Source organism: Denticeps clupeoides, chromosome 4, assembly GCF_900700375.1.
Source record: "Denticeps clupeoides chromosome 4, fDenClu1.1, whole genome shotgun sequence".
Classification (NCBI taxonomy): domain Eukaryota; kingdom Metazoa; phylum Chordata; class Actinopteri; order Clupeiformes; family Denticipitidae; genus Denticeps; species Denticeps clupeoides.
The window spans coordinates 3,926,787-4,064,404 of NC_041710.1; the positions used below are offsets into that span (position 1 = coordinate 3,926,787).

General features: G+C 46.0%; 14 protein-coding genes across 26 annotated transcripts; 11 read left to right on the plus strand and 3 right to left on the minus strand.

Annotated features, from left to right (window-relative positions):
- The first annotated feature begins 308 nt into the window (after positions 1–308).
- crtc1a (CREB regulated transcription coactivator 1a) lies at positions 309–18,586 on the plus strand. Of its 2 annotated transcripts, XM_028977141.1 has the most exons (14): positions 309–505; positions 2,980–3,096; positions 3,432–3,563; positions 3,964–4,025; positions 4,543–4,637; positions 5,028–5,113; positions 5,520–5,563; positions 7,243–7,427; positions 7,507–7,649; positions 9,117–9,353; positions 10,283–10,387; positions 12,689–12,772; positions 13,817–13,997; positions 14,123–18,586. In XM_028977141.1, exons 1-14 carry the CDS (start codon positions 380–382, stop codon positions 14,326–14,328), a joined length of 1,803 nt encoding a protein of 600 aa, XP_028832974.1. In that variant the 5' UTR covers positions 309–379; the 3' UTR covers positions 14,329–18,586. The 2 variants fall into 2 exon arrangements, with proteins under 2 accessions (XP_028832974.1, XP_028832975.1); XM_028977142.1 differs by lacking the exon at positions 10,283–10,387.
- A 218-nt stretch (positions 18,587–18,804) lies between these two features.
- On the plus strand, positions 18,805–23,411 carry crsp7 (cofactor required for Sp1 transcriptional activation, subunit 7). Of its 2 annotated transcripts, none has more exons than XM_028977143.1 (3): positions 18,805–19,180; positions 21,391–21,465; positions 21,560–23,411. In XM_028977143.1, exons 1-3 carry the CDS (start codon positions 19,109–19,111, stop codon positions 23,102–23,104), a joined length of 1,692 nt encoding a protein of 563 aa, XP_028832976.1. In that variant the 5' UTR covers positions 18,805–19,108; the 3' UTR covers positions 23,105–23,411. The 2 variants fall into 2 exon arrangements, with proteins under 2 accessions (XP_028832976.1, XP_028832978.1); XM_028977145.1 differs by having other exon boundaries at positions 18,805–19,022.
- Positions 23,412–26,271: 2,860 nt separating this feature from the next.
- On the plus strand, positions 26,272–29,431 carry cnn2 (calponin 2). The gene is made up of 7 exons (XM_028977028.1): positions 26,272–26,387; positions 27,087–27,208; positions 27,286–27,352; positions 27,529–27,666; positions 27,748–27,864; positions 27,944–28,090; positions 28,576–29,431. Exons 1-7 carry the CDS (start codon positions 26,331–26,333, stop codon positions 28,837–28,839), a joined length of 912 nt encoding a protein of 303 aa, XP_028832861.1. The 5' UTR covers positions 26,272–26,330; the 3' UTR covers positions 28,840–29,431.
- A 1,285-nt stretch (positions 29,432–30,716) lies between these two features.
- Positions 30,717–33,618, plus strand: ndufs7 (NADH:ubiquinone oxidoreductase core subunit S7). The gene is made up of 8 exons (XM_028977721.1): positions 30,717–30,766; positions 31,100–31,133; positions 31,229–31,273; positions 31,810–31,927; positions 32,485–32,664; positions 32,991–33,037; positions 33,203–33,291; positions 33,386–33,618. Exons 1-8 carry the CDS (start codon positions 30,754–30,756, stop codon positions 33,481–33,483), a joined length of 624 nt encoding a protein of 207 aa, XP_028833554.1. The 5' UTR covers positions 30,717–30,753; the 3' UTR covers positions 33,484–33,618.
- Positions 33,619–38,993: 5,375 nt separating this feature from the next.
- On the minus strand, positions 38,994–43,408 carry angptl4 (angiopoietin-like 4). Its single transcript, XM_028977253.1, has 7 exons — positions 42,819–43,408; positions 42,199–42,309; positions 42,012–42,102; positions 40,191–40,304; positions 39,978–40,073; positions 39,360–39,638; positions 38,994–39,279 (listed from the first exon to the last, which is right to left on the minus strand). Exons 1-7 carry the CDS (start codon positions 43,314–43,316, stop codon positions 39,086–39,088), a joined length of 1,383 nt encoding a protein of 460 aa, XP_028833086.1. The 5' UTR covers positions 43,317–43,408; the 3' UTR covers positions 38,994–39,085.
- A 12,381-nt stretch (positions 43,409–55,789) lies between these two features.
- rps28 (ribosomal protein S28) lies at positions 55,790–56,965 on the minus strand. Its single transcript, XM_028978110.1, has 4 exons — positions 56,897–56,965; positions 56,659–56,706; positions 56,048–56,178; positions 55,790–55,879 (listed from the first exon to the last, which is right to left on the minus strand). Exons 1-3 carry the CDS (start codon positions 56,933–56,935, stop codon positions 56,056–56,058), a joined length of 210 nt encoding a protein of 69 aa, XP_028833943.1. The 5' UTR covers positions 56,936–56,965; the 3' UTR covers positions 55,790–55,879; positions 56,048–56,055.
- Positions 56,966–59,064: 2,099 nt separating this feature from the next.
- On the plus strand, positions 59,065–63,226 carry LOC114788548 (potassium voltage-gated channel subfamily V member 2). The gene is made up of 2 exons (XM_028977212.1): positions 59,065–60,568; positions 61,442–63,226. The coding sequence occupies exons 1-2, from the start codon at positions 59,171–59,173 to the stop codon at positions 61,736–61,738; spliced, it is 1,695 nt and encodes a 564-aa protein (XP_028833045.1). The 5' UTR covers positions 59,065–59,170; the 3' UTR covers positions 61,739–63,226.
- Positions 63,227–64,215: 989 nt separating this feature from the next.
- On the plus strand, positions 64,216–64,935 carry insl3 (insulin-like 3 (Leydig cell)). Its single transcript, XM_028978273.1, has 2 exons — positions 64,216–64,547; positions 64,615–64,935. The coding sequence occupies exons 1-2, from the start codon at positions 64,376–64,378 to the stop codon at positions 64,866–64,868; spliced, it is 426 nt and encodes a 141-aa protein (XP_028834106.1). The 5' UTR covers positions 64,216–64,375; the 3' UTR covers positions 64,869–64,935.
- A 5,365-nt stretch (positions 64,936–70,300) lies between these two features.
- On the plus strand, positions 70,301–96,274 carry kcnn1a (potassium intermediate/small conductance calcium-activated channel, subfamily N, member 1a). 8 transcript variants are annotated; one of them, XR_003749487.1, is made up of 12 exons: positions 74,222–75,002; positions 83,116–83,583; positions 84,790–84,885; positions 85,269–85,687; positions 86,623–86,631; positions 91,361–91,502; positions 91,596–91,706; positions 92,378–92,505; positions 92,847–92,855; positions 93,380–93,435; positions 93,709–93,778; positions 95,123–95,193. XR_003749487.1 is itself a non-coding variant. In XM_028976221.1 (11 exons), the coding sequence occupies exons 2-11, from the start codon at positions 83,200–83,202 to the stop codon at positions 95,405–95,407; spliced, it is 1,653 nt and encodes a 550-aa protein (XP_028832054.1). In that variant the 5' UTR covers positions 70,301–70,373; positions 83,116–83,199; the 3' UTR covers positions 95,408–96,274. The 8 variants fall into 8 exon arrangements, 5 of the variants coding, with proteins under 5 accessions (XP_028832054.1, XP_028832050.1, XP_028832052.1 ...); XM_028976221.1 differs by lacking the exons at positions 74,222–75,002; positions 93,380–93,435 and adding an exon at positions 70,301–70,373 and having other exon boundaries at positions 95,123–96,274; XR_003749486.1 differs by having other exon boundaries at positions 93,380–93,778; positions 95,123–95,196.
- A 3,584-nt stretch (positions 96,275–99,858) lies between these two features.
- Positions 99,859–103,778, plus strand: marveld2l (MARVEL domain containing 2-like). Its single transcript, XM_028976222.1, has 6 exons — positions 99,859–99,940; positions 100,218–101,374; positions 102,660–102,856; positions 103,039–103,210; positions 103,338–103,388; positions 103,510–103,778. Exons 2-6 carry the CDS (start codon positions 100,283–100,285, stop codon positions 103,624–103,626), a joined length of 1,629 nt encoding a protein of 542 aa, XP_028832055.1. The 5' UTR covers positions 99,859–99,940; positions 100,218–100,282; the 3' UTR covers positions 103,627–103,778.
- A 395-nt stretch (positions 103,779–104,173) lies between these two features.
- On the plus strand, positions 104,174–108,949 carry LOC114788073 (occludin). The gene is made up of 8 exons (XM_028976223.1): positions 104,174–104,276; positions 105,165–105,930; positions 106,021–106,182; positions 107,881–108,023; positions 108,207–108,401; positions 108,482–108,653; positions 108,726–108,767; positions 108,848–108,949. The coding sequence occupies exons 2-8, from the start codon at positions 105,184–105,186 to the stop codon at positions 108,947–108,949; spliced, it is 1,563 nt and encodes a 520-aa protein (XP_028832056.1). The 5' UTR covers positions 104,174–104,276; positions 105,165–105,183.
- A 360-nt stretch (positions 108,950–109,309) lies between these two features.
- Positions 109,310–114,573, minus strand: nr2f6a (nuclear receptor subfamily 2, group F, member 6a). Of its 2 annotated transcripts, none has more exons than XM_028976492.1 (5): positions 113,912–114,573; positions 113,359–113,817; positions 113,167–113,261; positions 111,447–112,028; positions 109,310–110,725 (listed from the first exon to the last, which is right to left on the minus strand). In XM_028976492.1, the coding sequence occupies exons 2-5, from the start codon at positions 113,625–113,627 to the stop codon at positions 110,451–110,453; spliced, it is 1,221 nt and encodes a 406-aa protein (XP_028832325.1). In that variant the 5' UTR covers positions 113,628–113,817; positions 113,912–114,573; the 3' UTR covers positions 109,310–110,450. The 2 variants fall into 2 exon arrangements, with proteins under 2 accessions (XP_028832325.1, XP_028832324.1); XM_028976491.1 differs by having other exon boundaries at positions 111,447–112,031.
- A 4,751-nt stretch (positions 114,574–119,324) lies between these two features.
- On the plus strand, positions 119,325–123,188 carry plvapa (plasmalemma vesicle associated protein a). The gene is made up of 5 exons (XM_028977558.1): positions 119,325–119,991; positions 120,692–120,764; positions 121,355–122,064; positions 122,157–122,691; positions 122,774–123,188. The coding sequence occupies exons 1-5, from the start codon at positions 119,605–119,607 to the stop codon at positions 122,824–122,826; spliced, it is 1,758 nt and encodes a 585-aa protein (XP_028833391.1). The 5' UTR covers positions 119,325–119,604; the 3' UTR covers positions 122,827–123,188.
- A 3,727-nt stretch (positions 123,189–126,915) lies between these two features.
- Positions 126,916–136,718, plus strand: ano8a (anoctamin 8a). 3 transcript variants are annotated; one of them, XM_028978589.1, is made up of 17 exons: positions 126,916–127,473; positions 129,069–129,179; positions 129,271–129,403; positions 130,597–130,735; positions 130,813–130,909; positions 131,022–131,138; positions 131,267–131,394; positions 131,467–131,628; positions 131,708–131,788; positions 131,958–132,084; positions 132,405–132,460; positions 132,566–132,640; positions 133,032–133,700; positions 134,040–134,231; positions 134,898–135,029; positions 135,114–135,224; positions 135,308–136,718. In XM_028978589.1, the coding sequence occupies exons 1-17, from the start codon at positions 127,455–127,457 to the stop codon at positions 135,887–135,889; spliced, it is 2,931 nt and encodes a 976-aa protein (XP_028834422.1). In that variant the 5' UTR covers positions 126,916–127,454; the 3' UTR covers positions 135,890–136,718. The 3 variants fall into 3 exon arrangements, with proteins under 3 accessions (XP_028834422.1, XP_028834421.1, XP_028834423.1); XM_028978588.1 differs by having other exon boundaries at positions 126,917–127,473; positions 131,708–131,860; XM_028978590.1 differs by lacking the exons at positions 126,916–127,473; positions 129,069–129,179; positions 129,271–129,403 and having other exon boundaries at positions 130,806–130,909; positions 131,708–131,860.
- Positions 136,719–137,618: the final 900 nt, after the last annotated feature.

Here is a 137,618-nt window from a genome sequence, read left to right on the forward strand (position 1 = left end):
ACAAAATACACCGTATAAAATGAAATATGAGGCAAAATGGCGAAATGTTTGCTCCAGATTCACCGTTAGAAGTATGAAAAAAGAACAGAAACGTCGTGGGATTTTTTTTCTTTATCTTATAACGATATAAATTGTTACTGAGCCTTCACCCCGGGGGCGGGAAGCCACCTGCTCCCCACGTCCTCTGGCGGGGAGGGGGACCGCGCGCGCGCGCGCACGCACGCACGCGCGCACGCGCCGACGACGCCCCCGCGCAGGGACGTGGACGCGCAGCCGCTGCGTCTCATTGAAGGAAAACCGGGAGGCAGGAGGAGGTTCCAAAAAAAAAAAAAAAAGAAAAAAAAAAAAAAAAAAAAAAAAAAAAAAAACGAAAACCAACATGGCGACCTCGAACAATCCGCGCAAATTCAGCGAGAAGATCGCCTTGCACAACCAGAAGCAGGCCGAGGAGACGGCGGCGTTCGAGGAGGTGATGAAGGACCTGAGTATCACCAGGGCCGCGCGGGTAAGCGGCGCGGCGGGTAAACAATAACAGACCCCCCCCTCCCCCTCCCCCTCCCCCCGCCGCTCGCGTGCAGCCCGGGGGTCTCCGTCGGTCGCGCGCACGCTGCGGAACCGGGGCTCGTGCACGTTGTCGTCACTGTGCGTGTTTATTAGGTCGTGCAATGCGAGGGGGGGGGGGTGAGATTGACAGGCGTGTTTTCTCCCCCCCCCCCCGTTATGCATCCGACTGCACTGGCCGCTGTTACTATGGGGGGTCATGTTATCTTTTTTTCATTGTGTCACCCTTGGTGAGCAGTGGGCAGCCATGAAAGTGGCGCTTATTCAGTGTGTGGGGACGGCACCATGCTCTCCGATACCCAGATCCTGATCAGTCCCGCAGCCTAGATTATCCAAGATCCAGATCCTGGTCAAACCTGCAGCCTACTTTCTCCAGGGTCCTGATCCTGATCAGTCCCACAGCCTACATTTTCCAGGATCCTGATGTTAATCAGTCCCACAGCCTACATTCACCGAGATCCAGATCCTAGTCAATCCTGCAGCCTACTTTCTCCAGGGTCCTGATCCTTATCAGTCCCACAGTCTACTTTCTCAGAGATCCAGATCCTGATCAATCCTGCAGCCTACAATTTCCAGGATCCTGATGTTAATCAGTCCCACAGCCTACATTCTCTGGGGTCCTGATCCTGATCAACCTAACAGCCTAATATCTCCGGGGTCCTGATCCTGATCAATCCAGCAGCCTACTTTCTCCGAGATCCAGATCCTGGTCAATCCTGCAGCCTACTTTCTCCAGGGTCCTGATCCTGATCAGTCCCACAGCCTACATTCTCTGGGATCCAGATCCTGATCCTAATCAATCCCACAGCCTACATTCTGTGGGAAAAAAATATGGTAGACGCCACTGTTGCTCCCCTGGCGCAGGTCTTCTACTTCCGGTGACGGGATCCCGTGTTATTGTCGTGAACAGCTGTAAAAGTGCTAAAAATATATCCCGTGTGCGTGTTATATAATGCGGTGGCGTGCCCCAGTTTTATTCTTTGTAAAAGGATCTTAGATTAATACTTAATGCACACTTTAAAAAAAGAAAACAAACCGTCGATTGTTGTGCTGTATTCATTCAAAAACAGTCCGACTTTTTAAAAAAAAATTTTTATCTTACATCAAGGTTCACTTTTACACTCTGAGCTCTTTTAACATCTTATTTCACCGTGCCACAAGCAGGCCGCGTTTAACAAGTTCCAACGCGGTCCGATGAGGCTGTAGCATGTCAGGCGCGCTTTGCCCTGCACATTCACTGCGTTAAAAGAGCGCATGTAACGTTACTGTAACGTTACATACGCTACAGTAGACCCACTTTTGTAAACTGGTGCATCGATTGCACGTAGCGTGTGGAGGTTCTGCTTGACGGGAGAGAATGATGTGACCGTGCCTGTGGAGGTGCAAATGAAGACATTGGGGTGCGATCAATCAGCTGCACACATGCATCGGGTGCAGAGGTCAAGTGCATGTGCGCCAGAAAGCTCTGCCATTGTGCGGCTGGCCATGGTATTGTGGGGTTTTTTTCTTTTTCTTCCCCAATTCACACACTTTTCAGACCAAGTGCAATATTACAGATATCATCACACGCATTTATATGTATTTTAATATCATGATCAGTTGTTGACTTTACTTTAGATGGGAATTGGTGTGAATATTAAATTCGATTTCAGGATTATTCGGCGTTGGGAAGATCTCAGTTCCAGGGAGGCGTATGGGTGCGGTTGCACTTTGCTTCTATAGCCTGCACGCTCTATATGTTTGCATCACAAAACACGTGGAATCACCTGAAGGCACATGCCTTTAAAAAACAAAAAAAACACACACGCCCAAAAACACACCTGGGACAGTGTGGGTGGCTTGTCAGACAGCCATTCATCTGGGCGTGGCCAGGTAAAAAAGAAGAGGCATATGTGAGTTTTGTGCTACGCTACTTTAAAGACTCAAAGTTCCTTGTCGCTAGATAGATTTCCAGGACCTGGAATAAACTTTTTTATATAAAGTATAAATTAATACAGAAAACAATTTGCATATATACAAAATATGTAATATCTGATTAACTTTTGATTTTACAGTGAACAGATTATTAGGTCTGTAAATTAAATGAGTTTTTATGCGTTCGGTGTAGCGTGCAGTTTGCTCCGTTTACTTTGCGGGAGGTTATGAAATATGAAAAGGGCCTTCAACTGTCCCCTGATCCCCCTCCCAAATGTGCCACATAATCTGTTGTAAAACGATCAGGATGATGCATTGGATAATCCAGATGAAATTCGCCAGGCCTTCGGGGGGGATTGGCCGCATTTCGCATTCAGCTGGTCCGCTCCGCCACTTGAAACGTGTTATCTGTGCTCCTGTCTCGCGTCGTAGGCTGACGAAGGAAGAAGCTTTTTTTTTTTTAAATCACAGTAATAAGTACTGACGACTCGGCGTCCGTTTTAGTTACAGCTACAGAAGACGCAGTATCTGCAGCTGGGACAGAACAGGGGACAGTACTACGGCGGCTCACTGCCAAATGTCAACCAGATCCGAAACAGTGAGGTTGACCTTCCTTTCCAGGTGAGTTTACGTCCACTGCTCAGCTGGAATTCTGTGTGTGTATGTGTGTGTGTGTGTGTGTGTGTGGGGGTAAATGTATATGAATAGGGTGGTAGTGGCCTAGTGGGGTAACACACTCGCCTGTGAACCAGAAGACTCAGGTTCAAACCCCACTTACTACCATTGTGTCCCTGAGCAGGACACTTAACCCTGAGTGTCTCCAGGGGGGGACTGTCCCCGTAACTACTGACTGTAAGTCGCTCTGGATAAGGGCGTCTGGTAAACGGCGTAAATGTAAGTATATTAATGACACTGTGTTTATATCTGAAGTTAGTATGTTTTGTTGGTCTTTGCAGACTCCTTTTCCAAATTCAGCGGTCGACAGCAGTAGGACCAGTCGGCACCATGGGCTGGTGGACCGGGTTTATCGAGAGCGAAGTCGCATGACGTCGCCGCACCGCAGGCCGCTGGACAAACATGGCCGGCAGATATCCTTTCTGACTATTATTTTTAAATGGGCTTTGCTTGGCAGGTAAATTCATGTTGGTTTGTTCTTTGCATATTAAGTCACGTTAATACCAACTAGCTTTAAGAATAGTGGAATGTTTTTCGTCCTCTGTTTGTGGCGCCGCCTGGATGGACCGAGCCATTATCATTTGCCTGTATTGCCTACACCACGGGCCGACCCTGAATGAGGGAATAGAGCATTAACTTATTTTGTAACGCATGGGGAAAAACCAGAGTACTGTTAAGTAAGTAGTAATGCTGTCTGTTTAGTCTATTGCAAAATAATTCCTGTAATAAATATGACATATGGAAGAAACGCACCGTATCCTTGTGTTAACACATGTTTATTAAGGATCTGCTTTGGCCTTAACACGAGATCACATTGACAGCTGCCCGTATGGCTCCGTCTATCTCTCACCACCGCCTGATACCAGCTGGAGAAGGTGTGGACCGGAAGTAGCTGTGGTCTTTACTCATTCTGCTCACGGCTCCTGTTTCTCAATCAACACCAACATTTCCGCAGCATTACAACCCATATGCCTTTATTTCCCCAAAATAGCTTCCCTGCGTTATATTTTGCATGCTAGATGAAAAATGTGCACGGCAAGGACAAATGTTTTTTGCATCTCAAAATTGATGTTTTCTTTCAGTATTTAAAACAATGATAATTATATATATATATATATATATATACACACACACACACACACACACACACACACACACACACTTTAACCGACGAACATGTTCACCGACAGACTGTGGAACTGTGAACATACAGGGAGAAAAAATCAATCCGTTGATTTCCAAAAGCAGTAAACGTGGCGGCACAAATTATTTGTCTTAATTCTCATGTCCAGATCGTAGGAAGCTGAATCGGTGTGATGGGATGGGCGGTGGGTGGCCGTGTTATTGGTGCCTTTCATCATTGTCAGTCTTTCTCCTCGCCGTCTCCTCCAGGACCAACTCCGACTCGGCTCTGCACCAAAGCACTTTGAACCCCACTCCTCAAGATGCCTTTGCAGGAGGACCACAGAGCCTACAGCCAAAGCGAGGTTGGAATTTTTATTTTATTCCAATATGGAATTTTTTTTTTTTTTTTAAGTTATATTAGTTCCAGATTTGCATTTTTCCCACATTAGTTTTTCAGCAGAAGTTGCATTGTCAATGAAATTAAAGAATTCAATTTTAATGAAAAGTGACAGTGACATTAGATTTCCATCCTGTTAATGAAAAAGATTCATGTGTATTATGTATATTTTTATATGTTTATGTTGATTATGGCTGATTGAATGTCAGAATTGTGAAAAGCATCTTCATTTATATAGTCCATACTCATTTAGGGCAGGTAAATCAGGTAAAAATGTTTAATTTGGTGTGAAGGTAAGGGACCCTGTGGTTGTTCGCACCGATAACTGTCTTTTCTCTCATTATTCTCATTACAGTTCTCCTTCTCACCGTGCCGGGCACTGACATGACAGATTCGCAGGTAGATGAGGATGGACAGGAGCAGATCTGGGACAGCAAAAAGGTAAGATGTCACCTGCATCACTGAAGCCTCACTGGGGGCAGTGGTGGCCTAGCGGGGGCAGTGGTGGCCTAGCGGTTAAGGAAGAGGCCCCGTAATCAGAAGGTTGCCGGTTCGAATCCCGATCCGCCAAGGTGCCCCTGAGGTGCCACTGAGCAAGGCACCGTCCCCACACACTGCTCCCCGGGCGCCTGTCATGGCTGCCCACTGCTCACTCAGGGTGATGCAGTGGGTTAAATGCAGAGGACATGGAAAGGAATGGACTGTAGCAGAAGTGTAACCGAAAGTGAGGGAAGTGGCGGCAAGGAAATGGGTGAAAGAAACTAATTTCAAGACACACACTTCCTTTTTGTCCCCATCAAAGAGGTTTCACTTTCACTTGTGTGTCTGGTTTTTTTTTTTCCTACAGAATGCTCCATCGCGGCCCAAATCTTGCAAAGTTCCTGGAATCAGGTGAGTCCCTTTCAGAAAACTCTTGATTCCTCAGCAGCATCACGACTGGTTTTCAACCTTCCCAAATTCCCCCACACCACCGCACTTCTACGTTCCTTCCACTGGCTCCCAGTAGCTGCACCCTTCCCCCCTCTCCGCATCAGATTCAAAATTGGCCTACAAAGCCAAACATAGAGTAGCAGCATCCTACCTCATCCTAGCCCTTATTATACCTCACACTGCACCTCGTATACTCCGATCCTCCAGTACTGCTCGCCTGGTCCCTCCTTCCATGAAGGTACGAGGAAGACATGGAAAACATGAAAAAATCTAGACTCTCGGTTAGGGCTGCACGATTTGGGGAAAAAGACATATTGCGATTATTGAGATCAATATTGCGATATGCGATTGCGATATGATAAAGGACACTTGCTTGTATATCAATGAAAAGTCGCATACTTTTCAATGTTTAATTTCAGAGTGAAACATACAAACTACTTATAACAACCTGAAATGCCCAGTGCTTTCAAAATGCAATATTCTACAAAATTAAATAACTCACAAAAACGGGTAAGGCTAAACAACGGTTTTGATTATATTTGGCCATTATAAAATCCCGTATTATAGTTCTTACGTTTAACCAAAACGTTGTTTGGAGGCTGAATTGAACACAGGGATGCATAGCTTTGCTAGCTTAGCTAAGGTTAAGATTTGTAAACTGAGGTGAATTTCTTTAGGAAACCTTCAAAGTTTGAGAAAAGTTAACTAAACAGCTAAGAACAGTCTATAACTAGTTAATGTCTACGTTTAGCCAAAACGTTGTTTGGAGGCTGACTTGAACACAGGAATGCATAGCTTCGCTAGCTTAGCCTAGTTTAGCTAAGGTTAAGACTTATAAAACGGGATTTTATAATGGCCAAATATATTCAAAACAATTGTCCAGCCTTACCTATGAAATGTAATCCCCGGGATCTGGTTTGGAGCGTACAGCGGTTTGTACAGCCCCAAGCAGCACAAGATTGAGGCATTTTTATGCACTTCTCTCCATAGACATGTATATGCTTCACGCCACAGCAGAGCCTATCGTAATATGGCAGCGACGTTGACGTACGCTGCAGCGCGTCATGCGGCTTCTAACCATATGTCTCCGAATCGAAAGTCATGTGACCAAACACGTCACATCCGACTGAAGTGAGACTTCAGTCAGCTCGCAAACTTTGAGGATGAGAGAATGGATCGGATATGTTGCAGATCCAATCCATGTACTAATCATTTAAATCGCAGCTTTTTGCGTTCATGTAATCGCACAGACTGACATCACGATTACGATTGCGATTAGATTAATCGTGCAGCACTACTCTCGGTGGTGAAATTAAGGTCAGAACAGCACAGTCACTGAGTATTTTCAAATGCCAGGTCTTCCTCTTTAGAGAATACTTGTAATACTTGTAAATAACGTGTGACTTGCTTATAGTCTGAATTATGCAAGAAAAACTACAACAGTGTGAATAAAATGGTTTTTATTCATAGTTGGGGGTCCAAATGAACCAGAACTGATTACTTCATTGATGGTAACGATGTAAGTCGCTCTGGATGAGGGCCATCACCCTTAGTGGGGGCCAAATGCCACAAATGTAAAATGTACTAATTCGGGGTTGAATTTGAGGGTTCTTTATTTCTCTACTTTGTCTCTTCTTCAGCATATTTCCATCCCCGGACCAGGACATCAGTTCGTCTCTAATCCCGGTCACGCACAACACTGGCGACTCACTTCCCGACCTGACCAACATCCAGTTTCCGCCTCCCCTGCCCATGCCCCTGGACCCGGAGGACACGGCGTCCACTCTGAGCTCCTCCAACAGCGGAGGCAACATCGCCAGTTCAGGTCAACCCCCCACCTTCCCCACGCTGTCAATGTTTCTATTATGACTTTCTTTTTGGGACTATTTCTTCTCTCCCTGCAGGAGCCACATCCTCCCAGCCCACTGCAGTGGCGGGTCGGAGGCCGGAGGACATGGTCCCTCTCATCCTCAGTGCGGACGTCCACCAGCACCAGGCTCTCCAGCAGCTCTCTCCCACTCTGTCGCCGCCCATCACCCTCACTCAGGTCATCCTCTCCACCGATCGCCACATTCAGACACGATGGTCAGATTCTGCCCCCTGCTGGCAGCCATGGTGCCTTGTGATTTGGTTTTATCAACGCCAGATAAACAATTGTTAGAGGCTTGATAAATTTGACCTATTTTGGCTCGCCATTGATACCCTAGCAGGTAAGGAAGTGGCCCCGTAATCAGAAGGTTGCCGGTTCGAATCCTGATCCGCCAAGGTGCCACAGAAAAAACACCATCCCCACACACTGCTCCCCGGGCGCCTGTCATGGCTGCCCACTGCTCACCAATGTTGATAGGTTAAATGCAGAGGACACATTTCGTTGTGTCACTGTCTGCTATGCAATGACAATCAATTTCAAATGATTGGATTGATTGGAAACTCAGCACTGACACATGGGTCTGTTGATGGCACAGATCATGTGATTCATATGTAGGAATGAGAACATGGTTTCTGTTTGCTCTAGCTCTGAGGTCCTAATGTCATGTAGCATCAAGTTGAGAGGAAAGGATGCTTTCAATCAGTGCTTGTTAAAGGATACAGTGGAGTACTTTTCTTATTTCTTATTTTTGGGAATCAGATTTTGCATGTATTAATGCATATTGCTTGGAACAGGATAATTGCAGTTTAGTATTAATCTGTCTTCAGCTAATGTCACGTTTCCCCACATAGCCATAATCAAAATAAAAACTCTTCCACATTTTATGAAAATAGCATAAAGGGTTACCTTGTTTAATTAAATTACAAAACTAAATGACTTGTCACCATATTGCATGCTCTCGCTGTGTTGGCATGGGCCTTTGGCATCCGGACTGACTCCCATCGTCCAACATCAAACCCCCTAGGTGGATTGGCAACTCTAAATTTGTCCTTGGTGTGTGTGTGTGAGTGAATGGTGTTTGGGCCTGATGATGGCTTGGCTGTGGCACTCGCGACCCTGCTGTGCATTCATGGATTCTGTGTCATCACTCAAACGTGCACAAACCATACTCTGTTATTTTTTAACATCTTGAAAATGTTAAAAGACACAGAGAAGGACTCAGGCTGGGTAAACTGCACCACCATCAAGGTTCAAAAATCCACCTTATTCTATAAAGTATTGTGCAGATGATGAACAACCTTATTGTGATTGGTTAAAAGGACCAGTCTGTGATTGGTCAATGTGTTTGTGAAGCACATCAGGACACTGTCAAAAAACACACAGGCAAATCCATGTGTAAATACAGATATAGCAACAAGTATTTCATTCTAAAAAAATAATAAAAGCATTGCTCTGTGCATTTATGAAATATAAAATATAAAATTGTGAATTTGTTCTTTGTACACATTTGATTAATGGCAGTGATCTGATTCCATATGGTTAGTGAAAGTGAGTGAGTGAGCGAGCATTGATACTAAATCTATTCTGATTCTGGCATCTTTTTATGACAAATGTGTCAAATAAATGCATTTATCTTCTGTACAGGCGGTGACGTTAGACACCATGACACTGGAGCAGCAGTTGGCTCAGTACCCCTTCTTTAGCCAGACGTCCAGTCAGCCAGCCACGCAGGTGGTGGGCGGCGGCCTGCAGCAGCAGCCGACCACAGGCATCGCCAGGCTGGTTCAGCTGCCTCCGATCTCCTTGAACGCCGCCTCAGGTCTGTCCCAGTCCAGCCCGGGCACCGTGTCACCGTCGTCTGTCGGCATGGACCTCAATTCAGTGAGTCGTGTTTTTGCACTGAAGTAATGTGGTTGTACTGGGATGAGGGTCTCACACTATTTTGTCATGTAGAAATAAATAGGCTTGATTGAGCAGTGATCAACCACTAGAGATTTTATATATCCCCCTAGTGATGTCCAAAAGCAATGATCTCAGACTGCAATTAAATGGAACACCAATTTGAATCGATGCAAAACTTAATTGATTCAAAAACATATTGATAAACGTGCAAATGGAAAATGTCTGGCTTAGCCGTGTTTAGTCAAACTATTGCAGAATGCTTGGTTGTGAAGTAGGTGTTTGTCGCATTTTTTTCTAGCATTTGTGTGCATAATTTCTATAATGAAAGTGGAACAGGTGAAAAAATGAGTGTCATTAAAGTCTGAAATTATTGATTGTGTTGTGTAAAGATGCACTCATCTTGTGATTTGGTGTCATTCCCGATGTTATGTTCACAGTATGTTTTTCTCACATATTTTGAAAATGAGGTATAGACACATTATGATTTGAAAATGTTAATAATATTAATTATTAAAATGAACAACTTATTACTGATGAAATTACCAGAAAACACTGCAGAAGGCAGGAATATTGTGTTTCTTATTCAGAAGCAACTTTTTGCTTTTTGGGCATACAGATAACATTCTGGGTTTGCTGTAACTGGAACACAAGCCATGTCCCCAGCGCACCTTATTATTCCTGCACAAACAATTTCACATTTAGTGTGGATGAAGTGACCTTATACTTTCCTATTAGCTCAACTGACTATAGCTGTTAACCTGCACAAGTGATTAATGAGCAGATATTAGGGTGTATGATGCAAGGATGATGGTGATGATCGATGGATCAGCTTGACAGCCTGGTTTTTGTTTCCTCTGAAGACCCCATAAGGGTCGTGTTGGTCTAACCTGGATGTTGATCCCATGTAGGCTTCTACCCTCCATCAGTACCGCAGTAGGATGGGCTCCTCTGCCAATCAGTCTCCAACCTCCCCCGTCTCCAACCAAGGCTTCTCTCCCGGAGGTTCGCCTCAAGTAAGGGTGACTCCACCACCCTGGAATCGGTGTAGTGTGTTTAGTGTGGAGCAGGGCGTGGCTTTGACTCTCTAGCCTCTGTGTTGCCAGCTGCCATCGTTTCTGTCCATCCTGACCTCTTTCTGTCTTGCATCGCTTGTGATGGTGTCGCAGTGTCCTGATTTGCTCTTACATTCAGACGGATCCTGACTGCCTTTCTTAGCTTCAGGGTTTTATTTACAGACCACGAAGATAGTTTTTGGTTGTGCAAGAACAAATCCAGTGTGGATATGTCCAGTTTGGTCTAAATCTTTGGAGGGGTTTCCATGCCTATGTGATCAAACAGTCGCAAATTGATCCTTTGTTGTTCATAACGTCTGTCATTTTGCATTTAAGTATGTAGGAGTCAATGTTTGCAGAGCGTACCCAACTGCATAATTATGACCAGTAATTACTTTCCAAAATAATGTCCTACGTAAGGTAGTAAATGTAATGCTCCGGTTAAGTAGCTGCTTGGCATGCTAATTAGGGATGACAATTGACATGTTAATTGATCAAATTTGAAATATTTAACATGTTATTACATGTTAATATTCGAACTGCTTTCTTAGAACGTTGGGCCTGTGTTTGAGCAAACAGCTTTTCAGAATTGTCTCCCTCCAGCTTGAATAGAATCAAAAGGTCCATAGAATTATTTTTAAAAGGAAGATTGTTTTGATAATATTGTATTGGAATGGTTTTAGAGAAAATTGTTTAATATAAATGATTATGGCAAAACATCTTTATGTAAATTTTGACAGACAGTGTACCAGGCATGTGTCTTTTCCTTAATTTTGTGTAAACCAGGCAGCAACTGGCAACTTGGCCCCTGGTATGAAGACTGCCATTTTATGTATTTATGTATTTACATTACTCACAATAAGTTAGGGATATTGTTATTTACATGACAAAAATTTAGACAATATCAATATCATGATGTGATGCTACACGCAGTTCTGCCAGGTCATGTGGTGGTGGGGTACGGTGTCTTGGTGTCAGTGGAGTCACCTGCAACGGTCATCTGGCATTCAAGCCAAAGCCGTGAAGTCGGTTGCGAATGGTTAGTCTGGAAACCCTAGTACGCCTCGCATCTCGTAAACGGTCCTGCAGCTGTGTGGCAGTTGCACAACGATGTCTGGGTACATAGGTCCTTAGGTCCTGCTCATCATTGCGGTCTGTCACTCGTGGGGCTCCACTCCTGGGTCTGTCATGACCTCTGCCAGTAGTTCTGTGTCTTGATGCAAGTCTGCTGGTGACACTTTGAGACACACCAAGTTCACGAGCAACATCTGACTGCCTGCCACCGACACGAAGGCGCGCCATCGCCAGGTGACGCTGCTCGTCCATTATGTGACATCGTGTGTTCATGGCTGTTTGAATGATGAACTTGGAATTATTTACAGACAATACCAGCTTCTTATACCCACAGAATGTTGAAATTGGTGCCACATTGAGAAAGGTTGTCTCTTGGTATTGTCCCCAATATAAAGACCCACCTGTACACAATGAGACCATTACATGGAAAACACTAAATGAGGTGTGTCTATCACCCCAATACAGTTGCCTCCCTATCCCAAAAATGTGAAACAAACACCGCATGTATGACATCCACTAAGTCTCTCACAATATCCCTAACCTATTGTGAGTAGTGCATATCATCAAATAATAAATTATTGTTTATGATGGTCAAAGCGTATTAGCAATTTTAAGTGGTGCATCAGTGGTGCAGGACCTCTGACCTTTTTTAGCTAGAGCTTGTGACCATGCCAGGATGCCAGGTTGTAAATGCTGCACCTCATTCGCCTTCTGTTGCTGGCAGAAAAGCGAGCGTCTTGCTGTGGACATTTTAAACTCTTTTAAATGTCACAATTAAACTGAGCGGCTCGTGTTTTTTGGGGAATTGTAGTGTGCAGGGAGCTTTACTCACGCAAACTCAAGCATTCAACCTCCAGGCCAGTCCGGCAAAACTTACATCAAGATCAAAACCTGTTGCTTTCGTGTTTGTTGTGCGACGCTGCAGAAACAGTCGGCAATGTTGTCCAGTCCTTTGTGTGAGTGTGTGTGTGCACGCTAAATAGTAGAACCGACGTGAATGTTTCACTGTGGATGTTTCATCCTTGCTTGTGAGCAGTGAGCGTATGGCGTGCTTATAGGACTCTGTGCAAATATTTCTTTCTTTCTTTCTTTCTTTCTTTCTTTCTTTCTTTCTTTTCCTGCCTGCTGTTGAACCCTTGTCCAGTTTGTCTCCCCTCCGGTTTTGAACAATCTCTCTTTGTGTTCCAGCACTCCTCCATACTGGGAAGTGTGTTTGGGGACTTCTATGACCAGCAGTTGTCCTCCCGACAGACCAGCGCTCTCTCGCAACAGGTCAGTGCCGTCCCGCATGCAGCACAGTCTCAGGATCTCGGCATTTCCCTGTGCAGCTGATCAGTTCTCTGAAGACGTGACCTCTTTGGGGGCAGTGGAGGCCTAGCGGGAAAGGAAGCAAATCCTGAACTGCTAAGGTGCCACTGAGGTCCCCTTGATCAAGGGACCCCCGCACACTTCTCCCCGGGCGCCTGTCATGTGCCCCTTTTGATTTTCTTGAAAGCTTATTTATTTGAACACAAATTGTAGTTATGTTTTTTTTCTTTGTACATATATTTGGTCATTTTATGACTCAAATTCTCCCCTCACATGTGTGCACTCTTTCCTTTCTTACCTTAATTCTCACCGGTCACTTTTTTTCTTGCATTTTACATTTACAGCTTTTACCAGACGCCCTTATCCAGAGCGACTTACAATCAGTAGTTACAGGGACAGTCCCCCCTGGAGACACTCAGGGTTAAGTGTCTTGCTCAGGGACACAATGATATATATATAATGGACTAATTGAATGGTATCTATTTGAGTGTCTGCTGTAGAATATAAAATGTAGGTGCAAAATCACCAAATCAGTCGTCTTTTACGGTGTTGCCTCTGGAGCAGCAGCCCCTCTGCTGGGGACAGAAAGAGGCTGAACTGGCTGATAAGGAGGGCCAGCTCTGTTCTAGGGTGTCCTCAGGACCCAGTGGTGGCCCAGTGAGTTGACAGGGAAATGGTGGCTATGCTGTCGTCCCTGTTGGATAACCTCTCCCGGACTCTGACGCCACTGAGCTGCTCCTTCAGAGATTTAGAAGCTAAATGTTTCTTTCCAACCGCTGTTGTACTCGACAACAGTCATTACAGATGACCATACACACATATATACGTTTCTTTGTATTATATAATACACTTATCCGTATTTATATTTTCTGATTGTATAGTGTACTTTTTCTACTTTTATCTTGACAATGCAAATTTCCCACTAGTGGGAATAAAGGATTATATTATCTGATCTTAATATAGAATAACAGAAGCCGAATGACAGTTTTTTTTTTTTCTTTTTTTAAGCTAGAACAGTTCAACATGATGGAAAACCCCGTCAGCTCCAGCAGCCTCTACAGTCAGGGCTCCACTCTCAACTACTCTCAAGCCGCCATGCTGGAGCTGACTGGGAGCCATGGCAACCTGCAGGACGCCCAGCAGCTGGGCTACAGCAGCCATGGCAACATCCCCAACATAATCCTCACAGGTACACATCCCGCTACGGCGCCACCACGTATCTCTAGATACTTTCTCAAAAAGCTTGCCGAGTATGTTTCCACCCAATGATATGAATGACCTCTCTGTCCCCCCCCCCGACGCTGAATGTTTTAGTGACTGGAGAGTCTCCGCCCACCCTATCCAAGGAGCTGTCCAGTTCCCTGGCGGGAGACGACTCGTTTGACGCGGATTCGCAGTTCCCCCTGGACGAGCTGAAGATCGACCCGCTCACCCTGGATGGCCTGCACATGCTCAATGACCCGGACATGGTCCTGGCCGACCCCGCCACCGAAGACGCCTTCCGGCTGGATAGGCTGTAGGTGTTGCAGGGTCACGGCTGAGATGGAGGGATTAGGGGGCAGGGGCCACGTTTTTTTTTTTTTTTTTTTTTGGACAGGATTGAGTTAGAAAAAACTGGACTGGAGGAGGTGGTGGTTCAAAGGAATATGTTAAATAAATATTTTAATCAGTGTCCTTTTTAAACACCTGGTCTAAATGTAATTATATTTTATCTTATTTATTTATTTATTTAACATTTTGTTTTTTAAAAAATACATACAGCAGCTGTAACACACAGTCACTGAAAAACAGCACGTTTTGTGTTCATTTCGTTTTAGTAAGATTGACTGATTTCTAGTTTGTGTGAATTCTTATCATGTCTACGTACTCAATTTTTTATTTATTCATTTTTCGTGCTCAAATCATTTTCTGTGTTTCTACAATGAGGAGTACTAACCCTCCCCGTGTCTCTCACAGTGTAAATACATGACGAACAGGGGGAAGGTCAGCGGTCAGAACCCACCTCCAGTGGCCAGGTAGTGATATTCATGTAAAGAGGCTTCGTTGTGATCAGGTCCATTTGTAACTTTTCTTTGTTCCGGTGTGCAGCTTTGTTTTTTTGCTGTGTGTGTGTGTGTCTGTGTGTCTGTGTGTGAGTGAGAATTGTGTTATGCAGTAGCTGTTTGTGAATGAGGAGAAAAAATGCAGACATCAGTCAAATCAAACATGCAACCATTTGCCAACCATTACTCCCCAATGAGCCCCAATCAGAAGACAACATGCTAAAATCTTGAAATAAGCACAACCCTTTATCCTCTGAAGACAACTGAATGTGAATGCTGCAGTTCTGCATGATCGTAGCGTCGGCTATTAAACTGGGAAACGTATTTTAGAAATAAATCATATATATTTTAAAATATAGATATCTATGTGTATTAAGTATTTTTGCATATTTTCAGTTTAAATCAAGAACACAGAGGAATCTATTTCAAGTAATCACTGTGATTTTTAACCATATTTTGCCTTATTTTAAATGGATGCAGTTTCCAAATGACCTTTGTTGCATAAAATGGTTGTATTGTCCCAGATGTTTCTGTTCACTGATAATGGGAAGTTGGACTTTTTAGTTTGTATCTGGGGGGAAAAATAATTCAGTATCGTAGGTTTATTACTCCTGAAAAGATCAATTTGTAATTATTATTATTATTATTATGGTGTGTGTAGGCTTCTGTTCAGAATGTTTGAGTTTTAATTCAATCATCTTGTTGTGTAGATGTTCACTTTTAAAGATGTTTTAAAATTGGTTTGTGATAACTATGCAAAGCTAATCAGATTAGTTGAGGAAAAAGACATACTTGGAATGATTTTTAAAAAATAGGATTATATAAAAGTTCAGTGCCATTCCATTTTTGTCATTATGTCAGGAAAAAAAGAACTATGATGAGGGCTCTAGTGTCGGGCTGTGGATTTTTTACCTGTAAAATTTGGGGCTGGACTCGCCTTCGTGTAGATCCCGCTGTGTTTGTGAGGTGGCGCGAGGGCGGATGTTCAGATGCAGCCAGATCGTCATATTTTTTTTTTGTCGTTGCCTGTTTGTAGTCGGTATCATGATCGTTGTGGCTGTTGTTGTTGCATCATTGTTCGTTCATGATGAAATTCCCCAGGAGTTGAGTCCTAGGTGTTTCTTTTTTTTTTTTTTGCACTTCACGTGTAGCCTGACAGCAATGAGCTGTGGCCACCCCTCCAAGTGACAGTTCTGGACCCTCCATTAACCCTGCCTTCTCTGTAGAAGTAAGAAAAGTAGTAAAAATGTATGAGTATGTTTGGGAGTTTAAACCTAATGTTTTTTTTTGTGTTTTGGACAAAATGCTGCAGAAACATGGATTCGGACAGGAAAGTCCACTGGACACCTCTCTTGAACCTTTTCTCTGACACTTTGTTTGTACTGTATAAAACAATGTGTGTTATTGGAACTCAATAGTTATTCCTTTAATATTTATTTATTAATGTGGGGCAAAAAACAAGAAATATTTCATTCGGAAGCTGCTGGTCATGTGACATTCACACTGTAAAACAAAAAGATACGCCAGGCTGGAATGAAGCGTGCTACAGTTAATCAGAAGCGTAATACATTTGTTAGGTGAGGCATCAGTGTGTCATCATGAGATCCTCTCAGCCAATCAGAACGCCGGGTTGGAGTGAAGCGTGCTACAGTTAATCAGAAGCGTAATACATTTGTTAGGTGGTCTACATGCCAAAATATTTCTAAAGGCTCATTTGAGTTCTTCTGAAACTGCAAATGTTTTTCTGATAAATGCGACTGCATGACAAATGTTGCCACACTCAGCACAAGAACCAGTTTGCATTCATGACTGAATGAAAAAATTATCATTTTTTAAAAGAATGTTACTGAATAAATCTGCTGTAGAACAAGCATGTTATTATTTTTTAAATAGAGATGATTTGAGAAATTGAGATCTTCTTTCATGAGGAAATAGTCTTTTCCCTTTTCCCATTGTTCTGGCAACAAACTGCATGTTTTTGTTTCAGTATTTTATCCTTTACTGGTCCCACAAATTCAGTCCTCATGGCTGTGAATGCTGATCGTTTCCAGTTTAGCCATGAACTGTAAGCGAAGATCTCGTTAATGCACACGTTGATGCAGTTTTGTGGACGTAGCTGCTTTGTTGAAATGTGCGCCGGCTTGTGCGCGTTTACACCCACCCACCTTTTTGTTCGCCTTGTGTTTATTACGTGTACGTTGCTTTTGGACCAATGTTTTTGGTGTTTTTTTTTTTTTTTTTTTTGTGTCGTTCGTGATATGATGTCAGTGAGAGTAGTCGTCACATGCACTGAAAAAATGCTATGTAATATTGTGGCTACATGATGTCTGATGGGTTTACATCAGGTATTTCTCTGATCTGAACTTCTGAACTTCAGATTGCGGGCAGTTAAAAAAAAAGCAAAAAAAAAAGCAAATGACCAATAAGTATTTAAGAAACAAAAAATACCTTTAATACTGAGAGATTAGTTTGTGAAGCCTTACTTGGTTTTGTAACACACAACTAAAACATATTTACTTACCTAAAAGTATTAATCAGACATGATGTAAAAAAAAAAAAAACAACAACTCTATTTTTCACCTGAAGACGTGTTTACGACTAAATATTTCAATTTGAATTTGTGTGTCAAAAGTGGAATCAAAGTCAGTCTACATAAACATGTTCATATTTCTAGCTTCTAGATCTTACAACAGTTTGCAGAGATCATTTTTTGTTTAACAATATTATCAGACACCTGCAGTTATTCAGCAGTTCACGAGACGTTGTCAGAAGTTCTTAATGTGTCTTTTTTTTTTTTTTGGCTCATTGCTTCATAAATGCACTTTTGATCGGATTTAAGATTTACTGTTGGTCCCGGCTGATATTTAGTATTTTACAACTGTGCCACTGCATGTTTTACTTATTCTAGTTTGGCCCGTCAACCAACTGATTATGTGGATTTTACCAAAATCTGACAGTGTGTTTTCTGCATGGTACTGAACATCTGAAATCTCTGAAATTCTCAAAGGCCTGTTTCGTGATATGTTCAGCTTTTAGCCAATATTGAGCTCTTGTCATTACAAGGATCTTGCTAACATTCATGTATCTTGAGCAGTTCAAGTGTTTGTCTGGGTATTTTTGAGCTTGATGGCACGCATACCACTTTTTAATAATATAAAGGTTGTTTTTTTTCTGCTGGAATGACAAATCATACGGTTTGTAATTGTGGGAACTCGAAAACAGGTTTGCAGCTACTCAATCCAGCAACTGTAACTCTACTGAGACACTATGTGCATTCAATGGGTTTGAACTGTTGGTTCATTTCTCATTCCTGTTTCTCTACAAAGGCAGCTAATTTGTTATAAAAATGTTTTTTTTTTCTGTGTATGATGCATTTGCACATGCATTTGACTGCAAGGTCTGAATATGAATCCTTCTGTGTACAGTAAGCAGACATCAGTAAGCTGACCAAATATGCAAACGTACCATTCTGCAACACAGCTTTGCAATCCTATAGATTTATTGAGATGACCCTTTAAAATCAACAGATCAAAACACGATATATATATATATATATGAATATACAAAAGGGATAAGACATGCCAAAAAAAATTAGAACTAGGCTGTAAATGTACGCTTCTATCTGAAAAGGCGCTTCTATTCGACATATTCAATGTATTTTTCTTGTGTGGACGCTTTTGTCTTTGTAACTTTGCATTACTATTTGTACATTATATTGAATAAAACTCTGACTATATTCACGTGGGCTCTGTTGTCGTGTGTGTGATGGAAGAAAAAAATTTAGGCTACTTTGTGTAGAACTGTCAAATGACGAGGGGAGCACAGACCAGATCTAAGAACTGGCGCGAGTTAAAAAGCGCGCCATTGACGTCACCGCCGCGCAACACGCAGGTGGTCGGGGGCCCGGTGACGTAGGCGTCTACCCATAATGCACCGAAGAAAGGTCCGCGATCCAGTTTATTCCATGAAATCAGACTGGCGGCGAGCGCGATGAGGCAGTGAAGGCGAGATCGCGTCGCGCCTTCGGTTCTTTTTTTTTTTTAATCCGCCTCCCGCGTTCACAAAATTCCAAACTCGAGCAAATCACGTCCTGAGCAAAAAAAAAAAAAAAAAAAAGGCAAACGAGCCGAACAACAAGATGTGGTTGCGGCTCCGCTCACATCTCCCGAAAGGTCCGTGAGTTTCGACCCAGCCACCCACACCCGTCATTTTTTTTCGGAGGATTCCTCCCCGGCCGTCGATTCGTTTCGACCAGGCAATGACAACGGCCCCAGCAACCCCGCAGCAGATGAGAGACCGGCTGCTGCAGGCCATCGATAGCCACAGCAATGTGAGTTACCAGCCCCGCCAGTCCAGCCAGGCAGCCGGCGGAGCGGCTAGCTCGTCGGCTAGTCCCGCTAAGCCGCTCCGCTCGACCAGGCGACGGCGGCGTCGCCTCCCGCGCAACGTTCGCCGAGAGAGAAAAGGCGTCTGGCGGCGGACTGACTGACGAGGCAGGCCGCGCCAGGTCCTCCGTCCGCCGCCTCCGCCTGCTTTACCGAGGTCTGACGCGGCTAGCCGAACGCGAGCTAGCTGGCTAGCATGCTAAGGTGGCTAGCCCGGGGCTCCTGCTACTCTCTTTTTTTGTTTTTTTATTTTTTTTTCGTTATTACTTCATCCGCCTGGTCTGCGGCAGGAGTGTGAGAGACACTCGCGGTGAAACGTACTCGAATACGTGGAAGGGTGGACGGGCGGCTGGCCGGGGCTGCCAGCCCGCTAGCTTCCGCCAACGAACTGGACAGCCGGACGCCGCTTTTTTGTTGTTGTTGTCTTTTTAAGAGACGTTTTTTTTTTTTTTTTTTTTTTAAACAACAATTTATTTAGTTAGTACCGTTCAGCCGGGTGGCCGGCGACTCAGAAGCTCCACGCCGAGCAGTAGCTGTTTGTTGAACGAGACTCCCACTAAAGTTGTTAGTTCGGCGGCGAGTTAGTGGCCTACTTCGGTTCGGTTTTTTTTTTTTTTTTTTTAGTCCGAGGTCAAACCCGAAGCGGCCGCGTTAAGGTGTTTTTGTTTTTCTTCTTTTCTGAAATTCAGCTCTTTTTTTTTTTTTCTCTTCCTTCTTCCCGGGGGAGCGGTGTGTCAGAACCGGGCTGTCACATCGCCTCTCGCGGTTCGTGTCCCCCGCGACTTTTTTTTTTTTTTTTTTTTTTTTTAACTCCATAACTCGTAATTATTATGATTTATTATTACTATTAAAGCACGTTTCGTTGGATTCACGACGTCGCCGTTGGCGCGTCAAAGCAGCAGCAGCAGTGGACTGCTAGCCCGCTCGACTGTCAGTTAGCCCGAAGCTAACGCTCCGGAGCGAGAGCGGGGCAGCCCGCGGGGTCGCACGCCGCGACGCCCCTTCTACTCTGCGGGGAACCGCGTCCGTTCGAGCGCCAGTCACGTGGGCCGCTGTCCAGCGAGCCGAGGTGCGAGGCGCGGCGGCCCGGGTGGGCATGGAAGACCAGGGACGCCTGGTGTGTAATATTCAACGCTCAAGGTCTTCACTCCCTCCGGCTGAGTTGCAGTTTTAATGGGATGGAACACGCCGTTGCGCAAGTTTCACACGTCAGACAGAATACAGACATTTACGTTTACAGCATTTACCAGACGCCCTTATCCAGAGCGACTTACAATCAGTATTTACAGGGACAGTCCCCCCCTGGAGTAACTTAGGGTTAAGTGTCTTGCTCAGGGACACAATGGTAGTAAGTGGGATTTGAACCTGGTTCTTCTGGTTCATAGGCGAGTGTCTAATCCACTAGGCCACCACCACCCTACAGACAGCGTAAAGTATCCATACGTGGATCAGGGCGTATGTTGACTGTGGGGATGTAATGCAATTCCGTAAAAAAAGTGAAATATCCAGAATAGAAGATTGCTCGACTCATTCCAAGAAGGATCTCTGATTCAATTGCGGGGTGTGTGTTTGGTCCAGTGGTGGCCTGGTGTGTAAGGAAACGGAAGTTTGCCTGTTCAGGCGCCCGGGGAGCAGTGTGTGTGGGGTCAGTACCTTGGCGGACCAGCCTTCCGATTACGGGGCCACTTCCTTAACCACTAGGCCACCACTGCCCCTGAATCCTACACAGTCCCCACACAATGCTCCCGGGTGCTTGTCTCGCCAAGGGTGATGGTTAAAAGGAGAGAACGGGTTTCGTTGTGCCACCGTGTGCTGTGCTGCAGTGTTTCACAATGACAATCACTTCACTTTGATCGAGGGGATCAAAGTGGGAGCTTGGCGGTTCGGGATTTGAACAGGCAAACTTTCCTTACCCGCCAGGCCACCGCTGCCACTGAATCCGCACACTGCTCCCCGGGCGCTTTTCATGGCTGCCCACTGCTCACTAAGGTGATGAAATGTTTCAGATGCTTAAAATATATTCACAATTCTTTCTTGGATTCATCGTCAATACGCTGGTTCTGTAGATATATTTTGTCCCAGCCCTACCGCGCCTAACCGCTGCACCGTACGCAGGACTTGCAAGTGAGTGCTTTTGTGTCGCTGATTTATGCAGATCTGTAACATGGTGGCGGTACTGGATGTAATCACCAATTTGGAGAAGTTCCCCATCACCAAAGAAGCACTTGAGGTACGCACTTTGTGGGCACCACTCACAATTTTGTCTCTGTCCAGTTTTGTCTTGGTTATGGCACATTTCTTTTGTGATCCTCCGTGTCTTGCAGGAAACACGCCTGGGAAAGCTAATTAATGACGTGAGGAAGAAAACCAAGGATGAAGACCTTGCCAAACGTGCCAAGAAACTCTTACGGAACTGGCAGAAGCTGATCGAGCCATGCCAGAACGAGACTCCGTCTCGCAGTGTGCCGAGCGCCCCTGGCTCGGCCAATGGCGGCGCCCACGGCTACAGGGCGGACGTGATCCCTCCGGCCGCCCCGTCGCCGGGAAAGGTGGGTCCTGAGCTGAAAGCTCGAAACGACGTCCACAACACCTACTCCCCCAAGGCGGAGAAGTCGAGCGGCCGCAAGCGGAAGGGGGAGCAGAGGGACGCCATGCTGCTGCCGGCCAAAATCCCCAAGACGGCCGCCGGCGAGCCCACGCACGCTCCGCCGGCGACCAACGGGGTGGGCGGGAGTCCCGAGCCCCCGGCGGAGAGGGAGGCCCACCCCGCCCCGGAGTTCCTCGAGAACGACCGGCACGGCAAAATCCCGGTCAACGCCGTCAGGCCGCACTCCAGCTCCCCGGGGCTCACCAAAGCCCCCGGCGCCTCGTCCCTGATCCGGACGGCGGTGCTGCAGCAGCACCCGGCCAAAAGCCCCCGCTGCCCCTCGCACAGCCCGCGCAGCGCGCCGCACGAGGCCGCCGCCGGCAAGAGGTCGTCCACGTACGCGCCCAAAGCGCCCCCGAGCTCGGCCCCGGTGCCCTCCGCCTCGCCGCTGCCGCGGCCCTCCGCGTCCCCGGTCCGCCAGCGCTGCGCCGAAAGGGCCGCGCCGGCGCTCCACCCCCAGCAGAGCACTGTAACCCCGGAGCCCCCGGCCGCGCCCCAGCTCCGGCCGGAGCCCGGCGAGCCGCACGGCCACAGCCAGTCCTCGGAGGCGGGCGACAGCGAGGGCGTGGCCTCCGGCCCGGAGGGCAAGCGGCGGAAGAAGTACCGGTCCCGGGACTACACCGTCAACCTCCACGGCCAGGCGGCGGAGGACAGGGCCAAGCCGGTGCGCTTAAAAGAGCGCCGGCTGACGTTCGACCCGGTCACGGGGCAGATCAGGCCCCTCACCCCGAAGGAGACGCACCAGGACGAGAAGCCCCGTGGACCCGTCCCGCCCGACCCGCCCACGGTAGCCCCGCCTCCGCAGAAGCCGCTCGCCCCCCTCCCCAGCCCCTTCCAGCAGACCAACTGGAAAGAGCTGTCCCGGAACGAAATCATCCAGTCCTACCTGAACCTCCAGAGCAACATGCTGACGTCCTCGGGGGCGCAGACCCCCGGCGCCCACTTTTTTATGAACCAGTATTTGAAACAGGAGGAGCGCGACGCGCCGGAGTCCAGGAAGACGCACGTCCTGGTGCCGAGCGGCTCGGAAACGGACCTCCCTGGCGTGACCAGGGACGTGAGGGACTCGGACCTCCACAGAATACACAAAGAGCACTGGCCCGGCGTGAACGGCTGTTCCGACACGCAGGGCAAGTGGTACGACTGGACAGAGTGCATATCCCTGGACCCGCACGGGGACGAGAGCAAGCTGAACGTCTTGCCGTACGTCTGCCTGGACTGATGGAGAAGCTCTCGATTTGAACCCACGACCTGCACTTCTGTCAGACCCCGTTCAGAGTGACCGGCAGAGGGGGGGTGACGAAATAGGCGTCCCGTTTGCGACGTTGCTGCTACCGACTGGGAGTTGAAATCCGAGGGTATCATCGGCGATCTTGGTTCGCAGACCAGTTACTGCGGCGCTTCGGGGAACGTTCGTTTGAAAATAAGAGCACAGGCAAGATCGAAAGTGTACATTTGAGGCCGAAAAAGAATGAAAACTTTTTGGAGTTCAAGCTTTATGCGACAAAAAATAAATTATAATTTTCTTATGTATGCATCTATTTATTTGACTTTTTTTTTTTTTTTTTTTTTTTTTTTTTTTTTCTCCCTCTTTATTTGGAGCCTGTCAATCATGAACAAGCTCCTGTGATTTATTGTTATTAATGTTTTGGGGTTTTTTTTGTTTTTTTTTTCTCCCCTCCCTATCAGTGATTTTCTAATTTATGGATGTTCCACATTTCTCTGTATTCATTTGCCAACATTCCACCGTCCCTTTATAACCTCCCTTCCTGGTCCTGGTTTTTTTTAAAGCCACCCGTCACCCCAGGTATCTCCAGATTAACCAGAGAGAACAAATGGCTACAGATGTCAACTGTGATCGCGGTGGCAGCGAGGAAAAGCCACGCTGGCGCGGTACCAGTCACCCTGCCCACCCCACCATGCCAGCTCCTTTCTGTTGGGAAGAACGTCAGTGAATGGACAGTAAACATAAGTCTCTGTTCTGCTGGTAGTCGAGGGGACATGTTCAGGTCCTTCGGCGCTTTAGGACACGTGTCTTAAATGCTCAAAGCTCGCAGTTTTCAAAAAAAAAATTGTTTCGTACAGAATTTTTCTGTTTTCATTTTGCTGAAAGTTTCATCTTATCACCATGTTCTCAAAGTGTTTTGTTTTTTTTTCCTTTTCATTGATCTGAGCCATTGTCAATGCTTTGCAGTCAAAATTTGTACGACAAGGGGGTGACTTTTAAGTCAAAGCTGGCAAAATATCAGAGTTATGTTCTCACAAATGTTTTCAGTTTTACAAAAGCAGAATTTGTTTTCTTTGTGAATGTGATTTAATTTTTTCTCCCTCTCCCCCCCCCCACCTCGTGCCAGAGTTTCCCACCACATGGGGGGGGGGAAGACGTCTGGGCTGAAATCTGTCTGCTGACGACTTGCAAACACTGTGCTCTGCTACCTTTTCTCTCCTGCCAATGTGCCTTTTGATGTAAAGAAAGGAAAGAGAAAGAAAAAAAAATTAAAATTGCTTTGACAGAACACCCCGGTCCCCATCCATGTTGAAGGCAGACGCTGCGCTGGTTGCCGTTCTTTTAAACAAAGAAAAAGAAGAGAGAAATTGCAAACGAGAGTTGCGATAAGGAAGGAGCCGGGTAGTTTCATTGGGTTTTTTTTTATCTGATCCAAAAATAAGAGGAAAAAAAAAAACTATTCAGTATTTACTCATGTTTGAAAAATAAAACCCCTTAAAACATGGATTATTCATCTGAGCTTGTTATAAATGTAACATTTTGCCTCTTTTGAAAGAGTCGACTGGTTTATTTTAAGTTGTCGTGTAGCCTGGTGTAGGGAGCTCTTTCTGTATGAATTTCTGTCTGAACTGCTCTAACGTAGCTCCTATATTACTGCAAGTTAAATGAATACATAAATAGAATTGATGACTTCTTTAAAGCTGCAGGACACTGTGAGAACCATTAGTGGCTACTAAGTTGCATTTTCAGTCTCATGCATAATCATAATGTAATTATAATAACGAACAACCCCTCTAATCAACCCCTTTAATCTTAAAAAAAAAAAAAGTTTTCACCATTAGTGTGCATTAAATTGTTTATGCTAAAAGTCATCACGGTCCACTTTCAGCAATCCTATTGGACATTCTTAAATTGACTTACTAAACAAACAAAAAAAAAAGGTCACTGGTGTGGGGTGCTAACACTTTTTACTTAATTAATGAATCCTACAAATAAAGCGCAATTTCTGCTGCATAAAAATCTGCATTCTGGGCATCAGGATGTCAGGCCTTCATCCTGTCACCAGCGTGAAGGCCACAGGATACCTGGTTTGATATTACACTACCATTCAAGAGTTTGGGGCTCATCTAGAAATGGCATTTTAATAGAAAACAATTAGAAAGGCGTTAAAGGGGTGAAACCTCCAGTCCAGGCATTATTCATGTCGTAAATGCTGATGCTGCATGGGCTAAATCTAGTCTGTCACTTTAAAAACGCCATTCAGTTTTAGGAAACAGCTGCACTGATCAGTTGATTAACGAAGCAATAAAACTGTTCACACTAGTATGGTATCTGGAGCATCAGCGGTATGGGCTCGACTACATCATAATTTCACAATTCTCAATAACTATTTATTACTCACTTTGTAACTTGTTGCTTAATGACAAGGATTTTTTTAAACGACCCTAAATCTTAAGCAGTTTAGCATGAGCTTAACTTACAGGTGAGGACTAATGTTCACGCTTGAGGACAAGGTATTTGAAGGTGAAGAGCGTACATGATGTGTGAGCAATCAAACGTTTGGTTTCCTGAAGATCTAAGGTCTGGCCTGAAGGGCCACAGTTTGCCCCCGAGTCCACTGGCCATCCTGATGCTGGACTGATGGTTCGAGATCTTTCGCTCACACCAACCTGGGGAGTCCCTGTGGACTTTGAGTTAACGATCAATTACCAATCATCAGAAGACAGAAATTGCCTGTGTGGGGAATCAGCACTCTGAAAAAAGCTTTTAATCCATATGTTAAGTTAAGAAAAACTCAAATAAGGACAAAGTGAAGGCAATTTCTTAAAAGAGAAAAAAATACTTTTAATACACTGTTTTAGTAGCTATAAAAGGTGCGTAAAAATAAAAATAGTGTCTTGGGCATATTTTAAATGTAACATCATCACTAATGATTCGGGCGCCGTGGTAAGAATTTGGGGAATGCTGGTGACGTCACACGGTAGCCCCACCGCTGCCGTCTGTGTGGCACTGCGGAGGAATTCGGGACTTTCCTTCCATATATGGACTTTTTGATATCAATCAGGGCCGGCGGGGGCGGGGCCAGCGGAAGCGCGGCCCGGATTGGTGGCCGCGCAGGGGGGGCGGCGCCTCCGGAGGGGAGTCGGAACTTTAGAGGCGAGTTTCCCCGAGCGACGGACACTTTTCCAGCTTCGCTCTCCGCGGCACCACGGCTGCAGGAATGTCTCAGTTCAACAGAGGTCCCGCGTACGGCTTCTCGGCGGAGGTCAAGAGTAAGGTACGCGTTGTCGCCGTTTGAATAATGCTCCGTCCGTCGGTGTAAAAAGGAGCATAGGAGTAGATTCCTACGATTTTTTTTTTTTTTTTTCGCCCTCTTCTTCCTCTTCTCCTGGCACCGAGTAAATGAGGGGCGTTGTCTTCAGTTAAAGGTCCTTGTTGTGGAATGTTTTCCAAAAAAAAAAAAAAAAAAGCCTTCGCGACGCTCCGCATCACCCTCCACCCGCGGCGGGGTTTTAGCCCCGGGAGGGACGCGGCGTCTGGGAATAAACTCATTAACACGCCTGATGACGCTCATGATGATGATGATGATTTTCATTATTATTATTATGGTGTCCCTTTCTCAGAGGTGTTTGTTGAACCGCCCAAAACCTCAAAGCTCAAATTACCAACATGGGCACCATAAATTGGGGTATTAAATTGCTAAAAGTTTGTGTAAATGCAGTGTTAAATCTGCAGTCTGTTAATTAACCAGCTTGTATTTCATATTTAAAAATTTATTTATTTTTTTTTTCATTTTAAGCAATTAAGCCGTAATTTGCAAAACCTGAAATCCATTTGTGTCAATTTCATCTTAAATAATTTTCTTTTACTTTTTTTTACCCTTTGCTTGTCACCGGTGTTCTGGGTACTGGAGAATTTTTGTCCTGTGCACTAATTATTTCTGGATTTCTCCCGATCTGTGTTTCCTGTTCTCCAGATTGCCCAGAAGTACGACCCCCAGAAGGAAGAGGAGCTGCGGGTGTGGATCGAGGAGGTGACTGGCCACTTGATCGGAGATGACTTCCAGAAGGGCTTGAAAAACGGGGTCATCTTGTGCGAGTGAGTTCCCAACAGATTTCTGGTTCAAAGAGGCATGACGCCTTGTGCAGCGTTTTAACGTACGATCTTGCGTGCAGGCTGATCAACAAACTGCAGCCGGGTTCTGTGAAAAAGATCAACCAGTCCACGCAAAATTGGCACCAGGTAAGCAATTTCCATTTTTCTGCTAAATATAATAGAGCAACAGCCAGTGTTTTTTTTAATATCGTATTTTCCACTGGCAACCAAAATGTTATGCACTTATGTATACTGACAAAGAGATGATTTCAGAATAGTACCACAGACCTCACGGGGCTTTCGCTCATCGTGTCTGCTTTCAGCTTGAAAATCTGACCAACTTCATCAAAGCAATGACGACGTACGGCCTGAAGCCCCACGATATTTTTGAAGCCAATGACCTCTTCGAGAATGGAAACATGACGCAGGTTCAGACGACCCTCCTGGCCCTCGCCGGCATGGTAAACGCTGGCCCGTCGCGACGTTGTTAACCCACCCCCCCCTGTCTGCGCTGTGTGACCGTTTGTGGTTTTGTTTTTGAGGCCAAGACCAAGGGCCTGCAGTCCAGCGTGGACATCGGGGTGAAGTACGCGGAGAAGCAGGAGCGAGCGTTCGACGAGGAGAAGATGAAGGCCGGGCACTGCGTCATTGGGCTGCAGGTAGCACTTCGCCTCTTACTTAAAGCGGACCAACAAATGTCGGAAGGGGATGAAAAATTCTTCCGTTCTTTAATTGCAGATGGGCACTAATAAGTGTGCGAGCCAAGCCGGGATGAACGCCTACGGTACCAGGAGGCACCTGTATGACCCTAAAGCTCATATTCTTGCACCGATGGACAATTCCACCATCAGCCTGCAAATGGGGACCAACAAGGGAGCCAGCCAAGTAAGTCCAGGTCCCACTGCGCTGCAGTTGGATTGGCTCATTGATTTGGTTCCTGCTTAAGCCCCACGTCATATTGCGCCACAGAAGAAGCAGCTCTTTTGGATCCATGTTTGGGGTGCTAAACTAGAACCAAAAGGCACAGCAGAAACCCCTGAAGACTACCGATTGGTCGGTGAAAGGGTTTGTGTTGCAGCCATTGTCTCCTCTTGGCGCTTTTCCCAAACTTTATTGTTTGGAGAAACATTATTATTATTATTTTCCCAAACCTCACTTATTGAACCGCAGTGTCCAGTGTGACCACAGTCCAAGTGACGGGCAAAACAAGCCAGAGCGTCTCCATTGTTGCGTTTGGTGTCATGTGAGCTGATGTCGTCAGAGTTCACCTTTCACCTCAACACCCCTCAGTGCCGCAGAGTGCTAAGCGGGTTCCGGTACGACTCGACCCCCTTTTTAATGCATTTTCTCTCCCTGCTTTCTTCGAACAGTCTGGCATGACCGCTCCAGGAACCCGCCGAGCCATCTATGACCAGAAGCTGGGCACCGACAAATGTGACAACTCCACCATGTCCCTTCAGATGGGCTACACCCAGGGGGCCAGTCAAAGTGGACAAAACTTTGGGCTGGGGCGGCAGATCTACGACGCAAAATACTGTCCCAAAGCTCACGAGCAGCAAGAAGGAGATGGATTCATTCCTGATTATCAAGATGAGGGATATCTGGGGTACCAGGATGAAGGGCAGGAGTACTAAAGCAGGGCCAAACATCATGACCAGTATATTAACTTTTTTTTTTTTTTTTTTAAATAATTTTTAAAATGTTTAAAAAGCCGCAATGCATCAGTGACTTGCTGTGAATGAATAAGAAGGATTGGGTGGAATTTATCAGTCAAGAACCCAGCTGCTAAACAAAGGAAGTATCGGTTAAAAATGAAAAGTTGTGCTTTTACTTTATGAAGGTGAATTCATTTAAACATTATAACTGGACTGTTTTGGAACAGACTCTGAGGAACATTCCCGTGTATTATCTTTGTTTTTATTCTTTCCCTGCAGTCTTATGGACCAGATAGTATTTCTGTATAATCAGCAGATGCATTTTCTTGACTTTCTCTTGCCGTTGAATTAAAAAATGCATATCTTTAATGGGTTGAGACAATCCACTGTTGCTTTATTAATGGTTATGTGAGGGGATTTTTATTTTTATATCTGAAATAGTCTCTTCTGCCTGCTGTATAACTTAAACTGCCTTTTCTGCATAAGTGTCATTGGAACTTAAAAAAAATTCCATTATTTCTGTTTAGCACTGCAGACAAAATAAAGATATTTTTTACATTTTCCTTTTAAAGCACAATGTATTTGATTTTATTTGTTTTTTTTTTTTATTATTTGTTTTAGGTAGCAATAAAAAAAAAAAAAAGTTAATTTTGTATAAGTTGACTTTTTGCATTTCCTCTGTTTATGCAAGCAGCACAACTGGAGCCAATCTTGTTTTGTTTGGATCTGTGGACCCTGAGAAAATCTGCAGTGGTTAAAACTGGGTGATGTCCCAAATCCACATTTATTTTGGGATTCTTCTCCTTTTGTCTCCTTGCTCTGTAATATTTGGCACAAGAAACATTATATCACCCACAAAGGGGGCAGTGGTGGCCTAGCGGTTAAGGAAGTGTCCCAGAAGGTTGCCGGTTCGATTCCCGATCCGCCAAGGTGCTATTGAGGAGCCACTGAGCAAAGCACAGTCCCCATACACTGCTCCCTGGGCGCTTGTCATGGCCGCCCACTGCTCACTCAGGATGATGGGTTAAATGCAGAGGACAAATTTCACTGTGTGCATTGTGTGCTGTGCTGCTGTGTATCACATGTGACAATCACTTCACTTTACCTTAAGGGCTGTGGTGGCCTAGCTAGTAAGGAAACGGCCCTGTAATCAGAAGGTTGCCGGTTTGAATCCTGAGCTGCCAAGCACCGTCCCCACACACTGCTCATTGTGTGCTGTGCATCACAGTGACAATCCCTTCCCTTGACTTTCAAGGTGTTACTGCTCAGTTTATTTGGCTCTATGTTTTAACATGTTTATGTGAGTTTGATGCGTATTCCCGCGTCACACGCCACTGACATTGTACATTCACCAACTTGTGCTTGTTCATGTGATCATTTGTTTCCTATTTAAAGCAGGCGGGCGGCTTTCCATTGTTCATTGTCTCCGGATCCTCATTGTCCGAGGTACCTTGTTTGGTTCACTTTGGGGTCGTGACCCCTGTTTCAGGGGTCTGTGAAACATGACACTTTTAAATCAGAAGTATGCAAATTCATGTCGAATTCCTGTCTATGCTGACAGAAATGTTACACCTTATTTCTATGCATGTTTGGGTATTATGATTGTAAATCAGTAAGTTCGCAACAAGTTCGCAACATTACGTGTGGTACTCTGTACAGATAAATAAAAGAAACAGTCTGCTGACATTTCCTCGCAGCTAAATTAAATTCTTCAAATAAGTGTAAAATACACAGTACGCGCTCACAATCTTTTACATTTATGTGTAAAAAACAAAGAAGAAAACTAGTACAACTTCCTGATGCTAAATGCAGCTTCTTTTGCTTTCGGAAATCGCCGAAGAGCCTTCGCACGTGACCGGACGTGACGTCACACGCGTCAGCCCGCTCGCCGACATGGAGGCGCTAGGTGAGCCTGTCGCAGCCCGCTCGGCCAGAACGACGCGGCGGGCCGAGCGCGGCGTCGCGTTGTGACGCGCCGCCGTCCGCGTTGTCGCGGCACGACGGGAACCGGCGCCCCGAGGAACGGCGCTCGGCCGGTGGCGCGTTAGGAAAAGGCGTGACCTTGCGCTAACCCCGCTAGCGCCTGGGTTACGCACATCCGAGCGTCTGTTGTCGATTTATGTATATTTGTATATATTATGTATATTTACGTAACGTCCTGTAACATCACGTATCATCATTATTATTATTATTATTATAATTATTATGTGTCCTGAAATCGTCGTCCGTGTCTTCACAGTGTCCCGTGTTTCCAGGTTGGGGAGCTTCAGCAGGTACGCGGCCGCGCATGCAAGTATCGCGATATTTCGACCGTGATTTGTCCGCTCTTTCCGTTTTAGGTTTGACGGGTGTTTCTTTTCTCCCCCAGGACGTGCTCTCTTTATTGCCACAAGCAGATTTTACCGCAGAATGGGTAAATACAGATGCACTGACACGAAGGCAGTATTCTCATGACCAGACGTTCTGTACAAATGTGAAAAGAAAAAAAAAAAAACAGCTAAATTTACAAAAATATTGTTGAACTGAAAATGCCAACTCTGATCGGTAATAGATTGCCGGATGGCGTGCCTCCAGTGTTTGAACGTGGAGCGGGAAGGAAAGTTTATTTCTATTGTTCATAGATTATTAAATTTTGTTAATCCACAGACACACAATAAAGTCGAACCACAGTTGCAAAGGCTCGGCAGGACCAGGAGGAAGAACTCTCCTCAAGCCAGAGAGGCAAGGAAGTAGGGCCGTAGTAGTGGGGATTTGACTTTGTTGGATAAATGCAAGCGCGCCACTGTCGCTCCCTTACCGAATTAAAATCCTGGAACTATCATGGAATTTTTTTTTTCCCCAGTGAACGTGTGGTCATGAAAATTTGCCTTGTCTCTGACAATAAGTGTGGAAATTCTTTTCTGAAAAATGTGTAAATGCGTATTTCTTCCCATTCCCGCTCGGCTCCAGCCTGGTTCCGTTCCGAGAGAAGAGTACAGCGGTGGCCAGCAGGCCTGCCTCAGCACCCAGCAGCAAGGGGGAGTATGTCATCACCAAGCTGGACGACCTGGTGAACTGGGCTCGCAGGGTGGGTAATGCACCAATTATTTCCTCTTTCATGGGGTCAAGGGTCAAGTAAATTTAAAGGTTTCCTTTCCGCTTTTTATTGTGTTTTGACTAGGGGGTCTGATGAGATCTCGCACTTAACAGCATCTTCTGTGGCGGTGCTCACAATACGCAAAATCCTGCCACGTACGAGTAAACATGCCCAGAGATCACCGTAATGGACAGGCGGTCACTGAAAAATTCGGGTCTCGTCACATCCCCAATTTTGACAAATGCATTTCTTGGTCTTGATGTCTGAATGTCAATAATACAAAATAATGTGTGTGTCTTGTCTATGCACATGATTTAAATAAATAAATAAATAGTTTCCTGCCAATGTGTCCCAGAGTGAGACACTTAACTGTGTCATCATTAAACCCTGAGTGTCTCCTGGGGGATTGTCCGTGTAACTACTGACTGTAAGTCGCTCTGGATAAGGGCGTCTGGTAAATGGCGTAGTTCTGTGAACCAGCAGGACGTTCTGGAAGTGTGTGTGTGTGTGTAGATTGGTACTCTGAAAGAATGTATGTTGTGCTCCAGAGCTCTTTGTGGCCCATGACGTTTGGCCTGGCGTGCTGCGCTGTGGAGATGATGCACATGGCGGCGCCCCGCTATGACATGGACCGCTTTGGCGTGGTGTTCAGAGCCAGCCCCAGACAGGCCGACGTCATGATCGTTGCTGGGACGCTTACAAATAAAATGGCCCCCGCACTGCGTAAGGTATACAAATCCATTACATTTCAGTCTACTGTCCAAAAGTCTAAAAGCCCCAATTCAAAACAAATAATTGATTTAACTAAACCGTTTATTGCAGAATTTTAAATGACATGATGTGCGCAGAGAAAGATTGTTATTTTTGCTTGTAGGCGCTCCATTACAGAGTTGAGAGAGACCAATCCCAGTTCTTCTTTCATATATCTGCACTTTTGCACATTACTGTATATACTCTGTCTCTCATACACGTATATATAAATTTCAATATCGTAGATTGGTATATCTTGTTTCGAAACTTATTGATTGATTTTTTTTTTTTTTCTCTCCAACAGGTCTATGACCAAATGCCCGAGCCCAGATATGTGATTTCGATGGGAAGGTAAGATGAACCGGAACATTTCCATTCTTGAACCAATGATGCAGTAGAATTAAGATGATTTCTTTTAGCTACCAGTGGTCAGTATGCTCTAATGTAGAAGCATTATTATATAATGCAATTATAAATGGATGTCAACATTTTGCCACAAATGTGTGTGAACTGCAGCTGTGCCAATGGAGGAGGTTACTACCACTACTCCTACGCTGTTGTGAGGGGCTGCGACCGCATCGTCCCTGTAGACATTTACGTCCCAGGTGAGGAAGACCCTTTCATTATGCCTGCAAATTGTTTTAAGGCCTTTTGCTGTGACTATGACCAACTCACCGTCTTTCCCGGTTTGAATCCCAGGCTGCCCACCCACGGCGGAGGCTCTGTTGTACGGTTGCCTGCAGCTGCAGAGGAAAATCAAACGGGAGAAGAAGATGCGCATTTGGTACCGCAAATGAGCGCCGTTGCGCATGCGCGTGTGTTATTTATATCAGTATAAATGTCTTTTGGCAATAGACCATAATGGTTTCACTCTTCAGTCTTTACTTTGACTTTATTATGTCATTACAATAAAGCTTTCTTCTGGACATTTATCTTTTTTTTTCTCTTTTGTTCACCAAATAAAAAAAAGATTTTACAAAAGCGGTGACAAAGTAAATGATGAGTGCTACTTGTCACTTGTAGCATCAAATCATGTGTTTACGGCTCTTGGCAAAGCACCGTCCCCACGCACTGCTCCCCGGGCGCCTGTCATGGCTGCCCACTGCTCACCGAGGGTGATGGTTAAATACAGAGGACACATTACGTTGTGTCACCGTGTGCTGTGCTGCAGTGTATCACAATGGCAAACACAATGGCAAATCACACAGTGTATCACAAATGCAATTCAACACAGAGCATTTATGTCAAATTTACTATGTTTTATGATTGGCAGTTGTGCCAATTTTAGCAAGACAAAGATGCTTTAGCAGCATGGACCATTTTCTGTTGAATAAAATGATTCTTGCAGCTCAAGGCACACAGGTTGTCTCAATTGATCAGCTCATTGATTAGATCGATTTAGTGGTGGCCATCTCCGAGCTCATTATAAGAATCCCTCGGGTCTGTGTGTAAATGGACTTTAATAGGATAACGTGAAGGCAATTCAACAGATTTTAAACCCAAAATATGAACGATACGACCGACGACATTCAGAGTCCTGCAGTTCCTCGTTTCAAACACACGGCGTCGCTGTTTGACAATGAAGCCAGCGCCACGGCTCCTCGGTCTCAAAAACACGCAGCGGTCATTTCTAAGGGCTGCTGCTCTTTATTTGAACATGAATTATATGGGAATAAAACCACCAGTGCATGAGAAAAGCCTTCTGAAAGATATATTACCTTAGCACTGCATGCAATCAACAAGCGTCTTAATTAAGCCACCCTGATCTCTGATTCTGGGCCATGAGCGGCAGTGGAGACTAAGCTGTTCTCCTGTAATGCCTCTTAACTGGATGGACTCGGTGCACTTCCTGCACTTCTCACACCCCTCTGGCCCTGGTTCCCGTCGTGCCTCCCTTGCAGTGGAGGAAACTCACTTCCATGGTGTGCGTTGCATATTTCTCCTTACCCTTTGCCCCCCTCCCCACACCTTGCTCTTCTCTGTCCAGACATGCTCTCCTGCTGTAGCACCTACAACATGCCATTGAGTTCCATTATAGTAGATCATTCTAATATTCTGCTATTAAAAGACTTTTTAAGTACATTAATCCCACCACTGGTACAGTAACAGTATGGAGGCTGGTCTAAACCTGCCCAAGATGGGTTTCATATCTGTCTGGCATGTGCTTGGCTGCATTTCAGCAGCCTTTCTTCTCAAATCCCCGTCAATGTGTGACTCCGGCATGCTCGTGCAGTGGCATGGACTGGTGTCTGGTCTTGTTAAGTGTATTATGTAATGATGACGGCCCCTTATTCCATGCCTTGTCCAGACGCCGGCACACACAGCGGCAGCGGAGGAGACTCTGGCATAACCCGTCTTCCTGGGTGCCAGGCTTCTTCCCCCGGCTGCTGGTAATTCCACTTTAACTCGCGAAGGGATTTTCCTTGGGTGTGAAACATTGAGAGTGACGTGGCAAAATCCAGTCAGATGGCAGCGCCGGAGGGCTCCACGTGCGCCGCAGTGCATCTGCCGCTCCGCCGCCATCGGCCAAGGTCACCGGATTAATGGGCTTTCCCGCATCAGCTTGTCTCCCATCAGAATTGCATTCTTTGGCCAAGTATGTGAGCAAATACATACAAGAAACTTGATGGCGTCTGATATCTTACATACAGAAAAATACTGAGATTACTGGAATAATATCGCAAATGCACATAAAGTGTACAGTCCCTGACAAAAGTCTTGTGTACAAATTGACCACAAGTGTCGCAGAAATATATTTCGAATCAATATATTTTTTTTTACAAGAAATGCCTCTTTTTATTCCCAACAGCTTTTGTAATAATGTTTCAGTGCAAAGCGAAACTGTCAAAAAGTGTTCTAATATTCAAAGCTTGGTAAAGTATAAAATAAAAGTACATTTTTGCAAAGACATAAGTGTTGTCGCCTAATAATGGATCAATTAGGTCTCAGGTGTGTATAAAAAGAACCCCAGCACACTAGACCTTCACATCAACTGCAGCTAGACTTCTGCACACATGCCTAAGATTCACCCTGAAGATCAGCGCCAACGCTGATGTGGCAGACACCTTCAATCTGTCTCAGCATCAAGAACAGAGGATAAAAGAAAGATTTGACGAGACTGGAGACATTTTGACAAGCCCAGGTCAGGCAGACCCCCCCCCTCAAGACAACTGCTTGATGGGACCGTTTGTTGGCTTGAAAATCCAAAGGCTCCATGAGACCTGGTCACCTGAAGTCCCTGTGTCAACCAGAACAGTTTGTCGGATTCTGTCTCGAAATGGCCTCCATGGTGGAATCAGTGCCCAGAAGCCAGCACTAAACAAAAGACGATTGGGAAAAACCATGTGGCATTTGCCAAGGACCAAAGAAGCCAAATTCTGCAGCAGGATGGTGCTCCATCACATACTTCCATCTCCACATCAAAGTTCCTCAAGGTAAAGAAGATCAAGATGCTCCAGGATTGGCCAGCCCAGTCACCAGACATGAACATCATTGAGCATGTGTGGGTTAGGATGAAAGAGGAAGCATGGAAGATGAAACCAAAGAATATTGATGAACTCTAGGAGGAATGCAAGACTGCTTTCTTTGCTATTCCTGATGACGTAATAAAAAAATTGTATGAATTCTTGCCAAACCGCATGGATGAAGTCCTTCAAGCTCATAGAAGTCATACAAGATATTAAATTTGGATCTCACAGCACCACTACTAAATTTGCTGACGTATTTTTGTACTTTTTTTCTATTGCTGTATAGGTGACAAAACTTTCGTCTTGCCAAGATTAGACCTTTCTGTCTTGATTAAATGCTAAATCTTTTTTTCACAAATTCAAATTTTATTTGTCACATACATAGTCACACACGATATGATATGCAGTGAAATGCTTTTTGCAACTGCCACAGACCACAGTATTGCAAATGATGCAAGTATACAATGAACCAATATGCAAATATTGCAAACATAACCAAATATTACACTTTTACGTCTTTAACATAAAATATGTGAAACTGGTAGGGTGAAGGTGTGCAAATGAGTGAAAGACAATGTTTAAAGAAAAGAGCCATAAAAAAAAGAGCAGTAAGGTAAAAAGCGCAAAGATTTTGTGCAAAGTGATTTTGTGCAAAGATCCCAGTGATTGGAGGTGAAAGTGAAAGTGCTGGAGTTCTATGTAGTGTTGTGGTTGAGAGCTCGGACAGCCTGCGGGAAGAAGATCCTCCTCGTTCTCTCTGTGTTGGACTTCAGGGCACGAAAGCACTTCCCTGATCGCAGCAGAGAGAAGAGTCCATTGTTGGGGTGAAACTAATTCATTTTAATGCATTAAACATCATTTGGGAGGGTTTTAGCTTTTCATATGAGCTATTTCGAACACCAATTGATTAATTAAAAGTCAGGTTAATAGCAGGTGTTTTTACAAAATAGATAAGCGACGAGACTTTTGTCAGGGACTGTAGTTGCAATGTGTGTGACAGTTCAGGAAGAAATTGTTCCTGTGTCGGCTGGTACTAGTCTGCAGGCATCTTCAGTTGTGGCCATTAGATTTGAGGATGACACAAATACTGGTTCTTTTTGCAGAATATCAGCCTGTCCTTGATGTTTGTCTTGGAGTCATTTTTGACACCAGGCCGTCCTTCAAACGTCTTCGTCCTCACTGTGCGTGCAGATGCCCTCACACCTGCCTGCTGCCATTCCTGAGCAAGCTCTCAGGACTCTTGCTAGACTTTCTTTGGTACCCTGAAGCCTTCTTCACAACACTTGAACTTCTCTCCTTGAAGTTTTGATGATCTGAAAGTTTTTTGATTTAGGTGGAATCTTCTTGCAGCAGTTTCCTTGCCCATTTTATGCAACGCAATGACGACTGCATGCGTTTCCTTGCAGGTAACCAGAGGAAGAATGACAGAATGATCTCCAGACTTGTGCTCCTCAACACTCTCACTTAACACTGTTAACCAGAGGATCACTGAAATGATCTCAGCAGGTTTACATTTATCAGACACCCTTATCCAGAGCGACTTACAACCAGTAGTTACAGGGACAGTCACCCCTGGAGACACTCAGGGTTAAGTGTCTTGCTCAGGGACACAATGGTAGTAAGTGGGATTTGAACCTGGGTCTTCCAGTTCATAGGCGAGTGTGTTACCCACTAGGCTACTACCACCTTCTACCAGGTTCCTTTGTGGCAGGGCTGAAATGCAGTGGAAATGGATTTTTTGTAATTCATCTGATATATATATATATATGTATGTATGTGTATCTACCTCATCATCGGTATATATTTATACCCATTCATATATTCTACATGCGATTGTATATTCCTGTCTAAAGCGGACGCAGCTCGAGCAGCGTGGCCGCTGTTTGAACTCGAAGGCTTATAGAAAAACAGCGACACTTTGATGGTTTCTTGGCTTTGGGGCACTCGGCAAGCCGGAGCAGGGATAGAACATTCCACTTCTGTCACCTGCTCTGTGGTGGCAGATGTCAGGGTGCACTGGCCTTTTGAATTCTTTTATTTTTTAGTTTCTTTCAGGGTATAAAGTGTTTTCATTTTTTTAGAATAAGTATCGCAGGCAGAAATATACATATATATATATATTTTAGAGAGATTTTATTAGCCCACAGAAGGGCTGGGAGATATAGGCATTTAGTTCAATAATTTCACATATAAAAAAACATTCAACAATAAAAAAAAAACCCAAAACAAACACACATAATAAATTATTAACAAAAAGTCATTAAGAAATGCAGACATAAATAAAGCACAATGCAAACCATCACAGCTGTAAACCGTCTATGAAACATTTTTACATGGGGCCTGAACAGGGACTCTGTCAGTATTTACAGGTGGGGGGACAAAAAAAACGAATAGAGACACACAGAGAGTCAATGTGACTGAAGAAAAATACAAATACGCCCCGCGGAACGCGGCCGCGGAGCTGGAAGTAAACACACGTACAGTGTAACAGGCTTTTAGAACGTGACCAGCTTCGGATAATGCCGCTGTGCAACCGATGCCGCGGCCCCCCTCCGGCCGCTGCTCGGTCAGTGTGGTCCCGGCGGAAAAAAAGGACGTTTAGGCTCTAAAGGGGAGACCCGATGGGTCTCGACACGCGCTAAAGCATTCGCAGAGCGGACGCCTGCGGTCTGTTCGCGATCCGTCCTTACTTGCCCGGCTCAGCATGGGCACACTCGGCGCGCCGCGAGCTGATTGGGTGGCAAATGTCGGGGCTCAAGTCTTTGGAGGCGAGCAAAATCTGGTGACTGGGGAGGACAGGGGACAAATCTTTTGGCAAATTAAGCACCTCCGAGTCCATGTTTTTTTTTTTTTTGGCACCCCTGGTCTCCTTGGACAGACCTTTGCTAAGCCCCCCCCACCCCCCGGCACCTCGGCGGCTTCAGCCTCCAGCTCAGAGGGCGCCGCGCGTGGCCTCGATCTCGGGCGGGCCCACCATCATGGCGGTGGTCTTCAGCGGGTAGTAGCGGCCGTGCCAGGTCTTCCAGAACACCCCCTGCTTCCTCTGGTGCCTTTGCTTGGGCGGCGGGGTGAGGAAGTACCTGCCGTTGAGGTTGGAGCGGCCGCAGCTGCTGAACCACCAGCCACCTGGCGCCGAGAGAGGGGAAGGTTAGTGCCACTTCCTGTTTCGGAGTTCCCCCGCGATGGCGCGGCGATGAAACACTTACCGGACAGGTGCTGGGCGCAGTTGATGTCGCTCTTCTGGTCGTTGTCCTTGTCCCGGGTGGAGAAGGGCAGGCCGGAGGGGTCAGTGGCCAGCGCCCGGCCCAGGGTTCCGGCCGGGGCGTCCAGGATGCGCAGGGTGTAGTTGCTCTCCTCCCCGCTCAGACGGAACGGGTAGCTCACCGACTCCGCCTTGTCCGTCCAATCGGAGATCTGGATCTTCAGGACGCGGTCGCCGGCCCTGGACAGAGCGTGGATTCTCTCCAGGCCGAGCCAGAACTCCCCTGCGGGAACCAGACCAGCACAGCGTTTTAATTCACTTTGATCAGGTCTGAGGCCGGTGCAGATAATCCACTCGCCGTGCAGGAATTGGAGGTAATTGAATTTGAAATTTGGTAATCTGTTAATCGAATTGCGCGAGGAAGACTGGCTGATTAAGTCACTCGGCGTGATTAAAGCCCCCTTCAGCTGGCATGAGGTGTTAAGATCAGGCGGTAAAGCCCACTCAGTCGGGATTGACCCAACCCCCCCCGAGATCAGAGATCCCCCACGAGGGGGGGGGGGATAATCCGCAGAAACACCGACTGGGGCCGGTTGAGGACATGAAATGTACGGAAATTTACCGTTTAGGTTCCCGAAGCCGTTCTGATAGGCCTGCCAGAGCTGGTCGAAATCAACAGAGCCATCCTGGCGCCTCTGGATGACGGTCCAGCCGCCCTCTGTGAACACGGGAAAGAACAGGGATGAGCCGGGAATGACGTGAGCCTGGACACTGTTGAGGAGTTTAAAATATCGAGTTTTGTGGGGGTTTGGGGGGGGGGGGCGGAGCTACACACCATTTGTCATTTCGCAGAAGACGTCGAATGGCTGCGAGTCTTTGGGCTGGACGGTGTAAACGCCGCTGCTGGTCTCGCCGCGCAGGAACAGCTCATGGCAATCGGCAGCCATTTCTGTAAAAGCAAAAAAAAAAAAAAAAAAACAAATAAATAAAATTATTAGATTATATCGATTATTTTATATCTAATAATGCCAAAGTCTGAGTTCAAACCGTGCTTTCCTATTTTAAATTGATTAGACTAAACCCATTATTACGTTTATTTTTTTATATGCAGATTTTTTTATTTTGAAATTTAAAAAAAAAAAAATCTTTTTAGATCCTTGTTATGAACAATGTTCTAATTAGTAATCGTTCTATTTTTAAAGCCCTTGTCTTACTCAGTAAAGCTATCGGAGGCCCAAGGCCTGTGGAGCAGCGTAACTAAAAGCAGGCCGAGACGATGCAGGGTGTAAACATGACCTTTCTCCCAGTTCCCAAGCCGACTTCCCTCAGCTGGGGCCGGCCCTATTGATTACAGCGGGCCCTCATTCGCCCACCGGGGGCCGGCGTTCCTCCTTCACGTGCACCGCGCCGGGGCCGGTGACGTAAGGCTGCGTGCACACTGCGTGGCCGGGGAATGCTGCTATATGAGCTCCCCCTGCCCCCGCACTACGCCGCCGGGGCGGAATGCGTCCGGGCTCTCCCTGAGCCTCCGCGCAAACACGCCGGGGGAAGTCTGGTGTTCCTGCGACGCGCTGTTCTGGGAACAGTCGATAAGAGATAGTCGGGGCTGGTGGGGGGCGGTGGAAAGAAAAATAAAAGGGTCTGGTCGCTGTTTTTGGATGTTTGGGTTGGCTGTGTGGGTGTCGATGTTCCCCTCAACTTTGACACACTTCCCATTCATTACTGGGAGGCGGGGGTCTGCGCGGACGAGGGGGGGTGGGGACGCCGCGGGACGTCTGCCACTGACAGATCTGGGGGAAAGGTTACGCTTTCTTGAGCGGCGTGACCGTTGTTTTCGCCGCGGAGGAGGAGTGGTCACCGGCAGAAAGATGTCTGTACAAAGTTCACGGCACTAAAATTGGCCCGGCGGGCCGCTGCGCACGAGTTGGCCTGGACCCGGGCCAGCGGGCCCCGGTCGGGGGGACACGGCATTCTAGGATTCAGCAAATTGCCCCCGCCGACGGAGTCTGTGTGAGATTTACGGCAAAATCCCCGGCCCTGCCGCGACCCCGGCTCAACACCGGCCGAGGCCGGCGAACTCTCTCCCAGTTGGAGCCGAGCCAGATCCCCCCTCCCAAAAAAAAAAAGAAGGATAATAATAATAATAACAATAATGGTGTTTAAACCCGACTGAGGTCAGCTGCCGCTCAACTTTCACCCACTTCAGGCCTCACCCCCCCCCCCCAAGAACAATTACTGCTATTTTACTTTATTATTATTTATATATAACTATTTTTTTTGGTCTTCACCTCAGATCCGACATGGTAGTAAGCGGGATTTGAACCTGGGTCTTCTGGTTCATAGGCGAGTGTGTTACTCACTAGGCCACTAAAACCCTGTACGCGTATTGTGTATTAAAGGTGGAGCATGAAAAGGTTTTTTTTATGCGGATCAGAAGACAAATAACCTGCCACTGTATTACATTAGGGTGGTGGTGGCCTAGTGGGTAACACACTCGCCTATGAACCAGAAGACCCAGGTTCAAATCCCACCTACTACCATTGTGTCCCTGAGCAGGACACTTAACCCTGAGTGTCTCCAGGGGGGGACTGTCCCTGTAACTACTGATTGTAAGTCGCTCTGGTGAATAATGTAAATGTAAATTACGTGGACTCACCGGCGGGAGAGTCGCCTTGCTCGGCGCCGCCGTTCTGCGGGCGGCCCTCCTCTCCGCTCCGCCGCGGCGGGGACCTGCCGCTCACCTGGATCTGCGGGGAGGGACGGGGGAGAGACGGGTTTAAATCGGCAGGTTCCGGCTCCGGACGCGGCTCTCAGCGGGCGCGTACCGGTGCCGCGCTCCTCACCTGGTTCTGGAGGGCTCGGATGCGGCCGTTCTGCTTCTCCAGCTTCTCCTGCTGCTGCCTGATCCGCTCCACCAGGTCGTCGATGCGGCGGTTCTGCGCCTCCAGCATCAGCTGGAAGGAAGAGGAGACCATTTTAATTAAAATGTGACGCGTCGTTGTTACGCATGCGCCGTTACGCACGATTCCTTTTCATTGCGTAACTGCGTTTAGAGCGGAGCACTCGGACCAGCGGTCGTTTCTCTTTAACCGGGCGATGAAAGGTTATTTAAGTTGTTCCAGGTGGAGGATGTCGGGAAAAAAGGGGCGGGGGGGCTCTCTTGTCCGCACAGCACGTACAGCACGCACAACCACACACACACACACACACACACGCACACGCACACACCGACCAGGATTAGCACCATGTAATCCAGTCCAGAACTGTCACGAACATTACAAAAAGCTCAGAGAAGAGACTAAGACCACAGACCATCTTAACTTTAAACCATTATAAAACTTTTTTTTTTGGTCATCACCACAGATCAGACGTGTAATTATTACATTTCAGGACATTCCAGGACATTTGTCGCCTAAACTGCGGAGATCTGTCAGAAGAAAGGAAGCAGCAGCTCTGGACCTACCTGGATAACTCGAGCATCGCTGACATTGCCCTCTCCCTGCAGCATGCCGTCCACCTTCTCCTCCAGCTTGTCCATCCTGTCGTGGACCTGACGCCTCTCCCCCAGCAGCTCCTCCGCCTTCTCCCGCAGCTCGGACGAGACGTTCAGCACCTGGCTCTCTCGGTCCTCCAGCCCCTGGGCCCGGCTCTTCAGGACCTGGCTGTCCTCGCTCAGCTGCTGCGTCTGCTTCCCCAGCTCAGCCACGGTGCCGTTGAAGGACTTCAGCTTGGCCATGATGTCCCTCATCTGGCCCTTTGTCTTGTCCACGTGCTCCTTCAGCCCCTGGCCCAGCTGCAGCAGACCATGGGCGAGGACGTTCACGTCGTCCCAGGCTGCGTACTGGACCCGCTTCTCCTTACCGGCGGAGCTCTTCCTTTCGAATGGGAAGGCTGTTCCCGTGGTTGCCACCACGCAGACGACTGCAGCGCAGGCCATCAGTTTTTCTGGCGTGAACTTCATCCTGGTCTCCTTCCGTTCGGCTTCTTGGTCTCCCGTTTAAAAAATTGCTCTTGAAGTCAAGCAGGTGCTCAACTCTGCAAGCTAAAGTCAGGAGATTCAGAGGTGCATGCCGTGCAGAGCCAGGCTCTCCCTTTATACTCACTGCCTGCTCGGGCGAAGCGCCCTGATTGGCTGGCCGACGTGGGTGGGCGTGTCCACTCGGGTTTCTGCTCTCCCTGCTCCTGACTCATGCAGCAGGAAGCATTGAGCAAGGGCCCAGATGGAACAAGGGATGCCGGTACTGGAAGTAAAGTATCAGCGCCGAATTCTGGACGGAGTTGGGGTGTGACCATCAAATAAAAAAAAAAAGAGTGTCCTGTAAACATCGTTCAAAAGGACAAAACTGGTTCCTGGGCCCAAAAACCCGAGCGGTGCTGAGTTGGTGGGAGCGCAGGCATTACGAAACACTCCAGCCCCCCCCAAAAAGCTGGAATGCGCTCAGGCCCGGGGTTCGGGCGGGAGGGAGTGAGGGGGGGACGGGGTGCAGGGCGAGTCTCGGTGACGAGGTGGACGTGCTGCTCTGTGCTGCGAGGTGATCTGTTCCGCTGGCGGGGAGCGAGGCAGACTGTGAGAATTAGGGGAAAGTTCACCGGCGGCCGGGGGCTGAGTTTTACTGGCACAAAAAAAAACCAATTCAGACCAGACTGGACCAGGAAGCCTCCTGGACCCGACAACCTCCGGTTTTAAACGACTTCACCGACATCTAGCACACGAATCACGTACGGGCTGTTTTTTAATGCTGGTGCCTAAATCGTAATTACAGAAACATAATCAGGTTTATTGTTCAAGTATAAAACACGAGAGGAATGTGGCGTCTTAGGTGCTTGTGTTTCTCAAGCGGCACAGCACGGTAAGAACAACAGAACGAACGGCACACTTTATATGATTACGGTCTTACAGATAATGCACAATATACGGGCTATAAAGAGTTTATAACTGTACTCTGCTCGCCACGCCGCTCCACCGGAGGACGCTTTATGGTTGTCTGGTGGTAAAAAAAAAAAAAAACGGGATGCCATTCGGCCCGGAATAAGGTTCTCTGGTAATCTTCCCACTTGGTGGTGAAATATGGGAAGAATGTGGAGGGCCTGGCCGCGGGGTTCCGGAGTCTTTAAAATGATTCTCGGCGCGTGAATCGATGGCCCTCCAGGCCTCCGCGTTCGAACCCGTCCGTGACGTGTTTCACACCGGCCGGGGAGCTCGAGTCATGGGGCGGGTTACCGGGTGCCACTTACCCAGACTGCCACTCGTGCCAAAGATAAAACCATTTTGATTGTTTTGACCCGAAGCATTTTCCGTGCGTTAATTTTGACTGCGTCGAGCAGATTATCAAACAGCTATCGGGTTTGAGACACCAGGGCCTTCTCGCGGCTAATCAGGTCATCTGAGCTGACACTGGCATCAGCGTAGGCTGAACGATTCAGGGCGAATCACGCGACGCCGAGAAACGGAGCCCGGCGGGCCGAGCCTGTCGGATCGGCCCGGCGGGCCGCGTTTGGCACGGACCCGCCCGGCGCGGCACCTGCCACCGTGGCGTGAAACGCCTGACAGTTCAGCGGGTTCGCGTTAGCCACGCCGAGCCTGCGGACGGGTGCAACGTGACTGGATCATTAGCGGAACCATAGAAACAGCTGCATTTCCAATTCCAAGATGGCCGAGCCCCCCCCCTCCCAGCAGAGCAGCTTGACCTTTTACCCAAATTCTGAGCGCACAACATCTGCATCATCCTTAATCCCAGCAAAAGAAGCGAAAAAGACGTTCAGCTCTGTACCACAGACACGTCTACACAAAGACTTCAGGTGGGGCCGAGCTGCTAGTGAATCTAAAGAAATTGTAGATGTATATTTATTAAGTGATCATAGGAAATATTCTAGTAATCTGGGTTGTCATCCACAGTCATCAACACAAAACAAAGGTTAGTCACTCAACATTTATTAAATATCCATATCCATAGTATATCCATACTAATATAAATGTAAAAGATCATAAATGACCCAATTTAAAAAATGCCCTCGTACGCAGAAAAATTTCTTTTTAATTTGTGCGACTGAGCTCCATCTTCAGGGGCATGGCTGAGGTTTTCTATTTTGGAATAAAATCTTGGGATGGTCTCAAAATAATTATAAAATTGCTATAATTTGTGCATATGATTTCACCACAGACACTCCAGGCATTTCACGTTTCAGCACAACAGAACATGGCTGAATTTCTCAGGCCTCTGAAATTCACGTCAGTGGCGCTCACCCGCTGCTCTTGGCTCTCACCTATCTCCAGCTGGACAAAGCAGAAATATTTGGCATTTATGGTAGATACCGTTCCGTACACACACTTTTCTACACAGATAAAAGCTTTTTCTGGACATTTCGAGGTGAGGTGAGAGCGCTGGCTGCAGAAAAGGATGATGGGAGAATTTAAATCCTGTCAACTGCCGTTCTGGTGTGTGAAGTTCCTTTCCCTCGGGGTCCTGCAGAGGAGCTGGCTGGGAAATGAACATGTTCTTCTGCCACCCTGTGGTCAGACAGGACGGGCGTGTTGGGCCCACAAAATCCCTCCTTAATGGAGACGCCACCGTCATCAAATGCAATGTGATTTCACGCTGTGTTCCCATTGGTCAGCCCCGAACACCATCATTTATAGGTCTTAATGGAACAGGAACAAATCAACTTTTGTTTTTTTGACTAAATGTTTGCATCGAATGTTGATGTCACTAGAATGACCAATCATCACGCAGCTAATTACTGAGCTACAAGTTTACGGCATTTATGGAATTTATGGAATTTAGAAGATGCTCTTGTCCAGAGCGTCATAATCCGTGCTTTGTAAAACCATGTCTGATCTTACATTTTTAATTTGGAGATGTTATGTGTATTTAGTAGTGCTAGGCAACGATTAATAAAAAAAAAAAGATGATTAATTGCATGATTGCTGTGATTAATCATGATTAATTACATTGTTATGCGCAACATTCAGTAATTCTCCTTTTCTTTTTTAATCTTTATTGTCATTGTAGCCTGAGATACTGTACAACAACAACAAAAAAATAGGTGTAATTTTGGAGCATAATAAACAGAACAATGTTTTTCCACTTATACATAAATCATGATCAACATACCACCCCTCCTGTCAGCCGAGGATTTCATGTATGTGTATTAAAAAAAAAACTGTGTTAATGTCAAATGAAACATTTTTCTGCAAATAGCTTCTTTACTGTTTCTTTATATGCCCTACAATGACAATAAATAAATCTGAATCTGAATACTAGTATTTAGTCCAGTAGACTCACTTTCATCGCATGCCTCAAAAGGAGAAGTCACAGTCTTGCCAAGGGACACAGTGGTACTTAGTGGCCTCTGTGCATGTGCTAATGTCCAAATCCAATCGCTTTTTCCTCCAAGGTGCTAGTAACTCGATTTTTTTTTTGTGTAAGTCTTGTTCTGGCTGAAAGTGTCTCCTGTAACATGGACAAGGAGGCCACCCGAGGACCAGAGCAGCAAGGGGAAGTCCTGCTGAGGTAGGACAACTGCCCTGTTTTTCGTGCCTCGACTCTCCGCCCTGTGACACTCTTGACCTGAGATCCTGTAATGGAGCTATTGTTACAGTTTTCCTCCGCTTCTATCTGGTCAGCGTGTCTTTGTGTTTCAGCCCCAGCTGACTCTGCAGTTCATTTTATTTTCAACAAGTCCATGCAACTTTTTTTTGTAGTTAATTTAGTTCAAAAGAACATAATCCTTCATATATAATATGTTGTTTTAATTTTTGTTCCACTAGAATATTGTGAATCCAGGCTTGCTTGGGACTTTTTTCCTACCCACCCCCTCCTGATACTCGGCCTCCCGTCTCTGTTTGTTCACGTGAGCGAGGTCTGGCTTTGGACCTGTGACATAACTCTGAACGTGTAGCACGTTGTCTCTTCCCATACGTGCAGGACTGCAAAGTCCAATACGGCGTGTTGCACTGCATGCACGGCAGGACTTTGAACGCACAGCAGGTCCTCGCGCTGACACACAGTAGGAGTGGGGACCGGGGGGAGGCTTCTGGGGGCTTCTTGATCTCAGCACATGGAAATCGACATCCCGGCCCTATAAGGATCTATTCTTTTCTCTCTCTCTCTCTCTCTCTCTCTCTCACACACACATTCAGTTTAGCCACAGGGCATTATTTCTCGGTGTATAAAGGGTGGTGAGATTCGAGTTGCTCTGGCGTCATGTGCCGTTTGGGGAACTGACCCAGTTTGCCCTTCCTGCTCCTCACAGTGCAAATCAAAGGAGGACAAAATGTTCCCAGGTCACACAGGGCACATTAAGCCATTACTCATGCAATTTACCCTCGTTTTACATCAGCCTGGTAAACGTAACTTGAGCATGAACTGCAGAATCATGCACTGCAGAAGGCCAAGTGTCTGCTGTTTGGGGAAAATTCCATGGGTGTGGCATAAAAACCGGTTAGGAAACCTCCACCATAAAAACAAATCATTGCTTATTTTTATCATCAGAATAAGGAATGCCTCCTTATCCCTTATCAAGATTTCCTTGCAACACAAGAGCTCATGCAAACAAGACGAGAAGTTCCTTCATTCTACAGAATGAGACTCAGAATGTACAGTGTTTCCCATGTTCATTATGTTGCATAAGGTGCGTGAATGAAACCGTGTGGGGCAACAGCTGTAGGAAATGCACATGCGATGCGAGTCAAAGTTCACCCGTCCTGGGATTTCAGTTTTCCACATTAAATTGTAAATTTCCCACTTGTGGGACTAATAAAGGATCATCTTATCTTATCTTAAAATCCATGACCCAGTAACACATGAGGCTGTTGTAGATGTGTGGGTTGCACAAACCACAGAGACTGACACCAACAAAGCAACACTACATAAAGCTCTTAAGCAAATAGAATCAGTGTCATTTAAAATAAATTTCTTTGACATATTTCACTACGAAACAACAACTAAGAACTGATCAGAGACCAGTATTGATCATTTCATAGTCTTATAGGCATAATCTGCATACATCGATGCACAGAAAGTCATAAAAACAATTTTAAAATATTATTATTATTACATAAAGCACATTTCTAAACAAATCTATAAACCCTGTGACAACAACTTACATTTATGTAATTATGTGTATGTTTATGTGTAAGATTCCTGCTTTAATTAATGTAATGTACCAAAGGCTGCTTGTACATTATTTTTGGTTAATGCAATGCAGTATTTACTTGTTAACCAGTTACACATTGCTAGTACTCAGATATTAATATTGATTATTCATATTTATAAATGCATTTATTTATTTGATGACATGATGGTTTCAGAAAAGCTGAGCTGCCAGTATTGTTCTGCAGACAGGCCTGTTCCTTCTCACAATGCCAACTACTTCATACTGATATTAAGGGTTCCTCCCGGAAATGGCCTTCCTAAAAATTACATTTAACAACTTAAAGCTACTTTCAACCCCACTTATTCCAGTTAGCTAAAGTTAGCGTTAGCAATATTTGAAACAAATATTTGTGTAAATGTAATTTCAGGTCAGGTGTGTCCAACCTCACAGTCCATATTAGGCATAAATGAGTATGAATGAGGTATAGAAATAGTAAGACAGCGGGTTGAAGTAGCCTAGTGGGTAACACACTCACCTATAAACCAAAAGGTCGCAAAGTCCCAGGTTCAAACTCCACCTACGACCATTGTCTGTCTGTCTGTCTAATCTGTCTGTCCAAGCTAGGACATCTCCAGGTGTGTCCTGGCGTCCCGGTTTACCCCCGCGAGGTTGAAAAACAGCTCCTGCCGAGGTCTGCGCCCATGCAGCTCTCTGCCATTCTCTCATCAACATGTTTTTACAGATCCGTTCCTGTGCCTCTTATCGTGATGGTGTTGTCAGGGAACGTTTTACCTCTCGAAGGTCAGGGGAGGGCGGCGGAGTGGGCCTGATGTGTTCGTGCCTGAGGCAGGTGTGACCGGTGTGTGGCTTCACGGCGCAAATAAAGACACCGGGCTGTGGCCTGGCGCCGCGATTCAGGTTGGAACCAAGCCAGCGAAGACACGCCCTTTTTCAGAGACGAGACTTCAACAACACGGGCAGGGAGGGTTAATTCCGTGCCTAGGGGGGTTTCCACAGTAACCGGGTGGCACTGGGACACTGTATTCATTCCTGGAGTTAATTCACAAAGATGAGGAAAACATCTCATGAGCACGAGCTCGGAGCGAGATCAGAATTCTTGGATGGAAGTCTCTGTGCTGTCAGGAAAGCTGAAACCAGTCAAGTGACCACAACAGAGCAACTTGGAAGACACAACATGCTGAGCCTTGAAGGAGATGGGCAGAAGCTGCAGAAGGTCCACTCCTGCCTGCTCGTGAAAGGAAAATATTGCTCTGGTGGGGAAAAGGAAGAACTTTGTAGAACTCGCAGAACTGTGCTAGAAACAATAACGACCGGAGATTTGGTTCGAATTCATCGTTCCTGTTCATTTTGCATTCATGACGATTTGATTACAAATTAAACAGAAATTGTTTTTGTCTCCAAAACATCTTTGTAGCTTTTACAAGTTAAGACACACACACACACACACACACACACACATACACACACACTTCCCTCCCAGGGGTATCAATCAACACAACTGCAGATAAAACTAATCACACACTCAGTTATCTTCGACTTCTTCAGACAGATCTGTATTTTTTGATGAATTCCATGATAAACAGTTTTAATTTGTAATGTTCCTCGGCTATGGTGCCAAATTCTCCTCAAATGTAAATGAAATTTGACTCCATAAAGCCGCCGCACAACATTGCTTCAGACCCACTATCAGCCCGATCACGCCACACGCGTCACGCGCTGTGGACGTACGATTCTTTCCTCCTGCGAACGAACGGTATGGCTGTTATCTCGCCCGTTAAAAATCTGCGCCGTGGATTTAACATGCATGCAGCAGCGCAGTACAGTATGTACAGTTACTATTCCCGGGGCGAGAGTCCTTGTACGGCTCTATCAGGTTTTAACGCTTGATGAGAAAAACACGGATTTGATAACGCGGAAAACAGGCATGTTGTAAATATCGCCCACGCCGCTGTCATAGCGTGTTTTCACGAGGAAGACGGGGTGTCCTTGAAGTGTGGATCCGGGCCTACCACGAGACAAAACGTGGAGGGAAATTTCTTTGAATTTGGGAAAACAAGTTTCCTGTGAGATTGCGAAGTAGGAGTAACACGCTGACTCAAAACAATGCACTCCCATCAATTTCTGTGTCTCAACGTCAACTTCTGAGCTGTTCCGGTCATGCACAGCACCAACAGGGATTCCAGAGCTTGTGTTTAGCAGATAAGGCCGCTTTGCACGTGACAGGCAGCCTCGGACTCTCTCCCATCTATTATAGGCCAAGAGATGGAAGCTCACACGTTCCTCTGAATGATGTGCTGGAAGTATTGATGATTGACATTTAGATTTAGAGCATTTATCAGACAACCTTATCCAGAGCGACTTACAACCAGTAGTGACAGAGAAAGTCCCCCCCCCTGGAGCAACTTAGGGTTAAGTGTCTTGCTCAGGGACACAATGGTAGTAAGTGGGGTTTGAACCTGGGTCTTCTGGTTCATAGGCGAGTGTCTTACCCACTAGGCTACTACCACCCTACCCTGGAAGGGTCTCAGTGACCTTGACAACTTTAGTCAGAGCATCTCCAGAACAACAGTCCAGGTGGGGAAGTCATCTGGACACACAATGTGTTGTGTACCATGCTGTCCACCATTGACAAACACCTACAGTGAGCAGCTGAGCATGGAGCAAAGGTAGAAGGTGTTTTGATCTGATGATTAGCAATTTCCATAAATCTTGTAGATGGCATGGCGCAGGTACGATGTTAACCTGGCAAACAGACGCACCAGGATGCAAGACGAAGGCAAGTCTACATAGATTATTGAAGACCACTTCTACACAACACTGATTCTTGGTGATGGTGCTGAAAGCAGTGTCTCTCTCCGGCACTGCTCTCTGATGCTACACCCTGCCACACTCCAGAAATAGTTTGGTTTGAAGAACATAAACTCAGTCAAAGTTGGTATCTGTGAGTTGTGAGGGGAAAAAAAACTACAGGACGTTGGCACCAGATATCATAGGATGTCTCCAGACTTTTAGTCCAAAGCAGAACACGAAAGGGTTTTGCCACTGTTGACCCAGAGCCAGCTTTTCTTGCCTGACTACATCTCACAAATTGCCATTAAAGACCAGTGTGGATTTGATCTTACACACAGAGTGTTAAACTGTATCGTCTGCATGATTTTGTGTAGAACATTATATTTCTTGAGAAAAAGCTGTCAGCACCGGTTCAAGACCCTTCTGAAGTTTCTGGAACACAGCCTTGCTGCAGTTTAATGGGAAAAGCATCTACTTCCTCCCTTCAGAATTCCCCTTTCCCCCACATCTGCCTTAATTGTCTTTGGTTAGAAGCCTGCTGAACCCTTGAGAAAGTCCTATACTAACCCCTCATCTTTACTCTGTGCATTCCCCAAAGCCCCATTACGCAGCAAGAACATCCTTACCAAGGGCCAAAGGTCAGAGCCACTGAAATCACGGCACCCTGCTTCTTCCACTGCACTTTTGCTAAACTCCATCCTCGACCAGAAAGGCGAAGTGCCTCGAAAGACTCCTGTGCGATGGCACTGTACCATACTTATGAGTGATGAAAGCAAATGTGGCTAAAAAGACATGGGTGGGATTACGTAACTGCTTTATTCTCCCAACTTCACCCATGTTGTGCGCTGTTAAGACACAACCTTCAGTAAATTGATTGCCATTGTGATACACAGCAAGCATGGTGACACCATCACCCTTGGTGAACAGTGGGCACCATGACAGGCTCCCAGGGGAGCAGTGTGTGGGGACGGTGCTTTGCTCAGTGGCACCTCAGCAACTTGAACTTCGAACCGGCAACCATCTGATTACGGGTCCGTTTCCTTACCTGCTAGGCCACCGCTGCCCTTTGGGAAGATGCAATGTCCTGCTGGGCAACCTTGGGTCCTGCAATTTGTGTGGATATTATGGTGACACGTACTGTACCACTGACCTGAACACTGCTGCTGACCAAGTACGTTGCTGCCAAAATTTGGTCCAAGAATGGTTTGAGGAACGCAACGTTTTCAAGGTGTTCACCTGGCTGCCAAATTCTCTGGAAACCTTCAGAATTCTAGTGGAGTCCATGACTCAATGGGTCATATCTTTTGTGTTGCCAAACATTAGGTGGTGCTAATGTTGTGGCTGATTGAAATATAAAACCTGTTCCTTGTAGGTGTAGCAATAATCCTGAAGTAGCTTTTTAATGTTTGAGCCAAAAACTGCAGATGATAAATCGTGGACTTATCGCTACATTTCATTACATTAAACACAACCCACCATAAACGTCTTTAAGCCATGTAGACGTAACTGAGACGGTGGTTAATATTACATGGTTTTCATTTTTGGAGAGGTTGGGTTGCAACTTGAACTTGATGCAACTTGATCCTGATGGAGGTGTGAGGTGAATGAGGTCTGAAGCAGATCAAAGTCCAGACCGCTGGAGCTATTTCTGCTTTTTGGTGAACCTGAGCACACTGGGCTCCCTTTTTTCCCCCCACTATGCATTTAAATACACAGTGTACAGTGGAACGAGTCTAAAAATAGCATAATGCAGCCTTCCGTATCGCTGACGTTTAAGCAGCTAATCTGCTTGAATTTGCGATATCAAAGAAAATGGACCAAAGGTGCAGGATGTAAGCCGATTATCATCCACGGCAACAAGGCAAGAGTGTACTTCAGCAACGGTGACGCTTCCTGAACTCTGGCGACTTCCAGAGGATATACGTCCGACGAGGAATTTGTGCCAAAGTCTGGCCACCCCCCTCAACTTTGCCTCTATTCCACACCCACCGGGCTCAGACTGGCGACCTATGTCCCATAGTCACTGTTATTCTTCCTACTGTATGGGGAGACCTTGTCTCGCTGAGCACACAGACACAATGGAAAATAGGGGGGCTGAGGCTGAGGAGAAAGCCACGCGCAATTCAGGGATAAAACTAGACAGGACTGGTTGGCGTTGCTAGGGTAAACATGCATCAATCTGCGGCTGGAGCTGGGGCAGATATGGCAAGTGCACTTTGTTTAGTCTGGAAAGTCGTCTGCACGACGTGAGAGGGACATTTCTTTTGCTGAACCTGGAAGGATGTGGAATATGCGGGTGTAAATACATCTTTCTCTCCAAAGATTTTGGAGTTTAAAAAAAAAAAGTTGAAAAAAACGTTTTCCTCTACCACTAAGATGCCAAGTCCTGATGTGCAGTCGTTGGCGGCTCATCATTTATAGAATTTATCCAGAGCAACTTACAGGGACAGTCCAGCTGGAGACACTCGGGGTTAAGTGTCTTACTCAGGGACATGATGGTATTAAGCGGGGCTTGAACCCGGGACTTTGTGGTCTTCTGGTTCATATGCGAACCGTCACGAGGCCACAACCAGCCCAGCTCCGATGCTGTCGTGACATGGTGGCCGTTTTACATTTACATTTATGGCATTTATCAGACGCTCTTATCCAGAGCGACTTACAATCAGTAGTTACAGGGACAGTCCCCCTGGAGCAACTTAGGGTTAAGTGTCTTGCTCAGGGACACAATGGTAGTTCACAATTTGAACCTGTGACTCTGTAGTCTTCTGGTTCATAGGCAAGTGTGTTACCCACTAGGCTACTACCATCCCTACAGACATGCACATACAGGCACGGCGTTCTTCACATCCGGCCCCGAGACGAGTTCTTTCCACGTTCCTCACAACGCCAACGCCACCGTGTGGACACAGTTGAAATACTTTTCCTGAATGCCGTGAGCCACACAGCCCTTAATTACAAAACCAAGTGAAATGCACAAAAAAAGCAGGTACTACAGCATCTGGTCCTGGACCTGCAGACAACGGGCCATTTCCAACCATCAGACCATCAAACCAACACCACACTGACTGGTATCTACTCACAATTCCATCTATTGCGCAATAATGTATATTATTGTGTATGTATATACACTCACCGGCCACTTTATTGGGGAAACCTGTCCAACTGCTCAAAACGGCAAATTACTGATCAGCCAACCCCATGGTGGCATTTGGGCATGTTGACATGGTCAAGACGAACCGCTGCAGCTCAAACCGAGCTTCAGAATGGGGAGGAAAGGTGATTTAAGTGACTTTGAACGTGGCATGGTTGTTTGAGCCAGACGGGCTGGTCTGAGTATTTCAGAAACTGCTGATCTTCTGGGATTGTCACGCACAACCATGGTTTACAGAGACGGTCAGGAAAAGGGAAAACATCCTTGTTGATGCCAGAGGTCAGTGGAGAATGGCCAGAGTGGTTCGAGCTGATAGAAAGGCCACAGTAACTCAAATAACCACTCGTTACAACCGAGGTACGCAGAAGAGCATCTCTAAACACACAAGACGTCGAACCTCGAGGCAGATGGGCTACAGCAGCAGAAGACCAGACCGGGTGCCACTCCTGTCAGCTAAGAACTGGAAACTGAGGCTACAGTTCGCACTGGCTCACGGAAATTGGACAATATAAGATTGGAAGAAAAGTTGCCTGGTCTGATGAGTCTCGATTTGTGCCGCGACATTCGGATGGTAGGGTCAGAATTTGGCATCAACAACATGAAAGCATGGATCCATCCTGCCTTGTATCGACCGTTCAAGCTGCTGGTGGTGATGGTGTAACGGTGTGGGAGATACTTTCTGCGGCAACTGAGTGATGCTATCATATCGATATGGACAGATATCTCTGAGGAATGCTTCCAGTACCTTGCTGAATCTACGCCACGAAGGATTAAAGCAGTTCAGAAGGAAAAAAGAGGCCGACCCGGTACTAGCCTAATAAAGTGGCCAGTGAGTGTATATTTCTGCACATACGTCTATTGGTAAAGTTTCTACGCATGCACATACAAGGTATTTAGTTTTATACATGTATGGAAACTGTTTTGTAACCCACTAAATTGTATTTATCACCTGAAAGTGAAGTGATTGTCATTGTGATACACAGCAGCACAGCACACGGTGCACACAGTGAAATGTGCCCTCTGCTTTTAACCATCACCCTTGGTGAGCAGTGGGCAGCCATAACAGGCACCCGGGGAGCAGTGTGTGGGGACGGTGCTTTGCTCGGATCGGGATTCGAACAGACTACCTTCTGATTATGGGGCCACTTCCTTAACCACTAGGTCACCACTGCCCCTGTCACTACCTGCAATTTCGATAAATGCGAATTGATTCTAGAACGGGGAAAACATCAACCTGACATCATATTCAATATTAATCATTTTTTGACAACGTCGTTTGTGGCACTTTAATTGATTAGTACATATTTAATTGCATCATTAAGCAGACAATGTCTGATTGAATAAATCTAATTAAATAATTAAAAAACAGACAAAACTGTCACAAAAAGCCAGATTTATTTGAAAATCACTGGCAGAGCCAGTGAATTCAAGGACACATTTTTGGCATCCGGTATCTTCAGAACTGTCTGTGGGGGAAAAGAAACACACACACAAAAAAGGTTAAAATATGGTAATTAAATGCCAAATGAGCTAGCTTCCATGCAGATAAACATGACCACATCATAGACAACTGTACTAAAAGTTTTCCATTGTCATCATGGCGTGATTCTCGAAGCGAAAGTCTTCACGCTCACCCGTCCATCTATCGCAGCCTCCTGGCTTCTCGCTCGGACTCGAGCAAGGTGAGGACGTCGCCCTCTCTTACTGGGCCCTTCACATTCCTGATGATGGATCGGTTGCTGTCGTCCATGAACTCGACGCGCACCTTTAAAAAGGCAACGCGTTGCACATTAACGTTCATTCACATTCACAGTACTCATCAGACGCCCTTATCCAGGGCGACTCCGGGTCGAGTGTCCGGCTCAGGGACAACTGAAGTGGGGAGCGAACCTGGTTCATAGGCGAGCGTGTTACTACCATTCCAGTGACTTAACTGGACAGAGTACCAACACACGCTCTTTTAAACAAGACACCACTTATTACAATCATATACCGTATTTTTTCCCCCACAACCCTTTACTTGCTTATTTTTCATGCGCCCATACTGTCCTGTTGGCCTTATTTAGCAGTTTTTTCTGCCCTGACCAGCATACCTCACACCTATTGTGTCATATAGGTATTGATATACACACACATATATATACACACACACAATCGCACTATTGGGGGGTATTTCAACACACTGTATTCTGTTCTACTGACATTCTCTCTTGAACCTTGAGGAATACCACGAGTTAAAACCCACCTGCGTGCACTGTCCCTGTGAGCCTGTTCTTCCCAGCACCTTGGTGACCTGCAAACGTAAAAAGAAAAGTGTCAAAAGCGGACAAAAACCTCAGCCGGTTAGCCCGTGCTAGCGCAACGCTAACTCGCGCTTCGCTGTGAGGCCGCGATCAGCAATAACTGGACCATAAAAAAGCCCTCGGCATCGCGGTGGCCGCGCGTTGACGTTAATTCTGAGGTTTATCGGAATAATGTCGTACTCTGGCGAGCTTGATCGGCGGAACACGAGCGGCGTCCATCTTGGCAGCGCGGATCGAGAAGGAAGTCACGTGGTCCGCCGGCGGCTTATATAGCCTCGCAGTAAAAAAAAAAAAAAAAAAAAAAACCCACTAGTTTCCTTTACCCACATTTTATCACCAATTCGTTTAAACAACAAACGCATTTTTAAATACATGTGGCATGTATTTAAATATACTGTGAAATCAAAATACGAATTCAGGTTTCGGTTAACCTTGTTCCTGCTGTAGTGTTTCCGGGTCACAATAGAGGCGTGGCTTGTACAGGGCCGTGTACTTCCTCTCTAAAATTAGAAAATAATAATTATAATAGTAATAAGCACAGAAGAGTGGTAGGCATTAGAGCGATGATATTAACTAACATCTAACAAAATCTAAACCACAGTGTGGATGGTTTGGTTCTTTTTTGTTTTCCACTCATTCGTGGTTGCAGGAACAATTTTATTAATATAGCTAATAATTACGTTTTTTTTCCTTTTTTGTAAAAAATGCAAAAAGAACGTTGAAATGTGTTTGGAAAACGCTCAGTTAATATGCTCATGTTTTCCTTCCACAGATTACATTTTTTAAAATACAATAGATTTTAGAATATATTTTATTAGCAGGTGTCGGATATATTTATGAATTTCCATGCAATTAGTTGTGTAACTTTTCTTAATTCTCACAGGTCACTTTTTAAAAAATGCATCCTCCAGTGTATGTTTTGCTGAAGGAAATTTTTGATTTCTAATTTACGAATAGAATATATCCCCCTGTGCAGGACAGCTGAGTGGTGATGGTGGCAGGGAAGACGACACAGAAGTGGACAAAAGAAAAATTACTCAAAGAAATACATAAAAAATAAATAATACCTCGCTCACATTCACCAATCGACTCTTCTCTCGACCGAAAACTTTATAGCCAGTCTTTATAGTCCTGGACCAGACCATTTATTTGGACAGACAATAATCCATTATTTAAACATAAACATTTCCACCAGTTTCTAATATTGAAGTTGCACATTCATCAAATAATAAACTAATAGACATTTCAAATACCTACATTAATTTACAAATCATTTTGTTGTCTCTTCACGTGCTGTGCTTCACAATGACAATCACGGGGAGCAGTGTGTGTGTACGGTACTTTGATCAGGGTCTGAACTGGCAATGTTCCGATTACGGGTCCTGCCAGACGCGTGAGACTGGGCAACCTTACACTCTGGGCCACTAACTCCAGATGCATAATGTCTTTCTCGACTCTCAGGATGTTGTGGTGGCGGCACCGTAATTTCCTCTCACATACAGTTCAATGGAAAATGCCAACAAAGGGCCTGCTTCTTCCTGAAGGCGGATATCTTTGAACCTGCCCCTTCTGATAATCCTTAAGCTTTGCCAAGGGAAGATCTGAGGCACTTCCTTGGGGAATTAAGATGCCTGGTGAACTGTGACCAAGTTTCCTGTCTGGAATAAAAAGGATGACAGGTTGTTTATGCGTCTACGTACCAACTGTACTTCTACCTATAAATATAATGCATTTAAAGTTTTAGATTTATTCCCCTGTGCCCTGGCTGTTTTTTTTTTCTTCCTCCTGTGTCAAATGTTCCCACCGAACAATGCATTTCCTTATAAATTGCAACAGGAAGACCCATCATGGATTAACACAGATCTGCAGTCAGTGAGTGGCATTTCCACAAATGGCAAAGGTCACTGGCACCACAGTTCAAGGTCAATTATTTCCCATCACGGCCCGAGGTGGAGGATTCTTAGAAAATCCTAAACCCTTTCCAGGAGGACTTAGTGGCAGCCACACTTAAATCGTTACGGCAATAATCTCTATGGACAATCACCAGGCAATTTATTACTTTTTCCCACAAACATGAAGAAGGAACGAACATGTGTTACATGCTCTGAAGTAAAGTACTGCCTTTATAAGAAACCTGTTTATGAACATTTTATGTAGCATGAAAAGAACTTTTGGATGGGATTTTATCTATCAGGGCATTCCACATGAAAGTTTTACAACCTTCATTCAAAACAGAAACCGCGTCTCTTTCGCTCGGAGTCAATCCTTAAATCGCGGCACTAATCCGTTGACTGTATTTTTAACTCTGGCCGAAGCAGAAAAAAAAAAGCAATGGGATTAAAGTCTCACAGAGAAGAAGGGAGATCCCGAACTCCTGTTCTTGACCTTCTGGCCAGTGCTGACAAACACCGAACGTACTTCGATTGCCCGGGACCATGGAAACGATCCTCCCTGATGCAGGATTTGCAACTTTTGGATAGCTCCGTTCTCGTCGAAACACCAGTTTGCTTTCGGCTCTTGGAGACTGTCACAATGGAGGCTCCCAGAAGACAAGTCAAAAAACTGACGAAGCGACGCTCCAGCCTGTTCGCCAACCTTAAACTCAACTCAAGCTTTTCTCAGAGTATAGAAGAAGAAGACAGTGCCTTCCCCTTTTCGCAGGACAGCTCCGTGAAACCATGGACCTCCATGGACAACCTGGACAGTCCTGACACAAAGCCACAAGCGTCCAAGGCCAAGGACTCGGCAGCGAAAAGCAAGAGGAGGCCCGTCAGGTGGCCCAACAGGCATTCTGACACGATCAACCTCAACGTTGGCGGTAAGGTCTTCAACATCCCCAAACGCCTGGCTGCCCGCTACCCCAAAACCAGAATTGGCACCTTAGCTTTGTGCACGGACCCCGTAAAGCAGCTAACGTTGTGTGACGACTACTGTGTGCGCACTAACGAGTTCTTCTTCGACCGCGACCCCACCTTCTTCCATTACATCTTCCATTTCTACTGCAGCAATGTCTTATGGATAATGGACAGCCTGTGTCCCATTAACTTCGAGGAAGAGATGACATTTTGGGGCCTTCACTTGAAAGACTCGCCACGCTGTTGCCGTATTCTCTACGAGGAGAAAGTGGACGAGCTGAGGGATCAGCTGAAAGTTAACCAGGAGCTCATGGCACAAATTGAAACCATTCATAACGAGGATGGTTTCAAGACCATGTTTTTGGGCAACGTACGAAAGATTCTTTGGGATTTAATAGAAAAGCCTTACTCATCCTTGTTGGCCAAAGCGTTTGCTGTTTTCTCCAGTCTCCTGGTCCTCATCTCTATAGTAGCTATGACCCTCAACACGGTCAGCGAGCTCAAAGTGTACAAAGTCTATGGTAGAACCTACATGGAGCACGTAGAGGTCAGTTCCATCCTCTTCTTCACCTTTGAGTACTTCCTACGTCTGTTCACCACCTGTGACATCAAACACTTCCTGAAGAGTGCTCTTAACTTCGTGGACTTGGTGGCTGTCATGCCTTACTTCATCCAGCTGGTCTTTGAGGCTTTCACAGATTCAGAAGACCTCAGCGTCCAAGATGACCTCAAAGCCATGGCGCGGGTGAGCAAGGTTAGCAAAGTGCTAAAAGTGGTGAAGCTCATGCGCATCTTTCGCATCCTGAAACTAGCGAGGCACTCAACGGGGATGCGGGCGTTCGGCTTCACCCTTCGCCAGTGCTTCGAGCAGGTCTGCTGCCTCTTCCTTTTCATCGCCATGGGGATCTTCGTCTTTTCTGCCCTCATGCACTCGGTGGAGCACGATGTGGCCGGGACGCCCTTCAGCAGCATTCCCGATGCCTGGTGGTGGGCTGCGGTAAGTGCCTAATTCATCCTCCACTGTGTACCTATATGGGTATAAATGCTTGTCGCCGGGGCAGTGGCCTTCTGAAGAACAATGATGTTCCTATCCTCACAGGCACTACTTTGTACCCTAGTCATCTGAACCCTTTAAGGCACAATTGTGTACCTGCCATGAATTGAAATTATAAAAATATATATACACACCAGGGTGATGCAGTGGTCCGCAAAGTCCTAGCCCACTGAGCTACATGCTGCTATGTCTGCTGTCATCAATGTGTTTTCACGTACATTCCTTTTGTCCTTTGTTGTGTTATTGCTGCTGTGACCCTATAATTTCCCTTTGTGGGCTTAGTCAAAAATGGAAATTTACTTTTGAAAAAATTGGTCAGATTGACCAGCCATTCTATCACTATTGTGCAGCTGAAAGCTACCAATTTACAAGCAGTTTTGTTGGTACATTGGGGTTGATTTTTAGTTTATTTCCATGTGCCAGAGGTTCATGGGTACAAATGTGTACTTTCCCAAATCATGTACCTTTAATGGTACAACATGGTATCACAAAGGATCTGTCATGTACCTTTTGAGATACATTCAACAATCAAAAGGAACAGTTTTGAGGTTAAATATCTTAATTTTTTTGTGTAGATGCATATTTCACATTAAGGCCAGTAGGGGGGGTTATATCTGTTCAAAACGCTTTGATAAGAGAAACCACAACAAATATAATGAAATCAATTTTATTACTGATATTTTTTGAAAATTCTAATTCTGACTAGTCACATCCAAGTTAATTAATGACACAAAATGTCATTAGTGCATTGGCGGAATGTTTGTGATGTACAAATTTATATTCGTGTCAGTGAATGTGACCTCTCCTTATGTACAGGTCAGCATCTCAACCGTCGGCTATGGAGACGTTGTGCCCATCTCCTATCTGGGCCGTGTAGTGGCATTTGGCTGCATCTCATTTGGCATCATTCTCAACGGCATGCCCATCTCCATCCTCTTCAACAAGTTCTCAGACTACTACGCCAAGCTGAAGGCCCAGGAGTGCACATACACCAACGTGCAGCGGGGCCTTTTCATCAGAGAACGGCTGTGGCGGAGGTATCATGGCTGCTGTGAGCCCACACTGGAGGAGTCTGATGACGAGGTGGTCCCTGTTCGTAGGGGCTTCCACTGACGCTGCGCCATGGGAGCTATGAAATGCGTAATCATATTTCGTTTGGCAGAATAATATAGGCTCGGATAGAAATTTTACTATGATGCACCTTATGTGTCATGTTCATCCTGGACTGATTATGTGCTTTTCTATTACAATGCAAAATTAACTTGAATTAGAAAAGGAGAAAAGGAAAGCTGAGTTGAGAATCACACATGTTTTTAGCTGGTAGCAGTTGTTCATACAGTGGCATGCAAATGTTTGGGCCCCCTGGCTTGACCGCTCACCTAATTGTGAAAAATTGAGTGTGCAGAGGATGAGACTGATCACCAAAAGGCATGCAGTCAAAGCTGGCACATTTCTTTTTAGAAGACAGCAAAGGAATGGCTACTTTTATTAAGAAATGGAAGGACTGATGGATTTCAAACTGAAGTATGCTATAAAAACCTGCATTTTGGAAACAAGTCATGTGGACCTAAGAAGGAAAAATGGAACGGTTTGGCCACAATCTGTAAAAGTATAATTAAAAGGGTGGCAGAACTCCGGGAAAAGCAACACCTCTCAGACTATTAACCATGCTGGTGGATGGCTCTTGCTTTGCGCCTGTGCCGTAGCTGGTGGCACTGGGAAAGTTTCATTGCTTGAGGGAAGAACAGATTTAAATAATTACCTGATAACTGCCAAATTCTAGAAAAAACATCCTAGCATCCGTTGAAAAAAGGGAGGATAACAAGTTAATGGATCACAAGGTAACATTCTCCAAATCTACAATGGAATAACACGTAAAAAGCGCTCACTGTCCTCGGAATTGGAAGCCTTGAGCAAGGATGAAAGGGCAAAAATCCCAATGGACCTGAAAAAAAAATGTGTCAGTAAAGTCTGTGATACTTGCCAAGTTAGGTGTCAGCTGACTTGTGCTTTTTTGGTATTTTTTCAAAATATTATATTATAGTATTAATCATAATATAGTTAATGTAATATTATATATTATAAAACATATAAAACAACTGAGACATCTTGAACTTTTTGCCATTTGCTCTGTTCTTGTTCTGCTCACTGATCTACTCATTTTCACAAAATGTTTGCATGCTGTTATATGCCATTTGTGCAAAACTCGTTTTTCTGCCTAATTTGCTGCTTGTACGTTCACAAACTTAATTCACCCCCTAATGAAGATAAGGGTAAAGTCTTTTTGAAAACATTCTTGTGCAATTCCTTAAAAACAGGAATTCCAATGGAATCACTAAAGTTCATCTTGCTGTGTGTAAGAAACCCAAATTCAGTTCAGTGGAACCACTCACTGTTCTTGTTTTTTTATGGTAAATGTATAATATTTCAGAACTACATATATGTCCAATGGTGTTTTTTTTCCCCCTTGATTACTTTACTGTATTATGTAGCACAGAATTATGTACTAGATGATATACTTGTAATACTTGTGTTCACTCTTCATATTCTGAAATTTCTTCATATGTTTACTGAATAATAAATGAGAATTTACTTAACCAATGAATTCGAAACTTTTTCGTATATTCCGAATTTGTGCTGTGAACTCGTGCCACAGAGCTGCTTCAAGGCATCACCGTTTTGACGTCATGTAAAAGTCACAACAGAAGAATTCTATTCTTAGCAGGCCGCAGTACGGCACATACAGTCTGTGCACCAGATCCTAATTGGATTTAAGGATAAGGTCGCTCCAATACACCCAGTTAGTTGAATTAGATGTTCTGCACAAGGAATGTCAGGGTCAGGCCTTTTGGCGGGCTGGAAGTTGTTGGCTTTTGGTTCCCAACAAAGGTCACCATTTGTATGACGCCAGCGGGTGCAAGTTTGCTGAAGCAAGATCATTTCTTAATAATTTCTGACGTACCATATTTTTGGAGAAACATTTTTCAATATTTCTTGTGGGCCTCCCCAAATTTGAAACCCAAATTGAAACCTTCTATGCATTTACAAACATATAATTCAAATTTCATATAAATATATTATATAATTCTTCACATTCTATTGAAAAACCTTTGAACATCTTGCCCATTAATGCAAGTAAATGGGGGTAAATGAACAGACTGCAGATAACGCTCAGTTTTAAAGCAGAATTCAGCATTATTTCAGGAAGCACCACTAGATGGAGGTGTCTGATTATCATCATGCGAATAAGTCATAAAGGTTATTTAGTGAGCAAGTGCCACAGGTGGTCTGTGAAAGCTTCTGGATGATGGAAGATGGATGAGCATGTACTGTGCATTAGTCTGCTAAATTCAACCCATCAATGTTTCAGAAATAATGTCTGAGGTTCATTATGAAGCTCTGGGCTCGTTTGAAGCAACCATGCCTTTTTAGAAGACACGACATTAGACCAAGGCAATGAAAGTCTCATCTGACGCCTTTTGGTAACTGTATATCATCTTTGACAATCTTTATCTCAAGAGAATTCCAGCCTTGACAGGCTGAGCACTACTGTGGTGATCCTGAGATCAGAACATGCCTTTCTCCTGTCAAGGCCTCACAGATTCTCAGAGGAACCGTTGCCAAGACCCATGAGCTGCCAGTCATAAACAAGGGAATATTTAAACCCTCCGATGACCCCGAAGCCAGCAGTGAGATACAGAGAGCAGTGGAACTTGTTGCAGATTGAACTCGGTCTCGGATACCTTCACCATGAGCGCTAAGTGGTTTCTTCCTCTCCTGGCTTTTGTCGTTGTTGGAATCTATGAGGTCCAGGGTCAGGATGTCAGACTCAAGCTTTGTGGTCGTGACTTTGTCCGAATGGTGATCTCGTCCTGTGGAAGCTCCAGACTGAAGCGTGAGACCGACCAGAAGAACTCCCAGAGTAGGTGACTTTTCAAAAGGATTTTTGGACCATTTGCAACCATTAATCATGTTTTCTCGCTGTACAGGGGAACTCCTGGACTGGCTGAGTAATGAGAGGTTCGCCAGCCTGACCGATCGAGACGTCCAGCAACACCACGATGAAGAAAAAGTGTCCTCGAAGACGTCAACAGGCTCTAACATGGGATTCAGAACAGCAGCAACCGTCGCTGAGGACCGGGAGGACTTGGGCCTGTCCATTCGCAGAAGACGGGACGCAGGCCCAGCTGGGGTGTGCTGTCGGTCCGGCTGCACCCTCAGCGAGCTGGTGCAGTACTGCTGACCCTCCTCCTTCTGCCAACGTGACATAATGGAGTACGTCCCCTGGATTGGGCTAGTTGGGGATTGTTGGGGATGAGACCGCCGGGTGTTTCGTATATATTCTATTTTGAAAATAAAATGGTTAGTTTTATAGTTTCCGGGTTCTGCTACAGTGGAAAAAAAGTTTGTGTTCGCTCATGTTTAGTACATTATTTATTAATAAAAATTGCATTTGGGGAAAAAAGAACTTTTGAATGCTGTTCGTTCTTCTTCTTTCATGATACAGTTTTCCATTTTGCATTTTTAATCCAGTCGAGAGGCAGTTTCCCTACAACATACCAAAATGTGCCGTAGTAACAGAACCATTGTGACTTTTTGACTTCACCGAACAAAAAAAATGATAGTTTGCTATTTGCTCAACAAAACCGTCTTTTCTGGATAACAGTCCTGCTGGACTGATCAGCCAGAATCATCTCGGTGGGGGAAACACCCTCCTGCTGATCAGAGCCAGGTTGTTTCTGAATTCACCACCAGAGGGTGCTAGTCCTGTTACCGTATATCTGAATATGATAAAGATGGAGAACACGGCCAAGCACTCTTGGCCAACCTGCCATCATTTGTATGGGTCGCCGGACCTCAGAACTGTTTATGTGCTTGATGGGCGACTGCTGCGTGGATGATGACGGACTACGGTCGGGTGGGTGTTCTGGAGTGGATTTCCTCCTCATCCCTGCCGTTTCCTTCATGCCCACAGCCGCTTTAAATAGGTCTGAGCTTCCGACCGAAGCGTCCAGATGACCAAACGATCAGATGCGCCGTGGCGTGGCCGCCTGACCGCAGGCCGGATGCTGAAGGTCAGAGGTGACTGAGCTGCTGACAGAGACTGAAGCTGATCGAAGTCGACATGCAGCCTCAGCTGCGCCATGCCAACACCAACGTCCAGACGCTTTCCTTTCTGGGGAAAGGATTTTTTGTTTTTTTTTTATCCCTCACTCTCTCTCAAATACACGCACACACAAACTGTGACCTGCCGCAGGCTCCTTAAAGTGTTAAATGAGAAGAGCACGGTGACCGCAGACACTCCAGATCACCCCCGCAGCCGAGACGCAGCTGCTGCTGACGGAGAGCCGCTCCTTCCCATCGGAAATGGCCGGGAGATAATGGCCGCCGGTTCCGTTTCTTCCAGAAGCTCTCGTGCCATCATCACAATTAAAAGCAGGGCACAGCACACCGCCTGGTGCCCGCTGAGGGACGCGTGGGGCAGCATGCGGGTGAAATGAATACAAAGGAATCCCCCCCCCAGAAAAGGGCATACTGTGCGGCACATGTGGGGGTCACCGAAATGCAGATCTTATGGGAATCTTGGGAGTAATTGATTGTCTGAGGTGACCTTGTTTCGTGATGCAGGGTGGGGAGTTTTTGACGTACGAAATGTCATCCTAAACATGACCATCTTTAGTTCAAGAGTTTGGCCTTCGTCTGCGGTCTGCTCACAATCGTTTCTGTGCATGATTGGTCAGCTGAAAGTGAAGGTGAAGTGAGTGGCATTGTGAAACACTGCAGCACAGCACGTGGTGACACAACGAAATGTGTCCCCTGCTTTTAACCATCACCCTTCAACCGCCATTCTTCCGATTACGGGGCCACCATGGCCTATATATATATTGTGTATATATGCATAGTGAGACGAAACACGTCTCCATAGACACAACAATGTGCTGTGAGAAGAGAAATGAGCTCTATTAGATGTTTTTTTTAAAGATAAGATAAGATAAACCTTTATTAGTTCCACAAATGGGAAATGTGCATTGTCACAGCAGAAAGTGGATAGAACAAAGGTAAGAGCAGTGAAAATTAAAAAAACAATAGAACAGGATAAAAAAACTATACAACAATTAAGTATAAAATGTACACTATACAATCCAGAAACACAAAATATATGTATATGTAAACTTAAATATGTATATGTATTTATCTACAAATTTACAATGGGTATGTGTATGATTATATATACAGAGTGGATACATGAATATGTGTCCACACACACACATATACACACACAATGGAGTGACAGGCATTGACAAAACCGTAGTAATATCTGTAAATCTGTGAAAACCTTCAAACATCATGGTTTATTGACATTATTTTTAAACAATAACATTATTCAAATAGTGTCATTAATAATACATAATAAATATACATGTACGGCAAGGACAATTATCTCAGAGGGATACATTTGTATCTTGAAATAAAACTATAAAACTATAAAACCTATTAAAAAAATGAATGAATGACATCAAAATGATGACTTTTTTTCTAAGAGGAACATCCACGGTGTTGAAAAACACTGAAACGGCAACTTTGTAGAGGGTGGGAGCAGCTGCTCTTTAACCAAGTCTTACTCCGGAGGTGAAAATCTGCAGCTGAAGGATAAAAAAACTAAATGGATTAATTTTTTCACCATGCCGCAATCACACCGCGTTCTGGCGGCGAGGGACACTCCAAGGAGACCGGTTGCCACAGGCGGTGCCTGCACGCAATTTCATCCATGGAACGTTCTTGCTCCTCTCCTGCTGATGCCTTCACCTAAGAGCCACGTTTGCTCCACCTCCCCAAACGGGTCTGTAATCAGAAGGTTGTGGGTTCAAATTCGGGTACCGTCCCCACACACTGCTCCCTGACCACCTGTCATAGCTGCCCACTGCTCACCAAGGGTGAAGGTTAAAAGCAGGGGACACATTTCATCCTTTCCCTCAGGTTCTACTGATGTCTTCATGGGTTAAAAGCAGGGGACACATTTCGTCCTTTCTCTCAGGTTCTACTGATGTCTTCATGGGTTAAAAGCAGGGGACACACTCCGTCCTTTCTCTCAGGTTCTACTGATGATTTCATGGGTTAAAAGCAGGGGACACATTTCGTCCTTTCTCTCAGGTTCTACTGATGTCTTCATGGGTTAAAAGCAGGGGACACATTTAGTCCTTTCTCTCAGGTTCTACTGATGTCTTCATGGGTTAAAAGCAGGGGACACATTTCGTCCTTTCTCTCAGGTTCTACTGATGTCTTCATGGGTTAAAAGCAGGGGACACACTCCGTCCTTTCTCTCAGGTTCTACTGATGATTTCATGGGTTAAAAGCAGGGGACACATTTCGTCCTTTCTCTCGGGTTCTACTGATGTCTTCATGGGTTAAAAGCAGGGGACACATTTTGTCCTTTCTCTCAGGTTCTACTGATGATTTCATGGGTTAAAAGCAGGGGACACATTTCGTCCTTTCTCTCAGGTTCTACTGATGTCTTCATGGGTTAAAAGCAGGGGACACATTTCGTCCTTTCTCTCAGGTTCTACTGATGATTTCATGGGTTAAAAGCAGGGGACACATTTCGTCCTTTCTCTCAGGTTCTACTGATGATTTCATGGGTTAAAAGCAGGGGACACATTTCGTCCTTTCTCTCAGGTTCTACTGATGTCTTCATGGGTTAAAAGCAGGGGACACATTTCGTCCTTTCTCTCAGGTTCTACTGATGATTTCATGGGTTAAAAGCAGGGGACACATTTCGTCCTTTCTCTCAGGTTCTACTGATGTCTTCATGGGTTAAAAGCAGGGGACACACTCCGTCCTTTCTCTCAGTTTCTACTGATGTCTTCATGGGTTAAAAGCAGGGGACACATTTCGTCCTTTCTCTCAGGTTCTACTGATGATTTCATGGGTTAAAAGCAGGGGACACATTTCGTCCTTTCTGTCAGGTTCTACTGATGTCTTCATGGGTTAAAAGCAGGGGACACATTTCGTCCTTTCTCTCAGGTTCTACTGATGATTTCATGGGTTAAAAGCAGGGGACACATTTCGTCCTTTCTCTCAGGTTCTACTGATGTCTTCATGGGTTAAAAGCAGGGGACACATTTCGTCCTTTCTCTCGGGTTCTACTGATGATTTCATGGGTTTTCATGGGCCCGAGAATCAGCACCACGGACAGCGTCCCAACTCTTTATTTAAACCGTGAACGTGGTAATAATGTTCCTGTTGATATCTTGGGAGGTGCTGCAGAAACCACGATCTTCTACAAGCAACAGTCTGCAGGTGGAGAACAACAGGAGGACAGAGTCTATTTCTCTACACACATCATGTGTGTGTGTAATGTCACTTTTTCATGACAATAAGGAAATTATTCGGCAATAAACGCTGTAGTTAATAAATATTTGAGATACTTTTGCAGGGTGCTGAATACCCAGGATCCCCGGACTGCCTGCGAGTAGAAATGAAGGCGTTTCTGCAGCAGAGCAGCGGGGAAAACGGCCTTCACGGGACTTCCCATCATGCTCACCAGTAACACACACACACATACACACATATACATGCAAATACACAAACACACACAACACACACACAAACACATGCAAATACACAAACACACACACATGCAAACACACACACAACACACACAAACACAACACACACATGCAAATACACAAACACACACACATGCAAATACACACACACAACACATGCACATGCACAAACACACACACACACATGCAAATACACACACACAAACACACACACGCAAATACACACATACGCACCCAGACACACACAATTAATCCTCTGAATTTCACTTCATTTCGTTTCACAAAAAAATATGAAAAAAAAAACACAGATCACAGATAGGCGCGCGCATTATTGATATGAGATATTGGGAATATTCCGAGGGTGCGGCAGCGAGACCCCACTTTCATCTATGTCCTGTGGGCACCTTTTTTTTTTTAATTCTCACTGTACGTGTAAATGTGTGAAATACGCGCGCCAGGAGGTCACATTTATGTAAAAATGGGGGCCGGCGGTGGGGGGGTCCCCAGCCGTCACGACACAAAAACGTGACGCCGAAAACGAGTCATTGTCCGTGGGACAAAGGACCACTTCCACTTCGCCATTTATATTACATGAATATGACGTGTACATACAGATATATATGTTATATATTAAATATTATATATAAGCCCTCCAGAGCGCGCGGGCAGGGAATCCTCTGCGCCCACCCGTGACATCACACGCGTGTTCGATCCCCGCTTTCACGGAAAGTCGATATTTGAAAGCCCTCCTGCTCGATGCGCGCCGGGTTCCAGCGGATTCGGACCCTCTTTCGCCCTGACGCCGGTTGTGCGGGTCTTCCCTTGCTCGTGGGAAACACGGGGGAACCCTGGGAAAAAACGGGAAGTCTCCGGGATTTTAAAAAATATAAATATAAAAAAAAAAAGAAAAAAGAGAGAGAGAGAAGGACGCGGCGCCTTTTTTCATCCTGCCCACGCTGCGGTTGGAGGCTGAGCGGGGACCCCCGCGACCCCACCCTCTCCCTCCACCCACGGAGCTATAAATAGCGGCGGGATCCCCCCCCCATCAATCCACAGCGCGTCACAAGGTCATGCAGAGCCCCCGTCCGCCTCGTCCTCCTCCTCCACGCCCGGACCCACGACTCCACCGTGGACGCACCGCGCTCGGCGACGTCGGGACGGGAGCGCCGTGACCCCACGAGGTACAGAGCTGCACCTCCATTGTTTCATGTCCGCCGCGGTACGTGTGGCGAAGCTCGGGCTGGGTAGTGGAGAACCCTGGACCATGTGGGAGGGGGGGTGAGGGTGTCACTGTCACTGTCACTGTCACTGTCACGCATTTCCTCGTTTTCAGGTATTTTTTTTTCTGTCCTTCTCCACACTTGACAATTTGCCAGCTGGTTGGAGAGGGGCAGAAGAAGGGAAGGTCCACCTCTCCCATCCCATTACCATCCGGCCCTCATAATGGCAGGTGTCCGTCGCCGGATGACCAGTGTCTTTGTGAGAACAGGCCACGTTGCGGCGACTAAGCCTTTTTGTTTGTTTTTTTTTTGTAACACCGTGCACGGTGTCACCGTCGAGCCTAAATTTGTCACTCGAAGCGCAACGACACATGCGTTCAGGTTCCCGTGGAGAGACGTGCCGCAGGCTTTCCTTTTCCACCCCACTCAGTGGAATTTAAACCTTGGCATGTGGGGGTGCGATTGTGTTCAGTGGACAACATTAGAGCAACATCACTGCAACACTGCGCACACACACACACACACACACACACACGGCAGTTTTTGACATAAATAGCCATTTCGTGTGTCTTGTTTTTTTAGCATTTGGTGGAAAAAAAAGGTCACAATTTCTTTGCCAGATTTGTACAGTCTGATGAAATGAATATGTGCTGTTATGGAGAGAAGAGTTGAAAGGTGTTGACGGCCCTGCCGTGTTCGTGGCGTAGAATTTGTTTACCATCCACGGAGCCGGCCGAGGGCTCGGAGAGCTTTACGGCCGTGGTCGAGCAGGGAGCGCCCCAGTCCCTCGCTCTGCTCTCTGAACGTGGCCTGTCCCGCGCTCGGAGACAGAAGGACGCTGCTGCGGAGTGTTCCGGGTCTCCGGTCCTGCTTGTCTGAAGATCACGGTTATTCAGCGTGCGATGCTGGACGTGCACGTGGCTTTTGGTGAAGTCAGCTCCCAGTTCATAATGATGAAAATGTCTCTTACATTTACATTTACAGCATTTACCAGACGGCCTTATCCAGAGCGATTTACAATCAGTAGTTACAGGGACAGTCCCCCCCTGGAGACACTCAGGGTTAGGTGTCTTGCTCAGGGACACAATGGTAGTAAGTGGGGTTTGAACCTGGTTCTTCTGGTTCATAGGCGAGTGTGTTACCCACTAGGCTACTACCAACCTCTTGGGTGATGTTCCACTAAAAATCCAGTCTGATGACCATTCAATTCACTATTCTCACAAATGCAAATGTAAAAAAAAAAACACACTAATAAGACATTTTCATTAGAAATGTTATAATACGATTAACTAACTATTATAACTAACTAACTATTATAATACATGACTAACTAATGCACATTTAACATAGTAAATCAACACAATAACGTTGGGATTGTCAGTTGAAATATTCGTGGATCTTATGTCTTACTTCTGTGTGCAAGTGGGGAAAAAAAGGTCACATTGCTTGTTCTGTTACATCTCATTTCTAACGCCTCGCCTCTAAAATTTGGTCTGATAAATCTTAGTTTCTGACATCTCGTCTGCAAAGCTGTCTAATGCGTGTCTTCTCATCGGTAAAAGAATTTGTCCTTTAAATCTCTTTGGTGGTGCCTCATCGGCAAAAATTCTGTCCGTCGTCTCGAGCATTTCATCTGTAAGTCGCTTTGGGAAAAAACATCTGCTTCACTAATATCATTAAAAAGCTTGTCTTGTGGAGCAATGTCTACCCGTAAAGTCCCACCTGCGTTTATATTAGAACTTGCCAAACCAAAGTAAGATTTGTCAGTAACATCTCATCTACATTTACATTTACAGCGTTTATCAGACGCCCTTATCCAGAGCGTCTTACAATCAGTAGTTACAGGGACAGTCCCCCTGGAGCAACTTAGGGTTAAGTGTCTTGCTCAGGGACACAATGGTAGTAAGTGGGATTTGAACCTGGGTCTTCTGGTTCATAGGCGAGTGTGTTACCCACTAGGCTACTACCACCCTCTGTCATCTGTCTCTTCTCTGATAGTTGTTTTGGGGAAAAGGGACGTTTTGTCAGTAACTTCTGTCTGTGACGTGTAGTGTCCAGGAGACGGAACGGACGGGGGTGGACTTACATCACCTGTGTGCCCCGCTTTTGGCGTAAAGCAGAAACTGTGACGTTACTTTACGAGGGGTGGTAGTAGCCTAGTGGGTAATACGCTCGCCCATGAACCAGAAGTCCCAGGTTCGAATCCCACTTACTACCATTGTGTCCCATGTGGTGTCTCCGGGGGGACTGTCCCTGTTACTACTGACTGTAGGTGGCTCTGGATAAGGGCGTCTGATAAATGTCATAAATGTAAATGTAGGAAAATTCTATTCTCCGTCTTGCTTTGGGTAAAAGCATCCAGTCAGTATAATTCTAAGACAAAAGATGTCTTTTTTAAGGCGACAATATTCACTCCAACTCCAACCCTTCAGAATTTATAATATAATTTTTTTTTATTCAATAAATTGACTCTGAGGAATCTTTTATGTTTATGAATGTTTGGTTGCTGCGCGAGATTCGCCGCGGAATGGACACGTGGTCACGTGGTTTGCGTGAGTCTCCAGGGGACGCCGCTGGTGAGACAGTAAATAGCTGGTATGTGTCGGGCAAAATCGCTGTCGAGGTTTGATCGACGAGACGAAAATGGCACCGTAGCGCACACACACACACACACACACACACACACGTACGAGCCACCCCTCTGCAGAGTTCTGCCGTAAAATGCTCTCGTCAGGACCACGGACAGCTGCGGTCCAAATTCCGCAACGCACATCTGGATTTGCTCGTGGTACGGCATTTAAACCACCGCGTTAGAACACGTACAGCGACCTTCATCTGCACGACGACTGGCCATGAAATTTACCCGAAACATCTGTATCTGCCTCAGTTTTGCCGTTCAAAACGTGTTTAAAATGACATTATTGGCAATTTGGCAAATCGCCTTGAAGTATTTCACAAAGGCACTGAAGCACGTACGTGTGTGTGTTTGCTCGTGTTTGTAAACGAATATGTGAGTGTGTATGTGTGTTGGCTGGAGGATTGCTGCTGAATGCACTAGTTTTAACGGCGTGGGACCCGCTCTCGCCTCGAAATGTCGCGCATTTTGGCGCTTTATTTTTTTTTTGATAATTGCTTAATTGCTGTAGGCTAATTTGTAAACATGCGGAGCCGCGTTCGTACGAAGGCGGCGGTTTTTGCCTGGTGCTGACGTCACGAGGCGGGTTCCGCTCAGATCCACCAATCAGGTGCGATTCGGCTCCTCTGCTGCTGAGCGCGGTGGACGGACGTGTTGCCAAGTCCGCTTACATTAAGCGATTTAAAAGATTCTTATTAATGAGGTTTTCTCGTAAACGTCCTCATATAAATCCTAACGGACACAACTTACGTATGGGATAAACTTCAGAACGGCACAGTCGTTGAGTATCTTCAAAAGACCTTCCTCTTTAGAGGATACTTGTGGCTCTCTAACTTGTATTTCTCTTGTAGTCTGACTTATGTAAGAAAAACTACAACCGAGTGAATTAAAAATATTTTTATTCATAGTTGGGGTCCTAATGAACCAGAACTGATTACTTCATTGATGGTAACAGGAAAGCACGTTGCAAGTCGCTCTGGATAAGGGCGTCTGCCAAATGCACTAAATATAGAATTATCCATTTATAGAAAAAGCATTTGAAGGGGGCGTTTTTTGGAAACAAAGCTGCCCATTTTGCCCCGATCTGTGGAAATTAGCTGCTCATTTAGGGCTTTACGCAGCGTCTCCTCTCCGAGCGGTTCCTCCGCGACCTGGCAACCCCCGCGAACGGCTCCCGGCGGCTCGCAGGGCGAAGCGACGACCAGAACAAGCCGCGGATGTTGAGGGGGATGCGGCATCGGTACGCGGGAGCTGTACAGCAGCGCCCAGACCCCGAGAGCCAGCAGCGAGCCTCACCCAGCACCCCTGCGCATTTTCCGCAGGAACACGCCAGCCCCGCCGCTCCCCTCTTCAGCCTGCCGCCCCCACCTCCGTCGCTGAGGGAGCGAAGCGCCACCTCCACCACCACCACCTCCCACCATCTCGGGCACCATGGACCGCCTGGCCAGGGCGACCCGTCCGCCGAAGCGGTGCGCCTCGGTCAGCCGCAGCGCGCCGACTCCGCGTCTCTGACCAGCCGGTGCGCAGCCCGGCCTCCGGGGGCCGCGGTCCCCACTGCGCAGTCGGAGGTGTTCGCCTTCGACGGCCGCCACTGCAGCGTTTACCCGCAGCCCTCCCCTCCTCACCTGCCGCCGCCTCTGCGTCCGCAGAGCCTCCGTCTGGGGGACCGGGATTTTTTCGACTCTCCCTGCCGGGGTCCGCAGCTGCGCGCACAGCGGCAGCCGCTGCTGGGGAGCAGCCTGCCCGTCCACTGCTGCGGCGGCGCGGCGGAGCCGCTGCTGAACCCGCGGTCCGGAGCCGAGCCGGGGCATGGAGAAGCCCGCCACCCGCGGCCGGTGAGGAGCTCCGCGGGCACCAGCAGCGCCGCCAGCAGCCCGCCCTACGGCTCCAGCAACCAACTGTGGCCCGAGGAGCAGCGCCTGGAGGGCAAGAGGACTCGGAAGGATAAACACGAGGTAAAGTTGTTCAAAATGGCGACAAGCGCGACAAGCGACCCGCTCCTGATGTGACTCACCTGGTCGGCGATGCTCACGTGACCCGTCAGGTGCGCGATGCCGGCCGACGATCCGGACCCAGCGCCGTGCGTCGTGCGTCGTGGCGCAACGTTCATCTCGTACTCGTGGTGTGACCTCTGCGCTCCTTGCGTTGTGCAATCGCACGATTGACGTCTGACGTCCTTTTTCTGTCCTGTTTACATCTTACATTTAACATTTAAGGCATTTGGCATTGACGCCCTTATCCAGAGCGACTTGCAACCTGCTTCCATGTTACCATCGATGATGTGATCAATTCTGGTTCACTAGGACCCCCAACTAGTAATACAATCTTTTATTCACTCTGTTCTAGATTCTATACATAAGTTAGACAATAAGAAGGTTAAAAGTTAATCTAAATATTCTCTAAAGAGGAAGGTCTTGAGCTGTCCTGTGAAGGTGCTCAGCTGTTCTGACCTCGAGGGGAAGTTCATTCCACCACCGAGGGGCCAAGACGGAGAAGAGTCTAGATGAGCGTCTTCCTTTTACCTCCAGAGATGGGGGACCAGTTAGGGTGGTAGTAGCCTAGTGGGTAAGACACTTGCCTGTGAACCAGAAGACCCAGGTTCAAATCCCACTTACTACCATTGTGTCCCTGAGCAAGACACTTAACCCTGCTCCAGGTGGGGACTGTCCCTGTAACTACTGATTGTAAGGCGCTCTGGATAAGGGCGTCTGGTAAATGCTGTAAATGTAAATGGGACCAGGCGAGCAGTACTGAAGGCTCGGAGTATACCAGGTGCAGTGCGAGGTGTAATAAGGGCTGTGAGGTAGGATGGTGCTACTCCATGTTTGGCTTTGTAGGCCAGCGTCGGTATTTTGAACCTGGTGCGTGCAGCTACCGGGATCCAGTGGAGGGAACGTAGCAGGTGGGGCGGTGTGGGAGAACTTGTTTCCTTTCTGCTGCCATCTCCCGCGTGTGGCCCGGCGAGGAGGACAGCGGATAACCTTGTTTGTTGGCAGCCTCGGCTGGTGGCCGCGTGTAGGTCCTGCTCCCGAACATCTGGGAAATAGGTCCCCTGCCTGAGCGGGCGTCGTCACATCGCATAAACCCCTCGCGGCCCGCGCCGGGCGCCCCATAACGCGTCCTTTATGCTGTTAGCCGCCCCGCTTGCCCGTCGTAGTTGGATTAAGCGCGGCGGGAACGTGACAAGTTGGGGGGGGGCACGCTTGCGCTCGACAGAGCGGTGAAAATGAACGCGTGGCCCGGTTGAATCCTTGTGTTGCGAGCGTGGCGTAGTTTCCGAAGGAACAGTGTTCTCTGGCAGGTGACCTTACTCAGGCTCTTTAATACGATCAAATCAGGCCCTCCCGCCGCCGAAAAGCTATTGGCCGTCTTCGTGCGGGTCACAGTCTTGACCTTTCTGTCGGAATGGCCTCGGCATCACGAGCACATCGCAAAACACGACGTGACCAATGTCGCCTGGGCTTAGGACACCAGACATCGGTGATGACGGATGGATACGCAACGGGAACATTTGTCGCGGTCGGTCATGAATAGTCTCCCTGGTCTAGACGTGCAGCTTTTGCATTTATCCAATGTAATTCCCGCATTCATAGCACGTAGTTATGCAATGAGATACCAGGTGGTGAGTTTCAGTGGTGCGAAAGGCCACGTGTGACTTCTGTCTAATCATATGCAAAAAATGCAAAGTGAAACGCTGCAGCACAGCACACGGTGACACAACGAAATGTGTCCTCTGCTTTTTACCATCACCCTTGGTGAGCGGTGGGCGGCCATGACAGGCGCCCGGGGAGCAGTGTGTGGGGACTTTTGCTCAGTGGTGCCTTGGCGGATCGGGATTCGAACCGGCAACCTTCTGATTACGGGGCCGATTCCTTAACCGCAAGGCCGCTACTGCCCCCAAAGTCTGTGAAACGTGCAGTTATGTAACAATAAACAGGATGGTTTTGGGGTTAAGATATCACGCATTTACCTAAAGTACTGTTTATGGCACTATACCAGACCCAGCATGCTGGAGTGTTTTCAGCATTCCGTAGCATGTCAGGCGTTCTGGATTTATTGGAATAATCAGATAGAAGCATGAGGTGTTGGCTTTTTAGGCATGCTAGTCTCTTTCTTTCTTTTCTTATTTCTCGTCTTATTTTTATATACAAATACTTAAAATCCTCGTACCCCTAGTACACAGTGGCCTGGCCACACCCACTTCTAACAAGGACAGTGAATTTATATAGGGTGGTAGTAGCCTAGTGGGTAAAACACTCGCCTATGAACCAGAAGACCCCGGTTCAAACCCCACTTACTACCATTGTGTCCCTGAGCAAGACACTTAACCCTGACTTCAGGGGGAATGTCCCTGTAACTATTAATTGTAAGTCGCTGTGGATAAGGGCGCCTGATAAATGTAAATGTAAATGTGAATGCAAATGAATTTGACATTCGCGACACGCTCCATCTTATATAGCACCTCAAAACCATTTTTCAGGGTTGGTACCGATGCCTCACAGCACTTGTTCATGCAGGAATTTAAAACATGAACAGGGTCTTTTTTTTTTCCCACATAAACTTGCATAACTCGTAATGTGAATATCTGACGCTTTAACACCTACAACTGTGCCCTTGGGCCGCAACACATCTTGTTGTTTCCGCTCACTCTGCATCGCAGGTTTGATCAGCTTCATTTCAATCACATTAACGCTGCAGGAATCAGCACCGCCGACAGATCCTTTTCATAATGTTAATGGACTTACTTCTAGGGTCGGGACGACTTTAAATGCTTCGGTGTTGAAATATCATGGATAACTTTGAATTGGGCAAGAGCTACTCTAGCAAAACATTGTTGGGAATCACATGTGTGGACCAATTAAAAAGCATTTAACCAACGAAAAAACTTGCCTTTTCCACTTCGTTTCAATATTGTGATTCACATATGGAACAATAATGGGAATAATGTATAGACAGACACGCACATATTTTTTTTTGAGAGGACGTATGAAGGACAGCTCAAGATGTGGATGTAATATACACACACGCGTATATATATGTGTGTGTATGTATGTATGTATATTTGTTTCTTTGTATATTTATGTTTATATTTGCTTCACCTTGCATGGCAGCCAGTGGCCTTCTCTGTTCCGATACTCATTTAGAAAAGCACTGGCGGTCTGGATCAATTAGCCAATTAAAATAAAGGTAGATATTGCAGATGTAACTGCGGAGGACCCTCATTATCTTGTCGATCGAAGCCAGAGCAGAAAACAAACATGGTGTTGGCACAACACAGATGAACTGTACACTATTACCGTATCCGGTAACGGCGGCGGAAACTCAATAGCCATCTTGTGCCGTCAGCAGTGTGATTACGCGCTGGGACGCCGCTAGTGCCGTTGTAACGCTCGTGTACAGTAAGTGCTTTTCTCCCGTTGCTTCTCTTTTATTCCGGGATCATATCACAAATAGGCCAAACCAAATCTGGAGGATTCTAATTACTGCGGTTTGCAGATTCTAATTGATCTTGATTGGTAAAAATAAATCAGGCTGTACAGCTTTTTTTTTTTTTTTTAAACGATTTCAGGGCATTTTTTTAACAATGCATTTCATGTAATTTTTAATAATAAATAATTGTTAATCTTGTGTTCATATATGGGAAAATAATGAGATCTTTTTCTTGCTATTTTTTATATATAGGACATTACGGACTCTCTCTCTCTCTATATATATATATATATATATATACACACACACACACACATACTGTCTGTCTGTCATTGCCTGTCTGTCCCCGACACCGAGGCCCACTGATGGACGCCAAACCCCCTCTTGCCCCGGCACTCCCGTCCCCTGGCGTCTCCTCAGTGTTCAATTGCAAATGGTGCCGAATCAATTCCCTCCGTCTGTCTGCGGCGTAACTGGCTGTTACTGTCACCGCGTCCCCTCCCAGACGTGACATTCTTCCACATTCTGCCTGTGTTTCCTCGCTTCCACGCTCTCATTTCCTTCCTGTCAGCCGCACCCTAATTGCTTTTGTGAAGGTCGCGCTCTGTCACTAATTGTATAATTAGTCAGGTGATTTTTTTTTTTTTTTTTGCCAATCCGGTGGGACCCCTTGGTTATTGATTGCAATATAAATATGGCATTAAGACTGAAAGCACAAAACGTTTTAAGGCCAGAGCGAAAATGGAAATTTCAATGCAGCATTTAAAGTTGCCGGTTTTGGGGCGATTTAAGGGTGAAGAGAATATTTAAAAAGTCTTCAAAATTGAAACGCTCTGTTGGATATTCAGTTTGTGGTTTAGGGTTTCTGTGGGGACCGCGGTGGCTTTATCTTGTTGTGGACGGCGAGTGATATGACTAATTCAGAATAACTTCACAGATTTGTAAAAGTAAACTCCACTTCAGCGGATGTTCTGCTTGCATCCATTTCTGGGCACTTTAAATGCAGCGATGATGTAAATATGGCTTTATGCACTATTGAAAAATTCTGTAATGAATTCAGTCTTTGCCAGTGTGTCTCCTCATCTCAAATAAATTGTTAACGCTGTTCATTACTGGCATCAAGCGAGTGACTCAGGGTGCACTTTCTTTTAAATAAATACAGGGAAGCGTTGTTAAAAATTATATTTATTTTGTTTTAATCCTTTTTATAGTGACTGAAGCTAAAATCCATGTAATATATTAGCATAGAATGATATTCTCATTATATGCTAATAGTAGGGCTGCACGATTTGGGGAAAAAGACATTGCGATTATTGAGATCAATATTGCGATATGCGATTGCGATATGATAAACATACAAACTACTTATAACCTGAAATGCCCAGTGCTTTCAAAATACAATATTCTACAAAATTAAATAAATCACAAAAAACTCTTTTACATTACTGTCGAACGACAAACCCTGGTAAGGCTAAACAACTGTTTTGATTATATTTGGCCATTATAAAATCCCGTATTATAGTTCTTACGTTTAACCAAAACGTTGTTTGGAGGCTGACTTGAACACAGGGATACATAGCTTTGCTAGCTTAGCTAAGGTTAAGATTTGTAAACAGAGGCGAATTTCTTTAGGAAACCTTCAAAGTTTGAGAAAAGTTAACTAAACAGCTAAGAACAGTCTAAATAGTTAATATCTACGTTTAGCCAAAACGTTGTTTGGAGGCTGACTTGAACACAGGAATGCATAGCTTCGCTAGCTTAGCCTAGTTTAGCTAAGGTTAAGACTTATAAAACGGGATTTTATAATGGCCAAATATATTCAAAACAATTGTCCAGCCTTACCTATGAAATGTAATCCCTGGTTTGGAGCGTACAGTGGTTTGTACAGCCCCAAGCAGCACAAGAGTGAGGCATTTTTATGCACTTCACTCCATAGACATGTATATGCTTCACGCCACAGCAGAGCCTATCGTAATATGGCGGCGACGTTGACGTACGATGCAGCGTGTCATGCGGCGTCAAACCATATGTCTCCGAATCGAAAGTCATGTGACCAAATATGTCACATCCGACTGAAGTGAGACTTGCAAACTTTGAGAGGATGAGAGAATGGATCGGATATGTTGCCGATCCAATCCATGTACTAATCATTTAAATCGCAGCTTTTTGCGTTCATGTAATCGCACAGACTGACATCACGATTACGATTGCGATAAGATTAATCGTGCAGCACTAGCTAATAGTATAGAATTCATTGCAACCATCTGAACAGGACCATTTCGAGTCAACATTTCTGTGCAAAAATGAATTAGATAATGATGTAAAAGTCTATGGAAGTACTTAAAAGTGTTAAACCTCAGCAGCCCATTGAATCGTTTCTGTGTTTGTTGCTGTAATGCGATTGGACGATTCACAAGCTCGGTTTTTATGCTTACATTTACATTTACAGCATTTATCGGATGCCTTAATCCAGAGTGCCTTACAATCAGTAGTTACAGGGACAGTCCCCCCTGGAGACAGTCAGGGTTAAGTGTCTTGCTCAGGGACACGATGGTAGTAAGTGGGATTTGAACCTGGGTCTTCTGGTTCATAGGCGAGTGTGTTAACCACTAGGCTACTACCACTCCATTATGCTCAGAATTGTAACAAGGAAGTCAGTAATAGATTTGCTCAAAAACGTGCACCGAGAAGATGACTTATTTATTTTAAATTTATTAGAAAATACAAATGAATTCTAATTATAAAAATGTATTCAGCCGCCAACAACACTGCTCTGCCCCTCCGATCCGCATCTACCACACCCTATCACTCCACTTTGTTCAATTAGATTTAGTCTCCGAGATGTAATATCAACCCAATGTATCGCATTTCTAAAGTTTATCCAGCACATGCATATCTTATGTGTTCGTTACAACAAAAACTCACAATAGCATTTGCACTTCCGACATGCGTGCACTGCAGTCTCGGATAACGTCGGTAGAACGTGCTTTTTACTTCTAGTAAATAGTGTTTAATTAATCTTTTTTTGTAATTTATGGTTCTGTAAAGTTTGTATTTGTGTGACAATTTCTCCGCTTGACGTTCTTCACAGCGTGTGTGTAGTACACCAGCAGCGCGCCAGTTACCCTGCTGCTGCGTCTCCGGGTCACTGTTGCGTTCGCCTGCAGGCTCCCCACGGGGCCCGGGCTCGGCCCCTCGTCTGCCGCACACCTCATCTGCTCCGACGGGCCGGGCCGCGGCCTGTCACTGGTGCCGGGCGCTGGTGGGGGGGACCGAGTTTTGCGAGTCGCTCAGACTTAACCTGATTTTGAACGGAATGACTCCAGGCTAGACTTGACATTTAGCACTAAATGCCCCCTTCCCCGCTGGAAATATTTATTATCGAGTTCTGCATTATTGTACAAAGCGCTTGTCGTGAGAACGGGAGGGTCCGCAACACGGAAATGAAACCGATCACTTTTTGAATGATGCAAAATGCTTCACAAAAGTGCTACGATAGGTCAAAATTGCGAAAGAGTTGCGGTGACTGGCCGTATTTGTGTTGATTGTTGCGATCATAAAGCATTCATATCGAATGAAATTGCTGAAATCCGTGGCCTTTGAAAAGTGGCTCTCGGAACGTCAGCTGAGCACATTCCGTCAGCCTCTAAGCTTCTCCGAAACTGGACTCCAGGCTCGGCCTGGAGTGATTTGACACTCGGGAGAATAATTGAATTATGAAAATTTTATATCTTAATTTGAAGAGGAGAAATTGGGGTCGGAATTGCGCATTCAGAACGACAGACTTTCAATCTCACGGAAGAAAAAAGATTTTTTTTGAAAAGGCAGGAAATTATAAAGGGCGAGGGGGGAAGAGGGGGGAACTCTGGGACGACTTCTGCACGAAGATGTTGCTCGGCACTTCGTTTCGTGTGAATGGGATTTAAAGCCGGGACGGCGTTGCTTACGGACCTTCACACATCTTTTAATCGCGTGTCAGGCGGCTTCAGAGTCGGAAACTTCTACCGCCACGCGTACTATTTATACTTGTGTGCCAAAAAATTTTTTATGTAAAACCTTTCATTGAGTGTCAAACCTTTTCACTCTCCCCGCGGTATTAATAAAACAGCGTTTCATGCTGAATAATTGACGTGGAGAGAATGTTAATGCGCTATTATACTAATCAATCACTCTGGACTGCACAAAATCTTTGCGCTTTTTTCTCTTTGCACAATCTCTGCTCTTTTTACTTTTTTAAAAATCTTATACATTGACTTTCACTCATTTGCACACCTTCACCCTACCTGTTACACATATTTTATGTTAAAGATGTAAAAGTGTATTATTTGGTTATGTTTGCAATATTTGCATATTGGTCTTTATTGTATACTTGCAACATTTGCAATACTGTGGTCTGTAGCAGTCGCAAAAAGCATTTCACCGCATATCATACCGTGTACGACCGTGTATGTGACAAATAAAATTTGAATTTGATGTAACGCATCTTTGCGGCATTTTGCGGGAGTGTCGGATGCGTCCTGGAGGAAGGTCGATGTAATAAGGACGCGGCTTGAGAGCACCCCGCGCGCGGCCTGAACCCGGCTTCCTCATCCCCCTCGCACCCCCGCAACCCATCCCTCTCTCCCTCTCTGCCGGCAGGCTGACGCCGAGAGAACAAAGCTGAGCCATGCCGGATCCCAGCCCTCCGTCTCTGCGAGCAGCCACTCGTTCTCTGAGATAGCCATGAACAGCTGCAAGTACAATGGGGGCGTGGTGAGACCTCTGGGCAGCCTGGCGTCGTCCCGGCGCAACCTGGCCGAGCACGACTCCGAGACGCAGCCCCTGCAGACGCTCCACAGCTCCGGCCTGGAGGTGGTCGTCTCCAAGAGCAATGGCGAGGACCGCAGCAAGGCGTCCAACGAGAGCCTGGCCAGGGAGGGCGGCGGGGGCAGCGGCCCCCGGGGGGCGCCGCACAAGAAGAACAAGGACATCGGCTACAAGCTGGGCCACCGGAGGGCGCTGTTCGAGAAGCGCAAGCGGCTCAGTGACTATGCCTTGATATTCGGCATGTTTGGGATAGTTGTCATGGTGACCGAGACTGAGCTCTCCTGGGGTGTTTATACTAAGGTGAGAGGTTGATACTCTTATCATTCCATTATTTTTAGCGCAATTCTACAAAATCGGGGAAAACAGTCAGGGAGCCAATTAACCTTAAATTCTTGTTCGACTGAACGCGGTGCCGGTTCCCCCCCCTCGGGTAGGGTCTGGATTTTAAAAAAAAGAGCTTTGGGACGACAGACTAATGACAGGTGAATTAATTGGTTTATTCGGTGTTACGTCACCAGGGATTCTCAAAACAATCTCCCGCGTAATTGTGCCTCGACAAGCTGGTGAGATTGAAGCTTTTCTATGCGACTGTATGTGTTTCATTGCATTGTGTTTATGGAGCATAATTAAATCACAGAAGCACATAGGCGCACGCTCTTCAGAAACTGCTTTTGACTTCTTTAAAAAGGATTCTAAAACTTTTTCCGTTTTGCATTGGAAAAAAAAACGTAACAATTACGCAGTTAATTTGTTATCCTGGAGGGTTTTATCTAGAAGCAATGTAGACATCAGCATGAAACATACTGACTAATGCAGTCACTATTGCACATTATGTTGACAAATGAAAGCATAAATCATTTAGTTTCTACCACCATCATTACCTCATTAGCGTGTGAGCAAAGTTAAAAGTCAGGCTGTAAAACGGGCCTTTATGGCCAGATTCCCGTGGGGTTGAAGTGCCCCGTTCCGAACACTGTGATGTACGAGGCCCACACAGCTGCGGGACGCAAGCGCTTAAACCACCAATTCATCACGTACGCCACCAGCAGCGGCACCCCTCCTTTTAACGTGCTGTGGGAGGGGGCGGCGGCGGGAGAACGAATGTTTGGGAGCCGTGACCAGGCGTTGCGTTTTAGCAGCTCATCCAGGCCGCAGTGGCCCATATTTCAGGCCTCTGCCGGACAGAGGACAAGAGGGGGGGCGCTGCGGCGCGCTGCGGTCCTCCCACTGCTGCAGCATTATACTGGTATCTGTGTTGTAGAACCCATTATAATTTCATAAGCTGGCCGCCCTGAATTTGAAATGACCCGGCTTCATTGGAAACTGTGCCGGGGAAGGGGGAGGGCAGAACTGACTGGGGGCGGGGGGTATGAATCGACAGATGCGCTGTTTTTTTAGTTTCTATAAATATCTCCCTTTCTCTCTCTGTCTTGGTTCGTCTCTGTCTGTCTGTCTGTTGTCTCTGTGTCCTCCTTCATGTTTTTTTTTTTTTTTTTCTCTCTGCAGGAATCTTCATACTCATTTGCACTGAAATGCCTTATCAGCCTTTCCACTGTTATTTTGCTTGGTCTTATAATAATGTACCATGCCCGGGAAATTCAGGTGAGATTTACACCGCAGATATGGGACATTATAGTCCTCCATAAAGCTATTAAACGCGTATATTAATGCATGTTCTGAAAAGTTGGTAACTTGTAGTCAGGGTTGGGATATAAAAGTATTACGAATTCAGAATACAAAAAAATCTGCATGTTAAGCACACTGTAGCAATAATAGCTTCTTTTTAACAATAATGGCTACTTGAAAAAAACGAGAGAATACTTTTAGAATACATCTGCTGTGTTTAGAATACATTGCTTTGTTAGGTTATACATCGTTGGTTCCCATTCATGGGAGAAATATGACCTTGTATGTAAATCAATGTTAGCATCGTGTATTTGATCGCTTAAGTGTTACATGAACGCAATTTCACTGCTTGGTCCCAGCTCTTCATGGTGGACAACGGAGCGGACGACTGGAGGATAGCCATGACGTACGAGCGGATCTTCTTCATCGTGCTCGAGCTGCTGGTTTGTGCCATTCACCCCATCCCGGGCCAGTACGTCTTCACCTGGACGGCGCGACTGGCCTTTACCTACGTGCCGTCGGTGGCCGACGCAGACGTGGACATCATCCTGTCCATCCCCATGTTCCTGCGGCTGTACCTGATTGGCCGGGTGATGCTGCTGCACAGCAAGCTGTTCACGGACGCTTCGTCACGCAGCATCGGCGCGCTCAACAAGATCAACTTCAACACGCGCTTCGTCATGAAGACCCTCATGACCATCTGCCCCGGCACGGTGCTCCTGGTCTTCAGCATCTCCTCGTGGATCATCGCCGCCTGGACGGTGCGCGTGTGTGAGAGGTATGGCCACGCCCAAACCGCGCCCTCCTCTCCGTCTTCACTCCCGCCTCCACCACCACCACCAGCCACGACACCATCAGCTTTTTCTCTCTCTATCGCTCTCTCTACCTTCCTGCTGTCCTCCTCACACTCCTCTCACTCACCCCTGCCCCTTGGGAACCAGGAGAAGCGTCCGTCTCCAGCTAGTGTGGGTCGGGGGTTGACATAACAAAAAAAAAAAAAAAGAATTAGCGGCCTGTCAACAATTCATAATTGTCTAATTGCTTGGTTTGTCGAACGGTTTGTTTTGATAATGATAAACAGCCCCTAGCACGCCCAACACTGAAATAAAAAGTAAAAATATACACCCGCTTCCGTCTCTGGGGGGGCCGTGCCAACGTTAATGCATTTAATGAATCTCAGCAAAGTACCGGCAGCGGAGATGAATCCCGGCTCTGCATAAAACTAGAGGTGGCTTAACGGTTTCCCATCATGCAATTGATTTTTGAATCGATTCAAGTCAGGACCCGGACAGTGAATCAGCAGCTGCTGGGTGGGTTTTCCTCCGTCCCTGCCTTCCCAACCGTCCCGCATGGCGATATTACGGCAGCAAAAATAATGATGTTGTAATAATGATAATAATAAAACTAATGCTAATAGTAATGAGCAGCCCCGCCCCCAGACAGTGAGGTTCCGTACCATGCACTCCCCCTCCCCCCACCACGCCTTTCCCAGCAAGGTGCCATCTACAGCAGTTCACGACAAGAGGCTGCCTTTTCTGCTTTCATTTATTTCTTTTATAATTATTATTATTCCTGTGTGAACGAATGAGCATGAGGGCGTGCCTGTGTAAATATGCGTGTGTGTGTGTGTGTGTGTGTGTGTGTGTGTGTGTGTGTTGGTGTCTGTTTAATTCACTCTTGTACTTTCTATTTCCCCTCTATGCTGCTCCATAGGGATACCATGTGAGTCCTCGTTCTCTGGCCGTGGAACAACCTGCCATTGTTCATTGAGCTGGTGCCACTGCTACTCTCAGAGTTTGGAGGGGTGGGCGCGGGGAAGCAAAAATGAGCATTTAAAAAAAAACAACAACAACAAAATCCTAACCTTGTGCGAATGTGGCACCATCCTCAAAAAATATATATAACAATTGCATTTAGGCTCTGGGTCGTGAAGAACTCGCGGAAAACTTGTAGTTTGAGCAGCACTAGAAACCAAGCGTCTCTTTTTAAGCGCCTCTGTGACAGAGAGGAGAAAGGAGGCGGAGCTGGTGTTAAAATGGAGCATCTCCTTCAGGTCACCTTCACAAAGTGCCCTCAAAAGCAGCACACTTTTTTTTTTTTTTTTTTTACTGTTGGTAATGTGCTCACACCCTTCTGGAGGTGATTGTTGTTCTATTTTTCGTTCGGACACATTTTACTTTCATTTTTACACCCCCGCAAGCGGACTTTCCCCACGTTAGGCACCCTGATTGTGATAGCTGTAAAGTGCAGGGGTATCGCTGGCCATTTTAACACGGTTTCTCACCAAGACAACAGAACCGCACCGGCCAGTGCTACGAAAACGGTCCCATTCGGTTCTTCCTTTTGGTTACTTTTTGATCCCGGGCCGTTTTAAGGCTAGACGTGTTGCACACAGACAGTAAACACTGAAGCAGCATGGCGGCCTTCATGTTTACTCTCCACACGGCATTCGAAAGAGGCGCCTGTTTGCGTCAGTGCTGCTGAACTGGGGACTTCGACCGCATCTACTGCAGCCGCGCTCGGCAAAAGGGGGGGGGTCCGGCAAAACGGTGCGAGACTGGACGAGCACGGGGTCCATCTGGAATGCCACTATAGAGTGGGAAAATGAAAGGGCCCGTGGCCGTCAACAGGACATCCGCTAAACGCTTTTTCGGTTTCCTACACCCGCTGGATGATTTTTAACCCCCTGTCTTGGAATATTTTAATAAAATAATCCTTATTTACTTAATTATTATTATTTTTTTTTACATGTGTTCCCTTTGCATTAATTACATGTTTCCATTGATTTCTACATTGCCAACTGAATCAATCCTACCAGACCTCAGAGGAACCTGCATGGCATGGCCACTCACCCTGCTGCTTTTAACCAATATTGTTAAAAAGATGCTTTAAACAAGACTGCTATTTTGGGGTGGTGGACCATGTGGTACCTTTGGTAACTGTTCGGACATTTTCATTGAGGTTCTTCATTAGCATGAGCGCTAATAGCTCACAGTTCGCCCTGTCTGATTCCCCTGTCAGTGTTTTTTTCTTTACTTTTCTAGCTCTCTTGCTAACAGGCGTCGTCAGATACAGCAACAACAACAACAACATTTATTTCTTATATAACCCAAAATCACATACAGTATGTCTCAATGGGCTTTGACAAGCCCTACAGTTGACACCTCCCGCACTTGACCCTTCTGATACAGCTAAAATGAGCGCTAAACCAATCACAATTTAGCATTTCATTTGAAATATGTTAGTCATGGCTGCTGTGAGTCTAATATAATGCAGCAATCTGGAAAATTGTTGCTAGCGTGACCTTTAGAATTACCTTGCTTTCTAGTTAGCTATTTTTCTAATCTAATGTAGTAGGGCCTAACCAGTCTTTAAAGTTTAAAGTTATTACTAGAGACAAAAGATAACAGAAGGGTGTGCAGGACAGTTTGAAAAATGCTAAAGCGCGATGTGCTGACGAGACAGTAGCGGGCAATCTCGCTTCTTAAACTTCAGATGCCAGCATGTCTTGGGCGAGACGGCGCGATGTGTGTAATTGCTTTTGTCTCACGTTCAGTGCATGAGGGAGGCGGCAGCTCTGATGCTGTTTACGATTATTTTCTCTTTACATCTCTGTCTGTGTGTCCGTGTGTGTGCGCGTGTGTGCATGAGTGTGCGTATATGTTACAATTTAGGTATTTCATACTTCCAATGCAACAATACATTCCCCTGAATGACGCGCCACTTCAAATAATGATGGAAGCAGCTCAAGCCAATAGAAACGTTAAAGGTCTGATGCATAATTATAGCATTGAAATTTGTCTTGATGCAGGCTGCATTTCTTGCTTACATAATTGAACTGTTAGGTGGAGCACACTGTCAGTAAGGAACGAAGATGAAGAGCACGTTTGAAGTAGCCTACCGCTCGCATGCACTTTCAAACACTTTCTGTTGTTAGACTGATGTGGTGAACGAGAACTATTTTTAAGGTACTCTCCCCACTCTACTTTCTCCTTTCGCTGTCAGCGGCTGACACTGAGATCCCTGTGTGCGTCTGTGGATTCCTTCCAGCTGTTGCTCACGCTAACAAATAACCAAGTCCAAAAAAAGCATCATGATTCACGGTTGGGGTGTTGTGGGGGGGATAAATCGCAATGTCAAAGGACAGAAGGATGGGTCTCAGGGAAATTCCTCAAGGAGGAGAGTGTCTTCTCGCAAAACCGAGCGTTGATCTATGTTGAAGGTGGTGCCAGCTCTTCTCCATTTTTGCCAGTTCTGCATACAGTATATTGAGAGCTTCAAATCCCCTTGCGAATGCAATGCTTCATTAGGACATGAAGCCATTTGTTTTGAGATAAAGTATGCTTAGAACTTGACAAAGCAAGGTCAGCAAGTAAGTACAGCGTGTCTAATGGCTTTCCGTGCCTGGCATTAAAGACAAATGCTGGTTTGATTGAAAGCACCGTGAAGGGTCTAGTTATGCTGTCGATATTCTGAGATGTCTCACCACAACCACCACGAGATCTGACACCAGCTTCAAAAAAGATCAGCCACAGTTGGCGTAGTTGCACGGTCGCAACGTGACTATCGTCGCTTCAGAACGAGTGCCTCGAGGCTTCGCCACACTCCTTCAATTTGGGTCTCAGGAGGCAGACATGCAAACGCGAGATCACATCTGGTGGTGAAATATCTCGACAGGCGAGCGCTGCAGCTTGTGTTTTGCACTGACCTCGACAGAAAGCCCCAGGTCTCATTGCAACCCTGCAATCTGCCGCCAAGTTGACACAACATGTAATCAAACTCCAAATTTCTAGCGCTCAAAAGTGGTCGCAGGAAAGGGTTTTAGGCCAGGCATACCCCCCCAATCCTTGTTTCATTTGGCTTTTTATTTTGACAGCATTTATGATGGCTTCCATTAACACAGTAGGCTTGATCATATCCTCCATGGCTCTCAATATACTGGCTTCTATTCCAGCATGCAGGGTTGTGGGTTTTCAAATGCCTGCATGGTACCTTATGCTTTGTTCGCATGTTCAGACAGGGGCTCTGCTCTTTTTATGAGACCAAAAACGAGGACAACAGTGGTTGCTCTTTCTCCCAGAGCATGTTTCTTTTCTGATATGGAGTAGGTCGACGATACGGATAGGTCCAGCTGATGGCATGGCGCTGCTGAATGTTTGCAGAAAATTAACTGTCTAGGAGGGGGAGGTCCCATTTTTAAAATTCGAACACAAAACATCTGCTCCCAGGTGCACTTGGCACCATTTCACACTTGATTAGATCCAATTTCGCGTGCAGTGCTAATTTACATAGCGGGTCATTGTTGGTCAGTCAGTTCATTGGCAGTCCACTGGCATGTTAAATTGCCTGTGCCCCTCTCAAAGAGACAACTTAGTTAAACGTTCTTCGTTCCCCGCTCTACAGCCAATTACGGCCCTTGTTAAAAGAGTTCGCCCTCCCCAGACTTCATAATTGCTCACACTGAGCCATGATAGCCTTGGCTCCTCCTGGACAGATGGTTGATCCTATCAGCGCAGTGCACCGCCGGCGAGGTTGAGGTGAAAGAGTTAAAAAATTGGGTCATCTACCTCGATCTTTCAGGCTTGTCCTCAATAGGCTAGAGTGGCTTTGGTCTTTTTTTTTTTTCTCCGTGTAAAACACCCTTTCAGGCCCTTTGTATGGATGCTTGCTGTTCTGACACTCAACAAAGTGGTGACACTTGGACCTTTGTTGGGCTGTTTTGTTTTTTTTGGTTTGGTTTGAATTTTTTGGGCACCCTTTTTTGTCATGGGAATGCACTGTACCATCAGCACAGCTCACCCTACGCATTATGCAAAATCACATCCGAGGACTTGGATATTGTTTTTTTTTTGTTGGTTATTATTTCACATTTAATACAAAATGAATGTTCTCGCCTTGTGAATGAATATTGTTTCCTTAAATGTGCTTACAGGTATTTGAAGCATTGATTTTTTTTTTTATTGTTGTGGTGTTGAGTGGTTAATTATGTGCTTTGTAATACATTGTATCGGTAATGCAAATTCTGTATTGTACTGCAATGTGATCACTGCTTTTGTTAATGACCATTCATTTCTCCATTCATTCCTCATAAATGAGGTTCAGTCAGATTAAAAAAAAAATCCCACTACTACTCCCTTAATAGTACTAAGCTTAGTCCATTGGCCTAGGTAAAATATTTTATTGTGCAAACAAATAAAAGGAGAGGTAATATATCATTAAATCTATAATTTAATATCATTGCTTGTCCTTGAACATGCATTTGAAGGTCAGTATAAGTAATGACAATATTTGGGGTTTGGTTTTAATTAATATTATCACTTGTAAAGTGCATCTTTACAAATCTTCTTCAAGAATCATTTCATGAACCTTGTTTCCCTCCGTATGCCATGCTCGTCCACTGTGTGGAAGTTCTCACCAGAGCTTTCCCCTGTCTGTCCTCTCGATGCACTAGGTACCATGACAAACAGGAAGTGACCAGTAACTTCCTGGGAGCAATGTGGTTAATCTCTATAACTTTCCTCTCAATTGGCTATGGAGACATGGTGCCGAACACGTATTGTGGCAAGGGTGTGTGTCTTCTAACCGGAATCATGGTATGTTTTTTTAATGTCTTTATTTCACAACCATGACTTTTATTAAAATAAATGAGAGTAATTGTCAAATCAACTTGTTTTGAAATCTTACAGGGGGCTGGCTGCACAGCACTTGTAGTTGCTGTCGTGGCCAGAAAACTGGAGCTAACCAAGGCCGAGAAGCATGTCCACAACTTTATGATGGACACACAGCTCTGTAAACGTGTAAGCCTCCCTACCATTACACATATTACCAGATTTCCAATACAGAACTTACATTACCCTGGGAAAACTGTAGCTGTGCCTTAGGGACGATTTCAGCCACCAACACACATTCACAGAGGGACAGAAACAGCACTGCTCTATGTCTATTTAGCAAATCATTTAAAGTAAAAGAGATTGCACCCGAGTATTCGTTCAAACATTCACATAAGAATTGATAGCTATTAAATTATTACATTTGTGAATGGGATCCAAACCTTTTCCCATTTTCCCTCCTCTTATTTATCTTATTGTTGTGCCAGATGGTTTTTGGAAATGAAAATATGAAATTAGTATGATCCAGATGACCACAAAGTTGAAGTTTTATACCCTACTTGCGTCCATTGTGTCCCTGAGGAAGATCCTGAGTTGCAGCAGTGCAGTGGTTCTTAGTCCTGGTCCTGGAGGACCTTTTCCATGAAGGTTTTCATTCTAACCCATATGGTTTATAACTTGCACATTTAACATTGGTATATTAGGAAACACCTGGAAGAAACCTCATCACAGTCAGTTCAGGTGTTGGACTGAAAAACCTTTGGCAGAGGGTCCTCCAAGACCAGGACTTGGGCACCCCAGCATTTTTCGGCTCTGATATGTTGAAACTTGGAAATTGTTGACTTTCTCTCCTGTTGCAGGTGAAGAACACAGCTGCCAATGTACTCAGGGAAACGTGGCTTATCTACAAACACACAAAGCTTGTGAAGAAGATTGATCATGCCAAAGTGCGCAAACACCAGCGCAAGTTCCTACAGGCCATTCATCAGTAAGTATGGTGCAAATTTAATTTAATGAGGCAGAGGCAAGAAAATGCTACATGCTCGTGATAATCATGAAATGGTATAAAAGCAAACATGATATTCAAATTCAATTCCATATATTCAAATGGTCCTTGTAGTTCAGACCTGGAAAACCAGGCTGAGAATTCGGTGTGAGGTGAGGTTTGTCTGAATCTGTGTAATGTGATAACTGTTCCTCTCCCCCGTCCCTGAATTCCTGACCTTGTGCTTATTGTGAGAAGTGTTCCTATTGTGTGAACTCTTGTGTTGTGGGTTCTAAACATGAACTGTGTTCTTGTTCTGTCCTCGTATTGCTCTATCACCGCAGAGCTCAGAAGTAAGTTTGTGTCCTCCGTGTTGTTTTCTGATCCCTCCTCCCCCGCCACCCCCTGTCTATGTTTCACGTGCATGAGGTTTGAGTCTGGATACTGATTTCTGTTCCTCCACACGTTCATGATTTTTTTCCATCCAACGTATGGGATGAAAGCCGAGCAACACTTTAACCCACTGTTGCTGACATGGTTGCGCTGCAACGAAAAGAAAGCCACCCTTCAGGCTTCTACTGGGCTTGCAAAATTCTGACTTTCCCTAACCCTTTGGACAGTTTTGGTGGGTTGGACTGGGCCTGGATGCAAGATGAGTTTCATTGCCAAAATGTTAAGTGATCTGATGATCTGGCTGTCCTTGGGTATAAAGGCAGGCTTTCTTTTGACCTCACCTCCGCTCACTCATAACTGCTCCCGACCAATGGAAAAGTCAACTCCCCTGTTTTGTTGGTGGACCTCTGATGGATTTAGCTGTGCCATATCACACCAGCTTCCCACTGGTCTCTCATACTCCACCACCTTTACTGTTTTCCAGTTCATCTGCCGTCACCCATGACTGAGAGGCTCTCTGGCATCTTTATTTGGTCACTGGTTAGTGTGACTACTGGGACTTGAATGGCCTGTTTTGAGTGTTTGAGAGCTGGTGAAAGGTTCCATTGAGCTGGTACAGTATGCATGCGATGGAAAGGCCAGCAGGATTGGGAATGCTTGCATGCAGGCCTTTCTCGCTCTCTCTGCTGCTCTCTCTCTCTATCTCACTCTTTCCACCCACCCTTTTAGGGATCTCCTGACAGATGTCTTTAACATTTCCCTGATGACCCTTACCCCCCTCCCCACCCCCTCCCTTCCCTCACCTCTGCTCAGGCTCCGTAGTGTAAAGATGGAGCAGCGGAAGCTTAATGATCAGGCTAACACTCTGGTGGACTTGGCCAAGGTAAGTGTTTCGACCTGCACCATGAACATGGACTGGGGACTGTAGTATTTGTCCTCATATATTATATCATATAAGTCTGCGACTTGGACTCAAGTCACACTTAAGAAGAACCTTTATTTAGTGTAAAAAGGAGTGAAAGTAAGCTGGTGTGGCACGGTTGTGTGTACCGCTAAAGATTTGGAATCCTTCGGCTAAACAATTGTTATTATCTCCTGATCGACTTCTGCTTATTCGACACATGCTAATCATTTGAATCATCTATACAAGGTTTTTGATCCACAGCTCAGACATTTACTGTGATAGTAGACTTGAGACTTGACTTGGACGACTCCATACTATATACTGTGTATGTGACAATAGAAAAAAAAACTAATTGTTGTATTAGTTTCAAATAAAAACAGATAAGTTAGCCTTAGTCAAATCGTACTAAATTAGACTTCTGAAAATGCTTGAGATCTAAGAATAAAGAACAAAGAAAATGTTTAAGGAATAATACAAGAACATGAACAATAATCTCACCCATCTGGTCCAGTTGTCCGAAATGTCCAGTGCTAAATTGTGGTTATGTCAGTTGTAACAATCTGTGACATAGTAGGTAAACTAGAGAGAATGAAACATATCACCACCTATTACAACTGGGCTGGACATAAATTGTTTAAAATTACACGTATGCTTGAAGAAGGACTGTAGAAGCACAACTAAAAAGTGCTCAGAATCATACTGATTAGACCACCATCTGTGGCCATGACCTTTATCCTTTGACGTCCAAAATCATCCAATACAAACATTCTGTTTGAGACATTCCGTAGGTCCCTCAATGTTTTCACAAATGCGATTTAGGTCACAGTGTCCATAGTCACCTTTGACCACCAAATAATTGACATGCCATTCTCACAAGTATGGGATGCACATTCTGGAGACAGATAGGACATTCATAGTCATTCAAAACTATGAACCAAACAATCTTTGGGTGCATGTGAGTATTTATACAGAGCTGGAATGAAAGAATCAATTGTAATATTTTACTCTGGGCTCCCTTGGAGATGCAGCTCCAGCATACATGATATTATGCTGTAGTTACAAAGATTTACCAGTTTATTAATACTTTTTTGCCAATACTATTTCATGTTTGTTCTAAATATACAGCCTTGGATGTACTTTAGTGACACACAAGGTGACTGAGATTATTGTTAATATCCTGTTTGTAATTTCAGTGTAGTTGTTATTAATATAATAAATATCATTAATATCGTCATAAATGTTGATATTCGGAATAAATAAGCCTCCAGTGTAAACGAGTTAAATAATCCTACTTCCCACTGTGCCTCTGCTCTGCTTCTCAAGACCCAGAATGTGATGTATGACCTGGTGTCAGAGCTGCAGGAGCGGAGCGAGGAGCTGGACAAGCGCATCGGCACGCTGGAGGACAAGCTAGAGTCTGTGAGCAGCACCCTGCAGGCGCTGCCCTGCCTCATCTCCCAAGCCATAAGCCAGCAGCAGCAGGACCTCCTGGATGGCTTTGTGCACCGCTACCGGCCAGCGTCGCTAGGCTCCGAGCGCTCCTGGACTCCCTCTCGCCGCCGCCGCTCCCCCTCCACTGCGCCACACACCTCCTCTGACAGCGGGTAGCCGACCCCGAGGCGGGTGGTGGCCTCCGTTCCTCCCTGCCTACTGTAACTCCAGCACAGACGTGTAACGGACAGAGTAAAACAAGCGAGGACTCCACGACCAAACTGAATCGAATCATAAAAAAAAAAAAAAAAAAGAATAAATTAGTAGACATATGGTTTATGTTTAGCCATTGTATGGCTGTTCAAGTTAGCTTTATTGCAAAGCCCTTGTATATTGACTGACAGAGTTTGGGGTGCTGGGGTAACATCTGTGGAAGGGCTGGACTAAAGCAACGGCGAAAAGATCACGTGACCAGTGAAAAAACGCCACTGGGATTCCCTTCAAGACTTTTTTTTTTTTTTTTTTTTTTTTTTTAAAACACGTTTTGTTTTTTCCCATAAGCCAAGGTGACTTCGGCGAGGCCAGTTGAAAGCGACGGGATTTGGCAAAAATGCACTTAAAGGGGGTGAATGGCCGAGGAAGAGGAGGACACACATGCCATTACTACTGCGTAGGATCTTTTACACAAATGCCAACTTTAAGGGTTCAGTTCCCTTGTTCTTTTTTAAGGGAAATTGCGGGTGCAACTAACTTTTTTTAGTTACATATCGGCATGTTACTTTTTAGTGCCTGAATGTATAACTTGTGAAGGGTTGTTAATTTACACTTTTAAAGCGACTTTTTTGTACACTGTTGATACAAGCATTGCATTCCTTTTCAGATACATTCCTCTGCAGACAACGTCGTCTTAATATGATGTTCGCCATTACCTCCATTATGCAGTTTACTTTAGGATGAGGCTTTTTTTTTGGGGGGGGGGGAAGAAAGAAAGAAAGAAAACGAAAAAAAGAGGGGAGTAAAAATAATGTAAATCATTTGACGCAACGATCACAACTCTGAGCTTCCACAGGTCTTGGCAATTTGGCAAGGCTCTTTATCTCTGAGGCTATGGAAGTGCCCTTGGCTACAGTTGGCACAGATAACCCTGACCCCTGACCCCCTAGCATGTATCAGTGCAAGCTGTGATTGATGGTCTTGGGGTGTATGATGTATGGAGTTTTTTTTTTTTTCTTTCTTTCTTAGTTTTTTTGCTTTTATACCAAAATCCATTTTTTTCTACCTAGGGTTTTAGATTGCAAATATATTACATAGAGGTGCAGTACTGTGAGGCCTAGCAACGCGTCCATTTGTCTACATTAAAGCGACGTGGCGAAATGCGCAAGAGACAACTGACGTTTCTTACCAAACCACAGGCTTAGCCAAAGCTCCCAACACACCGGTTAGAAATTTCTGGAACTTTCTGCTGTAGGTTTAAAATGACGTGATTTGTTGAGGTCACTGGTGTCTTTAGTATCTTCTGTGAACTTCGCGTCCACCCCTCTTCCACACTCCCATGATCTGTAGAGCGATGCGGAAATGCCTATTTAAAAAAAAAAAAAAGCCTTGTTAGCATCTGTTGCCATGTCTACAGTGGTGTTGACACGGTACGGAAAATCTGAATGGTTGGAAATGGCCTTCACAGGGTAACGCATTCTTATTTAATATCTCCACCGTCCATGCTTTAATAAACAAAAATCAGTTCTTTTTCACATTTTACATCGCCATACGAGGATTGCCAAGCACAGGTCTGGATGCACAAATGCCCAGGACGCCTAGGAGAGGGAGACATGGTCCATGCGTCCACACTTTTCCCGTCACCATTACACAATCATTAAATGCCAAGGGCAAGTGCAGGGATGCACACAAAGACACACTGTACGAAGCGCAGGCTGCATTTCCCTCGCTCACTTTCCACTTCTTGACCGCTTCAGAACGAGACAAGCACATTTTTCCAGGCACACATTGCTTCATTGCACCAGCGTGTTCGCGCGGCCGTTAAAGCGAGTTCATATTTGCCCCGACGGTGTCTTGTAGTTACTACCACGATGACCCAAATGTTGGCGAGGAGGTCAACGGGACCTTCGGCAGGCGGCGGTTTATTTCCTAACTGATACCAAAATGCGTGGCGAGGGTTCTTTTTTTCGACAATTTAATATGGCTTAATATCTTTTGCTTAACGAAAAAAAAACAAAACCTTTGTGACCTTCCTATAAATGTGTGAAAAACAAAAGGGTCATTGTTGTTTGCCTTGCCTTGGTAACCGGACATAATGACGTGAACATGGGTTCTTGTCCTCGCGGTCTTCGTGTCCACGGTTGCACGTTTTTCCGTAATTTGCTACGGCAAAAAGGAAAATTACACTCCTAAGTGTGTGAGCTAAAGAACTGGACTGCGACCTTTGAACCCTCGTTCACTGTAATTATGCGGCCCAGCGATGTATTCTGTACTCGTAACCATTTTACGATAACCATCTGTGCAGTTGTCCTATCTGTCTCCGGAACGTTGAACCAGGAAGGGCAGAATTGAATAAATTATAGAACTGCAATACTAGAACCACTGCGTAGGTGAACATTCGTCTCACGTCAGATAGGTGTGATCCGTTGTACTGAAACACAGCCATGGTTGGGTCTGAAATATGCCCTCTGTGAGGGCCTGAAGGAGAGCACATGGGATTGACAAGAAAAAAGATCAGACAGCTATGAGTTATAAGCTTTACAATTCCGTCAGTTTTTATTCATTTTGTTTTCCATGTCCAATTGTGGTTAGCAGCGAACCCTCACGACCAACCCAAAAACCCCAGTTTAGGGGTGCTGAGATTCATTTGTGACGACTCAAACAGAAATGTAAAATTTGTTGATTTCTCAGTGCTGGCTTTAGATTGTATTCCAAATGGACATAATTAATACAAATTTTGGGTGACAAAAAAAGAAATTGCATTATCATAGTTTTGTGTACACTACCACATGATGCATATGTATGTAGTTGCACTGGAATAAATGAACTTGAGTAGATGGATTGGTAAAGGCATGAGCTCTGTGTTATGTGTGTGTTCCTCATCACATGCTCACACCATGCATAAAGATTGCTATGCTACTTGGTGATCAGTGCATTATTTCACTGATAAATTGGCTGATTTGTTTGTTTAGTTTGCCCTTGAAAAAGACATTGAAAAATAGCTTTTTGAGACCTCAAGGGGCCAATGTAAGATCAATAGGCATCTATTGCGATTGTGCTTCCCTAAATGATCGATAACACCTCACAAATTACCAATTTTGAAGCTGAAATGTCCTGATATTTAATAATAATCATTGAGAAAATACCTTAACAAATGTAATTATCGATGAAAAAATTCATTGCCAAATAGAAGCACTTCAGAACATTTCTCAATACTTAACCAAAACTACACAAGGCTTCTTTGACTCCTGTACTTATCTTTGAACAGAAGTTTGTGATCAAGCTAATTGGCATAAGGACCCCAACAGGAGCTTCTTAGCATTTAACCAAGGCTAAATTACCCGGAAAGAGGAAGGGCCTTCGGCCATGAGCTCAACATTGCATCGGCCACCATGGCAGACTTGGCCATCTATTTACAGAGGTGGTGAGAAATAGCCACGCACCCATCCCCTCAATGCCTAGAAATTCGCGCTCCCGCATTGCCATGCAGGCAGTCAGCTGCTGTGCACTTATTAAATTGTGTGCTGTTCCATGAATAGAAAGAACCACAAGCAATATCCTAATGGCTCCCCAATCGCTATCTAATTAGATTTTCTCATGCTTGGAGTCTCCGTCAGTGTCCTGGATCCTTTATAAAACGACGCATCTGATTTGCCCAAACTTCCCTGTGTTTTTTTTTTTTTTTTTTTTTTACATCATTAGTGCATAAAGCTCCAAAAATAACAGTCACGACAAAACTTGGCTGCATCAGGGTTCTTCACTATTCACAGCATGACTGGCGGTGAGACCAAGGGGCATTCTTCCAGCTGAATGACATTAAACGCTTATCGACACCAGTCGACAGGGACAAAAGGGACAAAAATATGTTTTAAAAAATGCTAAATGAGTGAATAATGATCAACGTTGAGACACGGAGAGAAGCGGCCATGAGAGGAGGATAGGAGGGCGCCTGCTGCCCCCTAGTGAGGAGAGGAGCAACCAACTCTTGTCCCCAGGCCACGTCCAGCATACTCATTCCTTATTTAACTGCAGAACATAATTAGTCTGATCCACTTATCAAATGCGCTCATCAAAAGGCCTGAGCGCTGCATTTATTATGTTTTTTGAGGTTATGCATAACATGAAGATATTAAATTGCACAATTTATAGTTAGTAAATAAACATATGTACATATATATTTATATATTTATTCTGTGTGTGTATGTATTTAATTATATTACATGAGAGAGTTTTGCATTAAATGTACTGCAGAACAGAAACTGGCATGCATGCCTGTCGAGTTCTGTGTCAATGTGTAAATAGACATGGCAACTCCCCCCATAGATAAGCAATGGTGCACCAGTCCCACACACACACACACACACACTGCAGGTTTAATATATAAGCCCTGTTCCTGTTCCTGCAATAGTGAGTCACCTGGGAGGACTTTGCTGGGCCTGCAGTGGCAGCAGCCATTTTTGTTAAATTGGCTCAGGCACAGAACGCTGCGGTGACGAGGTAAAGACTCTTTGCTCCCTCGCGTTCCTCACTCTAAATCTGACCAAATTCTGGGGAGGAACTGGGTTCACTGAGACTCAGCTCTGGTGTGTAAAGTCCTTCCATTCTGTGCTGTTTTTACAGAAGTAAAAAAAGGAAACTTTTGATGTTTTTATATAAAAAATGAATCAACTTTGATTGAGTCTTTGTTTAGACATTCAACATGGAAGTCAGGAGAGTGAAATTTTACATTATGGTGGCAGTATGATTATATGCGTGTGATCTGTGCTCCTTTCAGCAGCCGGAATTAGAGATGGTCTTATCACTCCACATCTGACATTCCTGCCGAGAAAGGAAAATTAAATGATGAAGGGCTGGAACCGGCAAGGGGTATTCGGCCAGGAGCCGGGAAGTGTGGCCGAAGACTCATCTTCGTCGCAGAGCCGGGATCTCCACAGGCCCGTCGGGGTGAACGATGCTTCAGATGTAAGTGACTCTTCACCCGGCAGTCCGGGGGAGAGCCCGCTCAAGCAGAAGATACGATTTCTCCTCCCCAAGTCGTGGCCCGGCGTCCTTTCCAGATGGAGGAAAGGCGATCATGATGATTACGATGATGGTGATGATGACCAACGCCAGGGGGTGACAATCCTGCCGAACGGAACCAGGGTCAGCCCCCCCGTATCCCCTCTGCTGGAGAGGCGCTGGGACCCTCAAGATTCCCTGCGATCTAGCGAGGGCTCTCGAAAGCCCCTGATGGCAGCCGGTCCTTCAGACAGAGCGCACGACAGAGCGTACGAAGCTCTGGAAGGTTCCGAGCTGACGAGTCTTCATCCGGCCGAGTATTACGCCGAGAAGCTGGAGGTGTACAAGCTGAAATACTCATACCTGAAGTCGTGGCCAGGCCTTCTGAGGCTGCTGGCGGGTCTTCAGCTGCTCTTCGGGGGGATGGTGTTTGCCTGCGTCTGCGCCTACATTCAGAAGGACAGCGAGTGGTCGAACCTCTACACACCTGCTTATCTAACAGGGGGCTACTACTACAAGGGCCCCATGACGCCCTTCGTGTTGGCGGTGATCGCCGTCACGTGGATAGTGACCGTGATCCTGCTTGTCCTGGGTCTGACCATGTACTACAGGACCATTCTTCTGGACTCCTCGTGGTGGCCCCTGACTGAGGCGCTGATCAACGTGACCCTCTTCCTGCTCTACATGTCAGCGGGCATCGTCTACGTCAACGATCTGAACCGGGGCGGCATGTGCTTCATGACCGTCGGTGTCAATCCGATCCTGTCCAGCCTGTGCCGTGTGGACGGAGGCCAGATGGCCGGGACGGCGTTCCTCTTCATAAACATGCTGATGTACCTCCTGAGCTTCCTGGTATGCCTGAAGATGTGGAGGCACGAAGCTCTCCGCAGGGAGATGGAGTCCAGGAGCCTCAACATGGAGACCAGGAACATGGTGGGTAGGAAGTCTACTTTTATTAACTATTTTATTTAAATTGATAAAGCAATGCAAATTAAGCAGAACAATCATGTTATAATTTTATATTGCAATTCCAAAAACATTATATTGCAATTCCAGTTATTCATTGAATTCTGAATAATTCATTAATAATTATGAAATATTAAATTTGAGCAGTTTAGTTTCAATTGGTCATATTTAATTACTATTGTTTGTAATCTCATTTAGAAAATATAAAACCTGAGACATGGTCCTAAACACAAGAACCACAAGAACACAAGAACCACCACAGCAAAGTCCTATATGTAAAATAATATCTGATGGCTTAACGTGTTAATTATTAATATTATTAGTATTATTAATGGTCCCCCAATACTGTATCTGAAGTCTCTTTCCGAAATTCAACTTTGATCCAGTCCCACAATGAGATTTCTCCAAGAGTAGCTTTGAAATGATAACGAGGAGGAAAGAGGAGGCACGAGGAGGAGCGGGCATCCACAGAACACCATCATCCACACCATTCAACTGCAAGGATGCTCCGCACAGACAGCAAGTTTTCTTCTGTTAAAAGAAAAAATTAAACTGGTTCTCACATGACAGAGCTAAAAAAAAAAACACATTCGTGCTCATTTTTACATCCTATCAATGAGCAACTGCAATGTTTCGCTCTCTGAACGGCGAAGCAGAATGACCGAAACACTCTTTACACCTATCGCCGTTTTAGCCACTGCAGGACCATAGACAGGCCAGGGAAACTCATATTAATGTTAAATAATCTCACAAAGGGGACCTGTAATGTCTATGGTTTCAAATTTGGACTCCTATGCTGTGGTGCCGGTAGCATAAATCGACTTGACCTAATCCGAACCCTAAATGGCTGCTATATTGTTCTGAATATGGCAGCTCAGGTCACTATTTCAAGGTTGCCGCTTTGTTCTTGTTTAGAATCTCAGCACCATTGTGCTTTCTGGCGGCCGAACAACAACCCAACAGTCTGGAAAAGCTTATTCTTTGGTAGGGGGTGTGTGGGCCCTTATCAGTCCGCAGAAGAAAAGCACGTCTGGATGCCGAACAGCATAACAGGTCTGATGTCAGATTAAGCAGGAGTGGGACGGCGGGTTCACAAACACGAGCCATTCCATTAGCCGTTCTGATTCAGATTCTGACAAATGGAACGAACGCATTAAGACCTCATTCGCGAACAAAATCTTTAAACGAACATGCTGATGGTGCAGGTTCCTAAGCCCACAAAGGACAATGGGTCGAATCCATGTGCAAGCAGGTCCCCCCTACAGCGGACGCTGCTGCCACGGCCCCTTCCAAACCCAAGAGGATTGCGTTCAAGGATGAAGCGGATCGGCCCGGGAGGAGCCAGAAGCACGTCCACATCGCGGAGAGCAGCATGGAGCCAGAGACACTGAGGGCGGCCATTCCCAAAGGATACGTCCCCAAGCCCCTGTTCGTGGCTGACTACATTATGTGAGTGTTAATTGGGTGCTAATGCAAAATTAAAAAGCCAGATCAAAGGGCTACTAATCTTATGGGCTCAGCAGCTTTGAAAGAAACCTCAGTTTTCCGAGCGGGAAAAGTGCAACGTACACTACAATCGGGCTGAGTAGCCGGGCAGTCCATTTACGATCACGGTGTCCTTATCATTGCAGGAAGTACCCGGAGATCACGTCAATGGAGGACAGGGAGCAGTATAAAGCCGTGTTCAATGACCAGTATCTGGAGTACAAGGAGGTCCACCAGGACGTCAGCGCCACACTGCGAAAGTTCCGGCAGCTGGACGCCGTGGCCGCCAAGCTCCTCGGCGAGGTGACAAGCCCTGCGGTGAGAATAAGAGTTACATGCCTGTTTTCATAAGAGACGTTGATGTTGAAATTAGAACAAAACGCATTTCCTGGTGGAATTCTGTGGCACCTGCCAATCAAACTGACTCTGCAGTGTCACACGACAGGACAGGAAGAGGGTGGATAAAATGCTCAAAACATACAAGCAGAAAAAGAATGTAAGTATACAAGCAATTTGTCTTTATGTGATCATATTTCTGTGAATAATTATGTGTGAATGGTCAGCGTTGTATTGTTTTATTTTATTTGATTATATTCATACTCCCGGATCAACCCCAGGACCCTTCCTTCTTAGAGAAGATGGAACGCTGTGCATATCTAAAAGCCAAACTGAGTCACATCAAGCGCAGGATCAAGGAGTTTGATGAAGAACATCCAGAAAATGACGGGACGTGATGCAGCAGCATGAATTCTCTCTGTGCCTCTTTATTTGTAAAAACTATTTCTAACCATTTATCATTTTTCTAAAAAAAAAAAAAAAACACTCCAGTCTACTGTAAATAAAGTCTAGAAAATAAAGTCAGAAAATGCACATTTTCTAGCTGAGAAGGGATAAGCAAATCATAGAAATAAAATCGATTGCACTGTGTAAATATGTAATAAATATGTAATAAATGTACATGTTGACTACTAAAAACAATGATGGGCATTATTGATGTTTCCTTGAACGTCGTATAATTAAATGTTAAAAGAAACGCATTAGAAAAGTTATTTTTATAAGAAAATTAATATAAGATTATATGGATTATCCCCATTTAATTTAGTAATTGGAAGCATTTAGTAAAGTCGATTGTATTGATGCACCCGTTGTTTTGCACCACGCTACAGCCTGACGTTGTGATAAAAACGGGTCTCCAACTGGCCTCTCCGTGCCATTACGCGCCATGACGCACAGCGCATGTCCCACTGCAACGGTCGCTCTGCAACTGGAAACCGGTGAATTAAAAAAAAAAAAAAGACGGTCTTCCCCGAGACCCTCCCGAAGAAACAACCGCGAGGAAACGCGGCGTGTTCCTGATCCCCCCATGGGAAAGAGTAATGCGCGGGTGAGTAGACTCTTTATTTCCTGTTATTGTTCCCCTGACCCGTCTGTGTTGGGCAAGTAGGTCAAAGACGAGGAAAATATGGCAATAAACCGCATCACCCATGGAACCAGTTATCTTAGAATACAGACAGACGAGAGAAATAACAGACGTCGAGGTGGAGATGAAATGCAGATGGAGTTCCATTCTTGATATTGCAGCATCTCCCAACACCAGACCCTTTGCTTACCTTATTATCACTGCATTATGTATACCATGTATACCATGTAGAATGTATTAAATATGAATAAAGGACTAATTCCAGTTTTCATGCAGTAAACGCGAACATGTCAGTGACCTGTAGGGCATATTGCCGTTGAATCATTTACGCTGCCTCTCAGTAATGGAGGGAGGTGGTAGGAGGGGGTTTCACCGTGCTCGCGGCTGTGCCCGGATACGTGACACCGGGCCTGGTGTTGCACCGACCGGCATCTTGGGTTTCCCTGAATTATTGAGGCTCACCGGTTAGGTTGGGTTGGGTTGCGGTTGGCTGGGCTACGGGATCACACAGTGGGGTTCAAAGGTCTGGAGCCTTTGGATGAAAGTTCGGACGAAAAGTATTTGGTCAGTGACGTGAAAGCAGGGCAGAGTTCAGCCATTAGGTTTGCTGGTAAAAAAGAAGAAAAAAAAGGTCTATGAAGATATTGGATAAGAAATCCAATATCTTCACCGATAGAAAGTTAGATAGTTGCTTTGGACGAGGGTGTCTGCTAAATGCCCTAGATATTAAAGTTGTATTTTGCTGTAGACAACATAAAGCATAAAAACATTTTAAAAAATAAGAAAGGCACAAATAAAAAAATATGATATGTATGATATGAACTTGTAACAAGTGTTTTCTTCCTTTCCCAGGTTCCCATTTACGTGAATCATGTATGAACCGCGGCAGTACGACAGCCCTCCCATGTACAGCCCCCACTACAGCGCCCCTTCCGACGGGTTTTACTCCCCCCGGGGTGTGCACCCACCCAGAGTCCTTTACGGCCATTACCTGGCGCCCGAGCCGTGCTACGAGGAGGGAAGACCCCAGCATTTTTACCGATGGTTCTCCCCGCCAGGGATAGTGAAGACCATGGAGGGACTCTGTGTGTTGCTTTGCTTTGTGACCTTCGCCTGCGTGGCCTCCACGTTAGTCTGGGACATGCATGGCTACGACGCCGGCTTCGGGGCCTATGTTCCAGGCTCTGCTGGCTTCGGGTACAATGGGGGTACTGGGGTGGGCACAGGCACAGGGTATTATGGAGGAACCTACGGGTACCACAGTTCTTACATGACCCCGCATGCCGCTAAGGGCGCAATGATTGCTATGGCGGCGATCAACTTCATCATTGCCCTGGCCTTCCTGGTGGCCACCTTCTCCAAAGCCTATAACATGCGGGGCTGCAGGTTCTACCTGGTGCTTCTGGTGGTGGACATGGTCCTGGCCATCATGCAGGGCATCATCAATATCATATTTGTAATTGGCGTCAATCCCATGGCGCAGAGTTCTCAGAGTATGCTCTACAACCCCATACTCATGATGTGCCAGACTCAACAAGCAACGAGCAGCTCCTATCCGGGTGGATACCCGATGTTCAACCAGTACATTTACCATTACTGCTACATGGACCCTGAGGAGGTCAGCAGCTCTTACATTCCCACCTGAGTCATTCAGCCACACCCGTCAGCCGTGAAATCGGCTCTGAATATGTCTCAACCTTGTTTCCAGGCAGTGGCACTGGTGTGCGGACTGATGGTGATGGTGGCTTTGTTGGTGGCTGCCTACTTTGCGTACAAAACTCGCAGCAAGATCTGGCGTCATGGCAAGGCGAACATCTACTGGGAGGAGCCACTGCTCCACACAGGGAGGGGCCAGCGCTCGTCTGATTGGGTAAGTGAGATCAAGGGCGGAGTCTTAACTAGGACCTGACAGAGCCGACGCTGGTGCCACACCGGGCTTATCTGCCTGATGAATGATTAACCACAGGGTCAATATTCTCTATTATTTATTCTCTGCAAGTGTACGACAAAGTGGGAGTCTTTCGTCACATGACCGTTTGAAACCAGCAACACGGGGCAGTGGTGGCTTAGCGGGGCGGTGGTGGCCTAGCGGTTAAGGAAGCGGCCCCATAATCAGAAAGTTGCCGGTTCGAATCCCGATCAGCCAAGTTGCCACTGAGGTGCCACTGAGCAAAGCACAGGCACCTGTCATGGCTGCCCACTGCTCACCAAGAGTGATGGTTAAAAGCAGAGGACACATTTCGTTGTGTGCACCGTGTGTTGTGCTGTGTATGACTTCACTTTACAAGTGAGTATTTTATTTTGAAAGAACCTTTCATGCACACATGCCATCCAGAATGCTTTCACGTCATCCCTAATTGCATCACTTATCTGCTCATAAAATATTCAAAATTTCCCATTGAGCCCATGAGTTATGCACAATTAAACTTGAACTTTTTATGATGTACATTAGTGTTTACCTTATTTGCGTGTCCTCAACACAAAAGTAAAAAGATGAAAAATGCCATCTAAGATAAATTTTATATATATACATACACACACACACACACACATATATAAAATATAGGATATATAATATATATAAGGATATATAATATAATATAAAATAATATAAATGCTGTAAATGTAATGCATTTCCAGTAAACAGTTGACATTGTCCCGCATCGGGAAATTACAGCAGCCTCTTCCCAGAAGCCACCAAGGTTTGATTAATGATCGCTATTGTTATGACAACACCTACACAGAAAGAACAGCGGGATTCCGCAGACACGGGCGGCCCTTCGGCAGTAAAACATGAAGACGTGCTAACAATCGGAGCCGTGGGTCCCTGTTCCGTCTCTGCACAAACAAGGGATGTTTCCCGGCCAGACACTGACCTTCTGACGTTCGGAGGAAGGACCGGTAGCTGTTGCTACGGAGACTCAAGAGGCTGCTTCTTCCACACTCACAATCAGGCATTGACACCTTCAGGATGTCCCATGAAGGTGTGGGTTTACAAAACTTTAAAACTACATTTCACAGTGGCAATTCAGAGCTCTGGACAAAGAAAACGTAGAATTGACATGAAAAATCAAGAATAAATCTATTTTATTTTAATGACCTCTCATGGTGGAAAATTCATGATTTGAGAAGATTACGGGGCTAAAAACATGGGAAGTCAGTGGAAGTGCATGGGAGTCAGTGGAAGGATGGTGGGATGAAAAAAAAGAGTTGTGGAGGAGGGATGGAGGTGTTTGCGGTGGTCATTTTAAAACTTGATGGCCTATCACTGCGTAATAGTGACACGTTACAAGGCTGATTGTACACATGAGTCTGAATTGGGACACATGACATCAGACAAAAAGTTGCCTCACCTTGTCCATTAGGTCAGAAATCTGGTAAGTAAAAAAAAATGGCATCTTTTCAAGATTTATTACATCACTATCTAAGAATTTTCATTTCTCGGAATGTGTCTTGAATCGGAGAAGGACACCTTCAGGGAGTCCCGCTCCGATTTTCACTCTTCACTGCTCACGTGTCCCCGACTCTCTCGGATGGCCGGCAGTGACGTGGCTGGTCCCCGTTGCAGGTGACCAGCGTCGGAAGCACGCAGATGTCCCCCACCGTGGTGATATCGGAGAAGGCCGTCCCCGAGCTGAGGACGGAGAACAGTGTCGTGTCCTACCCGGTGGGAACCCTGAGCGTCCACAGCCAGAACACCTACAACACGGCGTGAGTGCGCACGTCCTGTCGCTCGGCTTTGTGTGACCCCCGCTGCTCTTTCCTTCCGCTTTCATGCCCCCCCATGTTTGACTAATCGTGCACTTTTGATGTTACGACTGACCAGCTGCAGAGGGCTGGGATTAATTTAAGCTCTTAAGCGGCTCGGCTAACTGCTGGATGTTGCGCCTAAAGTTACTCGGAGAACTTCAATGGCGACCCCCCTGAGCCATCGAACCAGGACGGTGGGACGAAGGCCACAAAAGAACCCGGAGACGCTGAACCTGCGACGGCTCAGGGCCTAGGCTTGGCCCAGGATGACCGACAGTACGAGACGGGCTACACCACCGGGGAGACCACGTCCAAACTGAACTCGGACCACTGGGAGAGGTTGGCGTCCTGCGCCCATGCATCAGACGTGATGTTCTTCTACCAATCTAGGTCCTCACCGAGCCGATCTCGTTTGGCAGAATCTATCCGGAAATCACCTCGGACAGCCAGCGGCAGGAGTACAAGGGGGACTTCAGCTCCAGCCTGGCGGAGTACAAGCGCCTCTGCGTGGAAATGGACGACATCAGTGACCAAATGAACACGTTGAGAAGGGAACTGGACGCGCTTGAGGAAGGATCTGCAAAGTTCCAGGTCAGGGAAATGATTCTGCAGCTAAAATCCTACATTTCTTTCTGGACCAGGTCTAACGCTTTGCTCTTGCAGGCAGTCGCAGATGAGTACAATCATCTAAAAGATCTCAAACGGGTGCGTGAACCTTCATAGACCCGTAGATGGTAAGAAATGGGGCTCCGAGTGACACCATCGCTGCTCTTTTCAAATTCCAGACCCCAGAGTACCAGACCAAAAAGCTCCAGTGCAAGAACCTGCGAGAGAAACTATTTCACATCAAGCGCCTGGTGAAGAAATACGACAAGGCAAAGTCCTAGGTGGAGATACGCCGCGGTCGCGAACTTCAGGTTGCTTTTACTCCTGTGCTGCTGGACGCCTTCAACCAATACTTCTGTTCATCTCCAAGTACCACGGATGTATAATGAATTAGCAAGACGAGACATTGCTCTTTTTGTGAATAGTTAATTAGTCTTTTATTAAACGTGAGTATACTGTATCTATCAATTACAACTGCATTGCCATCTCCCTTGTTGAAACGAAGATTTGCAAAAGCGAATCGAATGAATCCGAATTAACCGAGAATTGCGAAATTTGACCTCCAGCCGAGCGCACGCTGCAACCTGGAGCGTTAAAATGACGTGACACACGCGAAGTATTAAAAAGAAGAGAGTACTTTATTGTTTTAACTGCAGTAATGTTAACACGATTTGGCTGTCAGTGGCTGAGATGGTGCATTGGCGTCTCGTTGGAGACAGAGGTATTCACTGGTTAATATACATATAGTTAAGAATCAGCTGTTCACCATTAGAAAAAAAAAAAAAAAAAAAGTAGAAACAAAAACAATATAGTTAAACACACAGAGCACAGAGAGAAAGAAAGAAAGAAAAAAACTCTTCCACCATTTAACATGCTGTTCTGACGTACACAAGACATTTTGGTTTTCGTACAAAGCTTTAAATAGGATATCAACTTATTTTTCTGTGTCATTCAAACTCATTTTTAAAAGCATTTCAGCAAATCAATCAATTTTTTTTTTTTTTTTAAAGAGATCCTGAGGCAGACACACAAATACTTCTTAAAAGTATTCCACATACTCAAGATGCCCAGTGCTTTTCACAATAGGATTGAAGCATTTTGACGTTTAAAAGGTTTTTATGAGTATGTACAGACATATCATCAATTATCGAAAATGTTGGCCTTGGGGGTCACTTTACATCTTTGTGTAAGCAAAAAAAAAAAAAAAAAAAAAACACACACACAAAACATTTTTAAAAAATGTTTAAAAACAGGTAAAAATATTAAATTCAGGGCAGTCACTGATGAGATGGGCTCATGGTAGGCAACTTAGCGGTTAATGAGGCTTGTTCGTAGAAAAATGACTGCCGCGTCACTGGCGTCGCTCCTCAATAACATACAACTGAAAGTTTAATAATGAATTCTAACTGCATTAGTATTTTAAAAGAAAGAATTTAAAAATGCATTTCCCACATTCTTCGCCATTGGCTTTTCAAGAGATTCCAGTGAAAATTGCATTTAAAAAAAAAAAAAAACACTTTTCCAATCAACTTTGGCAAGCTAGGCTGACACAGAACCCACCAGATTCACCATCTTCTCTTTTCTTTACGTACCCAGAGCTTTAGTGTAGTAATAATAGGAATCCCAGTCACGTGGCCTCTCAGTCTTGGTGCATCATGGGTAAAAACGTACGAAACGTGGCCATGGTCGGCCCATGCTGAATGCACGGACTGAGCGCAATGAATGAATTAGTGACAGCACACTGCAGAAGCACCACCCCCGGCGCGGGCGGAGGTCTCCCCGTTACTGGCCCGGAGCGTAGGGCCAGCTGATGGAGCTGCCGGACAGCTGCATGTCCCGGATCAGGGTCTCGATCGGCGTCTTGCCCACCAGCCTCATGAAGAAGAGCTGCGAGATGAGGGAGGCGGGCACCGCCCGGAGCGCCGGCAGCCGCAGCAGCAGCCGGCCGAAGCGCTGGGGCTGGCTGGGGTGCTGCATGCGCTCGTACTCCGTCAGCGCCACCTGCGCCTTCTCCTGCAGGCTCTCCACGTGGGCGGAGTCTGTCAGTCCACATGCATCTGAAAAAGACGGGAGTTACACAAGCGGTCGCTCCTCGTCAGGCACAGATCTGACTTGATTTAAAACGACAGGTTTTCTCTTTACTTGCTACAGCAAATGAGAATTAACAGTAAAATAAGACCATCTGTGAACAAATATCAAATCTTGTAACATGAAAATTGGTAATAAAGTATTATATATAGTTGGTTATGAAAATCCCACAAATACAGATGTATTTTCACTTCCTGCATGGTTTCTGCTTGATTCATTTATTAAAATACTAACAGACCGCTAGAAGCTTAACTGCATCTCATGCAAGGCAACCAAGTCACAGGCGCCAAACCCGGTGTCTGCGGGCCACACCCCACCCCATCGGTTTATACAGATCAACCGTCATGGCCCGGCAATATGAAGAGCAGATCCCATAATGCAGTGTGACTTCGAAGAGCGGAAAAAACATTTCGAGCTGCTTGACATCCCATTGTCCGTCGACGTGGAGCTGCAGCGTAAAGACCGCGTTCGGCGAGGCAACTGAAGCGCTGCATTATGGGACCTGTAGTTTGTCTTATCAGTGGGCCGTGATAAAAGATCTATATTAACTGATCTCACGGGACACGGCCCACTAAGAGATCCTGAGCAAGACACTTAAACCCGTCCCCGGAAATACAGATTGCAAATCGCTCTAAAGATGGGCGTAAAATGCGGTAAGAGTCACGCAAGTGATGCCTGTAGAGCGTTTACCCGGCGAGAAGAGCGCGATGGCCTTCAGGCAGCTGTACTCGGCCGAGTCCACCTGCAGCCTGGTCAGCTTGTCCACCTGGTCCTGGAAGACGCGCACCTGGTCCATGAACGAGACGACGCGCTCGGCGGACATGGGGGAGGAGTGGAAGCCGGCGGCGGCCAGCAGCGGCGCCATGTGCAGGGGCAGTGCCGACTGGGCGGCGTTCAGGATGAAGAGTTCGCTCCAGCTCAGCCGAAGGAGGGCCACCTGCTCGGACACGGGCAGCTCGGGGAAGTAGGGGATGTTGCGGGCCCACTCGATGGTGCTGAAGAGGAGGCGGGCGGCCAGCTCGCAGATGCTGTCGATGCCCATGGCCGAGCCGCCGCCGCCCCCCTGCAGCTGCTGGTTGTACTGGTGGGTGTAGCGGCTGCTGGGGTAAGGCTCCGCCCGCAGGAGCTGGGAGATCAGCTCGGACACCGGCTGGCCGTTGTAGTAGCTCCCGACCCCGCCTCCTCCGCCACCAGCTCCGACCCCGGCGCCCCCGACTGGCGTGGACGTGGGGCTCAGGCTGGCGTGCGAAGGCGGGATGCGACCACGCTGAACTGCTGCAGTTGGGATGGATGGGCAGGGCAGGGGAGACAGAGGCTGAAAATTAATGAGCGAGGCCAGACGGAACAGGCCACCGACTGGATTTACCGGATTAGCACCTCTTAATCCAGATCCAGAGCAATTCTTTACTTTACTTGGCAAGACGCGTTTATCCAAAGCGACTTACAAGAGGAAGACACCAGCAATTCCCCCTCGGTTTCCATAGAGGCCAACCTTGTCAGGAATAGAACAGGCTAAGGAATTAAGTGCTAGACGTGCATGTCATTGTTGAAGTGATATATATGGTGGTAGTAGCTTAGCGGGTAACACACTCGCCTATGAACCAGAAGACCCGGGTTCAAATCCCACTTACTGCCATCGTGTCCCTGAGCAAGACACTTAACCCTAAATTGCTCCAGGGGGGGACTGTCCCTGTAACTACTGACTGTAAATCGCTCTGGATAAGGGCGTCTGGTAAATGCTGTAAATGTACATATATATATAAAAAGACACTATTATTGTCAGAGCCTTCTGTAGGGATGAAACCAAGGTCGTGAAACATCAAGCAGATATTCATAATAATCCTGTTCAAAGCTCGTGACGTAACCGAACCGCACCAGACGGAAAGTGGCGGCTACCGCGTCCTCGTTCGTCACACAGTAGAGGACCAGCGATGACTATTTCTGAAACTCCAGATATTTGGTTACGCTCCTGTCATTTCGTATACATATGACGCAGTAAAACTGCACGTTTACTCCGGGCAACGGAGTGTGTGTGTGTGTGTGTGTGTGTGTGTGTGTGTATATATATATAAAACGGAGAATATTTTTGGTCTGGTGGTAGTGGCCTAGTGGGTAACACACTCGCCTATGAACCAGAAGACCCAGGTTCAAATCCCACTTACTACCATCGTGTCCCTGAACAAGACACCTAACCCCGAGTTGCTCCAGGAGGGGGACTGTCCCTGTAAATACTGATTGTAAGTCGCTCTGGATAAGGGCGTCTGATAAATGCTGTAAATGTAAATGGCCTTGGTGGCTTCCGACCTATGATTTCGTAGACTTTTTACGCTCCGCACTTAGTCAGGCGTGTCTGTTGCGTGACACTCGCGAGGTTCAGGTGTTGGGGACAGTGACCAGGAGGGAGTCGTACCTTCTTTGCGCATCCCCACTCGAAAGCACTTCTTCAGGCGGCAGTACTGGCACTGATTGCGGTGGTGCTGGTCGATCTGGCAGTCCTGATTGGACCTGCGACCAAGACAAATCGCGCAAATTTAAATTCCGACGCCGAGCGACGCGACCCGACGGGAAAAAGGTGGTCGCCGACCGCGCCCGGGCCTCCGACCTGCACGTGTAGCTCAGGTTGCGCCTGATGCTCCTCTTGAAGAAGCTCTTGCAGCCCTCGCAGGTGAACACCCCGTAGTGCTTGCCGCTGGACTTGTCGCCGCACACCACGCAGTCCACCACGCAGGCCTTGTCGTCGTCCACGCCGTCCAGGTCGCTGCCGCCGGCCTGGGGCGAGCCGTCCTCCTCCTCCACCCGCAGGTAGCCCTTGTCACCCAGGCCGTTGGTGTCGCCGTTGGGGTCGCCCCACCCCCCCCTCACCATGGCCATCGCTCAGCCGCGGGTCCGGGAGAGTAGCTCGATGCCACAACCTCGTTGTGGGGTGGCTTTTTATTATTAGTTTTTTTTTAAGACCAAGGGCAGGCCGACTAGCAGAGTAACTTCAAACCCAGGGCGAGTGAGCTGAAACTTTCCCCCTTGGACGCGTTTCTTGCTCCCGTGACCTCGCACTTCTCAGGACCTTTCAGAGGAAAAACACACAAACAGGACGACCGGGTTTATATCCGAATTCATACCCTATATAACGGTAATCCCGAGTAAAAACACGGTCCTACCTGGAAAGTGCGCGCAGCCGAGCAGACAAAACCGATGTCCGACCCTCCAGGAATGTCGAGAACCGGCGGTGGAGGGACGTAAAAAGCTAAAAAATGAAGAAAAATAAAAAGCGCAGTTCTCCCCGCGTCTCCGCCACACTCGTACCCAGGCGGCGTGTCCCGTCACATCGTGGGCCCGTCCGCTCGGAACCGCACGGCGGCCGCGAGTTGGCGGAAGTGTCCGTCGTCGTTAGATTCGGCCTCGTCGCGTCCTCGCTGCTCGGCCGCCCTCGGACATGGGAGCCGCGCTCAGGCGGAGGCGGGCGTGGGCCCGGGCGGCTTCCCGCACTCCGCCATTCCGGATCCGCTCCGATTTCGGACTCGGTTCTCGTCGTCCTCCGCCGTCGCCGCTGTTGTTGTTGTTGTCGTCGTCGTCGTCTTGTCGGCGCAGGACCCGCGGCCTAACGCTGGGCTGCTCCGGCGCTCCGCCCGACCGACCGACAGCCGCGCAGGGGGAGGGGTGGCGCCTCTCCGCCCTGCCGCCACAGCGCGCAAATTCAATTAGCCGACGAGGGGCGGAGGAGGAGCCCGAGCCGAGCCGAGAGCCGCGCACCCGTCCCGGCCACGCGAACCGAGCCGTGTCCGCGCGTCTCCGGCCCCGGTTTCACCTCAGAAAAAAAAAACAAAAACGTGACGGAATAAAGGAAGGAGCGGAAAAAGAGAGAAGCGGGGCGGAAGTCGCTGCGCATGCGCGGAAAAGAGGCCGGCCGGGGAGGGAGGCGGGGTCAGGCTGCAGCTCAAGCCCCGCGGTTGCCATGGCAGCGCTGGCCTTATAAGGACACCGGAGTCAAAGGGCCCGCCGGGCTGGGCGCACGAGGAATGTGTCGCTTCTGCCCCTCCCCTCGTCTCCGGTGACCCCGGGACGCGCTTCCAGGGCGCCGGTGACCTTTAGCTTTGCTGCCGCTGGCCGACGAAATGGCAGACGTTCCGAAACCACGTGGTCAAGAGCCAGCTTTTACACAGCGTCACCTAACTTCTTGATTTACAAATCGATCCGTTTATCTTGTTGTGGTTGCTGATGTGGGTCCTGCTCCCTTTATTTTAAACGGGGTCACTCGGGGTCAGCGGAAAACAGGTTTCGCTTTGTACGCCTGCGAATGGATTTATTAGAGTTATGTGCTTAATCCCTTTAATTAAGCCGCCATGTCTGGTGAGCTTCAGCTCCATTGTAGATCAAGATAAGGCCTTTCAAACAAGGGCTCGGCCCAGAATGTTTTCAGAGGGGGGATGGGGGGGAAAGGCGGATGTCAAAGGTTGCGATCTGCCTTTTGTGCCGGTGAGTTCTGGTTATCTGAGTCCGAGGGGGGGGGGGGGGGGGTAATATGTGCATCTTAATATGTGCATGTTAATATGTGCGTAAAAAATATCAATGCTGAGCATATGTTTTAGATGCTTTACCCTTCTTGCGGCTCAAAGGTGGTGTTTACCACAGTAGGATCAGATTCTCAAGGATTTGCAGAGCTCTGCAGTGCCAGTTTGAAGTTGTAATTACAGTTCAATCATAATGCATTGGTATTTTTCACCATCGACATTGTGAGATTGCGAGTTTTACTGATATTTGCTGTTAAGAGAGTAGACACGCATGGCAACTTTTTGTCTTTTTCTAATGAACCACTCGTGAGCATTAAACAGAGTATACAGGCGCCGAAGTGTGTGTGGGTGTGTGTTTGAAAGGGTGTGAACACATGTGTCTGCTGTTGTGGGGGAGGAACAGCTCGGCCTTTGAACTGATGGTCCGGAATGTGACTATTTTGCCCAGGGGATTTTTTTTTTGGGGGGGGGGTCAGAGTTAGGGTGGCGAGCCGCTGCCACAGATGTCCACGGTTAAATCAGCAAGATAAACCCGGAGAAAGCACAGAACTAACACTAACACACTAACACATGCACACACACTGCACAAAATTAAAAAAAAAAAAAAAAAAACATTTAGTCTAGCACTTAACAATTCCCGAGCATGTTCTATTCCGGACATGTTAGGCCTTATCAGGGCTCTTAGTTTTGTAACTCAAAATCTCTAGAAACCGAACGAGAATTGCTGGTAAAAGTAAAGTAACCTTCTGTGGCGCCGATCACTAAAACTATGACCGAAAGCTGTTGCGTTTCCAGGACCACGCAGGAAGTAGACTGCTCTGTTGTTGATTATGAATAAACATTTCATAACAAATGCACGGCTTTATGACACTTCCACAGTGCAGCCTGACATGTTGATGCTACTGCATATACAGGATGAGGAGTGGTTCTCCTCCTGGAACTGCTGCTTCTCTTTAGAAATAACAGGCTGTGGTCATTTGTGGGAATCCCGGTTCGACCATCTGAGCACAGACCCTCAAGTTGGGCACATTTCAAGTGTGCCAGTTTGTGGGAAATTATTTGTAAATGCAGCCCAGCTTTCAAAGACAAATTCCACGCTTTCAAATGTAGTTGTTTAGAGTTTCAAACCCATTATATTGAGAAATAAACAACAACACTTTCCTAACTGATATATATGACCAAGCATGGCATTTTGATTTAGGTAATCATAGCTAACCATTGTTTTCAATAATTATGATGTTCATTACATAATATACGAATACTATTACTATTAATAGAAGGTATTCTTTTAAGATGACTGATCACCCTGATCATGTTGGGAGGTAGGAGCACTTTAGAAAGCATGCAGGACCTCGGGATAGAGGCTTTCTTCCTCCACATTCGGAGGAGACAGGTTAAGTGGCTTGGGTTCCTTCTCTTGAAGGTGCCACATCCGAATGAATGGTCAGAGTGACCTGGAGCAGTTTCATCCAGTTGGCCTGGGATTACCTGGAGGAGCTGGGGGACACTGATGGAGAGATACTGATGTACATGTCATGGCACGCTAATAAGCTAATGAAGTAGTACTGCTCAGAAAAATGCCCTGAAGTCTCACTTGAAACCACACTGTCATGTGATCCCCAGAAACAAAGCTTCATTTTTCTCACCAACACGTCATGTGTCCCATGTGCATTGACCTTACACTGTGTTAACTACAAGGTAGTACAGACTGTGGGCACATAAACTCTGAAAAGCAGTACTGTACTACTGTACATGTTTAAAAATACACATTTTATTTGCTGTTATGCCAAAAATATATTTTATACACTCCTGCCTTTACACCCACACGAAATTGAATAACATTCCATTCTTAATCCGTAGACTTTAATATGGAGTTTGTCGATGGTTTGCCTTTGCAGCTGTTATAGCTTCAGCTCTTCTGGGAAGGCTTTAGGAGTGTGCTTGTGGGAGGGAAGGTTGGACCATTCTTCCGGAAGAGCATTTGGGATGTCAGGCACTAATTTTGGACGAGAAGGCCTGGAAGCCCAGGTTCTCAGTCTCCGCTTTAATTAATCCCAAGTGATGGCCTGACCTCAAACCCCCTCATTCACGTCTTTATGAACCGTGCAATGAAGTCAGGCAATAAAATTATTCTCGAGCTCTTCACACTGACCCAGCAGCATTGCTGTCTTGTGTTTGACAGATGGATCAGATCGGACAGATCAAGGAAGGGGGGTGAGAGGTAATAATTCCGGGGCCTCAGTCTAGTCATACCCTGACAATAAGGAGTCATTTGTTATCCTTCATAGGTTTATATGAGGCCAAAAACTCTATTTTGCTCCCCTGCTGGTTGCCATGGACTGACGCGAACTTTTGACCTTGGCCACTGCTGGCGTGTTTGAGGAAACCTGTTTGAGGGAAAAGCTGCGTCACACCCGTGGTTGGACACGTTGCCAGAACATTGGTGTCTGGGGACTCCGGTGATGAATTCGACTTTAAGCCGCGGGCACGGTTTAATTATGGGAAAGCCTCCCCGCGGCTACAGGTTTTGCAGTCATCTCGACAATGATCTAACAGCAAAAAAAAAAATGTTTTATGTTCACCACAGGCAATCCACAGATAAAACCCACCGAAGCAGAGAACAATGCCATGACCTTCATAAAAATGATTGTACAGGCATGTATAGAAATCATCTTGCACAGGAGGCATTACTGAGGGCCGGGAATCATAGTTGTAAAGAATATCTGTATATTGACCCTTAAAATCATCACGACAAATTCAAAACGTGATAGAATTTTGCACCGTGCAGAGTGGAAATTAATTTTCTGATGGTTTAGATTGTAGTTTTCTCTAAGAACTAGTATTCTGGGTGTCGGAAATAATTACACACCAACATAGAAGGGCATGGAATGGGTAGCAAGTAGACCTTTCTTCTTAATACCTATTATCTGTGTTATGAACAGCGCCTGGAAAACGTGGCCCATGAGGTGAATTCACATCTTGATTTTGATTATATATTGTAATGATTTTCATTATATGTACAATATGTACAAAGCCCCACCCTCAATTGGGACATCCCACACCTCAGGTTTACATGGGGGAGCTTTTTTACATGAACACAAACAAATCAACCAATATGAACCAATATGCAAAATCCACTTTGATGTCTTTAGCATAAAACATAAAATATGTGTCACCGTGCGTCTCGCAGTGACAATCACTTCACTTCACGACGTCCCGTGGTTTCCCTGTGTCTGTTGAACACCTCCATCTAGTGGAGTGGCAGAGCAAATGGATTAGAAAAACACGGGGAAGGGTGACGCTTGTGTAAAGTGGGCAAAGTGGCCGGTTTTGATCAATTACAGGACCACGATTCGGTACCATTTTATTTTGTAAACTGGAAAGAATAAAAGTCGGGCGACTTGGCACTGGCGCGCGTGTTTTGCGCACGCACCAACAGGGCCATTTGTCCCCGATAAAAATCAACAAGCCCGTGTTTGCGAGAGATTTCCTACATTTGTTCAGAGGTTTATTTAAATCTGTCCTGACCATATCTCGGAGTCTGTCACCCCGCAGCACCGAAGTGAGTTACCGCTTCCTCTGAAGACGGCTCGGCGCATCAACAATGGCTGGCAGGAAAACACTTGGCTCTCATTATGTTTGACTTCCCTGCTCCTTCTACGAAAGAGCGACGGCTTCCAGCGTCACTGGACAGTGGACGGTGCCGGCCTTAGGAACAGGGATGTCCAGATGCCCGTTATTCACCGTGACCTTGTTAGTGTTGCTCTGCTATATTAGGGATATTCTAGAACAGTGCAAGCAAACGGCGTGGAATGGTCTGCGCCAGGGTTCTAGTTCTAGTAGGTTACTACCACTACTACGGGTAGTTTGCTTGCGCCTATGAACCAGAAGACCCGGGTTCGAATCCCACTTACTACCATTGTGTCCCTGAGCAAGACACTTAACCCTAAGTTGCTCCAGGGGGGGGGACTGTCCCTGTAACTACTGATTGTAAGTCGCTCTGGATAAGGGCGTCTGATAAATGCTGTAAATGTAAATGTAGTTCTGGTCTCCAATTAACCCCGTCACTTGACCCGAGAGGAGCTCGTGTGCGGGAAACGTGGAGGGAGGTCTTAGCTGATGGCCCAGTCCTCCTGGCCGGGGGCGAGATGTTATTTTCACCTCTGGAAACATGTCAAAACCAGGGCTGGACCGGGGAAGAGGGAGGTCCTGACATGTCGCTCCTTACATAATCTCAGAATCTCGAGCTCCCAGATCGTATATCTGCATCAGTGCGCCGGGCTGTTCTGGTCTGAAAGGGTTTTCGCTGAGGTCCCCGGGACCCCCTGCAGAGATAAGCGGAGATGTATAACAGCAGCTACTCCCAGGCCAGGTATGGCATGGACGTCAAGAAGATCCACAAGGCCAAGGGCAAGAGCTGTGGCTACTACATGAAAATCATTTTCCTCTTCTCTTCGCTGATCCAGTCACTGATCATTGTCAGTCTGGTCCTCTTCCTGGTCTACGGAGAGCCGGAGACGTCCGCTGCTGAGAAAAGGCTGCAGGAGTTGGACGACAGCTTCAACACCGTTTCAGCCGAGCGCGCAAAATTGCAGAAGGACAAGGCGAGCCTCACAAAGGAGCTCAACCTCACAAACACCAAGCTGCTGCAGGTGTCCAAAAATCTGACCGAGCTGGTGAAGATAACCAACGAATCGTACTGGGTCATCATGGGGATCCAACAGAAGCCAGTGAGTCTTACAGTCAACATGATTACACATGATGTTTTTTTTATTACAGTGTAAAATAGGAATAAACAACACAATACACACACACACACACACACACACACAAACACGCCGCCGCGGTGTGGGACTATTCTGAACTAAATTATACGCATGATTACACAATATTTAACTGTTACAAAGCGTAGATGATGTATATAGATATACATAGCACATTAAATGATTATAAAGTAATGAATGTGTTCTATTTTGTAATAAATAATATTGTGTTGTCCTCAACTGCCTGTGAAGTAAGTTGCATTGACTTTTTGCCTTTTGAACAACCCTTTTCAAAATGTTGAGTTTTAACCATCCTATTTCCCATGAAAACACGTTTCTCTGTTTCATCACACTACCAAACGATCTGGAAGTTTGTCTCTTTTAATAGAGGAAATAGTTCAGATAGTCGGCCGGGAAAACCAAAGATAACACACTTAATAGACAAATCATTTGTTTTATTGAAGGAGAGGGCTGGAACAACTCAAGAATATTCTTTAGCTTTCTACAGTATATGTGCCATTTTGTGCACATGACATAATGCTTTCATTTATTAAAACCTGACCGCCCTGAAAGGCAATTCAATTTAGAATTAACATATCATGCACATATTGTTGTTGAAATTGTTCAGTCACATAAAATGTTACCTGTTTTTTTCCTCTTTACTCAGGTTACACCATGTCTTCCGGCGGTGACACGCTGTGCTCCTTGCAACACCCAGTGCGGGTTTTCAAATCAGAACGGTAAGGCTCGTTATTCTGCGACTGTGACTGACGTGACTGTGTGGAAGCATCTCATTCCAGCAGTGCACTTCCGTCAGAAGTCACACCGGTTCATACAGCGCCTTTATTAGACTCCTGTCACGTCATTAAATCAACACGCAGCATTACGCATAGTAAATACTATATATAATGCATGTATAGTACATATATAATACAAAGGACTGTAGAGGCAAAATATTTAAACCAATAGACAGAATATATATAAAAACCCCACATAATTCAGAATGATAAATAGATTGATTATCTTGCACAAATAACTTCTTTATTATTTAATATTTTCTTTATTCATTTCATTTGCCAGCAAAATAATAACATGTGTAATCATCTGGTAATGTTACCCAACCCCTCTGTTTTTGAAGGGCGAGTTGTTTGGTCATTTTGGTGTACTGGCATTTTATGACGGATTTATTGTAAAAAATTACATATTTTATGCCACTGTTTATGCCCCCCAATGTTAGACCCAAGCGCTATTCCCTTGAACAAGGGAACATTGACACATGAGGTCAACCATTGACTTTATGACCTTTTTTCATGACCTTTTCACCTCACAGGTCAACTGCAATTCCAAAACCAGCAGCTCCAAACGATGCTCAGTATAATCAACAAAAACTTCACCGATACGGTCGACTTCATGAAAGCCGAGCTGGCCAACTCAAACAGGGAGCGGGACACACTGACCTTGGAGACCATTTCTTTGCGGCAAAGCAAGAATACCCTCGAGGAGCACCTGAGAAGATACGAACAGACGTGCCAAGATGATTTTGTCAGGTCCCTTGCGGGAATACCAACAGTGACCCAGGAGTTTCAAAGAAAGATCGACAGTCTGGTCCCCCAGCTCATCCCTTTACACATTTCCTGTGACAAGCAGCGCGAGCAGCTGGAGCAGATCCAGAACAACTGCAGCATTCTGTCCCGGCAGGTGGAGAGCAAGTTTCAGCCCTATCTGGACAACGTAGCGGCCAAGGTCTCCACCCTCACGGGCCAGGCAAGCAGCCTCCAGGCCAAGAAGAACGCCCTGGATGCAGAACTCCGGTGGTGTAAGCACAACCGGAGCGCCCTGATGGAAAACGGCGCCAGGAGTCTGAAGGCGGCCCAGGACCGGCACGATGGCGACATGCAGCGGGTTCTGCTGGAGCAGCGGAAGCTGCGAGGGGAATGTGATTTGAAGGATTCCACCCTGAAGCTGAAGGAATCCAACATCAACATGCTGAGTGAAAAGATCAAAGATTTAAACGCATCCCTGGCTCACTGCGTTCCCAGAGTAAGGGGGATTTCCGTGAGCTGAAACTACATAGCATTAACCTTGTCTGTATAACCTCTATAATTTGGATGAATGTTCATTTGCCTTTCCAGCCCTCTCCACCGAAGACGATGCCTGGAATACCCAGTGGGCCTTGGTCAGGGGGAGTTGGGACCGGCCCTAGTTCCGCTGGAGCGAGCGGTGTTGGCTCCACTGGAACAGGATTCGGAAGGCCAGCTTTCACAGGATTGGGCAATACTGGCTCCTTGGGACTCGGCACTAGTAGCTTAGGTTCAGCAGGCCTGGGGAGACTGGGACCAGGTTCCACAGGGACGGGGTTGGGCAGTATCGGCACTACTGGAACCGGACTGGGGGGCACAGGCCAGACAGAAGTGGGCAGAACAGTGGCTGGGGGAACAGGGTTCGGAATGACAGGACTGGGGAACACGGGTCTGCCCAGCGGTACTGGTTTACTAGGCTCGGGTTCGTCAGCTACAGGACTGGGACGGACAGGGACAGGATTAGGCCTGGGCTCATCCGCAACGGCACTAGGAGGGTCTGCGGGCCTGTTTCCAGGTGTGGGTACAGGAACGCTGTCAGGCGGATTGGGAAGACCTGGAGTCACAGGACCTAGTAGCTCCAGTAACAGTAAGTGACAGTAAGCACGCTCTCCTTTGTGCACTCTGTGAGAAATACCATAAACACCTGGTGTTTCATGTTTTCCCCACAGATCAAATTAACCAGCTCTTAAAAGAAATGCAGAAATACATAAAACCAAACTGAGAAGATGGCGGAGCTTGAGAAAAGGGGGCCTTGAGGAGAAAAGATTTGAACTACACTGCTGTGACAAACACCCCCGAAGGTCGTCATTATCCTGACTCTTGAAATACTGAATATTATCACAGTTATTACATGTTATAGACAGTCGTAAGGAAATGCTTTGCTTTTGCTTAAGAAAAACAACATGAGAAAACAACATATTAAGCAAATCCTAGAATTTTTCTTACACATTTTCCCCGTGTCTTGCTGACAAGGCAAGACATTCTGAAACCAAGACCTACTTTTCCGCTGTATCTTTTCATATCTCTACTCGCAGTTACTGTTTCTTTTGTACATAAACTATCCAGCATGACCTGGGAAACAAAGTTGGTACACATTCCTGATTTCTGTCTATTCTGGTTGGGTAGGTCACACACAAAATCCTGACATTTTTCATTGGAACAGCAAGCGTGAAGGCAACACAGAGATGGTGGTCAAAGAGAGACCCACCATATCCCACAATGCAATGGTTAGTTAAAGACGCTTCAACTGTTTGTTTCACGAATGCACTACATCTTTTAGGATCCATCCGGTGACATTCAACATTGAGATTTGTATTGCAGGGTCTTGCAACTGGTGGAAAATGGATCCTAGAATCGATTCTTAAAGAGGGAATTCATGAAATTAACCTAGGCATGTTTTCCACGTGACACAACTTCATCTAAAAAGGTCATTTGATTTAAAATCATTCATACACGCTACATTCCTTACACACTGAGTGAAATATGATTAGGATGATGTTTATTACGGCTGATATCAGCATGCCAAGTTCTATCATAAAAAAGCCATCATGATACAGAACTGTCCAAATTCTGAAAAGTAAATACTTGTTTGCTTAGCTTCATCACTTAATCTTGAATTAATTCTATGTGGTGCCATGTGTGGTGTTACTCCACATCTTGGTTAACAGCGGGATGGATCTATTGTCTAAACCTTCTAAAGTTCTGTCCTGTATTAGAATAAAACTGTAAGTAGAAGATAGAGAACAAAAAATCATGTCCACCCACATTTATCTGTCAAATCTGCAGCTTTTAAATAGCCTTGGCCACCTTACAGGCATTGTTGTTGTTTTACGTCAATGGGAAGCCTTTTTTAAACCCCCCCCTATGGGCCGTAATATAAGCAAAGCTATGCCCGTGTTGCGGAACACGGCTCCTCAACCTTAAAAAGGGCTTGACTTTTCGGGAACTTCACAGCTTCCAAGAATAATCAACCTTGTGACCTAGAACATCTCACTTATACTATATGACCACATTGGAAAACAACTTAACAATGCCGCTACCCGAACTGATGGCCGGATTCCTGCCGCACAGAACATCATCTGGAGAGGCCTGCAGGGAAAAGATTGGACGCCGATCAATAAATAATGAAGTCAAGTGGAGGGAGTCAACCAGGTCCTGTTTAAAGTATATCCTCCGTACAGACTTAAGTGTTTTGTTTCTTAATAGCAAAGCAAAGAGATGCATGGGCAGGACAATTAAGATTTTATATATATATATTTCTGTAAAATGCCACACATGTATACATGTATGAAGGTAGAAACCATGTGGATATAAATTACATTTTGGCTATTTTGCAGGAGAGCAAAACAATTACCATGTTGATTTGATATTTATTAACACATGGATGACACTATAAACAGTAAACAATATTTAATATATATTTTTTTATTTTTAATGTCAAAAATAGTTCGTTCAGTGCTAAGTCATTTGGTTTTTATTTAATAAAAACACTATGTTCGGCCAACAGGTCACTGCCAATATGGTTCTCGGCCCTCAATATTTGTTTTTGTTGTAATCGCAATATGATTCCAATAAACTTTCACCAGTGAGAGTTGTTGAATATGGATTTGAAAAGGCCTCACCTCCGCCCCACTCTTTTTTTTTTTTTTTTAAATAACCTCCTTCCTACCCTGCAGTGACTGATTGCATTTCCTATGTTCTCGCCACTTCTCATGTCCCTGCCCTGGCCCGTCTGCTGAAGACATTAGCGGGCAAAACCTCCCTCTCTCCGATTCGTCCAGTAAACAGCGAGGACAGCTGGATGGACACATATTTATGTTTCCCAGGCCAGGTACACAGCGAGTTCATGGCGACCTTTCCCTCGGGGTTTGGCGTACGGGCCTCTCATCTACAGTTCTCGGGTCACCGCAAGTGCAGCCAATGCAGCTTAACGCGTTCAAACACACAGACCGAATACAAAGCCCACACGAATGAAGTCGTTTCACGGAAGCTGTCCGGTGCTGCTCTCGATGTCACAGCTGTCATTTCTGCTGCCATCTAGTGACTGGGATATGGAGATGACGAAAGTCTGGAGTCTGATGAGGTTCTCATTTCTCTTAATGCAAGCCAAGAAAGAGAAAATGATTTTTTTTTACGTTTTATTTAAAAAAGTGAACATTCAGCTCCTCAGTCTCAAACCAAAATTGGCTGAATAAACCATGATATTTGGAATTTTTTCATGATGTCATGTTAGTTGGATAGTCAGCACCTTCTTCTTCATCCTTTGGTTTCTCTTGTTAGGGGTCGCCACAGTGGATTGCTGTTCGCACACCTGATTTGGCCAACGTTTTAAACCGGATGCCCTTATTGATGCCACCATCACCATTTACCCAGGCTTGGGGCTGGCACCAAGAAACACGGTCACATACATCCCAAGTGGGATCCCAATGCAGCTTAACACGTGGGATGTATGTGGGGTTAAGTGCAGAGGACAAATTTCACTGTGTGCACCGTGTGCTGTGTATCACATGTGACAATCACTTCACTTTCTTCTTTCTCTCTTTAAGTGAATGGGTTGTCGTCAACGTTTGCATGTGAAAAAAGGCATCCCACTACGCTGCAAATATCATGTCCTGTTTATTCATGGACTATTTCGTTGAAATTACTCTCAAAATCGATGAGATGAATTTAAACCGATTTGGACGATTCTGCTGTGCTGAACATAACTGATTACATCATAATGAGGCTGTTTGGTGCTTTTCTGGCGGCAGAATAAAAATTATAGTTAAAAAGTAGTGCCAGTAGTGACAGTGGAGGCCTGATCTGAGTACAGCGCCGCTCCAGGTAGAAGTTCAGCCTCGTCCACAGAATAACATTCGACCTTAACTCTCATGGGGCAGTGGTGGCCTAGCGGTTAAGGAAGCAGCCCCGTAATCAGAAGGCTGCCGGTTCGAATCCCGAGCCACCAAGGTGCCACTGAGCAAAGCGCCGTCCCCACACACTGCTCCCCGGGCGCCTGTCATGGTGCCCACTGCTCACTCAGGGTGATGGGTTAAATGCAGAGGACAAATTTCACTGTGTGCACCGTGTGCTGTGCTGCTGTGTATCACAAGTGACAATCACTTCACTTTACGTTTTACTTTCATTTCACTGACGCATTTTAAAACATGAAATTAATGTAGCCAAATTGATGGGATGCATCGTGATGCACCGATAATCAATGCATTGATGATCGTAATCGAATCATAGGACCAGCGAAGGTCCACAAGTCTAGAAATAAGTACATTTGGAACAGTCGCATATACAGTACAGGCCAAAGGTTTTTACACACCTTCTCATTCAATGTGTTTTCTTTATTTTCATGACCACTGAAGGCATCAAAACTATTGTAGTTTCTTCAAAATAGCCGCCCTTTGCTCTGATTACTGCTTTGCACACTCTTGGCATTCTCTCGATGAGCTTCAAGAGGTCGTCACCTGAAATGGTTTTTCAACAGTCTTGAAGGAGTTCCCAGAGGTGTTTAGCACTTGTTGGCCCCTTTACCTTCACTCTGCGGTCCAGCTCACTCCAAACCATCTCACTTCAGGTCCGGTGACTGTGGAGGTCAGGTCTCCACTTTTTGTTAAGTACATAACTCCACATGTGTTCATTCATAGTTTTGATGCCTTCAGTGAGAATCGACCAACGTAAATGGTCATGAAAATAAAGAAAACACATTGAATGAGAAGGTGTACTGTACAGTACATGAAATATGTTTTGCACGCTGCAGTGTGGATGAAGGGTCCACCGACGTCTCCAGGCAGTACGATGGTGCGCATGCGCCGACGACCACACCTGCTCCAGCGGCACCTGCTGCGCCTTCGCGTTTCAGAAATAAAATTACGGACAGAAACGCGCTGGCTGTTGTTCGTTGCGCCGTTCGGACGCGTCCCGTAAGCGTGTTTGGAGTTGTGACGCGTGTCTCCGCCCCACCCGACGGGTCCGGGAGAGGATCCTCCTTGCGTCCTGTTACGTCACCGTCTCTCCCGCACGGCGGGACCCCCGGCGGCCCGCGGTGACGCGGAGACGCAGCGTCGGCCGCCCACCTGCCCGGACTCCGCGACATTTGTCGTCCGCAGCGTAACGTCACCGCAGCTCCTGCCCTGTTTTAAGTTTCGTTGGGTAAAAAAAAAAAAAAAAAAACCCACAGCGTGAAGGAATGAACACGACGGCGGTGCGCAGCGTCACGGACGGCCGGCGTTAGACACCGAAGCCGCCACCGGATGAAACGCGCTCGGCTCGGCTCGTTCGTGACCGAGAGGGGACGACGACGACGATGATGATGATGATGATGATGAGATCCCATTAACACAGACGCACGGACCAGAACAGATGCCTTCCGGAGACCTGGGTGAGTATCGGGGCGGCGTGAGGGTGGAGGGTTATATGGATCAGTCGCACCTGTTCTTCTGCAAATTCCCACCGGCCATCCCAAATCCCGGAGCGTCCCTGGATGGAGCTCCCAGCATCTCTCACGACCTGCAGTTCCGATGGCCTTCTGCTCCATCTGGGATTTCTTCCCTTCCATTTGCAGCAGAATCGAACTTGTTTGAATGAAAGATATTTCACAGCACAAAACCTCCATTCATTTTGACTTCAAAAAGTGGCCTTTAAAAAAGGAAATTCATATATGAATATGAATGAACATACATGAATATATGTATGTGTGTGTGTATTTATTAGGGGTAATAGAAAATATTGATTTAGGATTATATCTTACGTGGTGATATTGTATCGATACATGGACCTCAAATATTGATATTTGTGTATACAAATTTAGTCCAAAATTCACCAGTGAGAGTTCAGCTATGTTGTTTTTGCTGAATTATTAATGTCATATTATGTAATGACCTTCCCTCATGCCAGTGACCATATTGTGATGCACAATCTATTTTTTGATATTTTGAAATTCCCTAAAATCACTGTATAAGTGTTAAATTTTGAATGAAAATGCTTTTATTGCATGTTTATTGCCTAAAATGATACCAATTTAATGAATTGCAAATGCAAATGCTTTCAATTACAACCAAAGTATAATCTATGTACATTTACGGAATTTATCAGATGGCCTTAGAGCGCCTTACAGTCAGTAGTGACAGGGACAGTCCTCCCGGAGACACTCAGGGTTACGTGTCTTGCTCAGGGACACAATGGTAGTAAGTGGGGTTATCTATAGATATGATGAAATTGGCAATAGGAATTTCACAACAGGTTGGGTCAATACGCTCAAAATGCAGAAATTCACTTTTCGATGAGCATTTCACATTTGAAGCACTTCCTGTGTGAAGCTCACAGAAAAACTGCTTGGCTGATGACCACCTTTTCTTATTCAACATCACAAACAAATTCCTTTTGCTTTCTGAACAAAAATCTGAATAAATTTCCAGGAAGCAGCAGAAGCTGGAATTATTATGTTAGTCGTTACTTTAGTACCTAAAAGTATGATGGTGGTTGGAATATGTGTGGCAATAGTCTGTTCGAGCACAAATGGGGGGAGAAAACGAAGAAGAGGCCATTCCATCGGCCTTTGATGGATGTCCTCTGACAAGACAGTGGAGCTGTGCAGCTCAGTAGATGAAAATTAAAAAAAAAAAAACCTCAAAAGCCGCCAGAAGTGCAGCGAGGAAAGTGCAGCGGAGGAAACCGCGTTTGGTTGTGAGCGGTGCACGTCAGCCACTCACGCTGGGGTTTTCGTGTGAAAACGGGACTGTAGTTTTTGTCGTTGCGTATCAGGTCATAGGGGGTTGACCTATTTCGGATGAAAGCTGAAGTGGGCAATGCCTGCGGCTTCCCTGTCGACTGAGGTGAGTTTCAGATATAAATATTCAGGTCAATACACAAACTGTACTGTACCTTCAACAGCGTTTCACTTCAGTTAGTTGAACGAATTAAGTACAGAAGGGATTAAATGCATGACGATGTTCCCCTATTTCTTTCCCCTTTAAGGTAAGTGGCTGGGGAGGCAGCTCTCACAGGCCAGCCAGTACATCATGGACCACAAGTCCCGGCTGAAAACGGTCCCCACGGAGAACTGTGACATCCTCATGACGTTCCCAGGTGCTGTACGCTGGTGAGCAGATCCCAGCACATGCATGACAATGTGACGTACTGAACAAAATGATCACTTCTACCCCCTCTCGTCACCCAGATACCATAGATGACCATACCTTGCTGTGGCTGCTAAACCAAATTCGTCTGGGACTACCACAGATTCTAATCCAGATACGGCATCATAAACATGGCCGAGGCTACGCGTTCTTCATCACCACGACGTTCGAGAAGTAAGCACTGCGGTAACTGAACAATGATTTTCTCACCCCAACTGGTAAAAGGGTGGTAGTAGCCTAGTGGTCAAGACAGGGATAAGGTCATTTGATAAATGCAATAAATGTAAACGTAAAATGGTAAAAATTGTCACATTTGTGTTCAAGGGGTATTAGGAGTGCTGCGAAACGGAGAAGAAAGGGAGGAGGTGGGCGTCACCTACTCGCAGGAGGAGGTTTAAATTGTACAGAAGGAGGAAGTAGGGTGTGTGGGAGCTGTCAATCATGCCTAGAGGCTCCTCCCCTTTCAAAACCTTGTTTATAAAACCATCAATAAAGTTCATCTTCTGGGTGTCAGAAATAATTACACACCGATAAAAAGGGCTGGGTGGGTCATTAGTTCCTCTTCTCCAGCATTCGGGCAACTAGTGAGCAGACACTTCTTGTTCCGATCTGTTCATTTCTGTTCACTTTCTGTGATATAAAAGAACAGTTACATTTACATTTTTGTCATTTATCAGACGTCCTTATCCAGAGCGACTTACAATCAGTAGTTACAGGGACAGTCCCCCCCTGGAGACACTCAGGGTTAAGTGTCTTGCTCAGGGTCACAATGGTAGGAAGTGGGATTTGAACCTTTACTTTACTTGGAAGACACTCTCAATTCTCATTCGGTTTTCATAGATTTTGAGTTACAAAAATAAGAGCCCCGTTAAAGAAAGTGAAGTGATTGTCACTTGTGATACACAGCACACAGTGAAATTTGTCCTCTGCATTTAACCCAACACCCTTGGTGAGCAGTGGGCAGCCATGACAGGCGCCCGGGGAGCAGTGTGTGGGGACGGTGCTTTGCTCAGTGGCACCTCAGTGGCACCTTGGCGGATCGGAATTCGAACCGGCAACCTTCTGATTACAGACCCGCTCCCTTAATCGCCAGGCAACCACTGCCCTAACTTGTAAGGCCTAACTCGTCAAGAATAGAACATGCTAGGGATTTGCTAAGTGCTAGAAAATTTCTAGAAAAACCTTGGACTCTGTAGTCTTCTGGTTCATAGGTTCTACCCACTAGGCTACTACCACCCAGAACACGCACCACATGCCATATCTTATATGGGCCCACAGTGTTCAAAGCCCCTTGTGAGCAAGAGAAGACAGTGCTGGCCAATACTGGCTAATGACTTATGAATAAATACGTCTTCCTTTTTATGCAGCTTGCTACGAGGTGCTGAGCAGACTGGCATACACAAACGGGTGAAGCCGCAGTATGGTGGCGGGACGCGCCGCTTCTCCTGCGAAGAGGACCACATCTACGAGAACATAGAGAGCGAGCTCTGCTTTTTCACGTCACAGGTGAGTCTCACCGCAAACCGAGCCGAGATGGAATGTGATGGTCTACTGCGAGTCCTCTTCTTGTGTCGAGCTTACAGGAACGACAGAGCATTATAAAGTACTGGTTGGACAACCTGCGCGCTAAACAAGGAGAGGTGCTGCACAATATTCACTTCTTGGAGGGCCAGCCGATCAGTAAGCATCTTTTTATTCTGTGATCTGGCACTGAATGCCATTAAAATCGCAGGATTTATGATTTTAAATTTTTTTTTAAAGTTAACCCAATTTTTAACCCTGTCCTCTCCAGTTCCTGAGCTGACAGCTCGAGGGGTTATCGTGCAGATGTTCCCCCTCCATGAGCCACGGATCCTCCGACAGCTCATGACCTCCTGGGTCCAGGCCGTCTGCGAGAGTCAGCCGCTGGGTGAGGACGTCGCCTTTCTACTGGACCTCATTTATAAACCATCTACTGCATTAATATCTCATACGGGCAGAGCTCCTGTCTTTTTATAAACGGCGCTTTTCGCGTTCGCTCCTCTCTGCCGCTGTTAGATGACATCTGTGATTATTTTGGGGTTAAAATCGCCATGTACTTCGCCTGGCTGGGATTCTACACCAACTCCATGCTGTACCCTGCCGTCGTGGGCCTGCTGCTCTGGATGTTCTCCGAAAGCGATCAGGTGAGTGGCCGGACCGGACCCCTCCAGCATCGGCTCGGCGTGCATCGCCCAATGTTTTTTTTCAATGTTCAGACCAGCCAGGACATCTGCTGCGTGGTGTTTGCCCTCTTCAACGTGGTCTGGGCGACGCTGTTCCTCGAGAGGTGGAAGAGGAGGGAGGCCGAGCTGGCGTTCAAGTGGGGGACCCTGGACTCCCCGCCCGAGCCGATCGAGGAGCCCCGACCTCAGTTTCGCGTAAAAAAAGCTCACTTACCTGAATGTATGGAGTCAGGAATACAGGATCCACACGGGATTCTTCCTGTTTCTTCATCAGGGCATGAAACGCCACAGTCCAATAACAGGCTGTGAGGAGCTCTTCTACCCTCCATGGAAGAGGACGGTGTTCAGGTGGTTGGTCAGTCTGCCCATCTGCATCTTCTGTCTGTGCTTCGTGTTTTTGGCCATGTTCATCTGTCTGGAGCTTCAGGTGAAAGACACGATTTTCATTGCTTTGCCTCAGTAGACCAAGGTCAAAAAAGACATTTTGCAACCTTTTTTTGAACGTACATTTTCCTTTGTTTTAGGAGTTTGTGTCTGAAATGAACGAGTTACCTCGTGTCACCAGATTCTTTCCCATAATCCTTCTCGCTATAACTACAACCACATGCGATGAGGTGTATAAGAAGATCGCCCTGTGGCTGAATGATATGGGTAAGTGCTGCAAGTCCTCGCTTTTTATTTTTATTCACATCAAATCCAGGAGCCGTTGTAAAGGGGCAATGGTGGCCTAGCGGTTAAGGAATAGGCCCCGTAGTCAGAAGGTTGCCGGATCGAATCAGGTGATTCCACTGAGGTGCCACTGAGCAAAGCACCGTTCCCCACTCACTGCTCCCTTGGCGCCTGTCATGGCTGCCCACTGCTCACTCAGGGTGATGGTTAAATGCAGAGGACAAATTTCACTGTGTGCTGTGCTGCTGTGTATCACAATCACTTCACTTTCACATCACTAAAGAATTTGTGCGTTTTTACAGAAAACTACAGGCTCCAGAGCGATTACGAGAATAATCTCATCATTAAAATGGTCTTTGTAAGTAAAACATTTTGTTTTGTTTTATTTAATATTGAAAATTGCTTTGCAATTGCCTTCATGTTCAAACACTACAGCGACATTTAAAAATCTTTTCTGCTTAAGTTTCAGTTCATAAACTCATACCTTAGCCTTTTCTACATTGGGTTCTACCTCAAAGACATGGAACGTCTGAAAGAGGTAAGCGTTCAATACTTTAAGCAGGCATTGGTAACATGGACAATTAGGTAAAAATCTGTGTATTCATTTTTTGCTATATTGGAAGTGCCTTGTTTCAACACATCTTACATATCTTTGAAAGAAAAATGTAATTCCTAAATCAGTTTTTAAATTAATGCTGTATCGGTGGTATCTTAATATAAAATCACAGTAATATAAGAGGAAAGAAATACATTTTAGGTTTTAATCCCTAATAGTCTATGGGATGAAACAATCCGATTTCATTTTTACCTCAACAGGTTGAAATCCTCACACATTTATATTCATTTACAGTGAATCGTTACATCCCTTTTAATTGGCCAATAAGTTCTTCTGTCCAGGTATTACATTTAAACAGAGTAAATCTCTGCAGATGCTGGCCACTCTGCTAATCATCCGGCAGTTTCTGCAAAATGTGAAGGAGGTGCTTCAGCCTTATCTGTACGAGCAACACAAATTGGGAGAATTCACCTTCAAGACACTGTGGGACCTCCTGCAGACGCTAGTGGCAAAGTACAAACACCTGACCCGGAGGACAGGACGGGGTTCAGGCCAGGCCGCGGGCGCCGAGCCGGACGGCGCGGAGGGCGGCGCGGGCGAGAAGAAAGGGAGGAAGAGTCTGATCGCGGGATGCAGGACGATGCGAATGGAGGAAGGGAGTGATGACTGGGCCCTCAGGCACAGGAAGGTCAGCTTCACAGAGCGGGTGGAACACAGCAGAAAGGCCCCGGCCGCCCAGGCCGCTGGCCTCTCCCTGGACGACGGAAGCCCCACACTTCTGCAGGAAGGGGTCGACCCTGCCACCGTCTTCGAAATAAGCGACAGCGATTCTGACACGGAGCGTCCGGAGGCCGGGGAACCCGCGGGCACCCCCCACTCCGCATCTCCGGCGGCAAAAAGCAAAGCAGATCTCTCTCAGAAACCAAAAGCAGAAGCTGAGCCGAGCGGAGGCAAGAAAAGGTCCTGGACTGAGCCGCCGGAGGAAGTCGAATCCACCACACTGACCCAGCCAGAGATAGAGAGCTGCATGCTGACGTACGAGGTGTGTCAACGTCACAAATCTAACAGACGTAAATGTTATTGTTTGTGGCTCCGCCCACAAGCATCGTTCAACAGTGGTGGCCTAGCGGTTAAGGAAGCGGCTCCGTAATCAGAAGGTTGCCGGTTCGAATCCCGATCCGCCAAGGTGCCACTGAGGTGCCACTGAGCAAAGCACCGTCCCCACACACTGCTCCCCGGGCGCCTGTCATGGCTGCCCACTGCTCACTCAGCGTGATGGGTTAAATGCAGAGGACAAATTTCACTGTGTGCACCGCGTGCTGTGCTGCTGTGTATCACATGTGACAATCACTTCAGTTCTCTAAACGCTCCCGTTCCGCAGGACACGCTCCAGGATTACCAGGAGATGTTCATCCAGTTCGGCTACGTGGTGCTCTTCTCCTCCGCTTTCCCCCTGGCGGCAATGTGCGCCCTCGTCAACAACGTCATCGAGATCCGCAGCGACGCGCTGAAGCTCTGCGCTGGCCTTCAGAGGCCTTTCGGCCAGAGGGTGGAGAACATTGGACAGTGGCAGGTGAGACTTGGGACCACACCCGCTACTCAGACCGACATGCAGAGTATCAGTGTATTAATGCAGGGGCAATATTGTGAAGATCTCCCTCCTTTAATTCTCCGTACGATCTGTACAATTCAATTGATAAAGAAAAATAATAATAAGTTGCATAATTGTGCACATCCTTAAAGTAATACTCATTACTTTATAATTTGATATAATTTAATTAAGCATAAGCCCATCTTGACTTTTGACAACCGTGACCGCTTGGTCCTGTTGATCAGGGTTGCAGGGTGGGGTACGCACATAATTTAGACTCATCAGTGTGCACCTAGTGTGCATACCTCCGGACAGCAGGAGGAAACCAGAGAACCCGGAGGAAACCCTACAGCAACACAGGGAGAGTGTGTGAACTTCGCCCAGGATTCGAGCTCACAGCCTTGGACGCGCGAGGCCACGTCGCTGACCACCACGACACCGTGCCACCCTCGTATTTTTTGGCATTTCAATTTAATTGTCCAGGTTAAAGGTCAAACTAAAGGTCAAACTTTTGAATTCGTTTATTGTGGTCTGGCATTGCAACAGGAGCACGTGCACTTTTCACATCGATATCGCATCATATTTGTTAGGGTTTTTGGCCCAGCCCTATAAATGCGTTTCACACACCCTGTGTGTTTTTTTGAGCAGACGGCAATGGAAGCCATGGGACTGATTGCCATTATGGTGAACTGTTACCTGATTGGCCAGTGCGGTCAAATTCAGCGCCTCTTTCCCTGGCTCAGCCCGGAAATGACAATTATCTCCATCATTCTGCTGGAGGTAATGGCGCGTATGAGGCCAGTTTTTTTTTTTTTTTAATAATCATTCATAAAAGTTGATTCTCGTCAATTTTTTTGTGAACAGCACTTCGCCATTCTCCTGAAATACATCATTCACGTGGCTATCCCCGATGTCCCCGGCTGGGTGGCAGACGAGATGGCCAAACTGGAGTACAGGCGTAGGGAGGCCCTGAAGGTGCGGTGTCAGCAAGAGCATTTCGATATTAATGTCGAAAACGGTGAACCATTTTTGATTGTCCTCATGTCTGATGCTTCCAGAGGCACGAGAAGCAAGCCCAGCTGCACAAGAAGAGAAGACGGGAGGAAGAGGCACACAGGAAGGCCGAGCAGGAGGCCCAGCAGGAATGGGAGCGCGAGAGCGCCGAGCAGGAGCAGGGTGACAGCGGCCAGCCTGACAGGGGTCACGTGGCCGGGAAGATCGGAGGTGACAAGCTCAAGAGGCCCAGCTCACTGTTAGCCTCCAACAACGTGCTGAAGCTCAAGCAGATGATCCCTCTGCAGGGAAAGTTCAGCACGAGCTTGTCTCCCACGGGATGTGACGCCAAGCTGCCCGGGTTCCTCAAGTTCCTCAAGTCCCCCGAGATGAAGAAGGACGCTGCCGTGGCCGCTGCAGCCACCCAGGAAAAGGCCCAGTCCCCCAGCAAAGCCTTCAGTCCAGGAAAACTCTTCCACTTTTCCAAGTCCGAGGGGACTGGGAGTACAGAACCGGCGTCTAGAACCGGAGACAGCCCCCGGGGCCAAGGCTCCAATCAGAGCAGCTCGCCAGAACATTCCTCCCAGTCCGGACAGGATGGCGAGGCCACGGATTCTGACACCAACAACGCGAAAAAAAGGCTGTGAATCGAGAAAACAATCGAGAATAGAGTTCCTGCTTCCACAAAAATAAAAAAAACATTCGCTTCTTTAATTGCTTGGAAAAAAGCATGAAGTACATATTATCATAACCGAGGAAGAAAATATGCATACGGCTGCATGACCTTTTTCTTTTTCTTTCTTTTTCAGAACCCGGTTGTTCTAAAGTCATTCCGAACATCCCAAATCCAGATTTCAAGAAAACAAATTTGAAATTTAAAGTTAGATTTTTGACAGCTTGAAGGCTACACAATTTGTAATGGTGTGCGTGTTACACAGTTTATTTATTCAAATGAAAATTATTTATTTATTCAAATTGAAAATTTGAAATTTAAAGTTAGATTTTTGACAGCTTGAAGGCTACACAATATGTAATGGTGTGTGTTACACAGTTTATTTATTCAAATGAAAATAATTCAGAGTTTTTAGATTGAAGCTATGACCGTAAATAAATAAATAAATAAATAGAATTTTTTTTTTATTAAAACCAATACCGGGTTACACGATGACAACCGTTGAACAACTGAAGCATCTATTTTTTGTTTGTTTTGTTTAATTTTTAAGCATGTTACGGGAGCGATGTTGGGGTCATTTCAGTTCAAGCTGCGGTTCAACTTCACTCTCGACTGACGGGAGAGTGAGACTGAAGCTTCGCTGACGTCAAGCCTTATTTTTCTAGTTTCTGGTGCCAAATAACCATGTGCAATTTCTTTGTTTCCTCAGTATAGATTGAAATATATATATTTTTCACAATGCTTTTTTTCTACGCATTATTTTTGTTTACAAATATCTGAATAAAAATATGTGCAGCCACTTACGTCCGAGTCATAGTTAATCATATTTACCACAAACATAGTGTTAACAAATTATTTTTATTATACACGTCACATTCAAGCACAAACATACCATACAACAGGGAGATTCATTTACAGTTGATCAGCAGAATGTAACATAAGCAGTACAATACTTTTTCCCCCCACATCCGTATTATTCACCACGCTCCATCTGAAGGTTTGAACTGCTCGCTGAGCCAGGTTTCTGCAAGCAGCTAAGGAGATAAAAGGTCTTATCACAGTTTTAAGACAGAATGGGACTTATATGTTTAAAAAAAAAAAAAAAAAAAAAGCTTTAGACTGCAGAGCAAAATGACAACCACTAAATTCAGTCTTGGTGTAACATAAACTACACCACGTGACTGGCGTTAAACGAGGGGTCTGATGGATGCTGTGCCAAAAAATGCATACTGGGCGGGGAACCCAAATTCACCAAATCCTGCAGTGTATGCAAGGGGAAAAAATAATAACGTCCGTTCACCTTCACTTCAAACCGATCCAGTTCCATGCCGGTTTCTAGCCTCAGTACGCTGAAAATGCACGGACTGCACCGTAACTCTGGATTATGTACACGTGCAGCCACTTCTGGTTTGCACCCCGCAAGGCGCGATATAAAGCCCTCCGGGTGGGAAAACTAAAGATATGTTCTGGTATATGGAGAAGGAAAAACTGGCGATCAACAATTGTGCAAAGAATCTTGGCAGTGGCGCTACACCTCGAACGTGCTACCCGAGGTCCCGGCTCCCAGACAGAGTTGTTGGGCGAAGGAAATCAAGGTTGCAGAAGGTACGACTACACACGGTGAATTATTCCAGCTCCAAATTAGTTTAGTCGCAGCGTACGACACACAGATCTCTGATTATTAAAGCTAGTCTCACACTATA

Excerpts from the sequence above, each read along its gene's own strand:
- crtc1a (XM_028977141.1), top strand. The coding sequence starts at position 380 with ATGGCGACCTCGAACAATCCGCGCAAATTCAGCGAGAAGATCGCCTTG. Across the intron at positions 3,564-3,963 it reads TGGACAAACATGGCCGGCAG|ATTGACAGCTGCCCGTATGG; the intron begins ATATCCTTTCTG and ends ACACGAGATCAC. Across the intron at positions 13,998-14,122 it reads CCCCAACATAATCCTCACAG|TGACTGGAGAGTCTCCGCCC; the intron begins GTACACATCCCG and ends TGAATGTTTTAG.
- crsp7 (XM_028977143.1), top strand. The coding sequence starts at position 19,109 with ATGACAACGGCCCCAGCAACCCCGCAGCAGATGAGAGACCGGCTGCTG. Across the intron at positions 19,181-21,390 it reads CCATCGATAGCCACAGCAAT|ATCTGTAACATGGTGGCGGT; the intron begins GTGAGTTACCAG and ends TGATTTATGCAG. Across the intron at positions 21,466-21,559 it reads TCACCAAAGAAGCACTTGAG|GAAACACGCCTGGGAAAGCT; the intron begins GTACGCACTTTG and ends CGTGTCTTGCAG.
- cnn2 (XM_028977028.1), top strand. The coding sequence starts at position 26,331 with ATGTCTCAGTTCAACAGAGGTCCCGCGTACGGCTTCTCGGCGGAGGTC. Across the intron at positions 26,388-27,086 it reads CGGCGGAGGTCAAGAGTAAG|ATTGCCCAGAAGTACGACCC; the intron begins GTACGCGTTGTC and ends CCTGTTCTCCAG. Across the intron at positions 27,353-27,528 it reads CCACGCAAAATTGGCACCAG|CTTGAAAATCTGACCAACTT; the intron begins GTAAGCAATTTC and ends GTCTGCTTTCAG.
- ndufs7 (XM_028977721.1), top strand. Across the intron at positions 31,274-31,809 it reads CAGATTTTACCGCAGAATGG|CCTGGTTCCGTTCCGAGAGA; the intron begins GTAAATACAGAT and ends GCTCGGCTCCAG. Across the intron at positions 31,928-32,484 it reads TGGTGAACTGGGCTCGCAGG|AGCTCTTTGTGGCCCATGAC; the intron begins GTGGGTAATGCA and ends GTTGTGCTCCAG.
- angptl4 (XM_028977253.1), bottom strand. The coding sequence starts at position 43,316 with ATGAAGTTCACGCCAGAAAAACTGATGGCCTGCGCTGCAGTCGTCTGC. Across the intron at positions 42,310-42,818 it reads GCGATGCTCGAGTTATCCAG|CTGATGCTGGAGGCGCAGAA; the intron begins GTAGGTCCAGAG and ends TCTTCCTTCCAG. Across the intron at positions 42,103-42,198 it reads TCCGAGCCCTCCAGAACCAG|ATCCAGGTGAGCGGCAGGTC; the intron begins GTGAGGAGCGCG and ends CCCTCCCCGCAG.
- rps28 (XM_028978110.1), bottom strand. The coding sequence starts at position 56,935 with ATGGACGCCGCTCGTGTTCCGCCGATCAAGCTCGCCAGA. Across the intron at positions 56,707-56,896 it reads CGCCGATCAAGCTCGCCAGA|GTCACCAAGGTGCTGGGAAG; the intron begins GTACGACATTAT and ends TTACGTTTGCAG. Across the intron at positions 56,179-56,658 it reads CACAGGGACAGTGCACGCAG|GTGCGCGTCGAGTTCATGGA; the intron begins GTGGGTTTTAAC and ends GCCTTTTTAAAG.
- LOC114788548 (XM_028977212.1), top strand. The coding sequence starts at position 59,171 with ATGCAGGATTTGCAACTTTTGGATAGCTCCGTTCTCGTCGAAACACCA. Across the intron at positions 60,569-61,441 it reads ATGCCTGGTGGTGGGCTGCG|GTCAGCATCTCAACCGTCGG; the intron begins GTAAGTGCCTAA and ends CCTTATGTACAG.
- insl3 (XM_028978273.1), top strand. The coding sequence starts at position 64,376 with ATGAGCGCTAAGTGGTTTCTTCCTCTCCTGGCTTTTGTCGTTGTTGGA. Across the intron at positions 64,548-64,614 it reads CGACCAGAAGAACTCCCAGA|GGGAACTCCTGGACTGGCTG; the intron begins GTAGGTGACTTT and ends CTCGCTGTACAG.
- kcnn1a (XM_028976217.1), top strand. The coding sequence starts at position 74,265 with ATGTTGAGGGGGATGCGGCATCGGTACGCGGGAGCTGTACAGCAGCGC. Across the intron at positions 83,584-84,789 it reads CCTGGGGTGTTTATACTAAG|GAATCTTCATACTCATTTGC; the intron begins GTGAGAGGTTGA and ends TTCTCTCTGCAG. Across the intron at positions 84,886-85,268 it reads ACCATGCCCGGGAAATTCAG|CTCTTCATGGTGGACAACGG; the intron begins GTGAGATTTACA and ends GCTTGGTCCCAG.
- marveld2l (XM_028976222.1), top strand. The coding sequence starts at position 100,283 with ATGATGAAGGGCTGGAACCGGCAAGGGGTATTCGGCCAGGAGCCGGGA. Across the intron at positions 102,857-103,038 it reads TTCGTGGCTGACTACATTAT|GAAGTACCCGGAGATCACGT; the intron begins GTGAGTGTTAAT and ends TTATCATTGCAG. Across the intron at positions 103,389-103,509 it reads CATACAAGCAGAAAAAGAAT|GACCCTTCCTTCTTAGAGAA; the intron begins GTAAGTATACAA and ends GATCAACCCCAG.
- LOC114788073 (XM_028976223.1), top strand. The coding sequence starts at position 105,184 with ATGTATGAACCGCGGCAGTACGACAGCCCTCCCATGTACAGCCCCCAC. Across the intron at positions 105,931-106,020 it reads GCTACATGGACCCTGAGGAG|GCAGTGGCACTGGTGTGCGG; the intron begins GTCAGCAGCTCT and ends CCTTGTTTCCAG. Across the intron at positions 108,654-108,725 it reads AAGGATCTGCAAAGTTCCAG|GCAGTCGCAGATGAGTACAA; the intron begins GTCAGGGAAATG and ends TTGCTCTTGCAG.
- nr2f6a (XM_028976491.1), bottom strand. The coding sequence starts at position 113,627 with ATGGCCATGGTGAGGGGGGGGTGGGGCGACCCCAACGGCGACACCAAC. Across the intron at positions 112,032-113,166 it reads AGTGGGGATGCGCAAAGAAG|CAGTTCAGCGTGGTCGCATC; the intron begins GTACGACTCCCT and ends TCCCAACTGCAG. Across the intron at positions 110,726-111,446 it reads CATCGCGCTCTTCTCGCCGG|ATGCATGTGGACTGACAGAC; the intron begins GTAAACGCTCTA and ends CGTCTTTTTCAG.
- plvapa (XM_028977558.1), top strand. The coding sequence starts at position 119,605 with ATGTATAACAGCAGCTACTCCCAGGCCAGGTATGGCATGGACGTCAAG. Across the intron at positions 119,992-120,691 it reads TGGGGATCCAACAGAAGCCA|GTTACACCATGTCTTCCGGC; the intron begins GTGAGTCTTACA and ends CTCTTTACTCAG. Across the intron at positions 122,065-122,156 it reads TGGCTCACTGCGTTCCCAGA|CCCTCTCCACCGAAGACGAT; the intron begins GTAAGGGGGATT and ends TTGCCTTTCCAG.
- ano8a (XM_028978588.1), top strand. Across the intron at positions 131,139-131,266 it reads CTGCGAGAGTCAGCCGCTGG|ATGACATCTGTGATTATTTT; the intron begins GTGAGGACGTCG and ends TGCCGCTGTTAG. Across the intron at positions 131,629-131,707 it reads AGCCCCGACCTCAGTTTCGC|GGCATGAAACGCCACAGTCC; the intron begins GTAAAAAAAGCT and ends TTTCTTCATCAG.